We start from the raw sequence: 144179 nt of genomic DNA, 5'->3' as shown, positions 1-144179 counted from the left end.
GTGTGTATCTGACACTGTTCTGAATCTCCCAAAGCATTTGTAAAGGTGAGTTATGATTCATTCAGATAGAGAGTTCAGATTAAGAAGCACATTGCATTGATTTTCTTTGCTGTTGGTTTGTGTGATGCTTTTTGAAAATGCATGGTTTCTATATTTGTAAAATAGAGGATTTGTATTTTGTGAAATAGTGATGTTTCAGTAGTGAAGTTGAATGGTTGTACATAGGACGTACTCTGTATCTAAAATGTTATTTTAAAAATCAATTTTAGGGTAAATGAGTGGGTTTCAGTAGTGAAAATGAATGCTTGTACATAGGACCTGTGTTGTGTTCCTAAAATGGTAATTGAAAAACGATTTTAGTGCAAATCAATGGGTTTGAGTAGTGAAAATGAATGCTTCTATATAGGATCTGTGCAGTGTTTCTAAAATGTTAATTGAAAAACGATTTTAGTGCAAAATAATGGGTTTTAGTAGTGAAAATGAATGCTTATAAATAGGATCTGTCCTCTGTTCATAAAATATTAAATAAAAAACGATTTTAGGGCACATTAATGGCTTTCAGTAGTGAAAATGAATGCTTGTACATAGGAACTGTGTTCTGTTCCTAAAATGGTAATTGAAAAACGATTTTAGTGCAAATCAATGAGTTTGTGCATAATTATATAAAAATATTTGAATCTTTTACAAACATGTTACCTGTTTTACATCAGATTGGGAAGCAGACTGAGTTTCTTTGCTGTTGGTTTGTTTCATTTTTTGGGTAATGCTTGGTAGGAATGTTTGCAAGAGATAGGAAATGTATTTTGTAAAATAGTGAGTTTTCAGTACTGAAATGGAATGCTTGTACTCCAGCAATGCATCCTTTCACATGGGGAAAGCTCCATGTGAAAGCGTTTGCCTCAGTCTTATGTCTGCTGTGAGGCAGGCGCAAGATTTTGACGTAACAGTGTCTTAAAAGTGACGCAGTGAAATCTCATAGATTTCACTGCGTCACTATTATGAGGTTTTCTGCGGAGAAATGACCCCTCTGTGTACATTACACCTGACAGAGGTATAATGTGGCGCAGAGGTTTAAAAAGTGACGCATCTACCTACATGCGTCACTTATTAAATATGGCGCAACAAGGCACATGTTTTATGCCGCCGATACGTCACAAAAAATGATGCATCAGCAGTGCAAAACTGACGCAGGGCCTCATAAATGAGGTTCATCTTTTTTTGCACACTACTCCAGTTTAGTCTTGTCCACTGCACTCTTGGACACAAGCCTCACCTTTTGTGCTCCCCTGGACAGGCTTCATCTCATCTGCACTCCTGCTTAGGTGCCAGAATCCTTTGCCTCACTCTTATGCCTGCTCTGAGGCAGGTGCAAGATTTTGACGTAACAGTGTCCTAAAAGTGATGCAGTGAAATCTCATAGATTTCACTGTGTCACTATTACAAGGCGTTTTGCGGAGAAATGACCCCTCTGTGTACATTACACCTGACAGAGGTATAATGTGGCGCAGAGGTTTAAAAAATGACGCATCTACCTACATGTGTCACTTTTTAAATATGGCGCAACAAGGCACATGTTTTATGCGCCAATGCGTCACAAAAACTGACGCATGAGTAGCGCAAAACTGACGCAGGGCTTTATAAATTAGGCTCATTTTTTTTTTGCACACTACTCCAGTTTAGTCCTGTCCACTGCACTCTTGGACACAAGCCTCACCTTTTGTGCTCCCCTGGACAGGCTTCATCTCATCTGCACTCCTGCTTAGGTGTCAGAATCCTTTCACATGGGGGAAAGCCCCATGTGAATTCGTTTGCCTCAGTATTATGCCTGCTGTGAGGCAGGTGCAAGATTTTCATGTAACAGTGTCCTAAAAGTGACGCAGTGAAATCTCATAGATTTCACTGTATCTCTATTACGAGGCTTTTTGCGGAGAAATGACCCCTCTGTGTACATTACACCTGACAGAGGTATAATGTGGCGCAGAGGTTTAAAAAATTGACGCATCTACCTACATGCGTCACTTTTTAAATATGGCGCAACAAAGCACATGTTTTATGCGCCAATGTGTCACAAAAAGTGACGCATCCGTAGCGCAAAACTGATGCAGGGCTTTATAAATGAGGATCATCTTTTTTTTGCACACTACTCCAGTTTAGTCCTGTCCACTGCACTCTTGGACACAAGCCTCACGTTTTGTGCTTCCCTGGACAGGCTTCATCACATGAGCACTCCTGCTTAGGCCTTATAATCTTTTTTTAGAATAACATTTGAAAAACAGAGAAAAGGTCATATGTATAAGCTTTTCATTACACTACTAAAATATTTTTGGTGCAAATTAATGAGTTTTACATTTTTGAGAAAGAATAAATAGTAGGACCTGCACTGTGTTTCTCAAATGTTATTGAAAAATCCATTTTGGGACAAATCAATGAATTCTACATTTTTGAGAAAGAATAAATCGTGTGTGCATGATTACATAAAAACATTTGAACTTTTCACAACCATGTCACCTGTGTTACCTCAGATTAGGAAGCACACTGAGCTTCTTTGCTGTTGGTTTGTGTTATTTTTTTGGTAATGCTTGGTAGGATTGTTTGCAAGAGAGAGGAAATGTATTTTGTAAAATAGTGAGTTTTCAGTACTGAAATGCAATGCTTGTACTCCAGCAATGCATCCTTTCACATGGGGAAAGCTGCATGTGAAAGCGTTTGCCTCAGTCTAATATCTGCTGTAAGGCAGGCGCAAGATTTTGACGTAAAAGTGGCCTAAAAGTTACGCAGTGAAATCTCATACATTTCACTGTGTCACTATTACGAGGCTTTTTGCGGAGAAATGACCCTTCTATGTACATTACACCTGAAAGAGGTATAATGTGGCGCAGAGGTTTAAAAAGTGACGCATCTACCTACATGCGTCACTTTTTAAATATGGCGCAACAAGGCACATGTTTTATGCCGCCGATGCATCACAAAAAGTGACGCATCAGTAGCGCAAAACTGACGCAGGGCTTTAGAAATGAGGCTCATCTTTTTTTTGCACACTACTCCAGTTTAGTCCTGTCCACTGCACTCTTGGACACAAGCCTCACCTTTTGTGCTCCCCTGGACAGGTTTCATCACATCTGCACTCCTGCTTAGGCCTCATAATCTTTTTTTAGAATAACATTTGAAAAACAGAGAAAAGGTCATATGTATAAGCTTTTCATTGCACTAGTGAAACATTTTTGGGGCAAAATAATGTGTTTTACATTTTTGAGAAAGAATAAATAGTGTGTGCATGATTACATAAAAAAATTTGACCTTTTCACAATCATGTCACCTGTGTTACCTCAGATTAGGAAGTAGATTGTACAGATGAGGTGAGGCATGTCCAGAGGGACAGAAGAGGTGAGGCCTGTGTTCAAGACTGTAGTGGGAGAGAGGCTTTTCTTGGAGAGCATAAGTGGTGAGACCTGTGTCTAAGAGTGCAGTGGACTAGACTTCATGAAGCCTATCCCCCACTGCAGTCTTAGACACAGGCCTCACCTTCTTTGTACCCGTGGACATACCTCTCTTCCACTACACTCTTCAATACAGGTCTCACCTCTTCTGCATCCTTGGAGAATCCTCACTTGATCTGTAACCCTGAATAGACGGTTTGCTTTTTGTCATTGCTTTGTTGTTTGATAATAGTGGTCTATAATGTGCTATTTTTTCTTAACACAGATTGAAATCAAGATTTCAAGAGTAAGGAAAGATGCCCTCATGGCAAAGAAGAAAGAAGAATGAAATACGGTTCCAAACAAACACAGCAACGGAATTACAGCACTCTTCAACAACAAATACTTCAAAAAACAGGAACAAAGCTCCTGGTAAGACCACTAAGTCTTTCTTACAGAATATATGTAGATCAAGTAAAAATGTTGGACAGCATGTAGAAAAAGAGAATGAGAGAGTAAATTTGAAAAGGAAGGAGAGAACCTCAAAGAATCCTACAACTGGAGCCGGAGAGAATAATATGTATAGGAATAGAAGGCAGAATCAGTTTAGAGACATTCGTAAACGAATGTTTCGCAATAGGGTGGTTTTAAATGTGTTAAAAAACATTAGGATAGGTAAATAGAGAGCTGTTTTTTTTAAGAAAAAGAAAAGTGTAGAGAAGATTGTTGATCAGGCTTTTGAAGTTAAGAAAAAATTATTTATTTTAATAATCAATAGAATTAGGACACTTAACAAGACAATTGATGTTTTCAAATCAAACAGTAGATGGAAAAGAGTAATTAATCGGACTAATTTTTGTAAAGTTTTTTCAGGAGAATGGATGCACAGTTCAAGTTGTGAGCCATTTTTTAATGAGGAGAGTTACTTCCAGGAGAATGATTTAGTGCATGCAGTTGACACCAGTGGTCGAGCGTATGAAGTGAAAGACGGTTGTCCGATTGAAAAAGAGAAACTTGTGCCTAGAGAACCAGAAGAGGTGTTAACTGATGAAGTTTTAGGGAGACGTACTAAGGGTCCAGTGTACACTTGGAAGTATAGTCTATTTGTAGTGTGCAACAGGAATCAATTGATTTGCTTTGTAATTTCTTACGTACATATAGTAAGAAAAGTCTAAAGCAGAAAGTGAAGTTGTTGCAAGACTTAGATCCTTGCAGAGTGAGAGAAAACACAGGTTTGCAAGGGCACTCACTGGCTTGTCTTTCTAGAAAAGTCTGTCAGAGTGTTTTTCATCATTTTACGATGTTAGCAGTGCATCATACCAAAATGAGGAAATTAGTGAGAATGTTGTATTATGCAAAAAGTCCAGCACTTAATCTTAAACAATTAAACAGTGCTCTTGTGCATGGAACTGAATTAGATGTGAAGAAGATTTGTGAAGAAATTGAGATTTGTTATTTTGGTGAAAAAGAGGACAGTGTAGAAATTGACACAGCAATTCAAGGTAATGTGGAAGAGCATGTACAGATTTCAAGTACAGAAAAGTTTGAGCAGGAAATTACCAGATTTAAGGTGAAATCAAGTGAAAGGCCGAATTTTACTTGTGTGTGTTGTCGACGAAGTCATTATAAACATCAAACTAGATTAGTTGATTTATACGTAAAAAGTGAAAAGATGAATAATTATGAGTGGAAGGATTTTGCAACTTATTTGTGGGTGGAGAATTGTTTTGATTTGATTTGTGATCAGCGTATTTGTAAATATTGTTATGATAAATTAAAACAGAATGCCTGCCAGAGCTGTTCATAATATTCTGGAGTTGGTAGACATTCCCCGTGAATTGATGGATTTAAATACATATGAGTCTATTTTGATTCAATGTGTCCATCCATTTCAGGCAATTGTTCGCATGGAGCCTAAGATAGGGAAATTGCCTCCTACAGATTTGCAGAGAGGATTAAAGGGAAGAGTTGTTTATTTGCCTCTAGATTTCAAAAAAAATATTGATACAATTGGTATGGAAAAAGTAGAAGAGGAACCTTTAGTTATTCTAGTTAATGGGGTTCCGACAAAGAGTAAGAAAATCTTGCAAGATTTAGTGGATGTTAGGAAAGTCAAAAAGGCAACGTTGTATTTAGTCAAAAACAATGAATATTACAAAGATGTATGTGTTGCAGCAGAGGAAACAGCTGCAGATGAAGACAGTGATTGTTCAGGAGGCCAAATTGAAAAAGTTGATGTGTCTAGAAGTGAAAAAATATATGAACATTATACGGTTCATCATTTGCATTCCAAAGAAGTAATGGGGAATGCAATTGAATTGTTTCAAATGAAAGCAGCAAAAGGAAGTCCCATTAGTGTATGGGAAGAAAGTTTGGAAGCTCGTTGTTTTCCACAGCTATTTCCAACAGGTCGAGGTGGACGATATGACGATCGACCACTTCAAATGCCTGCATCTGAATATCGAACTGTAAGATTATATGCTGAAGATCCAAGGTTTCGTCAATGCATTCCCTATTTGTTTCATTTACTGTATGAAAGTGATTTGTCTGGGCTTTCTTATGCAGTAAACCATATACTGAAAAGTGGAGCACATCTGCAAAATGTTTCGGCGAGGGACTTTATGGAGAAAGTGAATCTGCAAGATAATATTTTGGAATCTCATTTAATCAATCTCATGGCATGTCAGCGTGGTACAAAAGAGTATTGGTACCATCGTCATGGGGAATTGAAATGTATGCTAAGAAACTTAGGAACTCCTACATGGTTCCTCACTCTTAGCTGTGCCGAGTATGCATGGGACGACTTACTTGAATTTCTACGCGAGGCAAATGCAAATATACAAAATATGGAATTCAAAACACCTGGAGAACTGTGTTCTTTGGATCCAGTGAATGTATGCAGATATTTCAATCATAGATTTGAAGCTATGATGTCTTTTATTACCAACAAAAAAAATCCTCCCCTTGGAGAGGTTTTGGATTTCTTTTGGAGAAAGGAGTATCAAGCGAGAGGTGCTCCTCACATACATATGTTGTTGTGGATTAAAGATGCACCCAAATTTGGAACAGATTCGGATGAGACAGTGATGAGCTTCATTGAAGAGTATTCAACATGTGCTGTTCCGAAAACTATCGAAGAAAACAGTTTAAGGCAACAAGTTTTACACTTTCAATCCCATCGTTGTGGAAAGTACTGTCGCCGAAAATTCAGAAACAAGGACAAGTTCTACACAAAATGTTTCAGCTTTCCACGACCAGTGATTTCTAAAGGAAGAGTAAATAATTTGATGTCTTCTCTGCGACATACTGTGACGAGAAAATCACCAAAAAATACATACAATTTAAAAAGAAACGAAGAGTCCAAGTACATCAACGACTACAACCCAGTGATTTTGTCCATGTGGAATGCTAACATGGATATTCAATTCGTTGCTGACAACTCTATAACTGTGGCTCGATATGTGACGTCTTACATCACAAAAAAAGAAAAGACAGAACTGAAGGAAATGTGGGAGGACATTTCACATGAAAAGAGTCTAAGCAAGAAAATATACAGTTACAGTCTGAAGATGTTGTCGCATCGAGAAATTGGAGCATATGAATGTTCTGATCGATTGTCATCAGCAAGTCTCTATGCCAAATCTAGAACCATCATTTGGGTGAGTCTAGGTCTTGCTGCAACACGAAATCGAGTTTTGAAATCTGTACAAGAAAGAGAGTATTTGGCGGAGAAAGAACCAGAAAGTACAGATATTTTGAAGACAAACATGTTGGATACATACTATCCAAATAGAGGTTCTCACCTTGAGAACGCTTGTCTCTATGAAGTTCTGCAAAGATATATTTATAAGAGGAACATCAGAGAAGATATCAATAATGGAATATATGCTGTCATTGGATGTGAAGGATGTCTAGTGAAACAGAGAAAAGGTCATTTGATTAATCATCGAAAATTGAGTTGTGAAAATCCAGACAAAAGGGAATTTTACTATTTAGCTCTTTTGCAACTCTTTAAGCCATGGCGTACAGAAGAGGAACTACTTGGAGATTTTCTCTGTTACAAAGATTCTTTTAATGCAACCAAGGATACCATAGAACGTCCTGTTTTTCCAAATTGCCTGCAAATGTTGAACGAAGAAATAGAGCAAGAAGCCACAATTGCTGCAGAGATTGCTAGAGACAGTTCTCAAGACAGTCAGAGTTCTGCTTCATTGAGTCAGGATCCACTTGGAGGACCAATTATTCAAAATGAAGCTGCCACTGCCATGGATGAGGTTGAAAGAGCTATGGAACAAGCTCAAGATGATGTAGTTAACTTAGAAGATTTGGTGAAACAACTAAACCTTGAGCAGAAACAGATATATGACGAAGTCACAGATCAGATTGAACATGGATTCACTCATGAGAAAAAAGAGTGCTCATGTACATCATTTAAACCAGTCCAACTGTACGTAAGTGGAGAAGCGGGAACTGGAAAAAGTTTTCTGATTAAAGCAATTGCAACTTATCTGCAGAAAAGGACTGAATCACCGCTATCTTGTGTTGTTACTGCTCCAACTGGGCGGGCAGCACATAATATTAAAGGGATTACTTTACATCGTTTACTGATGCTGCCAGTGGAGCATGATAACAAATTGCAATATCACAAGCTATCTGGAGATGCGTGTTCCGAAGTTTCGAGAGTCCTGAAGAAAATGAAACTTCTTATCATAGATGAAGTAAGCATGGTGTCAAATATAATGCTTGCTTTTGTGCATTTGAGAATGGGTGCCGCTCGTGAACTGTGAAAGACTGTGGACTTGCTTGTGGCCGTATCTGGGGCACTTTGTACAGCGGAGCCCTTTGTGAATCCTTTTCTGTGACCTGGGAGCACACCAGCTCGGTCACCATCGCTGGGGGAGAGCCACAAACATCACCTGCCTAGGGAGCGGGACTGCGAGGTCCAGAAGTGCTTGCGCCGTCCACCGCGCGCACCTGGCTCCTCTTCCCGCCCCCTCCTCCCTCTGACCTTCTTGCAGGCTCAAATACTCCTCGCGGCCCCCGCTGGCGCGGGTGCCGCTCGTGAACTGTGAAAGACTGTGGACTTGCTTGTGGCCGTATCTGGGGCACTTTGTACAGCGGAGCCCTTTGTGAATCCTTTTCTGTGACCTGGGAGCATACCAGCTCGGTCACCATCGCTGGGGGAGAGCCACAAACGTCACCTGCCTAGGGAGCGGGACTGCGAGGTCCAGAAGTGCTTGCGCCGTCCACCGCGCGCACCTGGCTCCTCTTCCCGCCCCCTTCTCTCCTCCTCTATTTTAACCCCGCCCTGAACGCGAACGCGGGACGCGCACGGACGAAGAAGCGGGCGAAGACCGGGCTAAGAGCGGGCCGTTTGAGGCCGTTCGAGGACCGGAGAGACTGGACTGGGTCCTCCCACTTACTCCAGGTACTAACTTATACCCCCTTTCTAATTCATCACTCCTCTACTACTTCTTGGGCCCTCAAGAGCTATCTAGCTCATTATGAGTAACATGGAGACTAGGAGTAAAGCTAGCCTGGCAGCCAATGCCCCTACTACAACTGCCCCAAACCAAGGCAAAATTGATGATTATTTTTTGAAGGCCGGTTCCCTCCTGATTGACGATATCACCCTCCTGGAAAGACGAATCTCGCAGGAGATTGAATGGGTGAGAAGATCCTCGTTGGGGATCATTGCAATGTCGAAAACCCCCGAGGATAGGCGGACTGTAGGTAGTTCCCAGCTTGGCGCATGTGGGGGGGCGCATCGAACCACCAGTATAGATCTCTCTGAAGGAACAGTGAGTGACTTAGATGACATGAGGCTTTTGTCCCTCCCCCTAACACAAATTACCCAACCTCCAAATACCACAGAACCAAGGGAAGCCATGGAAATAAGCACTTCAAGTCCCCCATTTTTGGGGGATGATCTAGCTATTACTACCACTAATACCCCTAAGCTACCAAAGTCACCTAGTACAGAACGAGGGAGAAGGGAGGGTGCTATACAAAAGAGGAAGATTGGGAAACAGAGAAATAAGGACAGAAAAGGAAAGAAAACGAAGCAATATGCGGGGATAACACAAAATACAACTAGAACGGATCATAACAACCAGGAAAGAACATCGCCTAGGATAACAACTGATCCCCCCCAGGTACAGTCTAGGGATACTCCCACTGAATTGCCATCCCCTTCTGTGGAACATAACTCCGAGTCCACGGAAGAGGACATAACACTAGCGGACATTGGCCACCTCCTGAAATCAATCATAAGTCCCTTAGAAGCTCGCCTGATAAAAATGGAGGCGAGACTAATTAAAATCGAGAACACTGCCCTAAAAGTTATGGAGGGCTGGAAACCGGGTGCTCCCTGTTCCACACCCCGCCCCATGGATCCGAAACATAAGAACAATTTGGACCCTCTCAAAAGCTCAAAAGCAGCTGAGACAGGAACAACAACTCTAGCGGGGGATAAAAACTCTAAATCAACCAGCATTCAACCACCTAAACTAAAATCTAACTCGGCAACTCCAGTGACTTCAGGAGGCGCTATCAATAAACAAACTAGTGCTATCCAAAACCAAGTACCAACAGCAACTAACATAATTCAGACAAATGTGCAACACAAAAGTCCCCCAAAACCTCAGTTGAACACCATCCATAATCCACCTGACCCAAAAACGCTTCTAACCAACCCTCCAAGAACAGTCACTGTTAATCTTCCTCCGGAGGTAGCACCATATACTGCTATTTTAATTGGGGTTCCCGAATTGAAATCAGACTCTTATGAGACAGGGGAGTCGTTGAAAAATAAAGTAATTAACTGGCTCTCAATACATAGGCCGCTTCCTAGAGGCAAGACCAGTGATATCAGCATGGCAAGAAGAGTCTCATGGGTGGGCAAGAGTCCCAAAACAATTAGCGGTGACTGTATTCTGGTGAGTTTTAAAGAACCAGGTACAGTCCCATTTATTTGCGGTTCTTTTTTGGAGGACGAAGGGAGCACTATTCAACCAGCCCCCCTGTCGTTCTTCTATCCATCTAGTGATCATCCATCTAAGGCACAGAGGAGAGGTTACTATCCGGACCTTAGGGGAAACTGGGAGGGAAACCAGGAAAGGAGGAGAATTCCCTTTGACCACGTACGCCCACCCCCCATCTACCTTCCCACATACTGTGATTCACAGGGATGGGAAACTGTACAGAGAAGAGGAACGGAAGGGGAAATTATGAGAGAGAGGAGTCATGGCCCCCAAGATTTTACCAGCCACCTTTTTTATCACTGTCCAACCGCTATGACTGCCTAGAAACGGTGGATTGACAGCCGGCTTCCGTAGCAGGGGCAAAAGAGAGTTCAGTAGGCCCTAATCAAGGCTACTTAGTATCCCCCACTACCAGCGAGGAGAAAATCTGTAGAGGGACTCAAGACTCCCATTATGAACCTAATAAAAGGGAAAACACTCAAGAAACCTCGGCAATTGAGGTAGTTCAAATGGGCTCAGCCCCACGTACAGCTAATACCATCTCAAGGGCTAGCCAAGCAGCGACACGGATTGCCCCACTAATCCTAAAATTCCTCTCCTGGAATGTTGCAGGCATAAGTACCAAAATAGAATCGGACTCATGGGCTGAGCTAGTAGATCTAAAAAGTGTATGTCTCTTTCAAGAGACTTGGTCAAGAGAAGAGATACCATACAGGGGATTTCAGATTTTCTCAATCCCCGCTCTATGGGCTGGGAAAGGACGACCATCCGGAGGACTGGCAACCTGGGTTGCGTCAGACCTAGGATGTACAGCCTCAAGATACCCAGCAGACTCAGAAGATATACTGGCAGTATTATTGGAATGGCCAGGGCCTTTCAAACTATTAGTCATAAACATATATTACAGACCAGTTCAAACAGCGGCCACTTCTAAAACTATAGAGTCATTGTCGACTATTTTGGAAACCATCCCTGGGGATATGTCTTATCTAATAGGGGGCGACTTCAATTCACATTTCGAGCCTTTACCTGGCCTACTTGATGGACCCTCCCTAGAGGAGGATTCAAGTTGGCAGGTTCCCCAGACAGAGGCACCCCCACCCAGAGCCTGGACACCGTTGGCCGTTCAAATAAATACATTGAACCTTACCTTTGGTCTGAGAGCGGGCAACGGTCATACCAGATCAGACATTCCCTCTAAATGCACATTCAACAAGGCAGGTAGGCAAAGTAGACTGGATTACCTTCTGGTTCAAATGCAGGAGTGGAAAAGGGTATTGGATTTCAAAATAGTAGACAGAGATGACAGCGACCATAACGCCCTGGAGTTAGAATATGTCATCCCGCCCTTGGGGGAGACGGCACTATGCGCGCAGGAATCGAGAGGGTGGCACCTCCTGGAGAACAACCGAAGGCGGATAAGATGGGAAAAACTTGCCTCCAGTACCGAAAAGTTAGCCGCCCTCTATACTGGGATTATTCCCATTCTAGATGAGGCTTTTGAGTTATGGCGCCTTAACTCTACAAAAGACATCAGCGAGGATATAGCTCAGTTACATCTAAATCTAACCAAGAAGCTTGAGGCTGATTTTCTAAGCATTGGACGACCAAGAGCGCAGGGCGTACCTAAAAATACCTGGTACAATAACACCTGTAGACTGGCAAAGCGGGACCTCTTAACCTTGATAAAAGAGGGGGGCTCAAGGGAGGAAATTCGACTCAAAAGGAGGGCCTACAAATCACTCATAACCAACGCTAAAATTGAGTGGGACGTTCAACATTGGGAGAATCTATCGGAGTCCCTAGCTGAAAGGGATTCCCGTAGATTCTGGAGAATTATAAACCACGGAAGTGGGGATCTCCCCTCGGCTGTGGAACCAAATATTGCTCCAAACGTCTGGCTGGACCATTTCCAGCAGCTATATTCCTCTGACAACGAGGAGATAGCAATAATAAAACCCTCTACTCATAACACGCATAGTGCTGTCCCTTTCACCATTAAAGACATAAGGGTGGCATTAGCAGGGCTGTCCTCTGGAAAGGCCCCAGGACTTGATGGGGTGCCGGGTGATCTTTTTAAACAAGAACCTGATATTTGGGCACCCTATCTGTTGATATTGTTTAATGCAGTCCTGGGGGGGATGAGAATACCGGACACTTGGCTGGGAGCGGAGGTGGTCCCTATATTCAAAAAGGGGTCGCCCCTGCTTCCAGCCAATTACCGTCCAATTAGTCTCATCGATGTGACCCAAAAGTTGTTTGGTAGACTAATCCTTGATAGGCTCCAAAATTGGATGGATGAGACAGATATTTTAAGCCCTCTTCAGGCAGGATTTAGGAGGGGAGTCTCAACAGTCGATCAGTTACTTAGACTTAACATACTGTACTGGAATACAACACACCTAGAAGGGGGGTCACTGTATGCGGTCTTCGTTGATCTCCGTGCTGCCTTCGACCTGGTCCCACGGGCCAGGTTGTGGGCAGTACTGGCGGATATGGGTATCCCCGGCGATATACTGCACATTTTAATAAGGCTACATACAGATAATTACGCCCGTGTAAGATACGGAAAGGGTGGTAGGCTGACAGATAGGTTCCCTGTCCAACGAGGGGTAAGGCAGGGATGCGTGTTGGCGCCGACTCTTTTCTGTCATTTTACAAATGGGGTAATAGAACATCTGAGTAGGATCCCCAACGTTGATGCTCCACAATTAAACAACAGCAGGGTGCCTGCGATTATGTTCGCTGGCGACACCCTGCTGTTGGCAAAAACACCAATGGGGCTGCAGAGAGTTTTGGACGGTTTCTTGGACTTCTGCAACAAAAGGGGTCTAGAAATAAACCCATCCAAGACCAAATTCATGATTCTCAGCAAAAAACCCAAAAATTGCCCAAATCCCCGTCTGGGATCTGTAGTTTTAGAAAGAGTTCAAGTAATTGAGTACCTGGGCATTACACTTAATCAGTCTCTGACCTGGCAGCAACATAAAACAAAGGCCACTATAAAATTAATTCAGAGGGCGGGAGCTATTTCCAGAATTGCCAAGAAATCCTATCTTCGACCTCTGACACCGGCAATACACATCTACAAAGCGCAAGCTAGAGGAGGTATTGCCTATGGGGCAGAGCTATGGGGACACACATCACTACAAAATATCCAGGTCGCTGAAAATAATTTTATAAGACAGCTAGCGGCTCTTCCATCGAGTAGCCCCCTCCTCCCCCTGAGAATGGACTTGGCACTCCGCCCAATTACTGAAGAATTGGGCCTAAAACCTTTGACCTACTGGAGACGTCTGTGGAGCAGTCAGGATCTGGACCACTACAGAAGCGAATTACAGGAGTTGCTCAGGCTAATACATGTGTCCAAAATTCCTTGGTTAAAGTATATCCGGGACATGTGTACTACACTTGGAATCCCTGAGTTGTGGTGTAATCCTGAAACAACTGCTACAAACCTCCCAAGGAAAGAACTCTCCAGACTGTTTTATAATTTCATGCTTGAGAAAGCTCTGGGTTCAATCAGAGAAGGGTCTTTAAGGGACATTTTTACGAAAGCAAAAGACTCCTACAGACCTGAGTATGTTCTGGACGCCATGACCCCTGTGCATACAAGAAAGATTTTCCTGCAATGGAGATATGGCTCGCTACCACTGAGGGCCTTCACCAAATCCTGGAATGGTAACCTTGAGTTGGCCACACGCCCAGCATGCAATTACAAGCTGGAAAGTGACCTACATGTGGTTTTCTTTTGTGGAGCGTACAGCAAAATCAGGAGCTACTGGCTGGCTCCATACTTAAAGAACTTGGGCTTCCGAACCTATGCCCCAGCATATAGAGTACTAAAAACAGACTTATCACCTACAACCGTCTTTGCCATGGCGAAATTTCTGACGGCAATGTGGAGAGCACGCGCAAGAATTATAAAAGACTCCAATATGGCATCTTCTATTAACTTTTAAGTTTAAATCATATATTTCTTTTAGACTCCAATCATGGCTTTTTAAAACCTGTAATACAGAAATCGTCTTAATGTTTTATAGTATGTGTTTATCTTTTATGGTCTGAAATGATCGAAATAAAGATTATTTGAATTTGAGTAAGCATGGTGTCAAATATAATGCTTGCTTTTGTGCATTTGAGAATGCAAGAAATTCTTAGAACAGACTATGATGTCTTATTTGGAGGAAAACATATTATTGTTTTTGGAGATCTACTGCAGCTGACTCCAGTGAAAGGACAACCTGTGTTCAAAATACTCACGCATGAAGATACCAGGAAGTGCCTAGGAAGCATTGGAAACGTTAATATATGGTTAAACTTCAAATGTGCAGAACTGCTTCAAAATATGCGGCAGGCAAAGGATGAAGATTATAAAAATATTCTACAAGATGTAAGAATCGGAAAAGTAAGTCAGCAAGGGAAAGAAGCTTTACATGGACGATTAATTTCAAATTTGTACCCAAATTAAAACATTCTTCCAGAGTATATTTTTAAGAAAATAAACGAGAAGAAATCTGGCATATGTTTGATGCCAACTCTGAAAGAATGTTCCATGTTCAACAACATAATGTTAAAGTTAGAAAATGAAGAGATAGTGAAACTGGAAGCTGTAGATAAAATTGAACATATGGGAGCAACAATTATTTTGTCTGAAAATTTGAAATCAAAATTGGATTCATTAGAGAAGACTATATCTAAAACTGCTGGTGTTGAAAAGACTCTGAATGTGTTTTTAAATTGTCGTATCATTTTTAGAAGGTATTTAAATGTTGAAAGAGGTCTGGTAAATGGAGCAATGGGTCATGTTGTTGGTTTTGTGAATTACAAAAATAGAGATGGAATTGAAATTTTAAAAATTAAGTTTGATGGCATTGAGGGAATAGAACAAATTTGTCGTTGTTCAGCTAGATTTTTGCTTGTGAAAGACTTATATGTTCGCCGAAAACAGTTTCCTATTTGTTTGGCATATGCGGTGACAATTCATAAATATCAAGGTTTAAGTGTAGATAGCGCTTTGGTGAACATTGGAAGTTCTGTGTTTAAAGAGGGTATGGCATATGTGGCATTATCATGAGTCAGAACTTTATCAGGATTGTACTTGATTGAGTGTGATGAAACAAAGATTTGTGCTGATCTAGATTGTGTTAAAGAATACAATAGGTTAAGAAGAGAGTATGCTCCACATTTGCCTCAATATCCTCTGTTTGAAAAACGTGTGGTAGGCCGAAAAAGAAGAAATGAGAATAATTGCAGTGAGGTAGTAGCAAAAAGACAAAAAGTAGATGAAACTGTAATTGTAAGGAGAAAGAAAAAAGATTCTGTTGAAGATGTTGTTGGATTTCAGTTTGAAAACAGTTCTGGTGTCAACTGCTATGCTAATGTAGTGGTTAATGTTGTTTTTTTTCTTCAAAATATACAAGAACAGATTGTTGAAAATCGGGATCAAAGATTCTGTTGTTTGTTGAATTCCGTGTTTGAGAAATGTAACAGTAATAGAGCAAAAATAGAAAGTGTTTCAGAAATTCGAAATCTTCTAGACATATGTTCTGGTCAAAATCAATTTTCACAGAATATTCAGCAGGATTGTCAGGAATTTTTATTGTATATGTTTGATGTATTGGAAGATGAAGGTGTAGATATAAAAAATCTTTTTAGCCTTTCTTATCAATGGCAGCATGACTGCGACAACTGTACTTTATCAAGTACTACTAGAATAGACACTGAAAGATTTATATATTTGACTTTACCAGACTGCAAATCAGTGCCTTTTAATAATCTAGTTAAAGCAGCGGATCACAATATGGTCTGTACCCAATGTAAGTCTGCAATGCTGTCCACATTATTTCTACAAAATTATGGTCAGTATGTAATTTTAATGTTCCAACGATGTAGACCTGATGGAACTAAATTGACAACTTCTATTAAAAATTTCATTGGTTCTCAGTTATCAATATCAGGAAGAACCTTTGCAACTGTAGCTATTATTTTTCATGACGGTCCTTCTACAACATCAGGGCATTACACATGCTATTTAAAAAGTTGTAAAGGTTGGACCCACTGTAACGACATTCATTTGACTTTCAAACAACGTTTGCCTTTTGGCTTAAAAAATTCATACCTAGTGTTTTTACAACCAAAATTTAAGTAAAGGTAATTGACCTTTGAAGACGGGAGCAGTTAATAAAGGTTATTTTGCTGTTTAAAAATATATTCTGAGTAAAAGTGATCCAGGTAATATAAAAAATTGACGAGTCATATAGGTACTGTAAGTGGATCTCATAGTAAGTGATATTAGTATTATAGAAAATGATGAACATGAGTGAGTCAGAGATGGTTTTACAAATACTTAAATATTGTGAAAATGTTGTATGAGCCTTTCATTCAGAACATCGGAAAAAAGGTAATTTTAGAGTTTCTTAGGGTTAATTTGAAAATATACTCATACATCTGACACTATTTGGCCAAAAGGAAAGGTACAGGAATGAGTAAAGAGTCATGACTGAAAAAAAGGAGTATATGAAAATAATGAAAATATTTCAGATGTTCTTGGAGCTTTTCTTCTAGAAAGTCGATGAAATGGATTTTTTAGTGAACAGCAGAGTACTTTGCAACGAAAAAAGGACCTCCATGATATACTATTTGGCCTCAAGGAAAAGTAAGTCAATCAAAGATTAGTGTACATTTGTCATTTGTCAGTATCTAAGTTTTTTTAAAAAACACAATCTTTTAGATTGTGTTTTTCTTTTCCCGCTGTCATATGATGAGTAATTTGAACTCACGTTTTAAGTGAAATTCAATATATTCTGAGAACAGCAAAAATAAACTATGTAACATGTTGTACAAGTTATTCTTTGCTTTGGATTGTGTAAATTAAATTGTATTCCCATTCTCTGACACTCACTTTCCTTTTGCCTCTCTCTTTCAGCTCTCTTTACTCACTCACACTGCCTTTCTCTCACTCTGTTTCACACCCATTTGTTTACTCCACTTCTTTCACAAACCCTCATTCTCATTTCAACTGTCTGCATCCCCTCTGTCCCTTGCACCACTTTTCAGCTTTCAGTCTCTCTGCTTTACTTCCCTTTTCCGTCTTTTCCTCCTTTGCTCTTTTACTAATTCCTCTTTACTCACTGAGCAGTATTGTCGCACTCTATCACTATAGCTCACCCACTCTCCCTCGCTTATCTTTGTTTGCTCTTTTCTTTTGACCTCTTTTCTCTATTTTTCGTTCACTACCTCTATGTCCTCAGTGCCTCACTCTCCTTGTGTTATGTTCACTTGTGTTTATCTACCTTCTAGCATTTCTTTTACAACAACTTCACTGCTCCTCTCTCATCGTTCTTCATCCCATTTCTTTTACTCTGGTTCCATTACTATCCCTCATTTCCTTTCTTTCAATGTCTTTCTCTTTACTTTCATCACCAAATTATTTTCTCTCAGTACCACTCTTTTAGTCCTCTTCTCCTCTCTTTCCTTTTTTTGCTCCTTACTCATTTCCTTTTGTCACTCATTGTACTCCACCTCACTCAGTTTTTCTCTTAGTGTGTCTGTCTACTAAATTCCTGACTCCATTTCCCTCAATCGTTGTATATTATCCTCTCTCCCTTCATCCCTTCACTTTGACTGTTCTTCACTTACTCTCAGTTATCTTCTATTTCTCAATCTTCTAAATGCATCCTTAATTAGACTCTTTTCCGTCTCTGTTATTATCTTTTTACTTACTACTGTTTCCTGACTTAGTTTTGCTAACTCACATTGTTTTAGTATCTTTCTTACCTTCAGTTCATTTCTCTGTTCTTCTCTTCCTCTGTGTCAGTGAATCTATATGCCTTACTCTTAGTAATTTGCTCTCAATCTATTTCTTTTTTTCTCTTTTTATCCTTCTACCGTACTTTATTTCTCTTTCTGTGTCCTTCACTCTTACTTTATTTCTAAATACACTGTTATGATTTTTAACCTCTTCATTTGTATATTTTAATTTAAAATACACATTTTGCTAATTATAACTTATTTTTTCTTCTCTCTTTCACAGATACAAAGTGTAGTAAAAAAAATTAATTAAAGTTACATTTATTATATGGTAAGTATGACTATAAAAATGTATTTTGTCATCACCCTTTGCTTTAAGCTCACTAATATTTTCTCAACCAACCTCACTCCTGTGTCTTTATTGTGCTTCCCTCACTTATTCTTATTCTCCATGTTTACTCCAATTTCCCTATTTCCCCTCTCATATTCAACTTCTTTCAATCCCTATTCTTTACTTCACTTACCCTATGTTCCCTTCCTTTGCTTCTTCACTCATTCTGTTTTTCATAATTATTTACCTTACTCCTACACACACACCTCATCCCCCTCTCAATACATACACACACCTCTAACATACACCCCACACACACACCACACACATACCTCATACACTCAAAAAATCCCCCCACACACTCTTCACATACACACACACATTCCATACACACACATACATCGCACACATATACACCCCACACCCATACACTCCTCACACATACTTCACACACCCTCACCTCCACCCACACCAAAACACCCCACACAGCCACACCCACAGACACACCTTACACACCCACACCCCGACCTACACCCACTCACTCCCTATAAGTCACACCTACTGCATTACTTATCTTTCTTTGCTGTTTCACTCAAACCCATTCAGGTACTGTTTTTTATACTCTCTTTGTCCTTTATCTTTGTCACTCCCCATGTCTTATCCTAATTCAATTTTTCACCCTCTTTCACCCCTATTTACTTACACTAACTGGTCTTTTCTTACCCTCACTCACCGTTCTTCATTTATTCCGGTTACGCCACTACCCTTCATTCTCAATTTTTTACTGTCCTTTCTTTTTCTTTCAACACCCACTCACATTCTCCCACTATCTCTACTTTAGTCTTCTTCCTCTCTCTTCCCTTCTTTCGCTCCTTTAGTCATTTTACTTTTCTCACTTTCACCCTATTACACCTTCTCTGTTTTTTACTATGTAATAAACAATCCCTCTGTGTTCATCCTGTAGCTCTCTTTCTCTTAACATTACTCTCTTTGTATTCTTCCCTCATGCTAACTTCTTCACAAAATTTTTTTTTCTATTTTTTGGGGGGCGCGCCCCGGTACGCGTACCCTAAAAAATTGACAGAGATTCATTAAAAATATAGGTTTATTTTTATAAATGAAAGGTAGTTCTAAAAATAACTGTTTTTTTCTTCTTTTTGTTGTTTTATATTTTTTTTAATGTTTTTTTGAACATTTTGTACTTTTGTTGGCTTTTCAAAACAGTTTTCTTTTTTTTGTATTTTTTATGGAGAGAAACAAAAAACAGGGAATTGTAAATGGCTCAACAGGAGCAAAAAACAAAAAACGGAAACAATTACTGTTCTTTGGGGCATTTGTGATTGTCACCAGCAAGGACGACGAGCTTCATGCTCTTTTCACCATAGGCGATGAGCTTGCCACATGCAATACATGTGATTCTAAAATTTGCAAATCGTGGTTGTATACAAGGCATCATCTCCGTTGTTTCTGGTCCCGATGGAGTGGGTTGTGTTCTTTTGGAGGTGGTCCTTGAAGACTCGGGGATGTTACTGGCCAGTTCCCTGAGCTCTGCACGAGAATAGTTGTTACGATGCTTCCGGATCATATGTCGAATCATGGTATTTTTACCAAAGGAATATTTTTTGTTTGGGTTGCCCCTTGAGAGTTGTTCGCCACAGATTAGGCAAGTTACCTTGGCCGCATTCACTTTTTTCTTGCCCTCTGGGATTGAAAAAAACTCCCATACAATGTGTGACTTGGGCTTGTATGGGGTATTTTGTTCAGGCAGCCATGTTCTCCCCTCCTCCTCTCCCTCTTCCTCCTCCTCCTCTTCTTGACCACCAATGTACTGTTGTGGTGGTCCTCTTGGTGGTGGTGGTGGTGGTGGTGGTGCAGACGCTCCAGCTGTTGCAGCTACGGTAGCCATTTGAAAGTACAAAATAGTTCTGTCTCTATTGCTGAAACAGGTCTTCCTCAGTCAAAGGACAAAGTCAGAATAAGGAAAGAAGGTGTGGTCTTTCATCATTTGCAAAAAACAAAGTGTCCGGAACCAATGAGAAGTGTTATTTTCAGGCCATATGACCCGGGCTTTTCTCATTTGGAAACCAAAACTGTTCTGCACCAATAGAAAGTGTTATTTTCAGGTCACATGACCCGACGCGCTTACGCTACGCGCCCTGGGGCGCGCCCGTAGTCGCGTTCCGGGGCGCACCCGGGGGCGCGTAGCGTAAGCGCGTCAGGACGTTGCGCGATCGTATGCGCACGCGTGCTTCCGGGTGCACTTACGCTGTGCGTCATATGACGCATCACGCGTCTACGCCAAACGTCACGATGTTGTTTTCGTTTGCGAAAATAGCGCTAACGGGACGCTCCCTGGTACGCGCCCCGGGAGCGCCCCAGGGCAAAAAAAAATAAACAATTACATAATTATACAATATAAAATTCATTATAAAAAATATTACTTTTCATACCTCTAGAGATTTGCTATTAAAATACCTATGAAATTCACTGAAAAAACCATAGGTTTCACACCAGTTATAGTTAGGAATTAGCATTTAAAAAACCTATTAAATTCACTGAAAAAACCATAGGTTTCACACCAGTTATAGTTAGCTGGAAATTTTACTCGCATAAAACCAATGAAATTCCCACGTTATAGTTAGTTGGACTCACTATAACTTGCGCGTGCAATGCACTGCTGATGAGGTCACATATTACATCACTCATGACATGGTCAGTGACATCACTCATGACATCACTGATGACACCATCCTTGTGACAGAGTGACAGACCTCCTTTCACTGTAATGTAACCCTTGAAACACATATTCAAAAATAGAAACTAAAATTTTCAAAAAAATGCAGATACCCATACCAGTTACAACAACCAATTCAGTAATTCCACCATCTATATACACATCCACTCATTCACCAACAGTTCTATGTAGTCACTCATACATATACTAACTCATCATATGTAGTGATACACCTATACATCCTGTTACACACCGACAGTCATCCAAAAGATACTCTCACACATACTCACACATGCAAAAAAACTATTGAACATCCATTTATTTGCATATAGAGCTATACACACACTACCACCTTACTTCTAAGGAACCTTACACATACTTACTCTCTTAAACAATAACTTATAGAAACACATACTTATTTAAACAGGAACTCTTACAATCCCTTACTCTCACATATAGTCACTTATATACATCAAAATTCACATATACTACATTAAAACATATGTAGTTACTGATAAAGACACTAGTGAGACAGTCATTCACTCACTAACATACACATATACACACTCATCCACCCATACAGTCCTGCACATGTGCTGTATTCAAAACACATACAAACAGAGAGTCAGTCATTCATGCATCTATGTGCTAAGTAATACCCCCACCAAACCATACAAACACTTATACTGATACTAAGAAAAACATCTAATAACCCATATACCTACACATGTAGCTACACACCAACCCATGCAGCCACTTATACACAAAGTGTTACATTAATACATATATTTAAACATTACTCACTATTATTTATTTTTCAGAAAGACACACATTCACTGGATGGTGTCATCAGTGATGTCATGAGTGATGTCACTGACCATGTCATGAGTGATGTAATATGTGACGTCATCAGCAGTGCATTGCACGCGCAAGTTATAGTGAGTCCAACTAACTATAACGTGGGAATTTCATTGGTTTTATGCGAGTACATACATATATATATTCACTGAAAAAACCATAGGTTATAGACCATATATAGTTAGGAATTAGCATTTAAAAAACTTTTTTTTTACTCACACAAAACCATTGAAATTCCATATATAGTTAGTTGTACTAACTATATATCGCGCACCCGCAATCCACTGCTGATCATGTCACATATTACATCATTTATGACATGGTCAGTGACATCACTGATGATATCACTGATGACATCTCAAATGACATCACTGATGACATCACTGATGACATCTCAAATGACATCACTGATGACATCACTGATGACATCTCAAATGACATCACTGATGACATCTCAAATGACATCACTGATGACATCACTGATGACATCTCATTTGACGTTACTGATCACATCACTGATGACATCTCAAATGACATCACTGATGACATCACTGATGACATCTCATTTGACATTACTGATCACATCACTGATGACATCTTTCATGTGATGATACGATGAACCTCTTCAGACTCTAATATAACCTTAGATACACTCAGTGTAAACAGACACTCACAGACTGTCACTCATCCATGGAGTTACTCACACACCTAGTCAGTCTTGCAAAGAATCAATCACACCTCCATTTCCTCAACTATATAGTTATACACACCTTACTTATTGAAACATATACTAAAACATATTTACTCACTTATACAATCCTGGATACAAGTTCACAATGATCCATACAGCCACTCACACATTCACTGGCTCTTATGCACAGTTATTTATATATGTCAACTCTCACATGTACTGTATTTTACATATGTACTTACTTTGACATGTAGCACTGAGATATCCATTCACTCACCAATACACTCATGCACACAGTCAATCGCCCATACAGCTGTTTCCACATGCACTTTTGAACCCATACATCTAGTGAATCAACTGCTCACACATCTATGCAGACCCATATAGTTAATCATATAGCTACTGATCAACACATGCAGAAGTTTACTGAACAACAGACATAATGATGCACAAATTAAGACAGTTTAGTCACTAACCCATGCACTCAGTGAGACACATTTAATCAGTCACTCATACAGTCAGTCATGCCCCTACTAAATCCTTCATCAAGACACTTATACATCCACTCATTCTTCAATATGTAAGACATATTTTAACTTTACAGAAAAATACAGTCACTGGATGTTGTCATCAATGATGTCATCAGTGATGTCATTTGAGATGTCATCAGTGATGTAATCAGTGATGTCATTTGAGATGTCATCAGTGATGTCATCAGTGATGTCACTGACCATGTCATGAATGATGTAATATGTGACATGATCAGCAGTGGATTGCGGGTGCGCGATATATAGTTAGTACAACTAACTATATATGGAATTTCAATGGTTTTGTGTGAGTAAAAAAAGGTTTTTTAAATGCTAATTCCTAACTATATATGGTCTATAACCTATGGTTTTTTCAGTGAATTTCAATGTTTTTTTAATAGCAAATAACAAAAGCTTTAAAATGTATTTTTCTTTAAATCCAAAAATATATTTTACATGTTTTTAATACTTTTTTTTTTTAATTATATTTTTTGTTTCGCTCCCGGTACGCGAACCGGTTAGCTTCCCGTTAGCGCAATTTGGTGCCGCGACCCGGTCCGCGAACCGGTAAACGTTACGTTTGCGCAACTGCTGCGTTAGAAAACAACATCGTGACGCGTCGCGTCAGCGTGACGTATCGCGTTGTCGCGTAATACATCATATGACGCGGCAAGGTAGCGTACCCGGAAGCGAACTGGTACGCGAACCGAGGCGCGAAGCGCAGCTTCCCGGAAGCGATCCGGGACGCGGCCCAAAGCGCGTAACGTAAACACAACAAGTCATGTGACTCGGTAATAACACTTTTCATTGGTTCATTTCACTTTTCGTTTCCTAATGATGTAAGACTAGGTCATGTGACCTAAAAGTAACACTTTTCATTGGTTTAGAACTATTGTTTTTCCCAAATGATGAAAACCCCTCCTTCTTTCCTCACTCTGACTTTCATCTTTCTGAGAGAAAGACCCTTTGTTATTAGTGAGCAATGGCTTCATTAGTAGCTTCAGCTGGTGCTTCCCCACCACCTCCACCACATCCAAAGAAGAGAGGACCACCTGCTGAAGTTATTATTCAGCAAGAGGAGGAGGAAGAAGAGGAAGAAGAGGAAGAGCAGCAAGAGAGGCAATTTTTGCGTGAGGAGCCCAGGAGGTCTCATGTGAAAGTAAATTATATTTGGCAATTTTTTAGTTATCCCCAGGGCCAAAAAAAAGTCAATGCACGGTACATAACTTGCCTTATATGTAAAGAAAGCCTGTCCAGAGGCACCGAGAAGAAGTACAGTTACGGCAATTACACGATGCATCGCCATATGAGTAGGTGGCATCCTAACAACTACAGTGCTGCGCAGTTACGTGACCAACAAGATAATCCTCCTTCCATTGCCAGAAGATCAGTTGTGCCGGAAGTGACGGGACCAGAGGCGAGGGAGTTGGTCCCAAATATTCAGATGAAATTCGGGGAAGTGAAACAAGTGTGCGTGCATTGCAATGGGTTCATTTGCTACAGAGAAAGTAGCATCACTCTGATCAACAGAGCTATCGACAATCATGATTGTCCGAAACGCCCCAGACAATAAATTCTTTTTTTTTTGTTGCTCCTGTTGAGCCCTTTACAATGAATCGTTTTCGTTTCCCCCCCCAAAAAAACAAAAAAATATATAAAACTGTTCAGAAAATACAAAAAAAGTAAAAAAATGTTCAGAAAAATAATAAAAAAAATATAAAACAACAAAAACAATAAAAAAAAAGTTCTTTTCAGAACTACCTCCCTGTTATAAAAAAATTGGTAGAATATTTGGAACTCTGCCAACCTCTATTTCTTTTAGTTCGCTTCCCCGTTCGCTCTCCGGTACGCGAACCGGGAGCGAACCAAAAAAAAAAAAAAAAAAAAGAAGAGTAATTATAAGGGAAGGAAACAGACAGTTATGTTAAAAGAAAGACAGCTATAGGGAGTAAAGTAGAGATACAGTTTAATAGATCTATTTACTGAAGAAAAGATTTAAGAGAGTATAATTGTGAAAAACAAAATAGATAAGTAAGTGAGAAAAAAAAAGAGAGTAGAAGAATAACAAACAAGAGTTTCTTAGAGAATGTGAATGAATAATCAAATTAAGATTAAACATCGGAATAACAGAGAGAAAAAACACAATGCAGAAAAGAAGAAGTAACAGAAAAGGAATGATTGAAACAGCAAAGAAATGTAAATAACATAGGGGCATATTATCAACATAGGCGATAAAAATTTTGCTGCTTTTATCAGCAGAAATCTGACACTAAAGATGCTTTTGCGGCAGTTTTCTGCCAATAATTATTGCTTTTATCGGTAGAAAACTGCCACTAAAGCCGCTTTTCCGGAAGAAAACTGCTGCTAAAGCCACTTTTGCGGCAGTTTTCTGCCAATAAAAACACTGATAAATTTATTGCCTGTGTTGATAATATGCCCCTTACTGTGCTTGAACTACAGAGAGAAAGCATAATGAACAAGTAGTGAAAGAGTGATCAGTCAGAAAAAGTGAGAGTAATAGACACAGAGTGAGTGAACAAGAGTGACGAAGTATGAGAAGAGAGGGACTGACAAAAATAGTGGAAGGAGTAGAGTAAGTAAGTAATAGAGAAAGGATTGAGGGAAGTAGCAAAGGCAGGAAAGTGAGGGTTAAAGAAATGAAGTAGTGAAACTAATACAAGTTAAATGTGATAGAAATGTAACGAAAAGAGTACAAAACATTTACCTTATAATTGTCGTTAACTTAGTCACTTGTAATTTTTATACTTTCAATCTGTGAGAGAGAGAACAAACATTTGAAAAATATTAAAACATGTATTTAAAAATTAGAAAAGACAAGGGAAAAGATTGAAGGACAAACAGTTTTTCAATAACTTTGACACTTACAGAAACCTCTGCTTCTCCATGCCCCTACACAGTCCTAAAAATATACATTTTAAACTAACAGTATCTTGATGCAGATGAAGTGAGGCCTATCTTGCAATATAGTGCATCTTTTGCACTGCTGCTGTCTCACAACAGTGATGCAATGGCAGCGCAAAAGAGGTGCAAAGCCATCATAAAATTGCCCTTAACATTTTAAATTATTGTTTCAGGATGCCAATAAGATATGTCCTATCCAGAGGTTTGTTTCAGGTGAGGCCTACTCAGGGTTCCAAATGAAACTTCGAGTTGTTGAAGAGTACAGAGGAGATAATACATGTGAAGGCCTACCAATGAAGTAAGTCATGTACACTTCACTCTTGAACAAAGGCCAGACCTCTTTTGTGTCTGTGGACAGACCTAAACTTAATCTGCACAATGTCATTTGTAAACTTAGGAAACACAGGTGATATAATTGAAAAATGTGGAGTTTCTTTTCCTCATTTCACAATCACATCACCTGTGTTGCCTTTGCTTAGGTATCTCATAGTGCAGATGTAGTCCAGCATATGAAACAGTACCCAGAAATGCACACTGCATGCAAGAACTTTTACACTTACAAAAGCTTCAGTTTCTGCATGCCCCCTACACAGTGCTAATTATATACATTTTAAACTGATGGTATCTTGCTGGAGATGAACTGAAACCTATCTTGCAACATGGTGCATCTTTTACACAAAAGTGACCCACAGCGGAGCAAAAGAGGCGCACGGCCATCATAAATCTGACCCTAACATTTTAAATCATTGTTTCAAGATGCCGATAAGGTGTAACCTATCCACAGATTTGTTTCAGGTAAGTCCTACTCAGAGTTGCAGATGAAATTTAGGTTTGTTGAAGAATACAGAGGAGATAATACATGTGCAGGCCTACCAACGAAGTGTGTCATGACCACTGCACTCTTGAACAAATGTCAGACCTCCTCTGTCTCCAGGAACAGGCCTAAACCTCATCTACACAATGTGATGTGTAATGTTAGGAAACACAGGTAATATAATTGAAAAACGTGCAATTTTTTTTGCTCATTCCACAATCATATCACCTGTGTTTCCTTTGCTTAGGTATCTCATTGTGGAAATGTAGTCTATCATATGAAAGACTACGTAGAATATGAGCACTGTATGCAACAACTTTGACACTTACAGAAGCCTCACCTTCTCCATGCCTCCTACACAGTTCTACATGTACATCATAAATGCAAACAGTACAGAATTAATTATACATGTTAAATGGTTTATTTTTGCTGTTCTCAGAATGTATCAAATTTCACTAAAAAAGGTGACTTGAAGGTATTCATCATATAACAGCGGGGGAAAAAAACACAATCAAAATGATTGTGTTTAAAAAACCCATACAACATAACAAATCAGAATTCAGAACTCCTTAAAGTTAACTTACTTTCCATGACGTCGAAGGATGTCCTATGAACAGCTTACACTCTGTTGTGCTGTTATTACTTTCAGCCCGCCACTTTCTGAAAGAAAACCTCCATCGTTTTGAAAAATATGTTACATACAATAAATGACTTCTCGCTCTCTACCACACGTTTCCACAAGGCCAAATCGTGTCAGAGCCATTTATAACTCTTGGAATTCTTGTAAGCCAATCCCGTCATGTTGTATTTCCGCAACTTTCAGAATTAAAATGTTGAAGATCATTTTCACAATCCTGGACTACTAATATCTTACCCTTCTTGCACACTCATGTTCTACATTTCCTATGACACTGATACTGCTTACTATGAAGCAGACTTACACTACCTCTATGACTACTACAATTATTTAATTCTCTACATCACTTTTAATCACAAAGCAATATAAAACAGTAGACAGCATTGCAGACTTACATTCCCTCTACTCCATGTTTTGATTGGCTGCTTCAATTAGCTTATAAAAAGAAATCGTTTTTCTGAACTCATTCAAAGTGCACTTATTTTTCCATGACGTCCAGTGTTATGGCAAGAAGTTATGTCTCTGTACTACACTTATCCCCAAGGCCAAATCGTGTAGGAGCCATTAGAACTTCTTGAAATTCCTCAGAGCACATCCCGAGATTCTTTTCCTAAAATTTTGGTTTTAAAAACACCAGGTAAGAATTTTTAAGGTCATACAGCAATTTTTTTTTGAAAATTAAAACAGAATCGTTGCAGAATGACCAGCCATTTCTAGACTTTAAATAAGCTGTGTAATGTCCTGATGTTATTGAAGGACCGTCATGATATATAATTGCTACAGTTACAAAAGTCCTTCCTGATATTGACAACTGTGAAGCCACAACATTTTTAATTAAAGTTGTCAATTTTGTTCCATCAGACCTACATCGTTGGAACATTAAAATGACATACTGGTCATATGTTCGTATAAATAAGGTTGACATCATTTCAGATTTACATTGGCTACATTCCATGTTGTGATCAGCTGCTTTTACTAGCTTATTAAAGGAAACTGATTTACTGTCTGGCAAAGTTAAATATATAAATCTTTCTGAGTCTACACTAGTAGTACTTGATACCCTACAGTTCTCGCAGTCATGTTGCCATTGATAAGAAAGCCCAAACAGGTGATCTACATCTACACCTTCAGCATGCAATACATCAAGCATATACATTAAAAACTCCTGACAATCTTGCTGAATATTTTGAGAGAATTGTGTTTGGCCTGAACATCTGTCTAACAGATTTCGAATTTCAGACACACTTTCTATTTTTGTTCTATCAGTGCTACATTTCTCTAACACAGAATTTAACAAACTGCATAATGTTTGATCAGAATTGACCACAATCTCTTCTTTTACATTTTCTAGAGAAAACAAAACATTAACCACTACATTAGCATAGCAGTTGACACCAGAAGTGTTTTCACATTGAAAACCAACAACATCTTCAACAGAATCCTTTTTGTTTCTGCTTATAATTTCAGGTTCATCGACTTTTCGTCTTTTTGCTACAACCTCCCCAGTATTGGTCACATTTCTTCGTTTCCGGCCTACCACACGTTTCTCAAACAAAGGATATTGAGGCAAATGTGGCGCATACTCTCTTCTCAACCTATTGTATTCCTTAACACAATCTAGATCCGCACAAATGTTTGTGACATCACACTCAATCAAGTACAATCCCGATAAAGTTCTAACTCTTGACAATGCCACATATGCCATACCCTCCTTGAACACAGAACTGCCAATATTCACCAATGCACTGTCTACACTTAAACCTTGCGATTTATGGATTGTCACCGCATATGCCAAGCAAACAGGAAACTGCTTACGGCGAACATATAAGTCTTTTACAAGCAAAAATCTACCAGAACAACGACCAATTAGCTGTACTTCCTCAATGCCATCAAATTTAATTTTAAAAAATTCAATTCCATCTCTATTTCTGTATTTCACAAAATCAACAACATTACCCATTGATCCATTTACCAGACCTCTTTCAACATGTAAATTCCTTCTTAAAATTATACGGCAGTTCAAGCACACATTCAGACTCTTTTCAAAACCTGCAGTTTTAGATATAGTCTTCTCTAATGAATCCAATTTTGATTTCAAATTCTCAGACAAAATAATTGTTGATCCCATATGCTCTACTCTGTCAATAGCTTCCAGTTTCACAATCTCTTGCTTTTCTAAATGCAACATTTTGTTGTTGAAGATGGCACATTCTGCAAGAGTTGGCATCAAACATATTCCAGATTTCTTCTCAGTAATTTTCTGAAAAATATTCTCAGGCACAACATCTTGTTCTGGATATAAATTTGACAGTAATCGTGCATGTAAAGCTTCTTTCCCATGCTCGGTCACTTTTCCAATTCTAACATCTTGTAGAATATTCTTGTAAACTTCATCCTTCGCCTGACGCATATTTTCATGCAGTTCAGCATAATTGAAGTTTAACCATATATTGAAGTTGCCAATGCTCCCTAGGCACTTCCTGGTATCTTCATGCGTGAGCATTTTGAACACAGGTTGCCCTTTCACTGGTGTCAGCTGCAGAAGATCTCCGAAAACAATGATGTGTTTGCCACCAAATAACACATCATACTCTGTTTTGAGAACTTCTTGCATTCTCAAATGCACAAAGGCAAGCATGACATTGGAAACCATGCTTACTTCGTCAATGATAAGAAGTTTCATTTTCCTCAAGATTCTTGAAACTTCACAACAAGCATCTCCAGATAGCTTGTGATATTGTAATTTGTTGTCATGCTCCACTGGCAGCATCAGTAAACGATGTAAAGTAATCCCTTTAATGTTATGTGCTGCCAGTCCAGTTGGAGCGGTGACAACACAAGACAGCGATGACTCAGTCCTTTCCTGCAAATAACATGAAATTGCTTTAATAAGGAAACTTTTTCCAGTTCCCGCTTCTCCACTCACGTAGAGTCGGACAGGCTTCAACGACGTACATGAGCACTCTTTCTTCTCATGACTTAATCCATGATCAATTTGCATGGTAACTTCGTCATATATTTTCCTCTGCTCAACGTTGAGTTGTCTTTCCAACTCTTCTAAGTTAACCGCATCCTCCTGAGCATGTGCCATGGCTCTTTCCACTTCATTCATAGCAGTGGCAGCTTCATTTTCGATAACAGGTCCTCCTAGTGGATCCTGACTCAATGAAGCAGAACTCTGACTGTCCTGAGAACTGTCTCTGGCAATCTCGGCTGCAATCGTTGCTTCCTGCTCGATTTCCACATTCAACATTTCTACATATTTGGGAAAAGCAGGACATTCTATGGTCTCCTTGGCGGCAGTGAAAGAGTCTTCGTAACAGAGGAAATCTCCAAGCAGTTCCTCTTCTGCACGCCAAGGCTTGAAAAGTTGTAAAATGGCTAAATAGAAAAACTCCTTTTTTTCAGAGATTCGCCACTCTATTTTCGATGGTTTACCAAGTGGCATTTTCTTTGCTTGACCAGACATCCCTCACTTCCAATTACAGCATACACTCCTTTCTCAGTATCTTCTTTGATATTCCTCTTGAATATGTAATTTTGAAGAACCTCATACAGACAAACATTCTCGAGGTGACTGCTTCGATTTGGATAATATGTATCCAACATGTTGGTCTTCAAAATGTCGGTACTGTTTGGCTCCTTTTCGGCCAAATACTCAATTTCCCGCACAGGTTTCAGAACTCGATTACGCGTTGCAGCAAGACCAAGACTCGCCCAAACGATACTCCTGGATTTGGCATAGAGACTTGCTGAAGACAACCGGTCAGAACATTCGTAAGCTCCGATTTCTCGATGCGACAACATCTTCAGACTGAAACTGTACAACTTCTTGCTGAGGCTCTTTTCATGGGAAATGTCCTCCCACATATCCTTCAATTCTGTCTTCTCTTTTTTGGTGATGTAAGATGTCACATACCGAGCCACAGCCATACAGTTATCAGCCACAAACTGTATATCCATGTTAGCATTCCACATGGACAAAATCACCGGGTTGTAGTCGTTGATGTACTTGGACTCTTCGTTCCTCTTCAAATTGTATGTGTTTTTAGGTGATTTCTTCATCACATTATGTCGCAGCGAAGACATCAAGCTGTTTACTCTTCCTTTAGAAATCACCGGTCGTGGAAAGCAGAAACGACATTTGGTGTAGAACTTGTCCTTGTTTCGGAAATTACGACGACAGTACTTTCCACAACGATGACTTTGGAAACGTAGAACTTTTTCTCTTACGCTTTTCTTCTCCTTTGCGTTTGGAACAGCACACGTAGAATACTGTTGTATGAAACTCATCACTGAGTCTTCTGGATCTGTTCCAAATTTAGGTGCATCCTTGATCCACAACAGCATATGTATGTGAGGAGCACCTCTTGCTTGGTACTCCTTTCTCCAGAAGAAATCCAATACCTCTCCAAGAGGTGGATTCTTCTTATTCATGATGAAAGACATCATAGCTTCAAATCTATGATTGAAGTACCGGCATACATTGACTGGATCCAAAGAGCACAGTTCTCCGGGTGTCTTGAATTCGATGTTTCCATTTGCCTCTCGTAGAAATTCAAGTAAGTCTTCCCAGCCATACTCGGCACAGCTCAGAGTGAGGAACCATGTGGGAGTTCCTAAGTTCCTCAGCATACATTTTAAATCACCATGACGACGGTACCAGTACTCATTAGTACCACGCTGACACGCCATGAGATTAATCAGGTGAGAATCTAAAATACTGTCTTGGACATTGACTTTATCCATAAAGTCACTTGCCGAGATGTTTTGCATGTGTATACCACTTTTCAAGATGTGGTTCACTGCATATGACAGTCCAGACAGATCGCTTTCAAACAGGAGATGAAACAAATAGGGAATACATTGTCGAAACCTAGCATCTCCTGCATACAATCGCAAAGTCCGGTATTCAGAAGCAGGAATTTGATGAGGTCGCTCATCATATCTTCCTCCCTGACCTGTTGGAAAAAGCTGTGGGAAACACCGAGCTTCCAAACTTTCCTCCCAAACACTAATGGGACTCCCTTTGGCTTGTTTCATTTGAAACAACTCAATAGCATTCCCCATGACTTCCTTGGAATGCAAAGGATGAATACTATAATGTTCATATATTTCTTCACTAGTAGAGGGTTCTACTTTCTCAATTTGACCAGCACACAAATCGCTATCTTCTTCCTCACTTACTTCCTCTTCTGCAACATAAACATTCTTATAGTACTTATTATTTTTTTTCAAATACAATGTTGCCTTTTTGACTTTCCTAACATCCACTAAATCTTGCCATATTTTCTTATTCTTTGTCGGAACCCCATTAACTAAGATAACCAGAGGTTCCTCTTCCACTTTTTCTACTCCAATTGTGTTAATGTTTTTCTTCAAATATAGAGGCAAATAAACAACTCTTCCCTTTAATCCTCTCTGTAAATCTGATGGAGGCAATTTCCCTGTCTTTGGCTCCATTCTTACAATAGCCTGAAAGGGATGGATACTTTGAATCAAAATAGATTCATAAGTATTTAAATCCTTCAATTCAGAAGGAATCTCAACCAATTCCAGAATATTATGAACTGCTCTAGCAGGCATCTGGTTTTGATTTAATTTGCTACAACAATAAGTACACACACGTTGATCCGATCCCAAATCAAAACAATTTTCTACCATCAAATATGTTGTGAAATCCTTCCATTCACTATTATTTTCCCTTTCACTTTTTGCATATAAATCCACTAACTTAGTCTGATTCTTATAATAAGTGCGTCGACAACACACACAAGTGAAATTAGGCCTCTCACTTGATTTCATCTGAAACGTCGCAATTTCCCTCTGAAAATTATCTGTACTGGAAACCTGTACACTATCTTCCACATTACCCTCTTCTTCTTGGTCAATTTCAACATTCTCCTCTTTACTTCCAAAGTAACCAAACTCAATTTCTGCACAAATATTCTTCACATCTACTTCTGAACCATGCAAAAGAGCAGCGCATAATTGTTTAAGCATAATTGCTGGACTCTTAGCATAATACAACATTCTAACTAATTTCCTCACTTTATTATGATGCACTGCTAGCATCCTGAAATGATGAAAAACACTCTGGCATACTCTCCTGGAAAGACAAGCCAGTGAATGACCATGCAAACCTGTCACTTCTCTCACTCTGCAAGGATCTAATTCTTGCAACAACTTCATTTTCTGCTTCAAACTTTTCTTATTAAATGTCCGTACAAAATCACAAAGCAAATTGATGGAATCCTGTCGCACACTGCAAATACTACTACACTTCCAGGTGTACACAGGACCCTTAGGACGTCTTCCTAAAACCTCATTACCTAACACCTCTTCTGTCTCTGTTGTCACAAGTTTTTCTTTTTCAACTGGACAACCATCTTTCACTTCATAAGCTCGACCACTGGTGTCAACTGCATGCACCAAATCATTATCCTGGAAATAACTCTCCTCATTAAAAAATGCCTCACAACTTGAACTATGCATCCATTCTCCGGAAAAAACTTCACAAAAATTACTACGATTAACTATTCTCTTCCATCTACTATTTCTTTTGAAATCACAAATTGCCTTGTTTAGCTTCCTAATTCTATTGATTATAAAAATAAATAACTTACGTTTAATTTCAAATGCCTGATCAATAACTTTCTCAACTTTTTTTTTTCTCTTATAAAAAACCTCTTTCTGTTGACCTTTCTTAATATTTTTTAACAAATTGCCAATTATCCTGTTGCGGAACATTCGTTTACGAATGTCCCTAAACTGTTGTTTCCTTCTACTATCATGCACAGAGTTATCTCTTGCTCTAGCAGTAACATTTTTGATTGGCCTTTCCTTTACGTTTAAAATGCTTCTCTTTTTCTGGACTGAAACATTTTCTGTAGTAATATTTTTTTTTACTACAAATATTTCTTATAAATGTTTTTGTGCTCTTACCCGGTGCATTCTTGGTGACTTGACAAGTTTTTTTCTTAGAGGACTGCTGCATTATATCATTTACCTGCTGTCTTTGACGTTTTGCAGCCTTCCTAAGTCTTTCTTTAGTTGGCATGCTGAAATCTTGAAATGATCTGCAGTTGAATCTGTGGTAAAATATAATAAAAAATGTTATTAACCACTATTACCAAACATTAAATCAATAACAGTCATCAAAAACTTAACACACTACTTGACATTTTTAGTGCTTGGCAAATTTAGAATACAGAAATAGCAGAAAAGAAATGGAATTCATATTCATTTTACCTGTGCTGTTTTATATGTGAATCTGATCTAATTTTATGAGCATATTTTAATATTTTATTGAAGACACTACACATAACCTGTTTTTGAAGGTGTCTTTATTTTTAAATGAAACGGTTTACATTTTTACTTTTCATTTATTATAAATTTTTAAAAATAAATGTTTATAGTTCCATAGGCTCAAGCACATCAGCTTCCCACCCTATGTCATACAATTCTGACAAATCTGCATCCTCATCATGTTCTTCTTCATCCTCAGGATTTAAATCATCCAAGGGATCTACTTCCACTGATGTTTCAATTACGAGTTCAATTATGAGGTCGAGATCAACTGTTTGCTGATTGTCGCTCATGTTGATGTTGTCGTTATCTTTAAAGAAAGAGAACAACAATGAGATGTTGCAGAGTAAGGCACAAATCTCAGAGACTATAATAGTAAAATTGTTTAACAAGAGTAACATTTTGCAGCTATTATTCAGCCATGACCAGCGATGCTGAGGAGGTAAGGCCTATGTCCAAGTTTTCAGTGAACAGGACTCATCTCTTCTTAACCTTGGATAAGCCTCCCCAACTCTGTGTCCCCTGCTCATACTTAAATGTAAAGGGGCAGATTCATGTTAACTGACGCATTCCCAGGGATGCACCAGTTAATGTGCACCGCTGCTCTGCCACCCATGGTGTGCCGCATTTACAATGTGGAGCACCATTGAGTGAAAACAGCACAGATGCGTCACGCTTCTGTGCCGCAAAAGCAGCACATTGCAGGAATCACGTCGTAAGCGCAACATGTCTACTGCAATGCACAGGAGCAAGCCACACATTGCATGGTGCATCACTCCTTATGCCTGTTTCAAACAGGCGTAATGATTTGATTCAGCAATGCTATAAAGCTGAGTCAGTGATATCTTCTAAATTTCACTGTGTTAGTTTTACAGGGCTTTCTTGCAAATTAATGCATACCTTGCAACAAAACACCTATATGAAAACTGACGCATGTTTCATGTGGCACAGGACTTTACAGCATGACACATCTGCCTAGATGCATCAATTTTTAAATATGTCGCCACATAGCAAATCTTTTGCACCGCCGCTGCGTCACAAAAGTGACGCACAGCGGCACAAAAGAGGCACACGGCTATCATAAATCTGTCCCTAACATGTTAAATGATTGATTCAGGATGACGATAAGGTGTGGCCTATCCAGAGGTTTGTTTAAGGTGAGGCCTACTCAGGGTTGCAGATTAAATGGAGATGGGGCACCCCTAAGCCTTGCTGGAGCTGCATGGCAGTTGCGATGCAGCTCCAGCAATGCGCCACCTTTACGGCACAGATGCGTCACGCATCTGTGCTGTTTTTGCCCCATGGTGCGTCATTTGAGATGTCATCAGTGATGTCATCAGTGATGTCACTGACCATGTCATGAATGATGTAATATGTGACATGATCAGCAGTGGATTGCGGGTGCGCGATATATAGTTAGTGCAACTAACTATATATGGAATTTCAATGGTTTTGTGTGAGTAAAATAAGGTTTTTTAAATGCTAATTCCTAACTATATATGGTCTATAACCTATGGTTTTTTCAGTGAATTTTCAAGGTTTTGTAAATGCTAATTCCTAACTATATATGGTCTATAACCTATGGTTTTTTCAGTGAATTTCAATGGTTTTTTAATAGCAAATATCATAAGCTGTCAAATGTCAAGTACGTGGTAAGTGAAAACATTTTCGTGTTTATGCACACTGATCTGCTTTGAATGGTGCCCCCCCCCCCTCATTTCTATTAGGAGTACTCTCTCTTTGCAGATAGTGAAAGGTAGTTAACGCAGGCCTTTGCCCCCGTTGTAATCCGTCGTGCCTGCTTCTCTCTCCATTTGATTGATTGTTATCCAAGTATTTACTGTTTTAGAATTAGTTCTCTTTGGCTCATTCTCTATTTACAAACAAACACAGAGTCGCAATACTCTGTTTAGTCTTTGCAGATAACGAAAAATCGTGTAAAAAAAAAGAAAAGGAATCGAGCAAAATCAGTAGGCCACTAATGGGATCTCTTTTTGACCTTGCTAAAATAGAAACATTAGGAACAACCCCTCATGACAAATACAAAACTAGTGAGATGAACTGAACTCCACACAATGATGGCTGCAAAACAGCTTGGCTCCGCCACCCACCCCGCCCAAAATAACGATAAAGAGCGGCTGCCATGATTGGTTGCGGAATGGCCACGACGGAGCTACGAAATGGTGCTGCTCTCATGCTAACCCCAGTCTGAAACATCCAGAAACACTGTAGACTACCAATTCGATCAGTTCCGGTAGCGCCCCAATGTAACCCGGTAGAGAAGAACTAGCCCTCCCCTCTTTGACTGATGGTTCTTGTTGCCTGTCCCTTCTGTTGTCATTTAACAGAACTATTTAGCCTGCTGAAAGGGGTTGTGTTCCGACCGCTGGTTGGTGGAGACATTTTGACTATATTCTGTACCTGCGTTGTCGCGTAATGCGTCATATGATGCGCCGCGTTAGCGCATCCGGAAGTCATCCGGGGCGCGCAGCGCGTAACGTAAGCATAACAAGTCATGTGACTTGTTAATAAAACTTTTCATTGGTTCATTTTACTTTTCTTATTGTAATGATGAAAGGCCTGGTCATATGACCTAAAAATTACGCTTTTCATTACTTCCGAACATTATTTTTTCTTAAATATATGTTATAATGTTCCAGGCTAATGTACTTTCCCGGAAATTTTACAACTGTCCTGCAAGTAAAATATATTCTTTTTTCGAGAAAAAGAGCGTTTCTTCGTCCCATGACGGAGCCGTTGAGCAAAAGAGGGTCGACCTGCTGTCTTAGTCGCCGATACGCCTGAATATGAGATTCTTATCGATCACTTTATGTTGCAGGAATAGAAAACACAACAGCCCTTGACCATTTATCTTTACTGCGTTCCTTCGTATTATACCTTTTACCCTTCATGTAATTGGTCAGCTTTATTTCACTTGCCTTTTAATGATTCTAAAACAGTCACTATTATTAAAAACTTTACCAATGTATATACTACTACCATGTTTTCTTTTAAAAACCTTTATTGTGAAAATGTCATTATACAAATACGAGCCTATAACCACGTGGGCCTGCCACGGAGCAAACTGTAATCGCATATGATGAATAGACATTTACACTGTAGAGGAACGTAACGGGCGGGCCATTAGGTTGCAAGAACTAAGGTGTCTAACAGTTACGGAATCGGTGGACGTACATTTTATAATTAAAATACGACAGGGCCAGTTCCAATAAAATTATCTAGATATACATTTGCGGGCAAGTACCATGGGTGACGTTAATTCGAACTTTCAACAGTACAGTAATCAAAAACACATCAGAACTTAATATCAATAGGGATGTCGAAATATTCAATCAATTCTCGTCCCCGCCCGCCATGTGCTTCAAAACTGTATACGTATCTCTTGATTTCAAGGTTCTGCAACCAGTACACAACAAGGAGTTACGAGTCCCATTTATTCCGGCGCCATTTTGGGCGAGGACGGGCAGGTCCAGGATATAGTCAAAATGTCTCTACCAACCATCGACTATGATGATGTTCATATGCTGTATTTATTAGAGTAACACTCATCTGTCCACATGAAATTAATTTGCCACAATCTAAACATGTCATTTTAATCTTTCCAAAGTTCTTCTAAATATTTGGGACCGTTTCCCTTGCCTCTGAAGCTCTTAGTGCCACTTCTTTGATGAATGTACTAGCAGGTCAGGGGTTCTCCTCCAAATCTCTCTTTTATGCAGCACTATAATTAATTGGTGCCACCTCTCCATATGACGATGCATGGTATAGTTACCACAACTATATTTTTTTTCGGTTCCTTTGGAGAGTTCATCGTGGCAGATGAAGCGTGTAACGTACCGGGCATTTACCTTTTTTTGCATGTACAGGAAAGGAAAAAAAAATCGAGCGTCCGAGTTCTAAGGTGTCCCAGGGCCATTTTAGTGGACCAGGACCAAATCCAAAGAACAGGCCGCCATTTTGAGAGTCCTCTTGCAGCCGCCTGTCGCTGTAGCATCAAGAGCAGCCGAAACTCAGCTGAATGGCAACTGAAACGGTAAAGGGGCGCCCCACTACAGCAGACGAGCCTCCACCTAGGAAGGCCCATTCACGCCGGCTCCCCCCCCCTTCGGGCACCCCACGCCGTTATTCGGAGCAGTATTGTAGGATGGCCACACCAGTGCGGCAACTTGCTAGACATCACCTCGGTGGTAACCGAATCTCAACGCCTTGTGGTGTCTTCTATTCAGAAAACATTGTTATGCTGCCTTCGACCTATTCGCCGCAAGTGCGCACACAACTCAACTGCATAGCTTGCTAGACACCACCTCGGTGCCATCCGGATCTTGGAATGTCAGCACCTTTTGGTGTCTTCTCTTCAGAAAATATTGTTGCGCTGCCTTTGGCCCCATTCGCACATCAGTCCGCTACTGACGCCATCTCACAGGCTAATGGGGCGCCCCACACCGACTTTCAGCATTGTAGAATGACCACACCAGTACAGCAACTTGCTAGACATCACCTCGGTGCCATCCGGATCTCGGCGCCCCACTGCAGATGGAGTGCCTCTCAACTATGAAACCACCACGGTGACATCCGGATCTTGGCGCGTTGTGCTGCCTTCGGCCTATTCGCACATCGGTCCGCTACTGACGCCATCTCACAGGCTAATGGGGCGACCCACGCCGAGTTTCAGCATTGTAGGATGACCACACCAGTACAGCAACTTGCTAGACATCACCTCGGTGCCATCCGAATCTTGGCATCTCAACGCCTAGTGGTATCTTCCATACAAAAAATATTGTTACGCTGCCTTTGGCCCCATTCGCACATCAGTCCGCAACTTAGACATCACCTCGGTGCCATCCGGATCTTGGCATCTCAGCGCCTTGTGGTGTCAGTCAGAAACTATTGTTACGCTGCCTTTGGCCCCATTCGCACATCAGTCCGCAACTTAGACACCACCTCGGTGCCATCCGGATCTTGGCGCGTTGTGCTGCCTTCGGCCTATTCGCACATCGGTCCGCTACTGACGCAAACTCACAGGCCAACGGGGCGCCCCACGCCGACTTTCAGCATTGTAGGATGGCCACACCAGTGCTGCAACTTGCTGGACACCACCTCGGTGCCATCCGGATCTTGGCGCGTTGTATTGCCTTCGGCCTATTCGCACATCGGTCCGCTACTGACGCCGCCTCACGTGCCAACGTATTTTCTCCGCATTTTATACCCTATGCCGCATAACAGGTCATGTGACTTGTTTATAAAACTTTTCATTGGTTCATTTTACTTTTGGTTTCCTAATGATGGAAGGCTTGATCATATGACCTAAAAACAACACTTTTCATTGGATGAAAACTTTTTCTTTTTCCCAAACGATGAAAGCCCCACCTTGTTTCTGGATGTTTCAGACTAAACTGGCGTCAGCATGAGAGCACCACCATCTCGTAGCTCCGTTGTGGTCATTCCGCGAGCAATCATGGCAGCCGCTCCCCACCAGAAGCCTGCAGGAGTCGGGGCCCCCAAAACTTTTGATGAATTCTCAAGGCGGAGGGGACGCTTTCGAGAATGGGGTCCAAGACCTAGCAGACAAGCGTCCGATTTCCAAGGTGTCCCAGGGCCATTTCAGTGGACCAGGCCCAAAAAGGAAAGAGCCTGCCGCCATTTTGAGAGTCCTGTGACTGCCGCCTATCGCTGCACCGCAAGAGTGGGCGCAACTCAGCTGAATTGCGGCTTTTGACACAGTGGACCAAAAACGGACGGAATGGCAACTGAAACGGTAAAGGGGCGCCCCACTACAACAGATGACACTCCACCTGGAGAGGCCCGTTCACGCCGCCTCCCCCGGGGCGCCCCACGCCGTTATTCGGAGCAGCATTGTAGGATACCAAAACCAGTGCGGCAACTTACTGGACATCACCTTGGTGCCATCGTTCTGCTGCCTTGGAACTATTCGCACAACAGTTTGCTACTGATGACCCACCCCCCGCGACGCCCCACGCCGTTATTTGCTGGGTGGCAACTTACTAGACATCACTTTCGTGTCATCTAGATTTCGGCGCATTCTGCTGCCTTGGAACTATTCGCACAACAGTTTGCTACTGATGACCCACCCCCCGCGACGCCCCACGCCGGAAATCTGGACGTTGTGCTGCGTTGGGACTATTCGCACAGCCGACCGCTACTTCGTTGTTTTTCCCTAAAAATGTTTATATGTTATTACTATTTTTGTTTTCTTGTATATATTTATAAATTATTAAAGTTTTATAATCTTACTACTTTGTCGGAGTGCTATATATTTTTAATGTGACACATAATTGTAAAAACTTTGATGTACAAAGAGTCATCCCTGGAATCTTCCGCTTCACGCTCGGTCCCCTCCCCAATCACAATACAGGATGGTTTTCAGATAATAGCAACGCTTCTGCTGTGACGGATCTCATCGAGTGTGGGCCTTGATCTACTATAACTCCTTTGAAGAGGGGTGATTCTTTACAGCTGTGGCCATAAACTACATCTGCAGGGCTAGCTGATAGCCTAGGACCGGCCTGGACAATCGGACACAGAGGAAAAGGAGTGTCAGAGGGTGCGGTAGTGAATAGGGCGAAAGGGAGGTGTCGGGCGGGCACAGGGTGTGATTCTCAGGGAAGAGCAGCGCAGATGGGGGAGGTTTATTACCCATGCATAAGACAGAGAGCGGGGGTGACCACTGCCTGGGTGAGATGCTTGCGAGGGTGGGGAGCCATGCTAAGGATCGACAGCGTGCACAGAGTGGGTCTGGTCAAGGCATCTAAAATGGCTGCCGTGCACGACAAAAGTGTGGCATTTGAAAAAAGACAAGATGGCGCAGACAATGTTTTTCAACACTTCCTGATTTACTTCGAATCGAACGTTAACAGACGTTGGGGCATATTACCAAAGTTAAGCGATATTTATCCCTAACGATGCATTGCAAAGATTTTTTTACCGTCAGAAATTATCGCAGATAAACCTTGCTATTATCAAGGTTTATCGCAAATACGATAAAAAACGACCGCAATGCATTAATATCGCTGAAAACTCAGCGATATTCATGCATTACCGAGCTAATGCTCTTAGCCATGTTATCCACCTCCCATTGGATAACATGGCTAAGAACTGCTCAGGGCAGCTGTTACTTTTTGGAGATATTCGCGCTTATCTCGAATATTTCCAAAAGTTGATAATAGGAGATAGCGATGTTAGCGACTGTTTCCAGTCGCTAACATCTTGGCATGCCCACTTTGCATGTCATTAGTGATAAATATCACTCACATGCAAAGTGGGGCCCAAGATGGTCGCTATCTCCTACTAGCCGTCGCTAACTGGTGTTAGCAACAGCTAGGTAATACAGATATAATTTTAACTCCGCGAAGCGGAGCGCTGTTACAGATATATATCTTGTTTTTGAACGTTAATTTCTCAAAATGCACTGAAGCACATTTATTGAGACCTAGCAAAGGCACATCGGGCTACCAGTCCCTAATATTTTACCAAGTTTCGTGCAAATCCATTCAGCCGTTCGATTATTATTATAATTTTTTTTTTTTGCCCCGCGGGGCCCTTTTAAAACCTCCACATCAAACCTAGGGGGTCAGCGAGGATCTACTATGCCCCCTTATGGTCATTTGCCCCTTCGCTTTGGCCTCCTCTTGTCTCTCGATCCTACCGAGAGACAAGATGGCGGCCGCTACGGACTGTTTGGAATGTTTACAGACACCGGAGAGCCAATCAGCTTCGCTTCGCAAAGCTCCGTAACGCGAAAAGTACGCGAAGCGGTGCGCTGTTACAGATATATATCTTTTTTTGAACGTTAATTTCTCAAAATCCACTGAAGCACATATATTGAGACCTAGCAAAGGCACATCGGGCTACCAGTCCCTACAATTTTGCCAAGTTTCGTGCAAATCCATTCAGCTGTTCGATTATTATTATTATTATTTTTTTTTGCCCCGCGGGGCCCTTTTAAAACCTCCACATCAAACCTAGGGGGTCAGCGAGGATCTACTATTCCCCCTTATGGTCATTTGGCCCTTCGCTTTGGCCTCCTCTTGTCTCTCGATCCTACCGAGAGACAAGATGGCGGCCGCTACGGACTGTTTGGAATGTTGACAGACGCCGGAGAACCAATCAGCTTCGCTTCACAAAGCTCCGTTGCGCGAAAAGTACGCGCCCTGGAGCGCTGCCCGGTCCGCTGTTACAGATATATATCTTTTTTCAAACGTTAATTTCTCAAAATCCACTGTAGCACATATATTGAGACCTACAAAAGGCACATCGGGCTACCAGTCCCTACAATTTTGCCAAGTTTCGTGCAAATCCATTCAGCCGTTCGGGCTAAAAGTGAGGCCAACCGCCCTATGGAAAACTCAATGTTAAAAACACGTTTTGGGACCCCCTTTTTTCTCGACCCCCCCTGGACGAACCCCCCCCCCAATTTTCAGGGGCTGCTCAGAAACAAAATGTGCCATTTTCCTGAAAATTTCAGCCAATTCCGTCCACAAACGCCAAAGTTATTAGACATAGAATTTTCAAAAAACCCATAGAGAAAAAATCCTAACTATATATACCTACTGGCGACCGCCAGTAGGTAATATATATATATATATATATATATATATATATATATATATATATATATATATATATATATATATATATATATTACCTACTGGCAGTCGCCAGTAGGTATATATAGTTAGGATTTTTTTGAATAGGGATTTCTGAAAATTCTATGTTGAATAACTTTGACGTTGATGGACGGAATTGGCTGAAATTTTCAGGAAAATGGCACATTTTGTTTCTGAGCGGGGGGGTTTCGTCAAGCGGGGGCCGAGAGAAAAGGGGGGTCCCAAAACGTGTTTTTAACATTGAGTTTTCCATAGGGCGGTTGGATTCACTTTTAGCTCGAACGGCTGAATGGATTTCCACAAAACTTGGCAAAATTGTAGGGACTGGTAGCCCGATGTGCCTTTGCTATGTCTCAAGATATATGCTCCAGTGGTTTTTATGAAAATTAACTTTGAAAAATATATATTGGGATACATTGGGCTATAAATATGTTAGAGCCCAAATGTAGCCCAATGTAGCCCAATGTAGCCCAATGTAGCCCAAAGATGGCCACCAGAGACAAAAAAAACAAATGTAGCCCAAATGAGCCCAAATGTAGCCCAAATATCAGCCAGATGTAGCCCAGCTATAGCCAAATGACAGAATGTCCCAGAGTGTTCTAAAGAACAACTAGAACGCTAACAGTCTTACTTATGACAAAAGTATGGCACACCTGAAGTCATCTTGATTGGAATAAAGTGGTAACACTTAATACATTTAATTTGAAAAGGAACAAAATGAGGGGTTTCATTTTGCCATAGAAATGTTATATATATATATATATATATATATATATATATATATATATATATATATATATATATATATATATATATATATATATATATTCACAGAAAAAACCATAGGTTATAGACCATATATAGTTAGGAATTAGCATTTACAAAACCTTGAAAATTCACTGAAAAAACCATAGGTTATAGACCATATATAGTTAGGAATTAGCATTTAGAAAACCTTATTTTACTCACACAAAACCATTGAAATTCCATATATAGTTAGTTGCACTAACTATATATCGCGCACCCGCAATCCACTGCTGATGATGTCACATATTACATCATTCATGACATGGTCAGTGACATCACTGATGACATCACTGATGACAACATCCAGTGATTATGTGTTTCTGTAAAGTTTAAATATGTTTTACATATTGAAGAATGAGTGGATGTATAAGTGTCTGAATGAAGGTTTTAGTAGGTGCGTGATTGACTGTATGAGTGAGTGATTAAATGCGTCTTACTGAATGCACGGGTTAGTGACTAAACTGTCTTAATTTGTGCATCATTATGTCTGTTGTGATGTAAACTGCTGCATGTGTTGATCATTAGCTATACGAGAGGTTATATGTGTTATTAATTGGTTGCCCAAGTATTTCTATGGGAGATTGAGTTTGTGTGGGGGTGGCTGGAAGGTGTGTGACTCTGTGCATAGATGTGTGAGCAGTTTATTCACTAGGTGTATGAGTTCAAGAGTGCATGTGGAAACAGCTACATGGGCAGTTGACTGTGTGCATGAGTGTATTGATGAGTGAATGGATATCTCAATGCTACATGTCATAGTAAGTACATATGTAAAACACAGTACATGTGAGAGTTGGCATATATAAATAACTGTGCATGAGAGCCACTGAGTGAGTGGTTGTATCGATCATTGTGAACTTGTATCAGGGATTGTATAAGAGAGTAAATATGTGTTAGTATATGTTTCAATAAGTAAGGTATGTATAACTGTATAGTTGAAGAAATGGAGGTGAGATTGTTTCTTTGCATGACTGACTGGGTGTGTGAGTAACTCCATGGATGAGTGGCAGTGTGTGAGTGTCTGTATACACTGAGTGTATCTAAGGTTATATTAGAGTCTGAAGAAGTTTATCGTATTAGCACAAGAATGATGCCAAATGAGACGTCATCAGTGATGTCATCAGTGATGTCATTTGAGATGTCATCAGTGATGTCATCAGGGATGTCACTGACCATGTCATGAATGATGTAATATGTGACATCATCAGCAGTGGATTGCGGGTGCGCGATATATAGTTAGTGCAACTAACTATATATGGAATTTCAATGGTTTTGTGTGAGTAAAATAAGGTTTTCTAAATGCTAATTCCTAACTATATATGGTCTATAACCTATGGTTTTTTCAGTGAATTTTCAAGGTTTTGTAAATGCTAATTCCTAACTATATATGGTCTATAACCTATGGTTTTTTCTGTGAATTTCATTGGTTTTTTAACAGCTAATATCTGTAGCTGTAAAATGTATTCTTCTTTAAATCCAAAAATATATTTTATATGTTTATGAATAATTTTTTTTTAAAATATTTTTTTTTCTTCGTTCCCGCTTCGCGAATCGGGAAGCTTCCCGTTAGCTGACCTTGATGCCGCGAAATAGACCGCGAGCCGGTAAACGTTTCTTTACCGCAAGTGCCGCGTTAGAAAACAACATCGTGACGCCTCCCGTCCGCATGACGTTTCACGTTGTCGCGTGATACGTCATATGACGTGCTACGTTAGCGAACTGGTACGCGAAGCGAGTCGCAAAGCGCAGGTTTCTGGAAGCAAACCGGGAGGCCCTGCAAAGCGCTTAACGTAAACACAGCAAGTCATGTGACTTGGTAATAACACTTTTCATTGGTTCATTTCACTTTTGGTTTCCTAATGATGTAAGACTAGGTCATATAATCTAAAATGAACACTTTTGATTGGTTGAGAACTCTTGTTTTTCCCAAATGATGAAAATCCCTCCTTCTTTCCTCACTCTGACTTTCATCATTGTGAGAGAAAGACCCTTTGTGATCACTGAGCAATGGCTTCTTTAGTAGCTTCAGCTGGTGCTTCCCCACCACCTCCACCACATCCAAGGAAGAGTGGACCACCTGCTCAAGTTCTAATTCAACAAGAAGAAGAAGAAGAGGAACAGGAGGACGAGCACGAAGAGAGGCAGTTTTTGCCTGAGCAGCCCAGGACGTCTCACCGGAAAGAAAACTTCATTTGGCAATTTTTTAAAATTCCCAAAGGTCAGAAAAAAGTAAATGCAAGATACGTAACTTGCCTTATATGTCAAGATAGACTGTCCAGAGGGACCGACAAAAAATACAGTTTCGGAAACTACACAATGCATCGCCATATGACTAGGTGGCATCCTAACAACTACAGTGCTGCACAGTTTCGGAACGACCTAGATAATCTCCCTATTATGGCCAGAAGATCTGTTGTACCGGAAGTAACGGGACCAGAGGGCAGGGAGATGGTGCCAAATATACAAATGAGATTTGGTGATGTAAAACACATCTGCGCATTTTGCGATGGATTCATTTCCTACAGAGAAAAAAGCATCACTCTGATCAACAGAGCTATTGACTATCATATGCAAGTTTGTCCGAAACGCCCAAAATAATAAATACTTCTTTTTTTTGTTTTGTTGCTCCTGTTGAGCCCTTTACAATGAATCGTTTTCATTGCCCCCTCCAAGAAAAACCCAAAAAAATATAAAACTGTTCCGAAAAATTCAAAAACAGTAAAAAAATGTTCAGAAAAATAAAAAAAAAAGTTATTTTCAGAACTACCTCCCCGTTATTAAAAAATTGGTACAATATTTGGAATTGTGCCAACCTCTATTTCTCTTAGTTCGCTTCCTAGTTCGCTCGCTGGTACGCGAACCGGAAGCGAACCAAAAACAGTAAGTATAAGGGAAGGAAACAGACACTTATGTTAAAAGAAACACAGCTATAAGGGAGTAAACTAGAGATACCATTACCCGTAATCCACTGCTGATGATGTCACATATTACATCATTCATGACATGCTCAGTGACATCATCAGCAGAGGATTGCGGGTTTTTTGGCAACATGCCTTATCCACGGTTTAATAACGCTGCCTTTTGCTTTATATAAGTTTTCAAATTGTATGAAATATATACCAATAGGTCGTTATGAACCTTTAGGTAGTGCTTTTCTTCATGAGGTCTGGTCGCTTCCATACACATACAGATGTTTCAAAGATGATCAAGAAGTTTATCTGAATGGAGAGGAATGCACTGAGACGCCAGATCATTCACTAATGTGTAGGCACATACAGTTACACGGTTCATGCAACAAACACCGACCAAATATGGCTTGCGTGTTGCAAGGCACGCCAGTTCCTGCTATCATCCCCACGTTCAAGTTGTTGGAAAATGGTAGTTATTTGATGCTCAATAATGAAGATTGTTCTGAGTTAATTAAAAGTATTCCTTTTATCGTAACAGTAAGTGAACGGGTTATTTGCTGCAGAAATGTTCTATTTCCTCCCACACATGAACATAGGGAGTTTTCAATCTGGCCACAAATACCAACCTTGGGACACGTTTCAACGGCATGGCAAGAATAAGAGCTCTTTTGTCTCAGAGAGAGGTGGCCTTGAGTTCGGCCCGTGAAACTTTCGTACTTCACATAGCGAACACCCATACAGAGGTGCACACCCTTTTCAATTAAGATTTGCCTTTCAATTTCAGCAACATGTTTCCGACTATCTTTAACGCATCCTCCACAAAGTCCCTGGCACACTTTTTTAAAGTTGTTACCAGTGGTCTCGTGACTTCATTTGAGAAAATCTTTGGAGTCATCCCTGCTTCCTTTCATTGTATTTTCTGCACTCTGGTTCGTAGATTGGCATTTTTACTTGCATTACCAGCGGACGCTCTTGTGCTTTTTTACATTTTTAAATATGGATGTCCCTCCTATGCAACCTCCGACCCTGCAGCTGCTGACACTGTTCCGCAATCGCATGCTAGAATATTATGGCACAATGCCGTTGGCGATATTAAGCACGGCATATGGATTATCTTTTCGGTTCTCCTACTTCACCTGTGTCCAGCCTGTATTTCACTGCCTGACCTGTGATTTCGATTGGGCCATTGATTTGTGTCTCTGCGGACCGGTTTCTCCTGACGTCGACTTTAATCAGCTGATGACTCCTATCATTACTCACGAGTTGGTTTGTCCTGGCGAAAGGATTATGGCTGTGGCATTGATGCATGGACTACTTGGTCCCTGGAATTTACTGGCGGCAGCACAGTCTTTCTTGGAACAGAGCTTTCTTGAAAACCCACCGAGCTGTCCTCTGATGGTGATAGAGGATCCGGTGCTGGGAGAGCACGTATGTTCTTTTCCGCTTTTAAATTGGATGGCTGAACTGTTTTCGGATGAAGACGGTGACTTCCTATTGGAGGCTGTTGCAGCTTATTTTGCATACACAGTTATGTCATAGACCTTTTTCATGTTTGATATGCTGAGTACTAGCATTTCATTGACAATTCATTGACTTATTTGTCAAGTTTTTATTATTTACCTTGCCTATTGGCTTAAGACTCGATAAAGTACTTGGCTGTTTTATTTTTCTTTAGCATTAAATTTTCCTAGTTTTTAATGCTTTACCTTGCGGACCGTCCACATATAAACTTGCAATCTGCTCTCATGAGATGGCACTTCTATTATCTTATTCAGTTCGTTTCCGGATCATGAGGAGGTGTCATCTAGGTCCTGGATATCTTTACACCGTGTTAAGTTAGCATGGGCTCATTACCGGTTTAAACGCCATTTTTCCTTTTTTGCAACTTCTGCACACGACACTTAGTTGTTGCTTTAGCTTTCCACCTAGTAGTTCATCGTGGTTTACATGAGAATAATATGTTATTGGTCTACTATCTGCTTTACTTGTTAAACTATATCTGTACAGCGAGTGCTAAAGTTTCAAGAACAACACGATACAGAATTGTTATGAGGTCTGATCTCCACGACTTCATACTCATAACATAAGTGCAACTTCTGCCAATTCTGGGCATGAGGCGGGTTTTATATTGCTTTGCCGAACACACATACACAACAGTTGATGCGGTTCACATGAAGAGAGAGCTGGTGTATGCTGATGTGATTCCTTCAAATCTAAGACACTAAAGTATGGGCACGCCCTAAACCAACACAAAGAGACCTTCTTAGCAAATAATATAATATGTGTATTAGGGAGGGTGAGATATAAGCAGCCGCGGGCCGTGGAGGGAGTTACGATGGGGCAGGGAGGCGGGGAGGGGGAGAAGCAGGGTGGAGCCCTCTCTACCTTGCCCCTCCCCCTCCCCGCCTCCCTGCCCCACCGTAACTCCCTCCACGGCCCGCGGCTGCTTATAAGTGTTGCTAACTCTTATTCATTTACAGCATGTTAACATACTGTCACCATTCGCTTTTTATGTACTAGTAACTATGCTGGTAATTTTGCTACTGATAATATGTGTACTTGTATTCTCCACCCTGCTTCTCCCCCTCCCCGCCTCCCTGCCTCACCGTAACTCCCTCCACGGCCCGCGGCTGCTTATAAGTGTTGCTAACTCTTATTCATTTACAGCATGTTAACATACTATCACCATTCACTTTTTATGTACTAGTAACTATGCTGGTAATTTTGCTACTGATAATATGTGTACTTTTATTATCTAAGGTACTACGCCTGAGAAGACGGCATTAGTAAATAAACATTTCAAATACACATCTGTTCTTCTTAACTCCATGTTCTGGTTTCTAAGAAATCTATAACGACCGACTGTTCATGAGTTCCACGTATCCTGAGGTACTATAAGTTCATATTCTGGATTGTCTAAACATTGAGAGTTTGTTATATCCAATGTGACAAAGTACCTAGCTTGCTAAGGAGTTTTTGATTACTAACGTGAGTTTTGGGACACCCTAATTCGCCGAGGTTCCAATCCTCTGTCCACAGTTCTGTGTGAGAACAGAAACCCTGCGACAGGGGCACCCCCGACCCTTGCTGGAGCTTCATCACACTTGCGATACAACTCCAGCAATGCATTCGCCGAGGTTCCAATCCTCTGTCCACAGTTCTGTGTGAGAACAGAAACCCTGCGACAGGGGCACCCCCGACCCTTGCTGGAGCTTCATCACACTTGCGATACAACTCCAGCAATGCGCCACCTTTACGGCACAGATACATCACGCATCTGTGCTGTTTTTGCCCCATGATGCGCCGCATTGTAAATGCAGCACACCATAGGTGACGGAACAGCGGCACAAAATGACTAACACATCCCTGGTGATGCGCCAGTCATCATAAATGTATCCCTATGCTTCTTATCTTGTTAGAGATGAACCGCCATATGTATCATCAAAGTTATTTGCATTTCCTAAATAGCGAACTTTAAGGAATAAATAGCGATTCTTTACCATTCCTAGTTTGCGATGAGCTATTTGCTAATTAGCCGAATGTAGCCCAATGAAGCCCAATGTAGGCCAATGTAGCCCAAAGATGGCCGCCAGACACACAAAAAAACAAATGTAGCCCAAATATCAGCCAGATGTAGCCCAACTATAGCCCAGTGACAGAATGACCAATCAGCTTCGCAAACCTCCGTTACGCGAAGCGGAGCGCTGTTACAGATATATATCTTTTTTTGAACGTTAATTTCTCAAAATCCACTGGAGCACATATATTGAGACCTAGCAAAGGCACATCGGGCTACCAGTCCCTAATATTTTGCCAAGTTTCGTGCAAATCCATTCAGCCGTTCAATTATTATTATTATTTTTTTTTTTTGCCCCACGGGGCCCTTTTAAAACCTCCACATCAAACCTAGGGGGTCAGCGAGGATCTACTATGCCCCCTTATAGTTATTTCCCCCTTTGTTTTGACCTCCTCTTGTCTCTCGATCCTACCGAGAGACAAGATGGCGGCCGCTACGGACTGTTTGGAATGTTGACAGACGCCGGAGAACCAATCAGCTTCGCTTCACAAAGCTCCGTTGCGCGAAAAGTCCGCGAACCAGTGCGCTGCCCGGTCCGCTGTTACAGATATATATCTTTTTTTAAACGTTAATTTCTCAAAATCCACAGGGGCACCCCCGACCCTTGCTGGAGCTTCATCACACTTGCGATACAACTCCAGCAATGCATTCGCCGAGGTTCCAATCCTCTGTCCACAGTTCTGTGTGAGAACAGAAACCCTGCGACAGGGGCACCCCCGACCCTTGCTGGAGCTTCATCACACTTGCGATACAACTCCAGCAATGCGCCACCTTTACGGCACAGATACATCACGCATCTGTGCTGTTTTTGCCCCATGATGCGCCGCATTGTAAATGCAGCACACCATAGGTGACGGAACAGCGGCACAAAATGACTAACACATCCCTGGTGATGCGCCAGTCATCATAAATGTATCCCTATGCTTCTTATCTTGTTAGAGATGAACCGCCATATGTATCATCAAAGTTATTTGCATTTCCTAAATAGCGAACTTTAAGGAATAAATAGCGATTCTTTACCATTCCTAGTTTGCGATGAGCTATTTGCTAATTAGCCGAATGTAGCCCAATGAAGCCCAATGTAGCCCAATGTAGCCCAAAGATGGCCGCCAGACACACAAAAAAACAAATGTAGCCCAAATATCAGCCAGATGTAGCCCAACTATAGCCCAGTGACAGAATGACCAATCAGCTTCGCAAACCTCCGTTACGCGAAGCGGAGCGCTGTTACAGATATATATCTTTTTTTGAACGTTAATTTCTCAAAATCCACTGGAGTACATATATTGAGACCTAGCAAAGGCACATCGGGCTACCAGTCCCTAATATTTTGCCAAGTTTCGTGCAAATCCATTCAGCCGTTCAATTATTATTATTATTATTTTTTTTTGCCCCGCGGGGCCCTTTTAAAACCTCCACATCAAACCTAGGGGGTCAGCGAGGATCTACTATGCCCCCTTATAGTTATTTCCCCCTTTGTTTTGACCTCCTCTTGTCTCTCGATCCTACCGAGAGACAAGATGGCGGCCGCTACGGACTGTTTGGAATGTTGACAGACGCCGGAGAACCAATCAGCTTCGCTTCACAAAGCTCTGTTGCGCGAAAAGTCCGCGAACCAGTGCGCTGCCCGGTCCGCTGTTACAGATATATATCTTTTTTTAAACGTTAATTTCTCAAAATCCACTGGAGCACATATATTGAGACCTACAAAAGGCACATCGGGCTACCAGTCCCTACAATTTTGCCAAGTTTCGTGCAAATCCATTCAGCCGTTCGGGCTAAAAGTGAGGCCAACCGCCCTATGGAAAACTCAATGTTAAAAACACGTTTTGGGACCCCCCTTTTTTCTCGGCCCCCACTGGACGAACCCCCCCCAAATTTTCAAGGGCTGCTCAGAAACAAAATGTGCCATTTTCCTGAAAATTTCAGCCAATTCCGTCCACAAACGCCAAAGTTATTAGACATAGAATTTTCAAAAAACCCATAGAGAAAAAATCCTAACTATATATACCTACTGGCGACCGCCAGTAGGTAATATATATATATATATATATATATATATATATATATATATATATATATACATATATATATATATATATATATATATATATATATATATATATATATTACCTACTGGCGGTCGCCAGTAGGTATATATAGTTAGGATTTTTTTGAATAGGGATTTCTGAAAATTCTATGTTGAATAACTTTGGCGTTGATGGACGGAATTGGCTGAAATTATCAGGAAAATGGCACATTTTGTTTCTGAGCGTGCCCTGAAAGTTTGGGGGGGTTTCGTCAAGCGGGGGCAGAGAAAAAAGGGGGGTCCCAAAACGTGTTTTTAACATTGAGTTTTCCATGGGGCGGTTGGACTCACTTTTAGCTCGAACGGCTGAATGGATTTCTATGAAACTTGGCAAAATTGTAGAGATTGTTTGCCCGATGTGCCTTTGCTAGGTCTCAAGATATGTGCTCCACTGGATTTTGAGAAATTATCGTTCAAAAAAATATATATATCTGTGATAGCGTCCCGGTTGTTGTGTTGTGTGGGTGATGTAAGTACCAACATGTAGGTACCAATGAAGAGTCTAAAATTCAATGTACACCGTCTCCTCTGTAGATATTTTGTATGTTCTAATATGGGTTATTTAAATGTAAATGTGTGGAAAAGCACTTCATGCTTTAAAGCAATTGTATTTTTGAACTGATTGTTCTTTCCTCTTAGTCCTCCTCTTTGTTTTTTTTTCCCCCACACTCTTCTTCAGCATGATAGTTGATAAATTCGTTCCCTCAAAAAATGTATATACATAAAAAAATTATATTAAATACATATAAAATATATTTTTCCTTTAAAAGAAGAATACATTTTACAGCTTTTGATATTTGCTATTAAAAAACCATTGAAATTCATTGAAAAAACCATAGGTTATAGACCATATATAGTTAGGAATTAGCATTTACAAAACCTTGAGATGTCATCAGTGATGTCACTGACCATGTCATGAATGATCTAATATGTGACATCATCAGCAGTGGATTGTGGGTGTGCAAAATATAGTTAGTACAACTAACTATATAGGAGCAATTTCATTGGTTTTGTATGAGTAAAATGTCCAGCTAACTATAACACCACTAAAACTTATAGTTTTTTGAGTGAATTTCAAAGGTTTTTTTAAAAACTAATTCCTAACTATATAACTCCTGAAACCTATGGTTTCTTCAGTGAATTTCAAAGGTTTTCTTAAATGCTAATTCCTATCTATATAAGGCCTGAAACCTATGTTTTTTTCAGTGAATTTCAAAGGTTTTTTAAATGCTGATTCCTAACTATAAAAGGCCTGAAACCTATGGTTTTTTCAGTGTTTTTAAAAAAAAATTTGATTGGTTAACTGGCTTATTAAGTGTATCTTAGTGAAAACATGTATTAGGGAGTAATGTTTAAATATTTAAATATATGCATGAGTGATGTAATATGTGACGCCATCAGCAGTGCATTGCAGACGTGCAAGTTATAGTGAGTCCAACTAACTATAACGTGGGAATTTCAATGATTTTATGCGAGTAAAATTTCCAGCTAACTATAACTGGTGTGAAACCTATGTTTTTTTCAGTGAATTTCAAAGGTTTTTTAAATGCTAATTCCTAACTATAACTGGTGTGTAACCTATGGTTTTTTCAGTGAATATATATATATATATATAAAATTTCTATGGCAAAATGTAACCCCTCATTTTGTTCCTTTTCAAATTAAATGTATTAAGTGTTACCACTTTATTCCAATCAAGATGACTTCAGGTGTGCCATACTTTTGTCATAAGTAAGACTGTTAGGGTTCTAGTTGTTCTTTAGAACACTCTGGGACATTCTGTCATTGGGCTATAGTTGGGCTACATCTGGCTGATATTTGGGCTACATTTGGGCTCTTTTGTCTCTGGTGGCCATCTTTGGGCTACATTGGGCTACATTGGGCTACATTGGGCTACATTTGGGCTCTACCATATATATAGCCCAATGTAGCCCAATATATATTTTTTCAAAGTTAATTTTCGTAAAAACCACTGGAGCACATATCTTGAGACATAGCAAAGGCACATCGGACTACCAGTCCCTACAATTTTGCCAAGTTTGTTGGAAAACCATTTAGCCGTTCGGGCTAAAAGTGAGTCCAACCACCCTATGGAAATTAACATGGGGAAAACACGTTTTGGGTCCCCCCTTTTATCTCGGCCCCCGCTTGACGAATCCCCCCCAATCTTTCAGGGAAGGAGCAGGCCGCCGCGAGGCAAAGTTAAGGAAAATTTCAGGAAGATTTCCCTATGGAAAACAATCCTAACTATATATACCTACTGGCTATTGCCAGTAGGTAATATATATTACCTACTGGCGGTCGCCAGTAGGTATATATAGTTAGGATTTTTTCTCTATGGGATTTTTGAAAATTCTATGTCTAATAACTTTGGCGTTTGTGGACGGAATTGGCTGAAATTTTCAGGAAAATGGAACATTTTGTTTCTGAGCAGCCCCTGAAAATTTGGGGGGTTCGTCAAGGGGGGGCCGAGAAAAAAGGGGGGTCCCAAAACGTGTGTTTAACATTGAGTTTTCCATAGGGCGGTTGGCCTCACTTTTAGCCCGAACGGCTGAATGGATTTCCACAAAACTTGGCAAAATTGTAGGGACTGTTAGCCCGATGTGCCTTTGCTAGGTCTCAATATATGTGCTTCAGTGGATTTTAAGAAATTAACGTTCAAAAAAAGATATATATCTGTAACAGCGGACCGGGCAGCGCTCCGGTTCGCGGACTTTTCGCGGTACGGAGCTTTGTGAAGCGAAGCTGATTAGTTCTCCGGCGTCTGTGAACATTCCAAACAGTCCGTAGCGGCCGCCATCTTGTCTCTCGGTAGGATCGAGAGACAAGAGGAGGCCAAAGCGAAGGGGCAAATGACCATAAGGGGGCATAGTAGATCCTCGCTGACCCCCTAGGTTTGATGTGGAGGTTTTAAAAGGGCCCCGCGGGGCAAAAAAAAAAAATAATAATAATAATCGAACGGCTGAATGGATTTGCACGAAACTTGGCAAAATATTAGGGACTGGTAGCCCGATGTGCCTTTGCTAGGTCTCAATATATGTGCTCCAGTGGATTTTGAGAAATTAACGTTCAAAAAAAGATATATATCTGTAACAGCGCTCCGCTTCGCGTACTTTTCGCGTTACGGAGCTTTGCGAAGCTGATTGGTTCTCCGGCGTCTGTAAACATTCCAAACAGTCCGTAGCGGCCGCCATCTTGTCTCTCGGTAGGATCGAGAGAAAAGAGGAGGCCAAAGCGAAGGGGCAAATGACCATAAGGGGGCATAGTAGATCCTCCCTGACCCCCTAGGTTTGATGTGGAGGTTTTAAAAGGGCCCCGCGGGGCAAAAAAAATAATAATAATAATAATCGAACGGCTGAATGGATTTGCACGAAACTTGGCAAAATTGTAGGGACTGGTAGCTCGATGTGCCTTTGCTAGGTCTCAATATATGTGCTTCAGTGGATTTTGAGAAATTAACGTTCAAAAAAAGATATATATCTGTAACAGCGCTCCGCTTCGCGGAGATAAAATTATCTCTGTATTACCTAGCTGTTGCTAACACCAGTTAGCGACCGCTAGTAGGAGATAGCGACCATCTTGGGCCCCACTTTGCATGTCAGTGATATTTATCACTAATGACATGCAAAGTGGGCATGCCAAGATGTTAGCGACTGGAAACAGTCGCTAACATCGCTATCTCCTATTACGAACTTTTGGAGATATTCGCGCTAAGCGCGAATATCTCCAAAAGCTACCACCTGCCCTGAGCAGTTCTTAGCCATGTTATCCAATGGGAGGTGGATAACATGGCTAAGAGCATTAGCTCGGTAATGCATGAATATCGCTGAGTTTTCAGCGATATTAATGCATTGCGGTCGTTTTTTATGGCATTTGCGATAAACCTTGATAATAGCAAGGTTTATCTGCGATAATTTCTGACGATGCTTAGCGGTAAAAAATTTGTTGCTAAGCATCGTTAGGGATAAATATCGCTTAACTTTGGTAATATGCCCCAACGTCTGTTAACGTTCGATTCGAAGGAAATCAGGAAGTGTTGATAAACATTGTCAGCGCCATCTTGCCTTTTTTCAAATGCCACACTTTTGTCGTGCACGGCAGCCATTTTAGATGACTTGACCAGACCCACTCTCTGCACGCTGTCGATCCTTAGCATGGCTCCCCACCCTCGCAAGCATCTCCCCCAGGCACTGGTCACCCCCGCTCTCTGTCTTATGCATGGGTAATAAACCTCCCCCCATCTGCGCTGTTCTTCCCTGAGAATCACACCCTGTGCCCGCCCGACACCTCCCTTTCGCCCTATTCACTACCGCACCCTCTGACACTCCTTTTCCTCTGTGTCCGATTGTCCAGGCCGGTCCTAGGCTATCAGCTAGCCCTGCAGATGTAGTTTATGGCCCCAGCTGTAAAGAATCACCCCTCTTCAAAGGAGTTATAGTAGATCAAGGCCCACACTCGATGAGATCCGTCACAGCACACGCGTTCCTACTATCTGAAAACCATCCTGTATTGTGATTGGGGAGGGGACCGAGCCTGAAGCGGAAGATTCCAGGGATGACTCTTTGTACATCAAAGTTTTTACAATTATGTGTCACATTAAAAATATATAGCACTCCAACAAAGTAGTAAGATTATAAAACTTTAATAACTTATAAATATATACAACAAAACAAAAACAGTAAAAACATATAAACATTTTTAGGGAAAAACAACGAAGTAGCGGTCGGCTGTGCGAATAGTCCCAACGCAGCACAACGTCCAGATTTCTGGACGGCACCCAGGTGATGTTGCCTGGGTGCCACACTGATTTCGGCATCCGGCGTGGGGCGTCGCGGGGGGTGGGTCATCAGTAGCAAACTGTTGTGCGAATAGTTCCAAGGCAGCAGAACGATGGCACCAAGGTGACGTCCAGTAAGTTGCCGCACTGGTTTTGGTATCCTACAATGCTGCTCCGAATAACGGCGTGGGGCGCCCTGGGGGGGGGGGGGGAGGCGGCGTGAACGGGCCTCTCCAGGTGGAGTCTCGTCTGTTGTAGTGGGGCGCCCCTTTACCGTTTCAGTTGCCATTCCGTCCGCTTTTGGTCCACTGTGTCAAAAGCCGCAATTCAGCTGAGTTGCGCCCACTCTTGCGGTGCAGCGATAGGCGGCTGCCACAGGACTCTCAAAATGGCGGCAGGCTCTTTCCTTTTTGGGCCTGGTCCACTGAAATGGCCCTGGGACACCTTGGAAATCAGACGACTGTCTGCTAGGTCTTGGACCCCATTCTCGAAAGCGTCCCCTCCGCCTTGAGGATACAACAAAAGTTTTGGGGGCCCCCGACTCCTGCAGGCTTCTGGTGGGGAGCGGCTGCCATGATTGCTCGCGGAATGACCACGACGGAGCCACGAGATGGTGGTGCTTTCATGCTGAGGCCAGCTTCAGTCTGAAACATCCAGAAACAAGGTGGGGCTTTCATCGTTTGGGAAAAAAAAAAGTTTTCATCCAATGAAAAGTGTTATTTTTAGGTCATATGATCAAGCCTTCCATCATTAGGAAACCAAAAGTAAAATGAACCAATGAAAAGTTTTATAAACAAGTCACATGACCTGTTATGCGGCATAGGGTATAAAATGCAGAGAAAATACGTTGGCACGTGAGGCGGCGTCAGTAGCGGACCGATGTGCGAATAGGCCGAAGGCAACACAACGCGCCAAGATCCGGATGGCACCGAGGTGGTGTCCAGCAAGTTGCAGCACTGGTGTGGCCATCCTACAATGCTGAAAGTCGGCATGGGGCGCCCCGTTGGCCTGTGAGTTCGCGTCAGTAGCGGACCGATGTGCGAATAGGCCGAAGGCAGCACAACGCGCCAAGATCCGGATGGCACCGAGGTGGTGTCTAGTAAGTTGCCGCACTGGTGTGACCATCCTACAATGTTGAAAGTCGGCATGGGACGCCCCGTTTTGGCACGTGAGGCGGCGTCAGTAGCGGACCGATGTGCGAAAAGGCCGAAGGCAACACAACGCGCCAAGACTCGGATGGCACCGAGGTGGTGTCCAGCAAGTTGCAGCACTGGTGTGGCCATCCTACAATGCTGAAAGTCGGCGTGGGGCGCCCCGTTGGCCTGTGAGTTCGCGTCAGTAGCGGACCAATGTGCGAATAGGCCGAAGGCAGCACAACGCGCCAAGATCCGGATGGCACCGACGTGGTGTCTAGTAAGTTGCCGCACTGGTGTGGCCACCCTACAATGTTGAAAGTCGGCGTGGGGCGCCCCGTTGGCCAGTGAGATGGCGTCAGTAGCGGACCGATGTGCGAATGGGGCCAAAGGCAGCGCAACAATATTTTCGGAATAGAAGACACCACAAGGCGCTGAGATGCCAACATCCGGATGGCACCGAGGTGGTGTCTAGCAAGTTGTGGCACTGGTGTGGCCATCCTACAATGGTAAAAGTCGGCGTGGGGCGCCCTGTTGGCCTGTGAGATGGTGTCAGTAGCGGACCGATGTGCGAATGGGGCCAAAGGCAGCGCAACAATATTTTCTGACTAGAAGACACCACAAGGCGCTGAGATGCCAAGATCCGGATGGCACCGAGGTGATGTCTAGCAAGTTGCTGTACTGGTGTGGCCATCCTACAATGCTGAAACTCGGCGTGGGGCGCCCCATTAGCCTGTGAGATGGCGTCAGTAGCGGACCGATGTGCGAATGGGGCCAAAGGCAGCGCAACAATATTTTCTGAATAGAAGACACCACAAGGCGCTGAGATGCCAAGATCCGGATGGCACTGAGGTGGTGTCTAGTAAGGTGCACTGGTGTGGCCATCCTACAATGCTGAAAGTCGGCGTGGGGCGCCCCGTTGGCCTGTGAGATGGCGGCAGTAGCGGACCGATGTGCGAATGGGGCCAAAGGCAGCGCAACAATATTTTTGGAATAGAAGACACCAGAAGGCGCTGAGATTCGGTTAGCACCGAGGTGGTGTCTAGCAAGCTATGCAGCTGAGTTGTGTGTGCACTTGCGGCGAATAGGTCGAAGGCAGCACAACAATGTTTTCTGAATAGAAGACATCACAAGGCGCTGAGATTCGGTTACCACCGAGGTGGTGTCTAGCAAGTTGCTGCACTGGTGTGGCCATCCTACAATACTGCTCCGAATAACGGCGTGGGGTGCCCGAAGGGGGGGGGGAGGCGGGGTGAACGGGCCTTCCTAGGTGGAGGCTCGTCTGCTGTAGTGGGGCGCCCCTTTACCGTTTCAGTTGCCATTCAGCTGAGTTTTGGCCGCTCTTGATGCTACAGCGACAGGCGGCTGCAACAGGACTCTCAAAATGGCGGCCTGTTCTTTGGATTTGGGCCTGGTCCACTAAAATGGCCCTGGGACACCTTAGAACTCGGACGCTCGATTTTTTTTTCCTTTCCTCTACATGCAAAAAAAGGTAAATGCCCGGTACGTTATACGCTTCATCTGCCACGATGTACTCTCCAGAGGAACCGAAAAAAAATATAGTTATGGTAACTATACCATGCATCGTCATATGGAGAGGTGGCACCAATTAATTATAGTGCTGCATAAAAGAGAGATTTGGAGGAGAACCCCCGACCTGCCAGTACATTCATCAAAGAAGTGGCACTGACAGCATCAGAGGCAAGGGAAACGGTCCCAAATATTTAGAAGAACTTTGCAAAGATTAAAATGACATGTTTGGATTGTGGCAAATTAATTTCATGTGGACAGATGAGTGTTACTCTATAAATACAGCATATGAACATCATCATAGTCGATGGTTGGTAGAGACATTTTGACTATATCCTGGACCTGCCCGTCCTCGCCCAAAATGGCGCCGGAATAAATGGGACTCGTAACTCCTTGTTGTGTACTGGTTGCAGAACCTTGAAATCACGAGATACGTATGCAATTTTGAAGCACATGGCGGGCGGGGACGAGAATTGATTGAGTATTACGACATCCCTATTGATATTAAGTTCTGATGTGTTATTGATTACTGTACTATTGAAAGTTCGAATTAACGTCACGCATGGTACTTGCCCGCAAATGTATATCTAGATAATTTTATTGTAACTGGCCCTGTCGTATTTTAATTATAAAATGTACGTCCACCGATTCCGCAACTGTTAGACACCTTAGTTCTTGCAACCTAATGGCCCGCCCGTTACGTTCCTCTACAGTGTAAATGTCTACTCATCATATACGATTACAGTTTGCTCCGTGGCCGGCCCACGTGGTTATAGGCTCGTATTTGTATAATGAAATTTTCACAATAAAGGTTTTTAAAAGAAAACATGGTAGTAGTATATACATTGGTAAAGTTTTTAATAATAGTCACTGTTTTAGAATCATTAAAAGGCAAGTGAAATAAAGCAGACCAATCACATGAAGGGTAAAAGGTATAATACGCAGGAACGCAGTAAAGATAAATGGTCAAGGGCTGTTGTGTTTTCTACTCCTGCAACATAAAGTGATCGATAAGAATCTCATATTCAGGCGTATCGGCGACTAAGACAGCAGGTCGACCCTCTTTTGCTCAACGGCTCCGTCATGGGACGAAGAAACGCCCTTTTTCTCGAAAAAAGAATATATTTTACTTGCAGGACAGTTGTAAATTTTCCGGGAAAGTACATTAGCCTGGAACATTATAACATATATTTAAGAAAAAATAATGTTCGGAAGTAATAAAAAGCGTAATTTTTAGGTCATATGACCAAGCCTTTCATCATTAGAATAAGAAAAGTAAAATGAACCAATGAAAAGTTTTATTAACAAGTCACATGACCTGTTATGCTTACGTTACGCGCTGCGCGTCGCGCCCCGGATGACTTCCGGATGCGCTAACGCGGCGCGTCATATGACGCATTACGCGACAACGCAGGTCCAGAATATAGTCAAAATGTCTCCACCAACCAGCGGTCGGAACACAACCCCTTTCAGCAGGCTAAATAGTTCTGTTAAATGACAACAGAAGGGACAGGCAACAAGAACCATCAGTCAAAGAGGGGAGGGCTAGTTCTTCTCTACCGGGTTACATTGGGGCGCTACCGGAACTGATCGAATTGGTAGTCTACAGTGTTTCTGGATGTTTCAGACTGAAGCTGGCGTTAGCATGAGAGCACCACTATTTCGTAGCTCCGTCGTGGCCATTCCGCGAGCAATCATGGCAGCCGCTCTTTATCGTTATTTTGGGCGGGGTGGGTGGCGGAGCCGAGCTGTATTGCAGCCATCATGGTGTGGAGTTCAGTTCATCTCACTAGTTTCGTATTTGTCATGAGGGGTTGTTCTTAATGTTTCTATTTTAGCGAGGTCAAAAAGAGATCCCATTAGTGGCCTACTGATTTCGCTCGATTCCTTTTGTTTTTTCTAACGATTTTTCGTTATCTGCAAAGACTAAACAGAGTATTGCGACTCTGTGTTTGTTTGTAAATAGAGAATGAACCAAAGAGAACCAATTCTAAAACAGTAAATGCTTGGATAACAATCAATCAAATGGAGAGAGAAGCAGGCACGACGTATTACAACGGGGGCAAAGGCCTGCGTTAACTACCTTTCACTATCTGCAAAGAGAGAGTACTCCTAATAGAAATGAGGGGGGGGGGGCAGCATTCAAAGCAGATCAGTGTGCATAAACACGAAAATGTTTTTACTTACCACGTACTTGACATTCGACAGCTTATGATATTTGCTATTAAAAAACCATTGAAATTCACTGAAAAAACCATAGGTTATAGACCATATATAGTTAGGAATTAGCATTTACAAAACCTTGAAAATTCACTGAAAAAACCATAGGTTATAGACCATATATAGTTAGGAATTAGCATTTACAAAACCTTGAAAATTCACTGAAAAAACCATAGGTTATAGACCATATATCGTTAGGAATTAGCATTTAAAAAACCTTATTTTACCCACACAAAACCATTGAAATTCCATATATAGTTAGTTGCACTAACTATATATCGCGCACCCGCAATCCACTGCTGATGATGTCACATATTACATCATTCATGACATGGTCAGTGACATCACTGATGACATCACTGATGACATCTCAAATGACTTCACTGATGACATCACTGATCACATCTCATTTGACATCATTGGTCACATCACTGATGATATCATTCATGTGACAATACAATGCATCTCCTCACACTTTCATATAACCTCTGTTACACCCAGTGTTTAATACAGAGTATAATTTTTGAAACCATTGACACACCAATACTAGTTACTACATACGCACTCACTGATTCCTACGTCTACACACACCTTCACTCATTCACCCATACAATCATTCATACATACAATCACTCATCTTTACAACACTATCATATGCACTCATACACCTATACAGACACTCACAGTCTGCCACTCATCCATGGAGTTACTCACTCACCTAGTCAGTCATGTAAAGAATCAATGACACTTCCATTTTCTTGTCTATACAGTTAAACATAGAGCACCTTACATTTTCAAACATATACTAACACATACTTACCTTCTTATACAATCATTGATACAAGTACACATTGATCTGCACAGAGTCACACACCTCCCAGCCAGCCACACACACACTCAGTCTCCCATACAAATACTTGGGCAATCAATCAATAACCCATATAGTTACTCATACAGCTACTGATCAACACATGCAGCAGTTTACAGAACAACAGACATAATGATGCACAAATTAAGACAGTTTAGTCAGTAACCCATGCACTCAGTGAGACACATTTAATCACTCACTCATACAGTTAGTCATGCACCTACTAAATCCTTCGTCCAGACACTTATACATCCACTCATTCTTCAATATGTAAGACATATTTAAACTTTACAGAAACAAAAAATCACTGGATGTTGTTATCAGTCATGTCATCAGTGATGTCATTTGAGATGTCATCAGTGATGTCATCAGTGATGTCACTGACCATGTCATGAATGATGTAATATGTGACATCATCAGCAGTGGATTGCGGGTGCGCGATATATAGTTAGTGCAACTAACTATATATGGAATTTCAATGGTTTTGTGTGGGTAAAATAAGGTTTTTTAAATGCTAATTCCTAACGATATATGGTCTATAACCTATGGTTTTTTCAGTGAATTTTCAAGGTTTTGTAAATGCTAATTCCTAACTATATATGGTCTATAACCTATGGTTTTTTCAGTGAATATATATATATATACATACATATACATATATATATATATATATATATATATTTACTGAAAAAACCATAGGTTATAGACCATATATAGTTAGGAATTAGCATTTAAAAAACCTTTTTTTACGCACACAAAACCATTGAAATTCCATATATAGTTAGTAGTACTAACTATATATCGCGCACCCGCAATCCACTGCTGATCATGTCACATATTACATCATTCATGACATGGTCAGTGACATCACTGATGACATCACTGATGACATCTCAAATGACATCACTGATGACATAACTGATGACATCTCAAATGACATCACTGATGACAACATCCAGTGACTGTGTATTTCTGTAAAGTTAAAATATGTCTTACATATTGAAGAATGAGTGGATGTAGAAGTGTCTGGATGAAGGATTTAGTAGGTGCATGACTGACTGTATGAGTGAGTGGTTAAATGTGTCTCACTGAGTGCATGGGTTAGTGACTGAACTGTGTTAATTTGTGCATCATTATGTTTGTTGTTCTGTAAACTGCTGCATGTGTTCATCAGTAGCTATATGAGTAAGTATATGGGTTATTGATTGGTTGCTCAAGTATTTGTATGGGAGACTGAGTGTGTGTGTGGGTGGCTGGGAGGTGTATGACTCTGTGCATTGGTGAGTGAATGGATATCTCAGTGCTACATGTCAAAGTAAGTACATATGTAAAACACAGTACATGTGAGAGTTGGCATATATAAATAACTGTGCATAAGAGCCAGTGAATGTGTGAGTGGCTGTATGGATGATTGTGAACTTGTATCAGGGATTGTACAAGAGAGTAAATATGTGTTAGTATATGTTTGAATAAGTAAGGTGTGTATAACTGTATAGTTGAGGAAATGGAGGTGTGATTGATTCTTTGCATGACTGACTAGGTGTGTAAATAACTCCATGGATGAGTGACAGTCTGTGAGTTTCTGTTTACACTGAGTGTATCTAAGGTTATATTAGAGTCTGAAGAGGTTCATCGTATTATCACATGAATGATGTCATCAGTGATGTGATCAGTAATGTCAAATGAGATGTCATCAGTGATGTCATCAGTGATGTCATTTGAGATGTCATCAGTGATGTCATCAGTGATGTCATTTGAGATGTCATCAGTGATGTCATCAGTGATGTCATTTGAGATGTCATCAGTGATGTCATCAGTGATGTCACTGACCATGTCATGAATGATGTAATATGTGACATGATCAGCAGTGGATTGCGGGTGCGCGATATATAGTTAGTACTACTAACTATATATGGAATTTCAATGGTTTTGTGTGAGTAAAAAAAGGTTTTTTAAATGCTAATTCCTAACTATATATGGTCTATAACCTATGGTTTTTTCAGTGAATTTTCAAGGTTTTGTAAATGCTAATTCCTAACTATATATGGTCTATAACCTATGGTTTTTTCAGTGAATTTTCAAGGTTTTGTAAATGCTAATTCCTAACTATATATGGTCTATAACCTATGGTTTTTTCAGTGAATTTTCAAGGTTTTGTAAATGCTAATTCCTAACTATATATGGTCTATAACCTATGGTTTTTTCAGTGAATTTCAATGTTTTTTTAATAGCAAATATCATAAGCTGTCGAATGTCAAGTACGTGGTAAGAAAAAACATTTTCGTGTTTATGCACACTGATCTGCTTTGAATGCTGCCCCCCCCCCTTATTTCTATTAGGAGTACTCTCTCTTTGCAGATAGTGAAGGGTAGTTAACGCAGGCCTTTGCCCCCGTTGTAATCCGTCATGCCTGCTTCTCTCTCCATTTGATTGATTGTTATCCAAGCATTTACTGTTTTAGAATTGGTTCTCTTTGGTTCATTCTCTATTTACAAACAAGCACAGAGTCGCAATACTCTGTTTAGTCTTTGCAGATAGCGAAAAATCGTGTAAAAAAACAAAAGGAATCGAGCAAAATCAGTAGGCCACTAATGGGATCTCTTTTTGACCTCGCTAAAATAGAAACATTAGGAACAACCCCTCATGACAAATACGAAACTAGTGAGATGAACTGAGCTCCACACCATGATGGCTGCAAGACAGCTCGGCTCCGCCACCCACCCCGCCCAAAATAACGATAAACTCTATGCAAATATATACAACACACCAGCAAAGTAACAGGGTAAAACATTTTATTAAACAACTATTTACATAACTATTTTAAACTTTTTGTTGCCCGATCCGGCTAGCTCAATCGATCGAGCATGAAACTCATGCACTCTGATGATTCAAAGTTTTGAAGAGTGCTTGTAACACTGTCTGAAGCCTATTTGCACTTGCTTCATCTTCACTATTCTAAAAGTAAGTGGGGGCTGTTTGAGTACGTTACTGCATTTGTAAACAATGTGATGCGGTGCCACCCTGAACCGCTTAACGGAGGCCCCCGAGGGACGGTGTGATGGCGCGGACTCGGAGGGGGCGCTTGGCTCCGGCCCCCTCCCCAAGTCGTGTTCTCCTGGTGTAGCCTGAGATCGCCCCCGACATAGGTGGCCGGCTCCCGGGATCAAGCGGAACTTTTTGCCTTTTGGTAACTCTTCCATTCTTGACCTTGTCCCACAATCCGTTTCACCTAAAGACACGCTGTAGTGGGGCGCCCCTTTACCATTTCAGTTGCCATTCCGCCCGCTTTTGCTACACTGTGCCTCTTCCGCTATTCAGCTGTTTACCGCCCGCTCTTTCGACTACAACGTCTCGCTCACCATGTAGTTGAGTTGCTCCCGCTCTTGCGGTGCAGCGATAGGCGGCTGCCACAGGACTCTCAAAATGGCGGCCGGCTCTTCAGATTTGGGCGTGGTCCACTAAAATGGCCCTGCGACACCTTGGAACTCGGACGCTTGTCTGCTAGCGCTTGGGCTCCATTCTCGAAAGCGTCCCCTCAGCCTTGAAGATTCTACAAAAGTCTTGGGGGCCCCCGACTCCCGCAGGCTTCTGGTGGGGAGCGGCTAGCATGATTGCTCGTGGAATGGCCACGACGGAGCTACGAAATGGTGGTGCTCTCATGCTAACGCCAGCTTCAGTCTGAAACATCCAGAAACTCCGTAGACTACCAATTCGATCAGTTCCGGTAGCGCCCCAACGTGACCCGGTAGAGAAGAACTTGCCCTCCCCTCTTTGACTGATGGTTCTTGTTGCCTGTCCCTTCTGTTGTCATTTAACAGAACTATTTAGCCTGCTGAAAGGGGTTGTGTTCCGACCGCTGGTTGGTGGAGACATTTTGACTATATTCTGGACCTGCGTTGTCACGTAATGCGTCATATGACGCGCCGCGTTAGCGCATCCGGAAGTGATCCGGCGTGCAGCGCGTAACGTAAGCATAACAGATCATGTAACTTGTTAATAAAACTTTTAATTGGTTCATTTTACTTTTCTTATTCTAATGATGAAAGGCTTGGTCATATGACCTAAAAATTACGCTTTTTATTACTTTCGAACATTATTTTTTCTTAAACATATGTTATAATGTTCCAGGCTAATGTACTTTCCCGGAAAAGTTACAACTGTCCTGCAACTGTCCTGCAAGTAAAATATATTCCTTTTTCGAGAAAAAGGGCGTTTCTTCGTCCCATGACGGAGCCGTTGAGCAAAAGAGGGTCGGCCTGCTGTCTTAGTCGCCGAAACGCCAGAATATCAGATTCTTATCGATCACTTTATGTTGCAGGAGTAGAAAACACAACAACCCTTGACCATTTATCTTTACTGCGTTCCTGCGTATTATACCTTTTACCCTTCATGTAATTCGAATGCTTTATTTCACTTGCCTTTTACTGATTCTAAAATAGTGACTATTATTAAAAACTTTACCAATGTAAATACTACTACCATGTTTTCTTTTAAAAACCTTTATTGTGAAAATGTCAGTATACAAATACGGGCCTATAACCACGTGGGCCGGCCACGGAGCAAACTGTAATCGTATATGATGAGTAGACATTTACACTGTAGAGGAACGTAACGGGCGGGCCATTAGGTTGCAAGAACTAAGGTGTCTAACAGTTGCGGAATCGGTGGACGTACATTTTATAATTAAAATACGACAGGGGCAGTTACAATAAAATTATCTAGATATACATTTGCGGGCAAGTACCATGGGTGACGTGAATTCGAACTTTCAATAGTACAGTAATCAATAACACATCAGAACTTAATATCAATAGGGATGTCGAAATATTCAATCAATTCTCGTCCCCGCCCGCCATGTGCTTCAAAACTGCATACGTATCTCGTGATTTCAAGGTTCTGCAACCAGTACACAACAACGAGTTACGAGTCCCATTTATTCCGGCGCCATTTTGGGCGAGGACGGGCAGGATATAGTCAAAATGTCTCTACCAACCATCGACTATGATGATGTTCATATGCTGTATTTATTAGAGTAACACTCATCTGTCCACATGAAATTAATTTGCCACAATCTAAACATGTCATTTTAATCTTTCCAAAGTTCTTCTAAATATTTGGGACCGTTTCCCTTGCCTCTGATGCTCTCAGTGCCAGTTCTTTGATGAATGTACTGGCAGGTCGGGGGTTCTCCTCCAAATCTCTCTTTTATGCAGCACTATAATTAATCGGTGCCACCTCTCCATATGACGATGCATGGTATAGTTACCATAACTATATTTTTTTTCGGTTCCTCTGGAGAGTACATCGTGGCAGATGAAGCGTGTAACGTCCCGGGAATTTACTTTTTTTTGCATGTAGAGGAAAGGAAAAAAAATTCGAGCGTCCGAGTTCTAAGGTGTCCCAGGGCCATTTTAGTGGACCAGGCCCAAATCCAAAGGACAGGCCGCCATTTTGAGAGTCCTGTTGCAGCCGCCTGTCGCTGTAGCATCAAGAGCGGCCAAAACTCAGCTGAATGGCAACTGAAACGGTAAAGGGGCGCCCCACTACAGCAGACGAGCCTCCACCTGGCACGGCCCGTTCACGCCGCCTCCCCCCCCCCTTCGGGCACCCCACGCCGTTATTCAGAGCAGGATTGTAGGATGGCCACACCAATGCGGCAACTTACTAGACACCACCTCGGTGCCAACCGAATCTCAGCGCCTTGTGGTGTCTTCTATTCAGAAAACATTGTTGTGCAGCCTTCGACCTATTCGCTGCAAGTGCGCACGCAACTCAGCTGCATAGCTTGCTAGACACCACCTCGGTGCCATCCGGATCTTGGCGCGTTGCGCTGCCTTTGGCCCCATTCGCACATCGGTCCGCTACTGACGCCACCTCACAGGCCAACGGGGCGCCCCACGCCGACTTTCAGCATTGTAGGATGGCCACACCAGTGCGGCAACTTGCTAGACACCACCTCGGTGCCATCTGGATCTTGGCGCGTTGTGCTGCCTTCGGCCTATTCGCACATCAGTCCGCTACTGACGCGAACTCACAGGCCAACGAGGCGCCCCACGCCGACTTTCAGCATTATAGGATGGCCACACCAGTGCGGCAACTTGCTAGACACCACCTCGGTGCCATCCGAATCTTGGCGCGTAGTGAAGCTGCAGCAGCTGCAAATAAGCTTCAGACAGTGTTACAACCGCTGCTCAGAACTCTCAACTATGACACCACCTCGGTGCCATCCGGATCTTGGTGCGTTGCGCTGCCTTTGGCCCCATTCGCACATCGGTCCGCTACTGATGCCACCTCACAGGCCAACGGGGCGCCCCACGCCCACTTTCAGCATTGTACGATGGCCACACCAGTGCGGCAACTTGCTAAACACAACCTCGGTGCCATCCGGATCTTGGCGCGTTGTGCTGCCTTCGGCCTATTCGCACATCGGTCTGCTACTGACGCTGCCTCACGTGCCAACGGATTTTCTACGCTTTTTATACCCTATGCCGCATAACAGGTCATGTGACTTGTTTATAAAACTTTTCATTGGTTCATTTTACTTTTGGTTTCCTAATGATGGAAGGCTTGATCATATTACCTAAAAATAACACTTTTCATTGGATGAAAACTTTTTTTTTTCCCAAACGATGAAAGCCCCACCTTGTTTCTGGATGTTTCAGACTGAAGCTGGCGTCAGCATGAAAGCACCACCATCTCGTGGCTCCGTCGTGGTCATTCAGCGAGCAATCATGGCAGCCGCTCCCCACCGGAAGCCTGCAGGAGTCGGGGGCCCCCAAGACTTTTGTACAATCCTCAAGGCTGAGGGAACGCTTTCGAGAATGGGGTCCAAGACCTAGCAGACTAGCGTCCGATTTCCAAGGTGTCCCAGGGCCATTTCAGTGGACCAGGCCCAAAAAGGAAAGAGCCTGCCGCCATTTTGAGAGTCCTGTGGCAGCCGCCTATCGCTGCACCGCAAGAGTGGGCGCAACTCAGCTGAATGGCGGATTTTGACACAGTGGACCAAAAGCGGACGGAATGGCAACTGAAACGGTAAATGGGCGCCCCACTACAGCAGACGAGCCTCCACCTGGGGAGGCCCGTTCACGCCGCCTCACCCCCCCCCCCCGGGGCGCCCCACGCCGTTATTCGGAGGGCGGCAACTTACTGGACATCACCTTGGTGCCATCGTTCTGCTGCCTTGGAACTATTCGCACAACAGACCGCTACTGATGACCCACCCCCCGCGACGCCCCACACCGGATACCGAAATCAGTGCGGCACCCAGACATCATCTGGACGTTGTGCTGCGTTGGGACTATTCGCACAACCGACCGCTACTTCCTTCTTTTTCCCTAAAAATGTTTAAATGTTTTTACTGTTTTTGTTTTGTTGTATATATTTATAAGTTATTAAAGTTTTATAATCCTACTACTTTGTTGGAGTGCTATATATTTTTAACGTGACACATAATTGTAAAAACTTTGATGTACAAAGAGGCATCCCTGGAATCTTCCGCTTCAGGCTCGGTCCCCTCCCCAATCACAATACAGAATGGTTTTCAGATAGTAGGAACGCGTGTGGTGTGACAGATCTCATCGGGTGTGGGCCTTGATCTACTATAACTCCTTTGAAGAGGGGTGATTCTTTACAGCTGGGGCCATAAACTACATCTGCAGGGCTAGCTGATAGCCTGGGACCGGCCTGGACAATCGGACACAGAGGAAGAGGAGTGTCAGAGGGTGCGGTAGTGAATAGGGCGAAAGGGAGGTGTCGGACAGGCACAGATTGTGATTCTCAGGGAAGAGCAGCGCAGATGGGGGGAGGTTTATTGCCCATGCGTAAGACAGAGAGCGGGGGTGCCCAGTGCCTGGGGGAGATGCTTGCGAGGGTGGGGAGCCATGCTAAGGATCGACAGCGTGCAGAGAGTGGGTCTGGTCAAGGCATCTAAAATGGCTGCCGTGCACGACAAAAGTGTGGCATTTGAAAAAAGGCAAGATGGCGCAGACAATGTTTATCAACACTTACTGATTTCCTTCGAATCGAACGTTAACTGACGTTATCTCTACCACACTACCGGTCCCCCTGGGCTTAAACGACGAGATGGTAGGGACTGCATCCCGTGGAGATAGGCCGAGACGTCACTCAGCAGAAAAAAAAGGAAAAAAAAGTCTATAAACATACAATAAGTTAAAAGTCAATCATTCTTGTTTCCTTGTAGTACGCTCCCCAGGCCCGCGGGGCCCTTTTAAAACCTCCACATCAAACCTAGGGGGTCAGGGAGGATCTACTATGCCCCCTTATGGTCATTTGCCCCTTCGCTTTGGCCTCCTCTTGTCTCTCGATCCTACCGAGAGACAAGATGGCGGCCGCTACGGACTGTTTGGAATGTTTACAGACGCCGGAGAACCAATCAGCTTCGCTTCACAAAGCTCCGTAACGCGAAAAGTACGCGAAGCGGAGCGCTGCCCGGTCCGCTGTCACAGATATATATCTTTTTTTGAACGTTAATTTCTCAAAATCCACTGGAGCACATATATTGAGACATAGCAAAGGCACATCGGGCTACCAGTACCTACAATTTTGCCAAGTTTCGTGCAAATCCATTCAGCCGTTCGATTATTATTTATTTATTTTTTTGCCCCGCGGGGCCCTTTTAAAACCTCCACATTAAACCTAGGGGGTCAGGGAGGATCTACTATGCCCCCTTATGGTCATTTGCCCCTTCGCTTTGGCCTCCTCTTGTCTCTCGATCCTACCGAGAGACAAGATGGCGGCCGCTACGGACTGTTTGGAATGTTTACAGACGCCGGAGAACCATCCGGTCCGCTGTTACAGATATATATCTTTCTTTGAACGTTAATTTCTCAAAATCGACTGGAGCACATATATTGAGACCTAGCAAAGGCACATCGGGCTACCAGTCCCTACAATTTTGCCAAGTTTCGTGCAAATCCATTCAGCCGTTCGGGCTAAAAGTGAGGCCAACCGCCCTATGGAAATTAACATTGGAAAAACGTGTTTTGGGACCCCCCTTTTTTCTCGGCCCCCCCTTGACGAACCCCCCCCCAAATTTCCAGGGGCTGCTCAGAAACAAAATGTTCCATTTTCCTGAAAATTTCTGCCAATTCCGTCCACAAACGCCAAAGTTATTAGACATAGAATTTTCAAAAATCCTTACAATCACTTCGCTACAACCTCATAAATTAAAAATAAAAATGAATAATGTCTCAAACAATTTTTGATTTCTAAATATAAATTTATTCTTCTGAATTTTCATAATTTGAAAGAACTAGTAACATGTCCTCATCAGGAATTTCCTCTTCAATCATCTCATCAGGAATCTCCTCATGAAAAGTCTGCAATGATGATTCTTGTAACTCTATAGTCTCCAAACATTCGATAAATTCGCCGTCAAGAGATTGATCAAAAAAATCATTCAAGTCATCTCCTCCTTGTGAGAATATTTCATTATTGGTGCTGTCAATTTCAATAAATGTAGTGGATAATTCAAAAGAAATTGCCACGGTCTCTTCATTGTGATCCATTTTATTTTGAAATTTCTTGCTGTAAATTGCAGAAAAAAATAATCACTTTCATTTATCGTTTTTAGTAATACATAATATAAAACTAACTTTATCAAGTATTTAGTATAACAGAAGGACTGTAAATAAATAACAGAAAACATTTTTCAAATTATCTTAAAGTGTACAACATAGTTCCCCTTACAAATTAACAACTCACCTTTTTGAAAGTAGGAGAAGCGTTAGTACTGTGTAAATCAAACACCAGAAATTGAGCACCAAAAATTCCTCACAAATGTACCTCAGACAGTAGTATCACAAAATGGCTGTGGTTTCCTCTCATTTTAGATATATACATAGCCAATTAACTTTTATCACACACAAATACAAAACCAAAGTAACATTTTAATTGGTTCTAAATTTCAACACTTTCAAATGTATTTTCCCCATATATACATAACCAATTAACTTTCATCACACAGAAATACAAAACCAAAGTAACATTTTAATTGGTTCTAAATTTCAATACTTTCAAATGTGTTTTCCCCATGCAATTTTCCATAGGACATTTAGATACGTCTACAGCCTGAATGGCTGAACGGAATTACACCAAACTTGGCAAAATGGTACATCAAACCTAGGGGGTCAGGTAAGATCTACTATGCCCCCTTATGGTAATTTGCCCCTTCGCTTTGGCCTCCTCTTGTCTCTCGATCCTACCGAGAGACAAGATGGCGGCCGCTACGGACTGTTTGGAATGTTTACAGACGCCGGAGAACCAATCGGCTTCGCTTCACAAAGCTCCGTAACGCGAAAAGTACGCGTAGCGGAGCGCTGCCCGGTCCGCTGTCACAGATATATATCTTTTTTTGAACGTTAATTTCTCAAAATCCACTGGAGCACATATATTGAGACATAGCAAAGGCACATCGGGCTACCAGTACCTACAATTTTGCCAAGTTTCGTGCAAATCCATTCAGCCGTTCGATTATTATTATTTAATTATTTTTTTTGCCACGCGGGGCCCTTTTAAATCCTCCACATCAAACCTAGGGGGTCAGGGAGGATCTACTATGCCCCCTTATGGTCATTTGCCCCTTCGCTTTGGCCTCCTCTTGTCTCTCGATCCTACCGAGAGACAAGATGGCGGCCGCTACGGACTGTTTGGAATGTTTACAGACACCGGAGAACCAATCAGCTTCGCTTCACAAAGCTCCGTAACGCGAAAAGTACGCGAACCGGAGCGCTGCCCGGTCCGCTGTTACAGATATATATCTTTTTTTGAACGTTAATTTCTCAAAATCCACTGGAGCACATATATTGAGACCTAGCAAAGGCACATCGGGCTACCAGTCCCTACAATTTTGCCAAGTTTCGTGCAAATCCATTCAGCCGTTCGGGCTAAAAGTGAGGCCAACCGCCCTATGGAAATTAACATTGGAAAAACGCGTTTTGGGACCCCCCTTTTTTCTCGGCCCCCCCTTGACGAACCCCCCCCAAATTTCCAGGGGCTGCTCAGAAACAAAATGTTCCATTTTCCTGAAAATGTCTGCCAATTCCATCCACAAACGCCAAAGTTATTAGACATAGAATTTTCAAAAATCCCATAGAGAAAAAATCCTAACTATATATACCTACTGGCGAGCGCCAGTAGGTAATATATATATATATATATATATATATATATATATATATATATATATATATATATATATATATATATATATATATATATACATACATATATATTACCTACTGGCGCTCGCCAGTAGGTATATATAGTTAGGATTTTTTCTCTATGGGATTTTTGAAAATTCTATGTCGAATAACTTTGGCGTTTGAGGACGGAATTGGCTGAAATGTTCAGGAAAATGGCACATTTTGTTTCTGAGCAGCCCCCGAAAATTTGGGGGGGTTTCGTCTAGGGGGAGCCGAGAAAAAAGGGGGGTCCCAAAACGCGTTTTTCCCATTCATTTTTCCATAGGGCGGTTGGACTCACTTTTAGCTCGAACGGCTGAATGGATTTCCACGAAACTTGGCAAAATTGTAGATATGGTTTGTCCGATGTGCCTTTGCTAGGTCTCAATATATGTGCTCCAGTGGATTTTGAGAAATTAACGTTCAAAAAATTATATATATCTGTAAGCGCGCCCCGGTTAGCGCCCCAGTCCGCGTACCTGACGCGTAACGGAACTTCGCGAAGCGAAGCTGATTGGCTCTCCGGTGTCTGTCAACATTCTAAACAGTCCGGAGCGGCCGCCATCTTGTCTCTCGGTAGGATTGAGAGACAAGAGGAGGCCAAAACAAAGGGGAAATGACCATAAGGGGGCATAGTAGATCCTCCCTGACCCCCTAGGTTTGATGTGGAGGCTTTAAAAGGGCCCCGCAGGGCAAAAAAATAATTTTTTTTTTCCCGTTTTTTTTGCGTGTGGCGCGCCCGGTACGTGCACCGGGAAGCGGTCCGGGGAGCGTACTATGAGGAAAAAAGAATGATAGACTTTTCAAATATTGTATGTTTATTGATTGTTCATTTTGTTGTTTTTATTTTTTTATTTTTTATTTTTGTGATTGTTTTTCAAAATTTAATAGAACGTCTTACATTTGACTGTCCGAAATGTCGTCATTTTCAGTGAACATAACTTGCGAAATTTGAGTGTCTGAAATGTCCTCATTTTGAAGGAGGAAATCTACAGATTGTACACATTGTAGTAGTTCATGGACCTGTGATTCATCCATGAATTCAATGTCATTTGGTTCAATGTTTTCTTGATTGGTCTCTTCAAGGACAATTTCAAATGACACTTTTTGTTCTCCTTCCATTTTGCCTGAAATCTGCATAAAAAATATATATATATCAGTAGAGATAGGGCACTGTTGGGATAAATTTAACAGTGAATTTATCTTTGGGCAGTGTATGGTATCAGACTGGTAGTAGAAATATAAAAATGTGTATGTGATGAAACCTTAGTAAATTCATAATTATACAAGACAAGCCTAAATCCATCCATAACTATAACAGAGAAGTATATCTAAATCTATAACTATTACAGAGGGGTAGTATATAACTATCAGAAAAAGTTTTCCATATTAACTTAAAGTGCACAATATACTTCAGTTTTCAAAATAACATCTTACCTTTTAAAAACAAGTTTATGTTGTCAGTGAAAATGCTCTTGCAATGTACTTCAGGAAGTAGTAGTGAAAATGGCTGCGTTTCTCTCTCTTTCTTTATATATATTCAGGTACATAACCAATCAAATGTCAGGTAAAAAAAGTAGAAAATGAAAGTAACATTTTAATTGGTTGTCAATTCCAACACTTCAGATGTGTTTTGTCAAGTAATTTACCTCAGGGTATTTAGAGAGGTCTACAGGCTAAATGGCTAAATGGAATTCCAATCAAATTTGTGAAAATGGTAGGGATTGGTATGTAGTATGAGCTAATCTATATTTGGTGAAAGTGCCTCCAATGGTTTTTTGTGAATTACTTTCCCACCTTCTTTAAGGGAGCGCTTCCCGGTGCGCGCCCCGGTACGCGAACCGGCAGCGTTACGGGAGTCCTCCATTTTGTGTTTCGGTAGAATTGAGATACAAGATGGAGGGCAAATAATGTTCAGAATGGGTAGAAGGGGGCACGGTAGACGTGTCCTGACCCCCTAGGTTTTCTGAGGGTGGCTGAGGAGGCCCATATGTGTGAAAAAAAAAATAATTGCGTACCGGGTAGCGCTCCGGAAAGCGTAAATCGTGAAAATTAGTAAAAAAAAAGTTACATTTAAAATTTGTTTAGAGTGATCATAGTTAGGGTAGCTCTGAGAAGAGCTTTTGGGTATGTGGTAGATTTAGGTACTTATAAGTAGGTACCAATACATAGTCTCAAATTCAGGATGAAAACTCTGTTCCCCTCATCTGAGAAGTGAACTCCATCTCCTCTGTAGATATCTTGCATGTAGTAACGCAAGTTATTGTTGTAGATTGAGCCCATTCCATGGTCTCTCATGTAAGCTGAAACAGACTTATTTACATGCTTCCTTGATTTCTCAATTTGTGGACAAAATTGGTTGGACCACTTCCATTTCTGTCTTTGGCATATATTTGAATATACCAAGGCAGTTTGAGGAAAAAGTGCCATCAATTGCTCAAAGGTGTCCTTTAAAAGCATTTCCAGACCTACCCCAGTCAAAGTACCCAAGTCATTTCCTCCACACTGCACAATTACCAAGTCAGGGTTTGGCAAATGCAAAAAGGTTTTCACCAATGGTATCAATTGGTGACATCTTAATCCTCTGTGACCAATCCAGTTGATTTCCACATTTTGTAAATTGAGGTTGTGTAAATTTCTGTTATCAGCATACCTTTGAGCCCAGTGGATGTAACTATGTCCAACAATCCAGACAGAAAACATGGTGAGAGGAGGTTCTGCTGCAGTCAGATGAAGTGTGGGAATGAAACAGCAGTTGAAATAGTAGGAGTATGTAATGAAAAAAAGTGTGGAGTTTCTGTGCTAATGATTCAGTAGCAGTGATTGGTGGATTTTGATTGCTGAAAACAGAAAGTTAGGGTGCATGGATGAGTTATTTGAAAGATGTAATTTGAATGGTCAAGAAAAAATCATTTTATGAAAGATTGCACTGGATACGCAGGTGTACTGAGAGTTCAGAGTTCAATTGAAACATTGTTGTGTGAACTTGTAAACATGACAGGTCTTTCAGGAGGTGGTTGCTATGGAAAAAAGGCAGAAAGGGCAGAGGGGGGAAGGGTGTTGATTTGAAAAAAGTGAGGGAAGAGTTTTGATTGGGTGACATGAGAGATATGTGTTATGAATTGCAGCATTTCTGTGCCATTGATGGTTGCAGCCTCTGAAGTGCATACCCTTTGCTCTGCTAAAGAAAAATTGGTGTGTGTCTGAGACTGTTTTGAAACTCAAAAAATATTTGCTAAGGTGAGAAAAGATTCATTTAATTTAGATAGAGAATATTATGCATTAGGGATAAATTTATGAAGAAAGTTGTTTATTTAAAATGTTGCTTTGTGTCAAGTGTTTTACAAATAGATTTAGTTTCTTTGAGTTACATAGCCATGTTAAAAGTGACGCAAAAGTGGTGGAAGGGCTTTAAAAATACGCTTTCATGTGTGTTAGGGCATTTTAAGTCACTTCCCCATGAATGTGGGTAAATAAGTGATTTACTTGAAGTGTTTAAAAACGTTTTTTGAAATCAATTATGTTTCTTGATATGTACTGCTAGAGTTTCATAGGCTGCTTGAGGCATATTTACAAGGCCTTTGAGTCACTTTGATGTTATTTTCCCCATTTTAATTTAAGACATTTCCCCGTGGTGCAAAGTCCTTGTAAATACGCCCCCATGTGTGCTTGGAAAATTTAGACTTTGTTACTTTGAGTTACATAGCCATGTTAAAACTGACGCAAAAATGGTGCAAGGGCCTTAAAAATACGCTTTCATGTGTGTTAGGGCATTTTAAGTCAATTCCCCATGAATGTGGGTAAATAAGTGATTTACTTGAAGTGTTTAAAAACGTTTTTTGAAATCAATTAGGTTTCTTGATATGTACTGCTAGAGTTTCATAGGCTGTTTGAGGCATATTTACAAGGCCTTTGAGTCACTTTGATGTTATTTTCCCCATTTTAATTTAAGACATTTCCCCGTGCTGCAAAGTCTTTGTAAATACGCCGCCATGTGTGCTTGGCAAATTTAGACTTTGTTTCTTTGAGTTACATAGCCATGTTAAAAGTGACGCAAAAGTGGTGGAAGGGCCTTAAAAATACGCTTTCATGTGTGTTAGGGCATTTTAAGTCACTTCCTCATGAATGTGGGAAAATAATTTGTTTTTTTGATGTGTTTAAAAAGTTTTTTGAAATCAATTAGGTTTCTTGATATGTACTGCTAGAGTTTCATAGGCTGCTTGACGCATATTTACAAGGCCTTTGAGTCACTTTGATGTTATTTTCCACATTTTAATTTAAGACATTTCCCCGTGGTGCAAAGTCCTTGTAAATACGCCCCCATGTGTGCTTGGCAAATTTAGACTTTGTTTCTTTGAGTTACATAGCCATGTTAAAACTGACGCAAAAATGGTGCAAGGGCCTTAAAAATACGCTTTCATGTGTGTTAGGGCATTTTAAGTCAATTCCCCATGAATGTGGGTATATAAGTGATTTACTTGAAGTGTTTAAAAACGTTTTTTGAAATCAATTAGGTTTCTTGATATGTACTGCTAGAGTTTCATAGGCTGCTTGAGGCATATTTACAAGGCCTTTGAGTCACTTTGATGTTATTTTCCCCATTTTAATTTAAGACATTTACCCGTGCTGCAAAGTCTTTGTAAATACGCCGCCATGTGTGCTTGGCAAATTTAAGTACTGACAGGGTGTGCTTCTACATAGGAGCTGTGTTGTGTTTTCAAATTATGACCAGAAAATCGTTTTTTAAAAAAAAGAAATGCTTTATTGTGAGTAATGTACATTGCTCTGTTGCATACAGTCCTCATCTTCTGCGTACTCTTGGATATGCTAGACTACATCTGCACAATGAGATACCTAAGCTGAGGAAACACAGGTGATGTGATTGTGAATTGAGCATAAATATTTGCACGTTTTTCAATTACATCACCTGTGTTTTCTAACATTACGAATCACATTGTGCAGATGAGGTTTAGGTCTGTGCAGGGAGACAGAGGAGGTCTGGCCTTTGTTCAAGAGTGCAGTGGACATGACTCACTTCATTGGTAGGCCTGCACATGTATTATCTCCTCTGTACTCTTCAACAAGCCTAAATTTCATCTGCAACCCTGAGTAGGCCTCACCTCAAACAAACCTCTGGATAGGGCACACCTTATCGTCATCCTGAATCAATCATTTAAAATGTTAGGGGCAAATTTATGATGGACGTGCGCCTCTTTTGCACCGCTGTTGCGTCACTTTTGTGACGCAGCGGCGGTGCAAAAGATGCGCTATGTTGAGACATATTTACAACTTGACGCATCTAGGCAGATGTGTCACGGTGTAAAGTCCTGTGCCACATGAAACCTACGTCAGGTTTCATGCGGGCGTTTTGTTGCAGGGTGGGCATTCATTTGCATGAAAGCCCTGTAAAACTAACACGGTGAAATTTAGAACATTTCACTGAGTCAGCTTTATGGCATTGCTGAATCAAATCCTTACGCCTGTTTGAAACAGCCATAAGGAGTGACGGACCATGCAATGTGTGGCTTGCCCCTGTGCATTGTAGTAGACATGTCGCGCTTATGACGTGATTCCTGCAATGTGCCGCTTTTGCGGCACAGATGCGTGACGCATCTGTGCTATTTTTGTTCAATGGTGCTCCACATTGTAAATACGGCACATCATGGGTGGCAGAGCAGCAGCGCACATTAACTGTTGCATCCCTGCGGATGCGCCAGTTAACATAAATCTGCCCCTTTACATTTAAGTATGAGCAGGGGACACAGAGTTGGTGAGGCTTATCCAAGGTTAAGAAGAGATGAGTCCTGTTCACTGAAAACTTGGACATAGGCCTCACCTCCTCAGCATCGCTGGACATGGCTAAATAATATCTGCAAAATGTTACTCTTGTTAAACAATTTTACTATTATAGTCTCTGAGATTTGTCTCTTACACTGCAACATCTCATTGTTGTTCTCTTTTTTTAAAGATAACGACAACATCAAGCATGAGTGATAATGAGCAAACTGTTGATCTCGATATTATCATTGAAATTGTCATTGAAACATCAGTGGAAGTAGATCCCTTGGATGATTTAAATCCTGAGGATGATGAAGAACATGATGAGGATGCCGATTTGTCAGAATTGTATGACATAGGGTGGGAAGCTGACCTGCTCGAGCCTATGGAACTATAAACAGTTATTTTTTAAAGTTACTGGAAATGAAAAGTAACCATGTTAACCGTTTCATTTAAAATTAAACACAACTTCAAAAACAGCTTGTGTGAAGTGTCTTTAATAAAATAGTGAAATATGCTGATAAAATTAGTTCAGATTCACATATAAAAGAGCAAAGGTCAAATGTAGAAGCATTCTATTTCTTTCCTACTATTTGTGAGTACTAAATTTGCCAATGCACTAAAAATTATTGTATGTAGAATTGACAAGTAGTGTGTTAATTTTTTGACAACTGTTATTGATTTACTGTTTGGTAATAGTGGTTAATAAAACATTTTATTATATTTTACCACAGATTCAACTGCAGATCATTTCAAAACTACAGTATGCCATCGAAGCAAAGAAGCCGAAAGGCTACAAAACGTCAAAGACAGCAGCTTACTTCACGCTTGCAGCAGTCCTCTACAATAAAAAGTCGTCAAGTCACCAAGAAACCTCCGGGTAAGACAACAAAATCATTCATAAGAAACATTTGCAGAAAAAAAAATATCAGTACAGAACATGTTTTAGTCCAGAAAAAGAGAGCCAATTTAAACGGAAAGGAAAGGCCAATCAAAAATGTTACTGCTACAGCAGGAGATAACTCTGTGCATGGTAGTAGAAGGAAAAATCAGTTTAGGGACATTCGTAGACGAAAGTTTCGCAACAGGATAATTGGCAATTTGTTAAAAAATGTTAAGAAACGTCAACAGAAAGTGGCTTTTTATAAGAGAAAGAGAAACATTGAGAAAATTATTGATCAGGCATTCGAAATTAAGCGAAAGTTATTTATTTTGATAATCAATAGAATTAGGAAACTAAACAAGGTAATTTATGATTTCAAAACAAATAGTAGATGGAAGAGAACAGTTAATCGTAGTAATTTTTGTGAAGTTTTTTCAGGAGAATGGATGCATAGTTCAAGTTGTGAGGCATTTTTTAATGAGGAGAGTTATTTCCAGGATAATGATTTGGTGCATGCAGTTGACACCAGTGGTCGAGCATATGAAGTGAAAGATGGTTGTCCGGTTGAAAAAGAAAAACTTGTGTCAACAGAGGCAGAAGAGGTGTTAGGTAATGAGGTTTTAGGAAGACGTCCTAAGGGACCAGTGTACACCTGGAAGTGTAGTAGTATTTGCAGTGTGCGACAGGATTCCATCAATTTGCTTTGTGATTTTGTACAGACATTTAATAAGAAAACTTTAAAACAGAAAATGAAGTTGTTGCAAGAATTAGATCCTTGCAGAGTGAGAGAAGTGACAGGTTTGCATGGTCATTCACTGGCTTGTCTTTCCAGGAGAGTATGCCAGAGTGTTTTTCATCATTTCAGGATGCTAGCAGTGCATCATAATAAAGTGAGGAAATTAGTTAGAATGTTGTATTATGCTAAGAGTCCAGCAATTATGCTTAAACAATTATGCACTGCTCTTTTGCATGGTTCTGAAGTAGATGTGAAGAATATTTGTGAAGAAATTGAGTTTTGTTACTTTGCAAGTAAAGAGAAGAATGTTGAAATTGACCCAGAAGAAGAAGGTAATGTGGAAGAGAGTGTACAGGTTTCCAGTACAGATCATTTTCAGAAGGAAATTTCCACCTTTCAGGTGAAATCAAGTGAGAGGCCTAATTTCACTTGTGTGTGTTGTCGACGCACTTATTATAAGAATCAGACTAAGTTAGTGGATTTATATGCAAAAAGTGAAAGGGAAAATAATAGTGAATGGAAGGATTTCGCAACATACTTGATGGTAGAAAATTGTTTTGATTTGGGATCGGATCAACGTGTGTGTACTTATTGTTGTAAAAATTTAAATCAAAACCAGATGCCTGCTAGAGCGGTTCATAATAATCTGGAATTGGTTGAGATTCCTTCTGAATTGAAGGATTTAAATACTTATGAATCTATTTTGATTCAAAGTGTCCATCCCTTTCAGGCTATTGTACGAATGGAGCCAAAGACAGGGAAATTGCCTCCATCAGATTTACAGAGAGGATTAAAGGGAAGAGTTGTTTATTTGCCTCTAGATTTCAAGAAAAACATTAATACAATTGGAGTAGAGAAAGTGGAAGAGGAACCTCTGGTTATCCTAGTTAATGGGGTTCCGAGAAAGAGTAAGAAAATCTGGCAAGATTTAGTGGATGTTAGGAAAGTCAAAAAGGCAACATTGTATTTGAAGAAAAACAATAAGTACTACAAGAATGTATATGTTGCAGAAGAGGAAGTAAGTGAAGAAGAGAATAGCGATGTGTGTGCTGGACAAATTGATAAAGTAGAAGCCTCTAAAAATGAAGAAATATATTAACATTATAGTGTTCATCCTTTGCATTCCAAGGAAGTCATGGGGAATGCTATTGAGTTGTTTCAAATGAAACAAGCCAAAGCGAGTCCCATTAGTGTTTGGGAGGAAAGTTTGGAAGCTCGGTGATTCCCACAGCTATTTCCAAGAGGTCAAGGAGGAAGATATGATGAGCGACCTCATCAAATTCCTGCTTCTGAATACCGGACTTTACGATTGTATGCAGAAGATCCTAGGTTTCGTCAATGCATTCCCTATTTGTTTCATCTACTGTTTGAAAGTGATCTGTCTGGACTGTCATATGCAGTGAACCACATTTTGAAAAGTGGTGTAAAGATGCAAAATATCTCGGCAAGGGACTTTATGGATAAAGTCGATGTGCAAGACAGTATTTTGGATTCTCACCTGATTAATCTCATGGCGTGTCAGCGTGGTACTAATGAGTACTGGTACCGTCGTCATGGTGATTTAAAATGTATGCTGAGGAACTTAGGAACTCCCACATGGTTCCTCACTCTCAGCTGTGCTGAGTATGGCTGGGAAGACTTACTTGAATTTCTACGAGAGGCAAATGGAAACATTGAAAATATCGAATTCAAGACACCTGGAGAACTGTGCTCTTTGGATCCAGTGAATGTATGCAGATACTTCAATCATAGATTTGAAGCTACGATGTCTTTCATCATGAACAAGAAGAATGCACCTCTTGGAGAGGTGTTGGATTTCTTCTGGAGAAAGGAGTATTAAGCAAGAGGTGCTCCTCATATACATATGCTGCTATGGATCAAAGATGCACCCAAATTTGGAACAGATCCGGATGACTTAGTGATGAGTTTCATAGAACAGTATTCTACATGTGCTGTTCCAAACACAAAGGAAGACAAAAGCCTAAGAGAACAAGTTTTACGCTTCCAAAGCCATCGTTGTGGAAAGTACTGTCGTCGTAAATTCAGAAACAAGGACAAGTTCTACACAAAATGTCGTTTCGCCTTTCCACGACCGGTGATTTGTAAAGGAAGAGTGAACAGTTTGATCTCTTCGCTGCGACATAATGTGACGAGGAAATCACCCAAAAATACATACAATTTGAAAAGGAACGAAGAGTCCAAGTACATCGACTACAACCCAGTGATTTTGTCCATGTGGAATGCTAACATGGATATACAGTTTGTGGCTGATAACTGTCTGGCTGTGGCTCGGTATGTGACATCTTACATCACCAAAAAAGAAAAGACAGAATTGAAGGATATGTGGGAGGACATTTCCCATGAAAAGAGCCTCAGTAAGAAGTTGTACAGTTTCAGTCTGAAGATGTTGTCGCATCGAGAAATCGGAGCTTACGAATGTTCTGACCGGTTATCTTCAGCAAGTCTCTATGCCAAATCTAGGAGTATCATTTGGGCGAGTCTTGGTCTTGCTGCAACACGTAATCGAGTTCTGAAACCTGTACGGGAAATTGAGTATTTGGCGGAAAAGGAGCCAAACAGTACAGATATTTTGAAGACCAACATGTTGGATACATATTATCCAAATAGAAGCAGTCACCTCGAGAATGTTTGTCTGTATGAGGTTCTACAAAATTACATATTCAAGAGGAACATCAAAGAAGATATTGATAAAGGAGTGTATGCTGTAATTGGAAGTGAGGGATGTCTGGTCAAGCAAAGAAAATGCCACTTGGTAAACCATCGAAATTTGAGTGGCGAATCTCCTGAAAGAAAAGAGTTTTTCTATTTAGCACTTTTGCAACTTTTCAAGCCTTGGCGTGCAAAAGAGGAACTGCTTGGAGATTTCCTCTGTTATGAAGACTCTTTCAATGCCGCCAAGGAGACCATAGAATGTCCTGTTTTTCCCAAATATCTAGAAATGTTGAATGCGGAAATCGAGCAGGAAGCAACGATTGCAGCCGAGATTGCTAGAGACAGTTCTCAGGACAGTCAGAGTTCTGTTTCATTGAGTCAGGATCCACTAGGAGGACCAGTTATCAAAAATGAAGCTGCCACTGCAATGATTGAAGTGGAAAGAGCCATGGCACATGCTCAGGAGGATGCGGTTAACTTAGAAGACTTGGAAAGACAACTCAACGTTGAGCAGAGGAAAATATATGACGAAGTTACACACCAAATTGATCATGGATTAAGTCATGAGAAGAAAGAGTGCTCATGTACGTCGTTGAAGCCTGTCCGACTGTACGTGAGTGGAGAAGCGGGAACTGGAAAAAGTTTTCTCATAAAAGCAATTTCATATTATTTGCAGAAAAGGACTGAGTCATCGCTGTCTTGTGTTGTCACCGCTCCAACTGGACTGGCAGCACATAACATTAAAGGTATTACTTTGCATCGTCTACTGATGCTGCCAGTGGAGCATGATAACAAATTACAATACCACAAGTTATCTGGAGATGCTTGTTGTGAAGTTTCAAGAGTCTTGAGGAAAATGAAACTTCTTATCATTAACGAAGTAAGCATGGTTTCCAATGTCATGCTTGCCTTTGTGCATTTGAGAATGCAAGAAGTTCTCAAAACAGAGTATGATGTGTTATTTGGTGGCAAACACATCATTGTTTTCGGTGATCTTCTGCAGCTGACACCAGTGAAAGGACAACCTGTGTTCAAAATGCTCACGCATGAAGATACCAGGAAGTGCCTAGGGAGCATTGGCAACGTCAATATATGGTTAAACTTCAATTATGCTGAACTGCGTGAAAATATGCGTCAAGCGAAGGATGAAGATTATAAGAATATTCTACAAGATGTTAGAATCGGAAAAGTGACCGAGCATGGGAAAGAAGCTTTACATGCACGATTACTGTCAAATTTGTATCCAGAAGAAGACGTTGTGCCTGAGAATATTCTTCGGAAAATTACTGAGAAGAAATCTGGAATATGTTTGATGCCAACTCTTGCAGAATGTGCCATCTTCAACAATAAAATGTTGAATTTAGAAAACCAAGAGATTGTGAAACTGGAAGCTATTGACAGAATAGAGCATATGGGAGCAACAATTATTTTGTCTGAGAATTTGAAATCAAAATTGGATTCATTAGAGAAGACTATATCTAAAACTGCTGGTTTTGAAAAGACTCTGAATGTGTGCTTAAATTGCCGTATAATTTTAAGAAGGAATTTACATGTTGAAAGAGGTCTGGTAAATGGATCAATGGGTAATGTTGTTGATTTTGAGAAATACAGAAATAGAGATGGAATTGAATTTTTAAAAATTAAATTTGATGGCATTGAGGAAGTACAGCTAATTGGTCGTTGCTCTGCTAGGTTTTTGCTTGTAAAAGACTTATATGTTCGCCGTAAGCAGTTTCCTGTTTGCTTAGCATATTCGGTGACAATCCATAAATCGCAAGGTTTAAGTGTAGACAGTGCATTGGTGAATATTGGCAGTTCTGTGTTCAAGGAAGGTATGGCATATGTGGCATTGTCACGAGTCAGAACTTTATCGGGATTGTACTTGATTGAGTGTGATGTCACAAACATTTGTGCGGATCTAGATTGTATTAAGGAATACAATAGGTTAAGAAGAGAGTATGCGCCACATTTGCCTCAATATCCTTTGTTTGAGAAACGTGTGGTAGGCCGGAAACGAGGAAATATGACCAATAGTAGGGAGGTTGTAGCAAAAAGACGAAAAGTCGATGAACCCAAAATTATAAGCAGAAAAAAAATGGATTCTGTTGAAGATGTTGTTGGTTTTCAATTTGAAAATAGTTCTGGTGTCAACTGCTATGCTAATGTAGTGGTTAATGTTGTCTTTTCTCTAGAAACTTTAAAAGAAGAGATTGTGGTCAATTCGGATCAAAGATTTTGCAGTTTGTTGAATTCTGTGTTAGAGAAATGTAGCACTGATAGAATAAAAATAGAAAATGTGTCTGAAATTCGAAATCTGTTAGACAAATGTTCAGGTCAAACGCAATTCTCTCAAAATATTCAGCAAGATTGTCAGGAGTTTTTAATGTATATGCTTGATGTATTTCAAGATGAAGGTGTAGATGTAGATCATCTGTTTGGCCCTTCTTATCAATGGCAGCATGACTGCGAGAACTGTAGGTTATCAAGTACTACTAGTATAGACTCAGAAAAATTTATATATTTAACTTTGCCAGACAGTAAATCAATGTCCTTTAAAAAGCTAGTAAAAGCAGCTGATCACAACATGGAGTGTAGCCAATGCAAGTCTGCAATGTTGTCAACATTATTTATACGAACATATGGCCAGTATGTCATTTTAATGTTCCAACGATGTAGGCCTGATGGAACAAAATTGACAACTTTAATTAAAAATGTTGTGGCTTCGCAGTTGTCAATATCAGGAAGGACTTTTGTAACTGCAGCAATTATATATCATGATGGTCCTTCAGGACATTACACAGCTTATTTGAAGTCTAGAAACGGCTGGTCATTCTGCAATGATTCTGTTTTAACTTAAAAAAAAAAATTGCCTTTTGACCTTAAAAATTCTTACCTGGTGTTTTTACAACCAAAATTTTAGGGAAAGAATCTCGGGATTTGCTCTGAGGAATTTCAAGAGGTTCTAATGGCTCCTACACTATTTGGCCTTGAGGATAAGTGTAGTACAGAGTAAAAAGTTATTTTTGAGTTTGAAGTAGTTCCTGAAAAAAAAGAAGGTTTTCTTACAGAAAGTGGTGGGCACGGATTAGTTAAAGGACAACAGAGTATTCCCCAAAGCAAACGGTGTTCTTACCATAACACTTGACGTCATGGAAAAATAACTGCACTTTGAATGAGTTCAGAAAAACTGTTTCTTTTAATAAGCTAATTCAAGCAGCCAATCAAAATATGGAGTAGAGGTAATGTAAGTCTGCAATGGTGTACACATTTTTTGAACAAACTTTTGGTTATAATGTCATTTTAAAATTCCAACTATATAAACCTGATGAAAATAAGTTTTCAACTTTAATTACAAATGTTGTGGCTACACAGTTGTTGATTTTAGGAAGAACATTTCTAACTGCAGCTATTATATGACATGATGGTCCTTTGACATCATCCGCTTATTACACAGCTTATTGAAAATGTAAAAAAAGCTGATGTTTCGGAAATGATTCACATTGTCTATGAAACAATGTTGCCTTTTGACTTAAAAATATTCTTACTTTCTGTTTTCAGAAGAAAGAATTTAGGGTAGGTAACTGGCCTATAATGATTCTAGGAGTTGATATAATTTTATGTACTGTTTTAAATTGCTTTGTGATTAAAAGTGATGTAGAGAATTAAATAATTGTAGTAGTCATAGAGGTAGTGTAAGTCTGCTTCATAGTAAGCAGTATCAGTGTCATAGGAAATGTGGAACATGAGTGAGCAAGAAGGGTGAGATATTACTAGTACAGGATTGTGAAAGTGATCTTGAACGTTTTCTTTCTGAAAGTTGCGGAAAAAGAAAATGACGGGATTTGCTTAGAAGAATTCCAAGAGTTATAAATGGCTCTTACACGATTTGGCCGTGAGGAGAAGTGCGGTAGAGAGCGAGAAGTCATTTATTGTATGTAACATATTTGTCAAAACGATGGAGCTTTTCTTTCAGAAAGTGGCGGGCTGAAAATAATAACAGCACAACAGAGTATAAGCTGTTCATAGGACATCCTTCGACGTCATGGAAAGTAAGTTACTTTTGAGGAGTTCTGATTTCTGATTGGTTATGTTATATGGGTTTTTTAAACACAATCATTTTGATTGTGTTTTTTTTCCCCGCTGTTATATGATGAATACCTTCAAGTCACTGTTTTTAGTGAAATTTGATATATTCTGAGAACAGCAAAAATAAACCATTTAACATGTATAATTAATTCTGTACTTTTTGTATTTATGATATACATTTAGAACTGTGTAGGAGGCATGGAGAAACTGAGGCTTCTGTAAGTGTCAAGGGATGTGAGTAATGTACATTGCTCTGTTGCATACAGTACTCACCTTCTACGTACTCTTGGATATGCTAGACTACATCTGTACAATGAGATACCTAAGCTGAGGAAATACAGGTGATGTGATTGTTAAATGAGCAAAAATATTTGCACGTTTTTCAATTATATCACCTGTGTTTCCTAACATTACGAATCACATTGTGCAGATGAGGTTTAGGCCTGTCCAGGGAGACAGAGGAGGTCTGGCCTTTGTTCAAGAGTGCAGTGGACATGACTCACTTCGTTGGTAGGCCTGCACATGTATTATCTCCTCTGTACTCTTCAACAAGCCTAAATTTAATCTGTAACTCTGAGTAGGCCTCACCTCAAACAAATCTCTGGATAGGCCACACCTTATCGGCATCCTGAAACAATCATTTAAAATGTTAGGGGCAGTTTTATGATGGCCGTGCGCCTCTTTTGCGCCGCCGTTGCATCACTTTTGTGACACAGCAGCAGTGCAAAAGATGCACCATGTTGCAAGATAGGCCTCACTTCATCTGCAACAAGATACCATCAGTTTAAAATGTATATATTTAGGACTGTGTAGGGGGCATGGAGAAGCAGAGGCTTCTGTAAGTGTCAAAGTTGTTGCATACAGTGCTCACCTTCTGCGTAGTCTTTCATATGCTAGACTACATCTGCACAATGAGATACCTAAGCAAAGGAAACACAGGTGATGTGATTGTGGAATGAGCAAAAAAATTGAACGTTTTTCAATTACATTACCTGTGTTTCCTAACATCATGAATCACATTGTGTTGATGCCTCACTCAGTCTGTATCTGACACTCTTTCCTTCACTTCCTCTGCCTCCTCTCTCCCTCACTCTCTTTTCCTTATTCACCCTTTCCTTATATAGTTTACCTAACTCACTTTCTTTTAGTAGCTTACACAACTTCAATTTAGTTTTCTCTTCTATCCTTCTTTTCTGTCACTGAAAGTATCTTCTTTTTTTTCTCTTAGTAATTTACTCTATTTCAATTTCTTTTTGTCTCTGACTGTCTATCACCGTTAGTTTCTCTTTTTTTTCGGCATGTTTATCTCTAACTTTATTTCTTTGTAAAATTGGATGATTGTCAATCTTTTCCCTTGTCTTTTCTAATTTTTAAATACATGTTTTAATATTTTTCAAATTTTTGTTCTTTCTTTCACAGATTGAAAGTATAAAAATAACAAGTGACTAAGTTAACGACAAATGTTTTGTACTCTTTTAGTTACATTTCTATCACATTTAACTTCTATTAGTTCCACTGCTTCATTTCTTTAACCCTCAGTTTCCTGCCTTTGCTACTTCCCTCATTCCTTTCTCTATTACTTACTTACTCTACTCCTTCCACTCCTTTTCTCAGTCCCTCTGTTCTCATAGTTCCTCACTCCTGTTCACTCACTCCGTCTCTATTACTCTCACTGTCTCTGACTGATCACTCTTTCACTACTTGTTCATTATGCTTTCTCCCTGTAGTTCAAGCACACTAAGGGGCATATTATCAACACAGGCGATAAAATTATCGCTGCTTTTATCGGCAGAAAACTGCCGCAAAAACGGCTTTACCGGCAGTTTTCTGCCGCAAAAGTGGCTTTAGCGGCAGTTTTCTGCCGATAAAAGCAGCGATAATTTTATCGCCTGTGTTGATAATATGCCCCTATGTTATTTACATTCCTTTGCTGTTTCAATCATTCCTTTTCTGTCACTTCTTCTTTTCTGCTTTCTGTTTTTTCTCTCTGTTATTCCACATGTTTTAACCTTAGTCACTATCATACATCTTGTTTTATTCCTATTTACTTTTGCTCACTGTTTTCTTAACACTTTCCCTCAAGATTGTTCTTTTAGTCCGGTTCTATCCCTACCTCTTATTCCACATCCTTTACTATTTTTCTTCTTATTTTGAACATTCACTCACATTCTCTAAGAAACTCTTGTTTATTATTCTTCTACTCTCTTGTTTTTTCTTTCACTTCCTTATCTATTTTGTTTTTCACAATTATACCCTCTTCCATCTTTTCTTCGGTAAATAGATCTATTAAACAGTATATCTGTGTTACTCCCTCTAGCTGTCTTTCTTTTAACATTACTCTCTGTTTCCTTCCCTTATACTTACTCTTCTTTTTTTTTTTTCTTTTTTTTTCTGGTTCGCTTCCGGTTCGCGTACCGGCGCGCGAACCGGGAAGCGAATCAAAAGAAATAGAGGTTGCCAGAGTGCTAAACATTCTAGCAATTTTTTATAAAGGGGAGGTAGTTCTGAAAATAACTTTTTTTATTATTATTTTTGTTGTTTTATATTTTTTTTATTATTTTTCTGAACATTTTTTTACTTTTTTTGTATTTTTTGAACGATTTTACATTTTTTTTGTTTTTTTTTAGGGGGAACAACGAAAAACAGGCATTAGAAAGGGCTCAACAGGAGCAAATTTTTTTTTTATTTTTTGGGGCGTACAGAAATACACAGTCACTGGATGTTGTCATCAGTGATGTCATCAGTGATGTCATCAGTGACGTCATTTGAGATGTCATCAGTGATGTCATCAGTGATGTCACTGACCATGTCATGAATGATGTAATATGTGACAAGATCAGCAGTGGATTGCGGGTGCGCGATATATAGTTAGTACAACTAACTATATATGCGAATTTCAATGGTTTTGTGTGAGTAAAATAAGGTTTTGTAAATGCTAATTCCTAACTATATATGGTCTATAACCTATGGTTTTTTCAGTGAATTTTCAAGGTTTTGTAAATGCTAATTCCTAACTATATATGGTCTATAACCTATGGTTGTTTCAGTGAATATATATATATACATATATCTATATATATATATCTATCTATATATATATATATACATATATATATATTCACTGAAAAAACCATAGGTTATAGACCATATATAGTTAGGAATTAGCATTTACAAAACCTTGAAAATTCACTGAAAAAACCATAGGTTATAGACCATATATAGTTAGGAATTAGCATTTAAAAAACCTTATTTTACTCACACAAAACCATTGAAATTCCATATATAGTTAGTTGCACTAACTATATATCGCGCACCCGCAATTCACTGCTGATGATGTCACATATTGATGACATCACTGATGACATCTCAAATGACATCACTGATGACATCACTGATGACAACATCCAGTGACTGTATGTTTCTGTAAAGTTAAAATATGTCTTACATATTGAGGAATGAGTAGATGTATAAGTGTCTGGACGAAGGATTTAGTAGGTGCATGACTGAATGTATGAGTGAGTGATTAAATGTGTCTCACTGAGTGCATGGGTTAGTGACTAAACTGTCTTAATTTGTGCATCATTATGTCTTTTGTTCTGTAAACTGCTGCATGTGTTGATCAGTAGCTATATGAGTAACTATATGGGTTATTGATTGATTGCCCAAGTATTTTTATGGGAGACTGAGTGTGTGTGTGGCTGGCTGGGAGGTGTGTGACTCTGTGCAGATCAATGTGTACTTGTAACAATGATTGTATAAGAGAGTAAGTATGTGTTAGTATATGTTTGAAAATGTAAGGTGCTCTATGTTTAACTGTATAGATTAGAAAATGGAAGTGTGATTGATTCTTTACAGGACTGACTAGGTGTGTGAGTAACTCCATGGATGAGTGGCAGAGTGTGAGTGTCTGTATAGGTGTATGAGTGCATATGATAGTGTTGTAAAGATGAGTGATTGTATGTATGAATGATTGTATGGGTGAATGAGTGAGTGTTTGTGTAAACATAGGAATCAGTGAGTGCGTATGTAGTAACTAGTATTGGTGTGCCAATGGTTTAAAAAAGTATACTCTGTATTAAACACTGGGTGTAACAGAGGTTATATGAAAGTGTGAGGAGATGCATTGTATTGTCACATGAATGATATCATCAGTGATGTGACCAATGATGTCAAATGAGATGTCATCAGTGATGTCATCAGTGATGTCATTTGAGATGTCATCAGTGATGTCATCAGTGATGTCATTTGAGATGTCATCAGTGATGTCATCAGTGATGTCACTGACCATGTCATGAATGATGTAATATGTGACATCATCAGCAGTGAATTGCGGGTGCGCGATATATAGTTAGTGCAACTAACTATATATGGAATTTCAATGGTTTTGTGTGAGTAAAATAAGGTTTTTTAAATGCTAATTCCTAACTATATATGGTCTATAACCTATGGTTTTTTCAGTGAATTTTCAAGGTTTTGTAAATGCTAATTCCTAACTATATATGGTCTATAACCTATGGTTTTTTCAGTGAATTTCATTGGTTTTTTAAAAGCTAATATCTATAGCTGTAAAATGTATTCTTCTTTAAATCCAAAAATATATTTTATATGTTTATTAATAATTTTTTTTTTAAATATTTTTTTTGTTTCGCTCCCGGTTCGCGAACCGGGAAGCTTTCCGTTAGCTCAATTTGATGCCGCGACCCGGTCCGCGAACCGGTAAACGTTCTGTTAGCGCAACTGCCGCGTTAGAAATCAACATCGTGATGCGTCGCGGAAGCGCGACGTATCACGTTGTCGCGTAATGCGTCTTATGACGCGCCGCGTTAGCGCACCCGGAAGTGCTCCGGTACGCGAACTGAGACGCGAAGCGCAGCTCCCCGGAAGCGATCCGCGGCGCGTCGCAAAAGCGCGACGTATCGCGTTGCCGCGTAATGCATCTTATGACGCACCGCGTTAGCGCACCCGGAAGTGCTCCGGAGCGCGAACCGAGGCGCGAAGCGCAGCGACCCGGAAGCGATCCGGGGCGCTTTCCGCAGCGCGTAACATAAGCGTGAGAGGTCATGTGACTTGTTAATAAAACTTTTCATTGGTTCATTTAACTTTTGGTTTCATAATCATGTAAGGCTAGGTCAGGTGACCTAAAAATAACACTTTTCATTGGTTTAGAACTATTGTTTTTCCCAAATGATGAAAACCCCTCCTTCTTTCCTCACTCTGACTTTCATCATTGTGAGAGGAAGACCTTTATTCATAGTAGAGCAATGGCTTCAGTAGTTGCTTCAGCTGGTGCACCCCACCACCACCTCCACCTCCTCATGGGAAGAGAGGACCACCTCTCCAGGTCATCACCAACACAGAGGAGGAAGAGGAAGAAATAGAGGAAGAGGAGAGAGAAGGACCACAGTTCTTGGAAGAGGTGCCCCGGGTTTCCCATAGGAAAGCCAGTTTCATTTGGCAGTTTTTTTCAATCCCTCCAGGGCAGAAAAAAGTAAATGCGAGGTATGTCACCTGCCTCATTTGCAAAGAGAAATTATCAAGAGGGACTGATAAAAAGTATAGCTACGGGAACTATACCATGCATCGGCACATGAACAGGTGGCATCCATTGAATTACAGCCGGGCGGAGATACGTGACATGGAAGAAAACCCAACAGCAACTCCTGTGGCCAGGTCAACATCGTTAATATCGTTGACAGCAGCAGAGGCACGGGAAACCGTGCTAAACATCCAGGAGAATTTTGGGCATATGAAATATACTTGTCTGCACTGCGGTGCATTGATATCATGTGGTAACATGAGCATTAATTCAATCAACCTAGCTTATAACAATCACAATTGTCCTAACCGCCCCAGACAGTAATTTTTTTTTTGCTCCTGTTGAGCCCTTTTCAATGCCTGTTTTTTGTTGTTTCCCCCCCCCAAAAAACAAAAAAAATATAAAATTGTTAAAAAAATACAAAAAAAACAAAAAAAAAAAAATAATAAAAAAAAAAATATAAAACAACAAAAACATAAAAAAAAAAGTTCTTTTCAGAACTACCTCCCCTTTCAAATTGCTAGAATGTTTAGCACTCTGGCAAGCTCTATTTCTTTTAGTTCGCTTCCCAGTTCGCGAACCGGTTCGCGAACCGGGAGCTAACCAAAAAAATAAAAAAAAATAAAAAAAAGAAGAGTAAGTATAAGGAAAGTAAACAGAGAGTGATGTTAAAAGAAAGACAGCTATAGGGAGTAAACCAGAGATACTGTTTAATAGATCTATTTACCGAAGAAAAGACGGAAGAGGGTATAATTGTGAAAAACAAAATAGATAAGGAAGTGAAAGAAAAAAAAGAGAGTAGAACAATAACAAAGAAGACTTTCTTGGAGAATGTGAGTGAATGTTCAAAATAAGATTAAAACATGGGGAATAACAGAGAGAAAAAATAGAAAACAGAAAAGAAGAAGTAACAGAAAAAGATTAATTGAAACAGCAAAGAAATGTAAATAACATAGAGCCATATCATCAACATAGGCAATAAAAGTTTTGCAGCTTTTATCGGCAGAAATATGTCACCAAAGCCGCTTTTGCAGCAGAAAACTGCCGCTAAAACCACTTTTGCACCAGTTTTCTGCCAATAAAAACAGCAATAATTTTATTGGCTGTGTTCATAATATGCCCCTTAGTGTGCTTCAACTACACAGAGAAAGCATTATGAACAAGTAGTGAAAGAGTGATCAGTCAAAGACACGAAGAGTAATAGAGACGGAGTGAGTGAACAAGAGTGAGGAACTATGAGAAGAGATGGACTGAGAAAAAGAGTGGAAGGAGTTGAGTAAGTAGGTAATAGAGAAAGGAATGAGGAAAGTAGCAAAGGCAGGAAACTGAGGGTTAAAGAAATGAAGCTGTGGAACTAATAGTAGGTGAATGTGATAGAAATGTAACGAAAAGAATACAAAACATTTACCTTATAATTGTCGTTAAATTACTCACTTTTTGTTTTTATACTTTCAATCTGTGAAAGAGAGAACAAACATTTGAAAAATATTAAAACATGTATTTAAAAATTACAAAAGACAAGGGAAAAGATTGAAGGACAAACAGTTTTTCAACAACTTTGACACTGACAGAAGCTTCTGCTTCTCGAGGACCCCTACACAGTCCTAAAGATATACATTTTAAACTAACAGTATCTTGATGCAGATGAAGTGAGGCCTATCTTAAAACATGGTGCATCTTTTGCACTGCTGTTGTCTCAGAAAAGTGTCGCAAGACACTAACATTTTAAATGATTGCTTCAGGATGCCAATAAGATGTGTCCTATCCAGAGGTTTGTTTGAGGTGAGACCTACTCAGGGTTCCAAATGAAATTTCGAGTTGTTTGAAGAGAACAGAGGACATAATACATGTGAAGGCCTACCAATGAAGTAAGTCATGTCCACTTCACTCTTGAACAAAGGCCAGACCTCTTCTGTGTCCGTGGACAGACCTAAACTTCATCTGCACAATGTCATTCATAAACTTAGGAAACACAGGTGATGTAATTGAAAAATGTGGAGTTTCTTTTCCTCATTTCACAATCACATCACCTGTGTTGCCTTTGCTTAGGTATCTCATAGTGCAGATGTAGTCCAGCATATTAAACAGTACCTAGAAGTGCAGCACTGCATGCAACAACTTTGACACTTATAAAAGCTTTTGCTTCTGCATGCCCCCTACACAATGCTAATTATATACATTTTAAACTGATGGTATCTTGCTGGAGATGAACTGAAACCTATCTTGCAACATGGTGCATCTTTTACACAAAAGTGACCCACAATGGAGCAAAAGAGGCGCACGGCCACCATAAATCTGACCCTAACATTTTAAATGATTGTTTCAAGATGCCAATAAGGTGTAACCTATCCACAGATTTGTTTCAGGTAAGTCCTACTCAGGGTTGCAGATGGAATTTAGGTTTGTTGAAGAATACAGAGAAGATAATACATGTGGAGGCCTACCAACGAAGTGAGTAATGTCCACTGCACTCTTGAACAAATGTCAGACCTCCTCTGTCTCCAGGAACAGGCCTAAACCTCATCTACACAATGTGGTGTGTAATGTTAGGAAACACAGGTAATATAATTGAAAAACATGCACATTTTTTTGCTCATTCCACAATCATATGACCTGTGTTTCCTTTGCTTAGGTATCTCATTGTGGAAATGTAGTCTATCATATGAAAGACTACGTAGAATATGAGCACTGTATGCAAGAACTTTGACACTTACAGAAGCCTCTCCTTCTCCATGCCTCCTACACAGTTCTAAATGTACATCATAAATGGAAACAGTACAGAATTAATTATACATGTTAAATGGTTTATTTTTGCTGTTCTCAGAATGTATCAAATTTCACTAAAAACAGTGACTTGAAGGTATTCATCATATAACAGCGGGGAAAAAAAACACAATCAAAATGATTGTGTTTAAAAAACCCATACAACATAACAAATCAGAATTCAGAACTCCTTAAAGTTAACTTACTTTCCATGACCGCGAAGGATGTCCTATGAACAGCTTACACTCTGTTGTGCTGTTATTACTTTCAGCCCGCCACTTTCTGAAAGAAAACCTCCATCGTTTTGAAAAACATGTTACATACAATAAATGACTTCTTGCTCTCTACCACAAGTTTCCACAAGGTCAAATCTTGTCAGAGCCATTTATAACTCTTGGATTTCTTGTAAGCCAATCCCGTCATTTGGCATTTCCGCAACTTTCAGAATTAAAATGTTGAAGATCATTTTCACAATCCTGGACTAGTAATATCTTCCCCTTCTTCCTCAGTCATGTTCTACATTTCCTATGACACTGATACTGCTTACTATGAAGCAGACTTACACTACCTCTATGACTACTACAATTATTTAATTCTCTACATCACTTTTAATCACAAAGCAATGTAAAACAGTAGACAGCATTGCAGACTTACATTCCCTCTACTCTATGTTTTGATTGGCTGCTTCAATTAGCTTATAAAAAGAAATAGTTTTTCTGAACTCATTCAAAGTGCACTTATTTCTCCATGACGTCCAGTCTTATGGTTAGAAGTTATGTCTCTGAACTACACTTATCCTCAAGGCCAAATCGTGTAGGAGCCATTAGAACTTCTTGAAATTCCTCAGAGCACATACCGAGATTCTTTCCCTAAAATGTTGGTTTTAAAAACACCAGGTAAGAGTTTTTAAGGTCATACGGCAATTTTTTTGTGAAAATTAAAACAGAATCATTGCAGAATGACCAGCCATTTCTAGACTTTAAATAAGCTGTGTAATGTCCTGATGTTATTGAAGGACCGTCATGATATATAATTGCTGCAGTTACAAAAGTCCTTCCTGATATTGACAACTGCGAAGCCACAAAATTTTTAATTAAAGTTGTCAATTTTGTTCCATCAGGCCTACATCGTTGGAACATTAAAATGACATACTGGCCATATGTTCGTATAAATAATGTGGACATCATTTCAGATTTACATTTGCTACACTCCATGTTGTGATCAGCTGCTTTTACTAGCTTATTAAAGGAGACTGATTTACTGTCTGGCAAAGTTAAATATATAAATCTTTCTGAGTCTACACTAGTAGTACTTGATACCCTACAGTTCTCGCAGTCATGCTGCCATTGATAAGAAAGCCCAAACAGCTGATCTACATCTACACCTTCAGCATGCAATACATCAAGCATATACATTAAAAACTCCTGACAATCTTGCTGAATATTTTGAGAGAATTGTGTTTGGCCTGAACATCTGTCTAACAGATTTCGAATTTCAGACACACTTTCTATGTTTGTTCTATCAGTGCTACATTTTTCTAAGACAGAATTTAACAAACTTCAAAATCTTTGATCAGAATTGACCACAATCTCTTCTTTTACATTTTCTAGAGAAAACAAAACATTAACCACTACATTAGCATAGCAGTTGACACCAGAACTGTTTTCAAATTGAAAACCAACAACATCTTCAACAGAATCCTTTTTGTTTCTGCTTATAATTTCAGGTTCATCGACTTTTCGTCTTTTTGCTACAACCTCCCCAGTATTGGTCACATTTCTTCGTTTCCGGCCTACCACACGTTTCTCAAACAAAGGATATTGAGGCAAATGTGGCGCATACTCTCTTCTTAACCTATTGTATTCCTTAACACAATCTAGATCCGCACAAATGCTTGTGACATCACACTCAATCAAGTACAATCCCGATAAAGTTCTAACTCGTGACAATGCCACATATGCCATACCCTCCTTGAACACAGAACTGCCAATATTCACCAATGCACTGTCTACACTTAAACCTTGCGATTTATGGATTGTCACCGCATATGCCAAGCAAACAGGAAACTGCTTACGGCGAACATATAAGTCTTTTACAAGCAAAAATCTAGCAGAACAACGACCAATTAGCTGTACTTCCTCAATGCCATCAAATTTAATTTTTAAAAATTCAATTCCATCTCTATTTCTGTATTTTACAAAATCAACAACATTACCCATTGATCCATTTACCAGACCTCTTTCAACATGTAAATTCCTTCTTAAAATTATACGGCAGTTCAAGCACACATTCAGAGTCTTTTCAAAACCTGCAGTTTTAGATATACTCTTCTCTAATGAATACAATTTTGTTTTCAGATTCTCAGACAAAATAATTGTTGATCCCATATGCTCTACTCTGTCAATAGCTTCCAGTTTCACAATCTCTTGCTTTTCTAAATGCAACATTTTGTTGTTGAATTTGGCACATTCTGCAAGAGTTGGCATCAAACATATTCCAGATTTCTTCTCAGTAATTTTCTGGAAAATATTCTCAGGCACAACATCTTGTTCTGCATATAAATTTGACAGTAATCGTGCATGTAAAGCTTCTTTCCCATGCTCGGTCACTTTTCCAATTGTAACATCTTGTAGAATAGTCTTGTAAACTTCATCCTTCACCTGACGCATATTTTCATGCAGTTCAGCATAATTGAAGTTTAACCATATATTGACGTTGCCAATGCTGCCTAGGCACTTCCTGGTATCTTCATGCGTGAGCATTTTGAACACAGGTTGCCCTTTCACTGGTGTCAGCTGCAGAAGATCTCCGAAAACAATGATGTGTTTGCCACCAAATAACACATCATACTCTGTTTTGAGAACTTCTTGCATTCTCAAATGCACAAAGGCAAGCATGACATTGGAAACCATGCTTACTTCGTCAATGATAAGAAGTTTCATTTTCCTCAAGATTCTTGAAACTTCAAAACAAGCATCTCCAGATAGCTTGTGATATTGTAATTTGTTGTCATGCTCCACTGGCAGCATCAGTAAATGATGTAAAGTAATCCCTTTAATGTTATGTGCTGCCAGTCCAGTTGGAGCGGTGACAACACAAGACAGCGATGACTCTGTCCTTTCCTGCAAATAACATGAAATTGCTTTAATAAGGAAACTTTTTCCAGTTCCCGCTTCTCCACTCACGTACAGTCGGACAGGCTTCAACGACGTACATGAGCACTCTTTCTTGTCATGACTTAAACCATGATCAATTTGCATGGTAACTTCGTCATATATTTTCCTCTGCTCAACGTTGAGTTGTCTTTCCAACTCTTCTAAGTTAACCGCATCCTCCTGAGCATGTGCCATGGCTCTTTCCACTTCATTCATAGCAGTGGCAGCTTCATTTTCGATAACAGGTCCTCCTAGTGGATCCTGACTCAATGAAGCAGAACTCTGACTGTCCTGAGAACTGTCTCTGGCAATCTCGTCTGCAATCGTTGCTTCCTGCTCAATTTCCGCATTCAACATTTCTACATATTTGGGAAAAGCAGGACATTCTATGGTCTCCTTGGCGGCATTGAAAGAGTCTTCGTAACAGAGGAAATCTCCAAGCAGTTCCTCTTCTGCACGCCAAGGCTTGAAAAGTTGCAAAAGTGCTAAATAGAAAAACTCCTTTTTTTCAGGAGATTCGCCACTCAATTTTCGATGGTTTACCAAGTGGCATTTTCTTTGCTTGCAATCGAAAGGCAACAACCTAGGCAACTGAAATTTCAAACATATTAATGGTAAATTAAATGAACAATTGACTGAGACTGACTGTAAGACTTAAGGGTTTTTATTTAACAATTATACAATCAATAAATCATTATTAAAACACAATCATAAAAGTTAAAATTTCATACAAGATTTCTAAAAACAAATGAGAACATAAGTAATTATATCAATAACGAATCAGTGGCGAGAAATGAGTCTTTTCTTGACCAGACATCCCTCACTTCCTATTACAGCATACACTCCTTTCTCAGTATCTTCTTTGATGTTCCTCTTGAATATGTAATTTTGAAGAACCTCATACAGACAAACATTGTCGAGGTGAATGCTTCGATTTGGATAATATGTATCCAACATGTTGGTCTTCAAAATGTCGGTACTGTTTGGCTCCTTTTCCGCCAAATACTCAATTTCCCGGACAGGTTTGAGAACTCGATTACGCGTTGCAGCAAGACCAAGACTCGCCCAAACGATACTCCTGGACTTGGCATAGAGACTTGCTGAAGACAACCGGTCAGAACATTCGTACGCTCCGATTTCTCGATGCGACAACATCTTCAGACTGAAACTGTACAACTTCTTGCTGAGATTGTGGCATTGTGGAGATGGGGCACCCCTGAGCCTTGCTGGAGCTGCATCACACTTGCGATACAACTCCAGCAATGCGCCACCTTTACGGCTCAGATGCGTCACGCATCTGTGCCATTTTTGCCCCATGCTGCGCCGCATTGTAAATGCAGCACACCATGGGTGGCGGAACAGCAGCGCATGATGACTGGCACATCCCTGGTGATGCACCAGTCATCATAAATCTATCCCTAAGCTTCTTATCTTGTTAGAGATGAACCGCCATATGTATCATCAAACTATTTTGCATTTCCTAAATAGCGAATTTTAAGGGATAAATAGCGATTCTTTACCATTCCTAATTTGCGATGAGCAAATTGCTAATTGCAAATTACCCATTCATTTCCATGGGCCAGGAGGCCCATATGAATGAAGGTGCAATTTGCGATTAGCAATTAGCTCATCGCAAATTAGGAATTTTTCCAAAGGTGCATGGGTGTCTCAAGAACACCCTGCTGCACCCCCTGAAAAAGAAATTTGGGGGCACATGGCGCACATACATGCCCTAAGGGCATGTATGGGCGTCATATGGCACCTTTTGTTTTTTGGAAAAAAAGCTTTTTGAAAAGAATTCGCAAATTACCACCAACTAGAAGTTGGTGGTAATTTGCAAATCCTTAATGGCCTTTTTTGCATATTTTTTGTTTGATACATTGCATTTAAGGATTCGCAAAATTTGCAAATCCTTCAGTGCAATCGCAAAATAAGGAATAGCAAATTTTGCTATTCCTTATTTTGCATCAAACTTGTTTGATACATACCATTTGTCTAATTAGCATTCGCAAAGGCTGAAATTCACAGAATTTTGGCCTTTGCGAATGCTAATTAGCTTGATACATATGGCCCCAAGTGAGGCCTGTCTTGCAACATGGTGCATCTTTTGCATCACTGCTGCATCGGTTTCATGTGGCACGTTTTTTTTACACCATGACACATCTGCCTAAATGCATCAATTTGTAATTTTGTCGCATCATAGCAAATCTTTTGCACCGCCGCTGCATCAGAAAAGTGACGCACAGTGGCGCAAAAGAGGCATACACCTATCATAAATCTGTCCCTAGCATTTTAAATGATTAATTCAGGATGACGATAAGGTGTGGCCTATCCAGAGGTTTGTTTAAGGTGAGGCCTACTCAGGATTGCAGATCAAAGTTACACTTGATGAACAATACAGAGGAGATAATACATGTAAAGGCCTACCAATGAAGTAAGTTATGTCCACTTCATTGTGCCAGTCATCATAAATCTATCCCTATGCTTCTTATCTTGTTAGAGATGAACTGCCATATGTATCATCAAACTATTTTGCATTTCCTAAATAGCAAATTTTAAGGAATAAATAGCGATTCTTTACCATTCCTAATTTGCAATGAGCAAATTGCTAATTGCAAATTACTCATTCATTTCCATGGGCCAGGAGGCCCATAGGAATGAAGGTGCAATTTGCGATTAGCAATTAGCTCATCGCAAATTAGGAATTTTTCCAAGGGTGCATGGGTGTCTCAAGAACACCCTGCTGCACCCCCTGAAAAAGAAATTTGGGGGCATATGGCGCACATACATGCCCTAAGGGCATGTATGGGCGTCATATGTCACCTTTTGTTTTTTGGAAAAGAAGCTTTTTGAAAAGAATTCGCAAATTACCACCAACTAGAATTTGGTGGTAATTTGCAAATCCTTAATGGCATTTTTTGCATATTTTTTGTTTGATACATTGCATTTAAGAAATCACAAAATTTGCAAATCCTTCAGTGCAATCGCAAAATAAAGAATAGCAAATTTTACTATTCCTTATTTTGCATCAAACTTGTTTGATACATACCATTTGTCTAATTAGCATTCGCAAAGGCCGAAATTCACAGAACTTCGGCCTTTGCAAATGCTAATTAGCTTCATACATATGGCCCCAAGTGAGGCCTGTCTTGCAACATGGTGCATCTTTTGCATCACTGCTGCATCAGTTTCATGTGGCACGGTGTTTTTTACACCATGACACATCTGCCTAAATGCATCAATTTGTAATTTTGTCGCCTCATAGCAAATCTTTTGCACCGCCGCTGCATCAGAAAAGTGACGCACAGTGACGCAAAAGAGGCATACACCTATCATAAATCTGTCCCTAGCATTTTAAATGATTAATTCAGGATGACGATAAGGTGTGGCCTATCCAGAGGTTTGTTTAAGGTGAGGCCTACTCAGGATTGCAGATCAAAGTTACACTTGATGAACAATACAGAGGAGATAATACATGTAAAGGCCTACCAATGAAGTAAGTTATGTCCACTTCATTGTGCCAGTCATCATAAATGTATCCCTATGCTTCTTATCTTGTTAGAGATGAACTGCCATATGTATCATCAAACTATTTTGCATTTCCTAAATAGCGAATTTTAAGGAATAAATAGCGATTCTTTACCATTCCTAATTTGCAATGAGCAAATTGCTAATTGCAAATTACTCATTCATTTCCATGGGCCAGGAGGCCCATAGGAATGAAGGTGCAATTTGCGATTAGCAATTAGCTCATCGCAAATTAGGAATTTTTCCAAGGGTGCATGGGTGTCTCAAGAACACCCTGCTGCACCCCCTGAAAAAGAAATTTGGGGGCATATGGCACACATACATGCCCTAAGGGCATGTATGGGCGTCATATGTCACCTTTTGTTTTTTGGAAAAAAAGCTTTTTGAAAAGAATTCGCAAATTACCACCAACTAGAAGTTGGTGGTAATTTGCAAATCCTTAATGGCATTTTTTGCATATTTTTTGTTTGATACATTGCATTTAAGAAATCACAAAATTTGCAAATCCTTCAGTGCAATCGCAAAATAAAGAATAGCAAATTTTGCTATTCCTTATTTTGCATCAAACTTGTTTGATACATACCATTTGTCTAATTAGCATTCGCAAAGGCCGAAATTCACAGAACTTCGGCCTTTGCAAATGCTAATTAGCTTCATACATATGGCCCCAAGTGAGGCCTGTCTTGCAACATGGTGCATCTTTTGCATCACTGCTGCATCAGTTTCATGTGGCACGGTGTTTTTTACACCATGACACATCTGCCTAAATGCATCAATTTGTAATTTTGTCGCCTCATAGCAAATCTTTTGCACCGCCGCTGCATCACAAAAGTGACGCACAGTGGCGCAAAAGAGGCATACACCTATCATAAATCTGTCCCTAGCATTTTAAATGATTAATTCAGGATGACGATAAGGTGTGCCCTATCCAGAGGTTTGTTTAAGGTGAGGCCTACTCAGGATTGCAGATGAAAGTTACACTTGATGAAGAATACAGAGGAGATAATACATGTAAAGCTCTACCAATGAAGTAAGTGATGTCCACTTCATTGCGCCAGTCATCATAAATGTATCCCTAAGCTTCTTATCTTGTTAGAGATGAACCGCCATATGTATCATCAAACTATTTTGCATTTCCAAAATAGCGAATTTTAAGGAATAAATAGCGATTCTTTACCATTCCTAATTTGCGATGAGCAAATTGCTAATTGCAAATTACCCATTCATTTCCATGGGCCAGGAGGCCCATAGGAATGAAGGTGCAATTTGCGATTAGCAATTAGCTCATCGCAAATTAGGAATTTTTCCAAAGGTGCAGGGGTGTCTCAAGAACACCCTGCTGCACCCCTGAAAAAGAAATTTGGGGGCATATGGCGCACATAAATTTTAACAACATTTCTTTACCTCAAAAACGATTTTCAAGTCATAATTTGAAAACACTGCCCACGGGGAAATGACTTAAAATGTCCTTAAGACACATGAAAGTGTTTTTTTAAAGCCTTTGCAAGTTTTTGGGTCACTTTTAACATGGCTATGTAACTCAAACAGTCAAAATCTAAATTTACCATGCACAGGTGGGACCATATTTACAAGGAATGTGCCCCACGGGGAAATGTCTTTTAATGTAATATGGGAAAAATGACATCAGAGACACTGAAATGCCTTATAAAGAAGCATACACCATTATATCCTTGTCATAAATTTACAAACCATTCCTTTTCCCCAAAAACGATTTTCAAATCATAATTTGAAAACACTGCACATGGGGAAATGACTTAAAATGTCCTTAAGACACATGAAAGCGTTTTTTGATTGCCTTTCCAGCATGGTTGGGTCACTTTTAACATGGCTATGTAACACAAACATTCAAAATCTAAATTTGCCATGCACAGGTGGGAGCATATTTACAAGGAATGTGCCCCACGGGGAAAGGTCTTTTAATGTAATATGGGAAAAATGACATCAGAGACACTGAAATGCCTTATAAAGAAGCATACACCATTATGTCCTTGTCATAAATTTAAAAACCATTCCTTTTCCCCAAAAACGCTTTTCAAATCATAATTTCAAAACACTGCACATGGAGAAATGACTTAAAATGTCCTTAAGACACATGAAAGCGTTTTTTGATTGCCTTTCCAGCATGGTTGTGTCACTTTTAACATGGCTATGTAACGCAAACATTCAGAATCTAAATTTGCCATGCACAGGTGGGAGCATATTTACAAGCAATTTGCTCCACAGAGAAAGGTCTTACATTAAAATGGGAAAAATAACATCAGAGACACTCAATTGCCTTATAAAGAAGCATACACCATTATGTCCTTGTCATAAATATTATAACCATTCATTTTCCTCAAAAACGATTTTCAAGTCATAATTTGAAAAGACTCCACAGCTCCTATGCACAAAAACACCCTGTCAGTACTAATACTTCACATTTTCTCCAATTACATTTTCTCAAAGAAACAAAATCTATTTGTAAAACACTTGAGACAAAGCAACATTTGAAAAACACAACTTTCTTCATAATTTTCTCCTTAAAGCACACTATTCTCTATCTAAATTAAAGAAATCTTTTCTCACCTTAGCAAATACTTTGAGTTTCAAAACAGTCTCAGAAACACACCAATTTGTCTTCAGCAGAGCAAAAGGTATGCACTCCAGAGTCTGCAGCTATCAAAAGCACAGAAATGCTGTAATTCTTCACACATATCTCTCATGTCACCCAATCAAAACTCTTCCCTCACTTTTTTTCAAATCAAAACCCTTCCCCCCTCTGCCCTTTCTGCCTTTTTTGCATAGCAACCACCTCCTTGAAGGCCTCTGGTGTTTGCAAGTTAACACAACAATGTTGCAATTGAACTCTGAACTCTCAGTGCACCTCATATCCAGTGCATTCTTTCATTTAATGATTTTTTCTTGACCACTCAAAATACATCTTTCAAAGAACTCATCCATGCACCCTAACTTTCTGTTTTCAGCAATCAAAATCCACCAATCACTGTTACTGCTTCATTAACACAGAAACTCCACAGTTTTTTTTCATTTTAAACTCTTATTTTTTCAACTGCCATTTCATTGCCACACTTCATCTGACTGCAGGAGAACCTTCTCTCACCATGTTTTCTGTCTGGATTGTTGGACATAGTTACATCTATTGGGCTCAGAGGTATGCTGAGAACAGGAATTTACCTAACCTCAATTTACAAGATGTGGAAATTAAGTGGTTTGGCCACAGAGGATTAAAATGTCACCAATTGATACCATTGGTGAAAACCTTTATGCATTTGCCAAAACCTGACCTGTTAATTGTGCACTGTGGAGGTAATGATTTGGGCACTTTGACTGGGGTAGGTCTGGAAATGCTTTTAAAGGACACCTTTGAGCAATTAATGGCACTTTTTCCTCAGACTGCCTTGGTATATTCAAATATATGCCAAAGACAGAAATGGAGGTGGTCAAACCAATTTTGTCCACAAATTGAGAAGTCGAGGAAGCATGTAAACAAATCTGTTTCAGCTTACATGAGAGACCATGGAATGGGCTCCCTGTACAACAATAACTTGCGTTACTACATGCAAGATATCTACAGAGGAGATGGAGTTCACTTCTCAGATGAGGGCAACAGAATTTTCACTCTGAATTTAAGACTGTGCATTGGTACCTACTTATAAGTACCTAAATGTACCATAAACCCAAAAGCTCTTCTCAGAGCTACCCTACATCTGATCACTCACAATTATTATTTTACTCTAACATTTTTCACTAATTTTCAACAAAGTACGCTCCCTGGGGCGCTACCCGGTACGCGAACCGGGAGCTAACCTCGCTAAATTTTTTAAAATGTTTTTTTTTTCGCACATATGGGCCTCCTCAGCCACCCTCAGAAAACCTAGGGGGTCAAGATAAGTCTACCGTGCCCCCTTCTACCCATTCTGAACATTATTTGCCCTCCATCTTGTATCTTAATTCGACCGAAACACAAAATGGTGGACTCCCGTAACGCTTAAGGTTCGCGAACCGGGGCGCTCGCCAGTTCGCGTACCGGGTCGCTCCCTGGGAAGCGCACCATCAAAAAAGGTGGGAAAGTAGTTTACAGAAAAGCGACTGGAGACAATTTCACCAAGTATAGATTAGCTCATACTACATACCAATGCCTACCATTTTCACAAATTTGATTGAAATTCCATTTAACCATTTAGCCTGTAGACCTCTCTAAACACCCTGAGGTAAATTACTTCACAAAACACATCTGAAGTGTTGGAATTGACAACCAATTAAAATGTTACTTTCATTTTCTACTTTTTTTACCTGACATTTGATTGGCTATGTACCTGAATATATATAAAGGAAGAGAGAGAAACACAGCCATTTTGACTACTACTTCCTGAACTACATTGCAAGATCATTTTCACTCACAACTTAAACTTGTTTTTAGAAGGTGAGATATTATTTTATAAATTTGAAAACATTTTCAGATAGTTATATACTATCCCTCTGTAAGAGTTAGACATTGAGAAAGGCTTCTTTATTATAATTATGGATTGATTTAGGTTTCTGTGGTATAATTAAGAATTTACTTAGGCTTCTTCACAGGCACTTTTTAATAGTACTACTTCACGCCTGAAACCATACAGTGCCCATAGATTACTTCTCTGTTATAAACTCACAAGTACCTGTCTGAACTTAAACCCAACAGTGCCCTATCTCTACTGATATATTTATTTTTTATGCAAATTACAGCAATAAAATGGAAGGTGAGCAGAATGTTTCCTTCGAAATTGTTCTGGAGAACAACACAGAAAAAGATATTGAGGACAATGATGACCCAGATTTCATGGATGAATCACGGGACCATGAATTAGTTCAATGTGTAGAATCTGTGGATCATTTACTTCATTATGATGACGGTCAAATGTGGGAACTTATGTTCACTCAACAAGAGGACATATCGGACAGTCAAATGCTAGACGTTCTATTAAATTTTGAAAAACAATCCGAAAAATAAAATTGTATGTAATATTAAAAAATTGTTTGAGTCTTTAATCATTTTTATATGTAATTCATAAACTAGTTAAATGTTAGAAATGTTATTAAATTTTCAAACACAATCACAATAATAAATAATTGCTTAAAAAAGAAAAAAAAGAAAAAATAATCAACAAAACCAACAATCAATTAACATACTGTATTTGAAAAGTCTATCATTCTTTTTTCCTTATAGTACGCTGCCCAGAACGCTTCCCGGTTCGCGAACCGGGCGCTACCCACGCAAAAAAACTAAAAAAAAATGTTTGTTTTTTTGCCCCGCGGGGCCCTTTTAAAGCCTCCACATTAAACCTAGGGGGTCAGGGAGGATCTACTATGCGCCCTTATGGTCATTTCCCCCTTTGTTTTGCCCTCCTCTTGTCTCTCAATCCTACCGAGAGACAAGATGGCGGCCGCTCCGGACTGTTTAGAATGTTGACAGACACCGGAGAGCCAATCAGCTTCGCTACGCGAAGTTCCGTTACGCGTAAAGTCCGCGAACCGGAGCGCTGCCCGGTCCGCTGTTACAGATATATATCTTTTTTTGAACGTTAATTTCTCAAAATCCACTGAAGCACATATATTGAGACCTAGCAAAGGCACATCGGGCTACCAGTCCCTACAATTTTGCCAAGTTTCGTGGAAATCCATTCAGCCGTTCGGGCTAAAAGTGAGGCCAACCGCCCTATGGAAAACTCAATGTTAAAAACAAGTTTTGGGACCCCCCTTTTTTCTCGGCCCCCCCTTGACGAACCCCCCCCAAATTTCCAGGGGCTGCTCAGAAACAACAAAATGTTCCATTTTCCAGAAAATTTCAGCCAATTCCGTCCACAAACGCCAAAGTTATTAGACATAGAATTTTCAAAAATCCCATAGGGAAAAAATCCTAACTATATATACCTACTGGCGACCGCCAGTAGGTAATAGATATATGTATATATATGAAAACACAGCTCCTCCTCTGCACGCTCTGCGCTCGCAGCCCACGCTTCCACGCCATCAAGTAGAGGACCGGACCAGCAAGTCAGCAAGATGTAATTTTTTATTGCCACATCACCCACAAAACCAGCGACGCGTTTCGGGCCAAGGTGCCCTTGTTCACGCTGCAACATAGTTACGTTTGTAATGCTCTTTTATACACTTATTTTTAGAAAACGTCACCACCCTCTGGTGGTGACCTCCAGTGTTGCATGTGTTTATACAAACAGTGAAAAAGTACTATCGCTGCTGGTTATTTTATGTATATACATCTTTCTGTGTATAGCATTGCGTCTTACACAAACATAACTGGTTAAATCCAAGTAATTCTAAGAAAATTCTGACTATGTGAACCATTCTAAAACATGTACAAAAACAATTGTATTATTAAACATCACATATCCGGATTTCCTAAGAAAATATGTAGAAAGACTGTATGAATACAATACTTATGATTCCCTTATGCATGTGCAAATCTGAGCATTAGCAGCGAAAGATAAAGTGCAAACAAGTGAGAAAAAGTGCAAAGTGTATAAGTCAAAAAGTGCAAAGTGCAAGAGTAAACCGCATTACCATCGGAACAAGGATACCATAAAATTCCATACATAAAAAATATTTAGAATTTTCAATTTTCATAAATGTAAGTGTTGCTGAAATAAAGGTTCCTTAAGATCATAGATGGTAAAAAAAAGAAGTATCAAAAATGTATAAAAAGTTTAAAAATGGGCATATGTAAAAATAGTATCATACCCCATAATTAGGTACATGTCATGGCACAATCTAACTTGATCTAAAATACAGTAGAAAAAGTTAAAAGGCAATTCATAGTACACTGGTATAAACAATTCATATATAGATGTCAAAGTAAATAAGCTAAAAATTTCAATATACAGATACAAGCAATGGTATAGATCATCTTAATCCCCCAGCGCTCACTGCTCACCCAACCTTATTCTGCCACTCTTCTAAGTCTATTCTCTCCTAATAGGGAACCTAACTAGGAGAAAATTGTTATCAAGAGGAGAAGAGGAGATTAAATGAGTATAGATAGATTACTCATGACAATAACTCAGAAATGTCTGGGAATAAGCATTTAAATGTTATAAGTAATGGTGCATTTCTTCAATGTTATTGAGTCCATTTGGCCAACGGCTATCGAGATCCAAAATGAATCTGCTTTCCAATTTTCTGAGCTGGAGTTCCCGATCACCCCCTCTTTTGTGTGGCGGAACTGCTCCAATCACAAAGTAACTCAAGCATGAAAGGTCATTGTTGTGTGCCCTTTTAAAATGCCGGGCGACCGGATATGCCGGGTCACTATGTAAAATTGCCCGTAAATGCTGTAATACTCTGACATGCACCTGGAGCTTAGTACTACCAACATATCTAAGCCCGCAGGTGCATGTCAGCACGTAAACAGCATGGTCAGTTCTACAGGAAAAATTACCCAAAATAGGTTTGGCAATGGAGCTGAATGGGGTGGAATAATGCGAGATGGTAGTGCCAAATTTGCAAGCACGGCAGCTTGAGCATTTAAAGAAACCCTGCGCTGGTCGTAGCCAAGATTTTTTTGTTTTGAGCTCAGGGGCAGCTCTATCCAAACAGTTACCCTTCGTTTTCGCACTTCTGAAAGTTACAGTAGGAGAGGCCGGCAATCTAGTGTTAAGTACATGGTCACTGAGGACAATAGGCCAGTTTTTATTGATGATGGATTTAATTTTCCTTTCCTCTCTACTGAATGTAGTAATCAGGCGTGGGCATTCTACTGGAGGGTCTGTTATGGTAGGGGTTTCTTCAACAATAGTTATGGTAGGAAAAAGACTTTCTCTAGACCGAGATAAGGATTTATCAAGAGCTGCTTTTAGAATACCATCAGAATACCCCCTTGCTTTTAGTCGTGTCATAAGTTCTTTTAGACAGATTTCATAATCAGAAGGGGAACTGCAAATTCTCTTTAATCTCAAAATCTCACCATAGGGGATTCCTGCAATGGTGTGTCTAGGGTGCATGCTAGTTGCGTGCAGTGTAGCATTGCCTGCAGTAGATTTTCTGTGTAGGGTGGTTTTAAGGGTACCATTAGCGACATATACTTCAACATCTAAAAATTGGATTCTGTTTTTGTCGATATGCGCCGTGAAGTTGAGATTGAGACTGTTACAATTTATCTCATGTATAAATTCCAGGGCTTCCTCTTTAGTACCTCTCCAAGCAATAAAAATATTGTCAATGTACCTCAAGAAACAAATCACATGGTTGTCCATCCACCCTTTATGGTGTACACTGAGGACCTGCTCCTCCCACCAGCCAACGTGCAAGCACGCATAGCTGGGAGAGAAGCAGGCCCCCATCGCCACCCCTCTAAGTTGTCTGAATATTTCTTTGCCAAAAGAGAAAAAATTATTGTGGAGGCACCATTCCATGAGACACAGAATGACCTTATTGTGTTCATAATACTTAATTGTTCGCTTGGAAAGATAATGTTTCACTGCTGAAAGTCCTTGTCCGTGATCGATGCTTGTATAAAGCGCCTCCACATCTAATGAAATAAGCCACATATCCTTATCCCACTCAATCGCTGCAATTTACTAATAAAATCACTGGCATCACGTATAAAGCTAGGAAGTTGTTTTACAAAGTCTTGGAGGAAAAAGTCAATGTACTCCCCCACTTTTTCGCCCACACTGCCGATAGCAGACACTATAGGCCTTCCAGGCGTAGGTTGTACTGCTTTGTGTACCTTTGGGATAAGGTAAAGGGATGGCAAGACAGGAAAATCAATGCACATAAATTTGTTCTCCTCGGTTGAAATTAAGCCATCTCTTTTCCACTGGCTTAACATCTTGTGTAATTTATGTTTGGCATTGTCATAATCTTTGTGTGAGGCTCTTGCATAGCACAGGGGGTCTACAAGTTGACGTTTGGCCTCGCTGATGTAATCCTGTTTGGGCCAAATTACTAAATTGCCCCCTTTGTCTGATTTTTTGATCACGATTTCATGGTTGTCTACTAATTTTTTCATCAACTTGTCATAGGCGCATTTGATGTGTACCTCTTTTTTTCTTTTTTTATGATTGTTATTGACCATGGTGTGAAGTTTTTTAATGTTATTAGTGACGCAGTCATGAAAGATGTCTATTGTATCCTTCGGCATCAGAGGAATGTATTTAGATTTACTTTGAAAGGGCTCAAACCTGCACCTATTTGAAAGATGGATATTTTCCTCAGGTGGCTTTGAGTGGCCTCATCAGGATCAATTTCTACATTGTCGGGAGAATCAAGAAGGTCATTTGCATCCAGGAAAGTATATGTATCAGCTGCACATAGTTGGTTAATGCCGCCAGATACATTTTCTTCGCTCAAAAAGTCAGTTTTATTAAGTTTTTTGGCTGATTGTAAAGCAAAATGTTTTTTCAATTTAAGTTTCCTTATGAAACAAAATAAATCAACCCTGGTCATGGCATAGTTAAAACTCTGCACAGGCGAATAGTTAAATCCCAACGATAATAGTTGTTCTTCCGCCTTATTTAAGGTAACATTGGAAAGATTGATAATCGTGTTGTCCATTAACGTCGTTTCCCCCATGTTTTTTTCTTCTTTTTTTGTTGCTGTTGAGCTCCGGTGTTGTTTCCATTTGCGCCGTCGTGCTTTCCGACGTTGGTTCCTCCTCTGTCTGTTTGCGAATTGGGTTGCCATGACCTTAAGGTTTGAAGCCTCTCCTCCACTACAAAATCCATTTCTTGCTGGAGGTTGAATGTTTCCAGTCCTATTAAGTTTAAATCCGAGTTGGGAGAACAAGATGACAAAGAATCTATACTCGGTGCACTTATTATGGATGAAATATCGCTGCCACTTTCATTATTAGCGGCGCCTGATGCCATGATGTTAGTGCTTAAGGCAGGCATAGTGTTGACATTGCTGGAATTGCTCCCTGTAGCCTTTTTCTTTTTAGTATATGCCTGTCTTTTTGCTGTGTTGTATTTGCGTGAGAATGTAAAAATCCTGCCAAAGCGATAGTCGTCCGCGTCTCGAGTAAATTTGGTTGCCTTTCGTATCTTTATTTTTTCTTCATGTTTGCGTATCTGTTCATTCATGATGTCTGTGAATTTCTTTATTTCTTGTATTTCTGGGCGAGCATTGATTTCAGTTTCTAATGTTTTAATTTGCCCCAACAATTTTATACGATCACTGGCAGCATATTTGATCAGTATGCAAACTAGGTTCATCGAGGCAGCCAGATTGCTTTCTCCCCATTCCTGCAACATGGCCGGATCAGGATTGTCAAAACTTGGCGCCAAGAGAATGCGCAACCCTCGGGGAACACGGCCAACCTCTTCATATTTGCTTAGGGATTTATGCTCCCACCATTTAGTGCATTCTGCCTTCCGTAATTTCTCCAACTCCTTAAATAGCAGTTTTAAGTTCCTCACTTGTGCCGTATCAGCGCCGCTTTGTGATGGTGCCTTGTCATGACCTAAGGGGTTATCAGTCCCATTAAACATATTCGAAGCGGCTTCTTCCCGCACTCTGTCAACCTCCTCTTCGTTCATGTTGTTCGTTATGTTGTGGGTTTTAGATTGTGGCAGGCAAGTGTAATTTAAGTGCCTGTAAAGATTAATGCTGCTTAACTTCACCACCGGGTTATAATGCTGTAGCACTCACCGCTTATCGATGACGGGAATCCGCTCCGTTTTCCGCGTCCTCCGACGCGATCCAAAGGGGCAGCTTCAATCGCCAGCAGTATTACGGTACAATCACAGCTAACCCAGGGGCAGTCGCCGTAGTTCCCAACAGAGATCCAAAAGATGGCGATTTGAAGGCGGCTGCCGTCTTGCAGTGAAGGGGTCCGTTACGGAAGCAAATCGACTTCCGTTCATATATGAAAACACAGCTCCTCCTCTGCACGCTCTGCGCTCGCAGCCCACGCTTCCACGCCAGCAAGTAGAGGACCGGACCAGCAAGTCAGCAAGATGTAATTTTTTAGTGCCACATCACCCACAAAACCAGCGACGCGTTTCGGGCCAAGGTGCCCTTGTTCACGCTGCAACATAGTTACGTTTGTATATATATGTATATATATATATATATATATATTCACTGAAAGAACCATAGGTTATAGACCATATATAGTTAGGAATTAGCATTTAAAAAACCTTATTTTACTCACACAAAACCATTGAAATTCCATATATAGTTAGTTGTACTAACTATATATTGCGCACCTGCAATCCACTGCTGATCATGTCACATATTACATCATTCATGACATGGTCAGTGACATCACTGATGACATCACTGATGACATCTCAAATGACATCACTGATGACATCACTGATGACAACATCCAGTGACTGTATTTTTCTGTAAAGTTAAAATATGTCTTGAGTGGATGTATAAGTGTCTGGATGAAGGATTTAGTAGGTGCATGACTGACTGTATGAGTGAGTGATTAAATGTGTCTCATTGAGTGCATGGGTTAGTGACTAACCTGTCTTAATTTGTGCATCATTATGTCTGTTGTTCTGAAAACTGCTGCATGTGTTGTTCAGTAGCTATATGAGTAACTATATGGGTTATTGATTGGTTGCCCAAGTATTTGTATGGGAGACTGAGTGTGTGTGTGGGTGGCTGGGAGGTGTATGACTCTGTGCATAGATGTGTGAGCAGTTGATTCACTAGATGTATGGGTTCAAAAGTGCATGTGGAAACAGATGTATGGGCGGTTGACTGTGTGCATCAGTGTATTGGTGAGTGAATGGATATCTCAGTGCTACATGTCAAAGTAAGTACATATGTAAAACACAGTACATGTGAGACTTGACATATATAAATAACTGTGCATAAGAGCCAGTGAATGTGTGAGTGGCTGTATGCATCATTGTGAACTTGTATCCAGGATTGTATAAGAGAGTAAATATGTTTTAGTATATGTTTGAATAAGTAAGGTGTGTATAACTGTATAGTTGGGAAAATGGAGGTGTGATTGATTGTTTGCATGACTGACTAGGTGTGTGTGTAACTTCATGGATGAATGACAATCTGTGAGTCTGTGTTTACACTGAGTGTATCTAAGGTTATATTAGAGTCTGAAGAGGTTCATCGTATTATCACATGAATGATGTCATCAGTGATGTGATCAGTAATGTCAAATGAGATGTCATCAGTGATGTCATCAGTGATGTCATTTGAGATGTCATCAGTGATGTCATCAGTGATGTCATTTGAGATGTCATCAGTGATGTCATTTGAGATGTCATCAGTGATGTCATCAGTGATGTCACTGACCATGTCATGAATGATGTAATATGTGACATGATCAGCAGTGGATTGCGGGTGCGTGATATATAGTTAGTACAACTAACTATATATGGAATTTCAATGGTTTTGTGTGAGTAAAATAAGGTTTTTTAAATGCTAATTCCTAACTATATATGGTCTATAACCTATGGTTTTTTCAGTGAATTTTCAAGGTTTTGTAAATGCTAATTCCTAACTATATATGGTCTATAACCTATGGTTTTTTCAGTGAATTTCAATGGTTTTTTAATAGCAAATATCATAAGCTGTCGAATGTCAAGTACGTGGTAAGTAAAAACATTTTCGTGTTTATGCACACTGATCTGCTTTGAATGCTGCCCCCCCCCTCATTTCTATTAGGAGTACTCTCTCTTTGCAGATAGTGAAGGGTAGTTAACACAGGCCTTTGCCCCCGTTGTAATCCGTCGTGCCTGCTTCTCTCTCCATTTCATTGATTGTTCTCTTTGGAGCATTCTCTATTTACAAACAAGCACAGAGTCGCAATACTCTGTTTAGTCTTTGCAGATAGCGAAAAATCGTGTAAAAAAACAAAAGGAATCGAGCAAAATCAGTAGGCCACTAATGGGATCTCTTTTTGGTCTGGCTAAAATAGAAACATTAGGAACAACCTGTTGAAAATAGCAATGTGTATGTACATAAGCGGCGTTCATTTGTGTTCACAGTACCCCTTGTTGATTGTTTGAATCGAGCATTGAATTGTTCGAAGTTGGTTCTCTTAAGGATCTTCTCTGCCTGAAAACGAGGAAGAATAGGAATATTCTCTCTCCCTTTGCAGATAGTGAAAGGTAGGTAACGCAAACCTTTAACACGTCGTCCCTATTTCGTTCCTCATTGATTGATTGTTTGCCCGAACATTGACTGTTTGGGAATTGGTTCTTTTTGGAGGTATTCCCTGTTTGCAAATAAACGTAGGAAAATCTTTGCAAGTAGTGAAAGGGTAGGTAATGCGGACCTTTGTCCCCCGTTGTAATCTGTCATGCCTATCTACTCCCCACTGATTGATGCACCTGTTTCACCCGGACCATTTACTAGAGATAGGTCATCTGGCCCGACCAGAGAGCACCCCTAGTGAAAAGGACATATGCAATAACAACGAAGTGATCACTGTATCCTGTTAACAGAAACTTTAGCATGAAACAACCTGGAAAGAAAGGAATAGGAAAACGAAAATCAGTAGGCCACTGATGAACTTTTTATTAAATAACAAACAAAGAAACGATAACAATACGTAATGATAAAACCTATTATTGTCCTAGAAACAAGAAACGTTAGAAGTAAGCCCGTAATAAGAAACCTGAAAACAGTAAGAGAAACCAAGTGTGACATTGCAACGGCCACAAGGCAACGAGGGTTCATCGCCCCTCACTGCCCCAAAACGTGTCTGTCCCACCGCCTGCCACGCCCAAATAACGGCAAACTGGGAAAGATACAAGTCAGCAGACATCCGCCCCATTCTGGAAACTTTATCGGGATTGTACTTGATTGAGTGTGATGTCACAAACATTTGTGCGGATCTAGATTGTGTTAAGGAATACAATAGGTTAAGAAGAGAGTATGCGCCACATTTGCCTCAATATCCTTTGTTTGAGAAACAGGTTTCCGGCTACGCCCAGCCGGAAGCAACACATATAAGGCGGGTCCTGCTGCCAACCGTCGGCCAGGAGATCATCACGTAGGGTGTAGCCGGAGGAGAGGCCGAGGCCAGCGGGACCCGGCCAGGGGGATTGCTACGACCACCCTGGAGAGTTGCAGGGGGGGGGAATGTCCGTGTCCTCGACCCTCCCCTCTCTCTCCCAGTCCGGCCACCATCAACCAGAGGCCGAGGCCGACGGGATCCGGCCGCGGTGGCGGTAACCCTGGAGAATTGCAGGTTAGACCCTCTCTCTCCCAGTCTGTGCCAGCATCCATGGAGGGCCTGGGAGTGGAGAGGCCACTGCACGAAAGGCCCAGGAGAGGCACCACACTCCAAGGCCTGCCCCACCGGAAGAGCCAAGGAACCCGTTCATGGGGCCAGAGCAAAGGGCGTCCGGCCGCCATCCACCGGAGGTCCGGCCCAAAGACGGACGGGACATTTCTTCTTTCTTTTATAATGGCTGCGACAACACTGGGGGGGGGATGTCTTGCACATGCCTCCGACCCCCCCCCCTCGTCCTCATCGCCTGGTCCGGCCATAACAAATGTCAAGCGAGACGCCGTGGGGTGCACTGGGTGGGAGAGACGGTGCGAACAGGCCTCTCCCGCCTCCCCAGGTGGAGGCTTCCCAGCTGCACCCTCAGCCCTCCAGGCGCCCGGAAAAGGGTTCTTCCACTGTGGCGATGCTGCAACGTCTCGCCCGGCAGGGTGGAGCCCGTCCGCTCATTTGACCCCGCGATCGCCAGTAGCTACCGAACTCTCAAAATGGCGGTCGACCTGGCAAGAGCGGGCCCAGCATGAAGAAATGGCCCGGTCACTGGTTGGCTCCACCACCGTAGTCCTCCACGACCTTGAAGATTCTAGAGGAGCCGCGGGAGTCCCCGACCCCCTCAGACACTCCCGATGGGGAATGACTGCCATGATCGCCCGTGGAGTGACGAAACTGTAGCCGCGGGATGTCGGCGCTCCCATGCTGGCGCCAGCTTCAGTTTGAATGACTAGAAACCTGCAGACCTCAGTTCCGGTGAAAGCACAGTGTGACCCGGTAGGAAAAATTGTTGCACCCCCTCCCCTTTTTGACTGATGGTTCAAACCACCGATCCTTTCCTTTGCCCTTTTAACGGAACTTTGGACTGCCTCCCCCCCGCGGCGCCCCACGCCGTTATTTGCTGGGCGGCAACTTACTAGACATCACCTTCGTGCCATCCAGATTTCAGCGCGTTCTGCTGCCTTGGAACTATTCGCACAACAGACCGCTACTGACAACCCACCCCCCGGGACGCCCCACGCCGGATACCCAAATCAGTGCGGCACCCAGGCAACATCTTCTGAATTTTCATAATTTGAAAGAACTAGTAACATGTCCTCATCAGGAATTTCCTCTTCAATCATCTCATCAGGAATCTCCTCATGAAAAGTCTGCAATGATGATTCTTGTAACTCTATGGTCTCCAAACATTCGATAAATTCGCCATCAAGAGATTGATCAAAAAAATCATTCAAGTCATCTCCTCCTTGTGAGAATATTTCATTATTGGTGCTGTCAATTTCATTAAATGTAGTGGATAATTCAAAAGAAATTGCCACGGTCTCTTCATTGTTTAATTGTTTTTACTGTTTTTGTTTTGTTGTATATATTTATAAGTTATTAAAGTTTTATATTCCTACTACTTTGTTGGAGTGCTATATATTTTTAATTTGACACATAATTGTAAAAACTTTGATGTACAAAGAGTCATCCCTGGAATCTTCCGCTTCAGGCTCGGTCCCCTCCCCAATCACAATACAGGATGGTTTTCAGATAGTAGGAACGCGTGTGGTTTGACGGATCTCATCGGGTGTGGGCCTTGATCTACTATAACTCCTTTGAAGAGGGGTGATTCTTTACAGCTGGGGCCATAAACTACATCTGCAGGGCTAGCTGATAGCCTGGACAATCGGACACAGAGGAAGAGGAGTGTCAGAGGGTGCGGTAGTGAATAGGGCGAAAGGGAGGTGTCGGGCGGGCACAGAGTGTGATTCTCAGGGAAGAGCAGCAGAGCAGCGCAGATGGGGGGAGGTTTATTGCCGATGCATAAGACAGAGAGCGGGGGTGACCAGTGCCTGGGGAAGATGCTTGCGAGGGTGGGGAGCCATGCTACGGATCAACAGCGTGCAGAGAGTGGGTCTGGTCAAGGCATCTAAAATGGCTGCCATGCACGACAAAAGTGTGGCATTTCAAAAAAGGCAAGATGGCGCAGACAATGTTTTTCAACACTTCCTCATTTCCTTCGAATCGAACGTTAACAGACGTTGGTGCATATTACCAAAGTTAAGCGATATTTATCGCTAACGATGCTTAGCAACGAATTTTTTACCGCTAAGCATCGTCAGAAATTATCGCAGATAAACCTTGCTATTATCAAGGTTTATCGCAAATGCCATAAAAAACGACCGCAATGCATTAATATCGCTGAAAACTCAGCGATATTCATGCATTACCGAGCTAATGCTCTTAGCCATGTTATCCACCTCCCATTGGATAACATGGCTAAGAACTGCTCAGGGCAGGTGGTAGCTTTTGGAGATATTCGCGCTTAGCGCGAATATCTACAAAAGTTGGTAATAGGAGATAGATATCTTGCATGTTGTAATGCAAGTTATTGTGGTATATGGAACTCATACCATAATCTCTCAGGAAAACAGAAACTGATCCTTTTGGGACCGCCTGAGAAGGCCTAGGGGGTGAGGGGTACTCTACTTTGCCCCCTTTTCACGTTCCGAACTATTTTATTTTACTCTCTTCTGTAATTACACAAAATGGCAGCGATAAGATGCATCAGACACAGACAGTGAGAGAAAGGAGGCCGGAGATGAAGAAGAGATGTCAAATACACATTGGAGATAATATAGTGGGAGAAGGAAAGTAAATATGAGTAAACTTACCATGTAACATAAAAATGTTGCACTCTATACTATAAGTCTCATTTTATACTACAATCACTTCGCTACAACCTCATAAATTAAAAATAAAAATGAATAATGTCTCAAACAATTTTTGATTTCTAAATATAAATTTATTCTTCTGAATTTTCAAAATTTGAAAGAACTAGTAACATGTCCTCATCAGGAATTTCCTCTTCAATCATCTCATCAGGAATCTCCTCATGAAAAGTCTGCAATGATGATTCTTGTAACTCTATGGTCTCCAAACATTCGATAAATTCGCCATCAAGAGATTGATCAAAAAAATCATTCAAGTCATCTCCTCCTTGTGAGAATATTTCATTATTGGTGCTGTCAATTTCAATAAATGTAGTGGATAATTCAAAAGAAATTGCCACGGTCTCTTCATTGTGAGCCATTTTATTTTGAAATTGCTTGCTATAAATTGCAGAAAAAAATAATCACTTTCATTTATCGTTTTTAGTAATACATAATATAAAACTAACTTTATCAAGTATTTAGTATAACAGAAGGACTGCAAATAAATAACAGAAAACATTTTTCAAATTATCTTAAAGTGTACAACATAGTTCCCCTTACAAATTAACAACTCACCTTTTTAAAAGTAGGAGAAGTGTTAGTACTGTGTAAATCAAACACCAGAAATTGAGCACCAAAAATTCCTCACAAATATACCTCAGACAGTAGTATCACAAAATGGCTGTGGTTTCCTCTCATTTTAGATATATACATAACCAATTAACTTTCATCACACACAAATACAAAACCAAAGTAACATTTTAATTGGTTCTAAATTTCAACACTTTCAAATGTGTTTTCCCCATGCAATTTTCCATAGGACATTTAGATACGTCTACAGCCTGAATGGCTGAACGGAATTACACCAAACTTGGCAAAATGGTACATCAAACCTAAGAGGTCAGGGATGATCTACTATGCCCCCTTATGGTCATTTGCCCCTTCGCTTTGGCCTCCTCTTGTCTCTCGATCCTACCGAGAGACAAGATGGCGGCCGCTACGGACTGTTTGGAATGTTTACAGACGCCGGAGAACCAATCAGCTTCGCAAAGCTCCGTAACGCGAAAAGTACGCGAAGCGGAGCGCTGTTACAGATATATATCTTTTTTTGAACGTTAATTTCTCAAAATCCACTGGAGCACATATATTGAGACCTAGCAAAGGCACATCGGGCTACCAGTCCCTAATATTTTGCCAAGTTTCGTGCAAATCCATTCAGCCGTTCGATTATTATTATTTTTTTATTTTTTTTGCCCCGCGGGGCCCTTTTAAAACCTCCACATCAAACCTAGGGGATCAGGGAGGATCTACTATGCCCCCTTATGGTCATTTGCCCCTTCGCTTTGGCCTCCTCTTGTCTCTCGATCCTACCGAGAGACAAGATGGCGGCCGCTACGGACTGTTTGGAATGTTTACAGACGCCGGAGAACCAATCAGCTTCGCTTCACAAAGCTCCGTAACGCGAAAAGTACGCAAACCGGAGCGCTGCCCGGTCCGCTGTTACAGATATATATCTTTTTTTGAACGTTAATTTCTCAAAATCCACCGCAGCACATATATTGAGACCTAGCAAAGGCACATCGGGCTACCAGTCCCTACAATTTTTGCCAAGTTTCATGCAAATCCATTCAGCCGTTCGGGCTAAAAGTGAGGCCAACCGCCCTATGGAAAACTCAATGTTAAAAACACGTTTTGGGACCCCCCTTTTTTCTCAGCCCCCCCTTGACAAACCCCCCCAAATTTTCAGTGGCTGCTCGGAAACAAAATGTTCCATTTTCCTGAAAATTTCAGCCAATTCCGTCCACAAACGCCAAAGTTATTAGACATAGAATTTTCAAAAATCCCATAGAGAAAAAATCCTAACTATATATACCTACTGGCGACCGCCAGTAGGTAATATGTATATATATATATAATGTATGTAGTTATTGAGCGCCTTCCTCCGACTCCGAGGACCACTCCCTACCTATGTTAATTTATTTTTGAGTGTGTCAGCCAGCCTGCCATGTGGGGTGGCCTATCTGTTGGTTACACAATCAATCAAAACAAAGTACCTCATGTTGTCTCATATATAAGCAATTCTCATTGAATCAGGTATATAATCTGCCTTTTTGTAGTAGTCAGGGCAGGGTGAAAGTGAAATTGAGCAATTGGCCTTGATGTAACAGAGAGAGAATGGCCAGTGCCACCCGCAATAGAAAAATACGAGCTTTCCCACCTGCAGACGGTAGTAAATAAAACTAACATGAGTATGCATCATGACTCAAGTATGTTTGTCTTGGGCGCAAGCTGACTGAGCTGGCATGCCCGCTACAACAAGGTTATGTAATTTTGCTAAACTAGAGAGAAAAAGAAGACTGGTATACTGTGTACTGGAGTCCATAGTGCTAGTATAATGCCTGAAACTCTCACAAATGCCAAAGGCCGGGGAAGTGGGAGGACAGATACATACCACAAATGTTATGTACTGTGCTTGCTAGTGCTACTGCTACTATGCCACTATGTGTCGAATTAGTTTTGTGCAACTGTTTTCCTAAGAGTATTGGTAATAGTCTTTTTTTCTTTCTTGAGATATCTCCTTCAAAACCAACCAGGAAGGAGTTGGCAGCCATGGCCCGGCGCCGGAAACTGGAGGCCATCTGCATAGAGTACCGGGGGCTGGTGGCTCTGGTGGAGGAGGAGGAGGAGGCGGCAGCAGCTGCATCCTTCCCCAATGCCCGGGCCCCAGCCAGGCCCTTCAAGTAGTACGGCGCCGCAGTCAGGCAGTCTCCCGCTGCCGCATACCAACAATATCCATCACTACTGCTGCCCCCCGTGTATGCAATTGCAGGGCATATGCACGCTGCATGCTCCTCCGGAATGAGCGACTGGAGGAGGTGGTAGAGGAGCTCAAATAGAGGGTCAAGGTCCTGGAGATAGACATTCGAAGAGCCCGCCGCTAAAGAAAGACCCTGTTTAATTGCCATTTTTTTATAGGTTCTTTTGGTGGGTGGGAATTGGGCTTTGGGGTTTACTTTTTATGGACAATTGGACATTGGATTTTTAGGACTTTTTCGCTTTGGACATTGGTTGGGGTTAGGGAAAGAGGTGGGTCAGGTGTTGTAGGATTTTTTACATAGTTTATTTTTTGTTAGAGGATTAAATTATATATATATATATATACTTTACATACAATGAGATTAATGTTTTGTGGGTGAGGTTACTGTTTTACGTCACACTGTTTCCTTGCTGCTACAGGGCCACAGCCAGTGTTTGATTTAAATAATTGCTGACTTTGTAAGACACAAAAAGAAAGATGCAGTACCCCTCACTGAGTGACTTGTCCTACTAGTATTGTCAGTCTCTCCTCCTAGTCCATTATTATACCTCTCCCAACTACTTTTCATACCTGTGATTGATGTTTAAGTTAGGCACAGTGATGGCTGCATGATGAATCCGATGCAGGTTGGGTTTCCGAAGAGAATGGAGATGCCATGGTTGTGTGTGGTAGTAGACACTGACAGTAGCATTTACAAAAAAAGAAAATGAAACAGTCAGTCACCTGAGAGTGACCCTGGGAGGAGTAGTAGAGTGAAGTAAATAAAACATAATGGTGGCGGGGACAGCCTAGTACAAGAAGTTACAAACTGTAGTTGTCGAATGAGTCACTTAACCCAATCCTACTTCGTAACCTTTACTGCTGTGTGGTAGGAAGTTGATGAAGAATCCAATCAATGCCAGCAATTATGATGTGTTAGGTCCCTTTGGAAAATAATTGGCTGGCACATAGACTGAGCATGGGTGGGCAAGCAGAAGAAGATCCTCGCCCTGCCTTCAAATTGAATTAGTGTTGCTTTCACCAAATCTGCCCCATCAATCGTGTGATCAATTGTTGGTGTACATTTAATGTAGTCACATCACATCTCAATATAAATCACACAGCCCGGGGGGAGAGGATTAGGGTTTGATGAATGGATGTGAAGGGGGTTTGGGGAAAGGTTTGACAAAGAAAAACAGTACTCATGGACACAACAAAAGCAAAACACAATCTTGCCTGACAACCATGATCTTATTCAATAAATCTATAAAGTGAGAAAAAGGAAATGCATGCATGATGATGATGAAGATAACTTGATGGTTAATGATAATGAGTAGTACTTACTAAGAGCAAAGAAAATAAAAAAATAGTTGTAGGGATCAATTAGCAAACAAACAACAACACAACACAAAGTCGTAATGATTGAAGAGAAAAAAGGAATCAAAATAATTAAAAGACGAACAATGTATGATACTAAAGATACTGTAATACCCTGGTCAGATTGTGGAGTTGCATCTCGTCATTCCTCTTGGTCCTCCCTTCCATTGACGCTCTGTAGAACAATCTTGAGTGCCACTGCCTGACTGATGCGGATTGGTAAGGTAAGTGTGAGTTGTTTCTCCCAGTATAGCACAGGGTAAAGGCCGGCCTGTAAGTGTAGATGGTTTAGCAAAAGGGGTATTGAAAAATCAATGAATAAAAAAAGCATCAATTACAGTGGAGTGCAAGAAGAGAAGAGAGAACACTTTCAGACTGAGGTGGCTTGGATACACCCTGTCTACTCTTCTGTATACAGCATTAAGCTACAACAACAACACGACAGAACACACTGCACCGGGCTGTGACCAAACCTCCATTTAGCTTAGATTTCGACAGAGCCAGACAAAGGCATATACAGCAACCTAGCATTTTCAAAATAAAGGGACTAAATCAATGCGCCGCTGTCAGTCATACCACTACACACGACTCCACCACTACGTGGACATGTAGGTCTGCTGTGGTTCTGGTTGAATTGTTGTGTTTACCTTTTATGCTAGTTCATTAAATGCAGTTATTCCATCAATCATTTCTGATCCAACTAACTGACTGCGTGCAAAGATAGTATGGTCATCATTATGGTGTGGTACGTGCTGTTCAACTCCAACTCAGCCTGTAGTTACTCCAATTAAGTCCATACATATTCCATATTAAAAAATTGCAACGGATATTGGCCTGCTGCACCTGCAGTAGTAGGAGTACAATGTAGTTATTATTAAATAAACAAGGAAACATTGACTGTCACGTGAGTCACTTTTACTTTGTAGATTAACTAGTAGAGTTCGACTTCATGCACATTCGCTCAAGAGTCAGCAAGCATCCAATGCAAAGCATGCCATCATTCATTAATCATCATTACCTTTCTTGCTCTTCTCTTTGGCTGTCAGATCAGATGTCTAGTTCTGACAGGTGTGTGTTGTTTTTTCTAACGAGGCAGTGGCCCCTTTACTCCACATTAATTTTGAGTGTTGTTAGTCACGGTTTCGTTTTTCTTCTTATTCAGTTGTAGCACTTTGGTTCACATGGCTAGTACTGGGATGGGCCGTGGCCTGGGTAGCGGTCATTGGTGAATTGAGTTTGCAGAAATGTCAGCAAGTTTCTTCAAAGACTCTTGTCTTTCTCTGCCAAGTACCTTCTGTCCTTACAGTGAAGATCTTTGGATGCCTGCCAGTGCAGAGGATGTAGCATTCTGACAGTGATGAGTTCACTTTTGGATGCCTGTCCAAGTTCTGACAGTGAAGACAAGAGTTGTGGATGCCTTCAGACAGAGGCGGTAGCCTTCGGACAGTGATCAGTTTCTTCTCAGAAACAAAACGGAGAATAGCTGTAGTCATGTTTCACTTTTTATTGAGGTACTGTTAGAGGAAACATTTCTTTTACTATTTTCCATTTCCACCCAGTGTCTGGCTTGATGGAAATGTATTTAGGGCGAGCCCGGCAGATGGAGCAGGACTCTGAGGAGTGGAGGGGACAGTTAAATGCACAGACGTGCAACTCCAATAGGGAAATAAAAAGAGAAGACAGCGGTGATGGATTTGTTGTGATTTGATTAGAACCAGAAAGATAGATACACACACAAATAAAGGAAGGAAGATAGTAACAATTTGAAAGCCTAGTTGTCAGGGAAGAGGAGCTTGTCCTCAAACGCGGATGGTTTGGACAGAAGTAGGTCATGTAATCTACTACTTATGTCATCAAAGTCGCTCTCCTCTTCCTGTTGTGATTCTCGTATTTTGTAGTCTGGTGGTATAAAGTGCTGATTCATTTTGAACATGGTTAACCTCTCCATGCTTTTGGGCGAGAGACTTGTCCTTTTCAAAGTTACAATGCCACCAGCAGCAGTGAAAACATGCTCGGTAGAGACACTTGCGACAGGGGAAGCCAGTTACTTTATTGCCAGCTTGCTGAGCACTGTCCAGTGGCTTCTTTTCCCATACCAATACATCAATGGGTCTCTGTTGGGTCATCCAGATAGGCCTAGACCGGCCGCTCAATGCACAGGGGTGCTCCGATGTACTCGGCCTCTTTTGCCTTTGCATCAGCATTGGACTTACCATACCCCTTCCGTAGAAACCAATCAGTTGCCGATTGTACTGTGGATGATCCTGTTCTTGCTGTTGTTGATGTTATTGGTAGTATTGGTGTCGGTGACTGTTGGGAGGAAAACGTACTGACCTCAGGCTCAGAAGTAGAACTTGACTCTGGAATCTTCTCTGTAGTACTTGTTCTGGCCTGGGGCCTCTTATTACCAGCCGTTCATTTTCAAAGTCTGCTTGCTCCGCTATCATAGTTTTGTACTAGTCAACATCTGCTTCTGAAAAAGGAATTACTGCCTTACTGTTCAGAAATACTTCGTACCATGGATCCAAAATTGTAGCAGTAATGTAATGTGGATGTGACACAATGTTATTTTGAATCATTGTATTGTTAGATAAGCGAACGGCTAAGGATTCCACCAAATAATATGCGTCTTGTTTGTCATCCACACCTGCGTATGTTTCAGACACCTCCTTCAGCTGTTGCTCCAGCATATGCAACAATGGGATAGCTTGGCCCATAGTACAGCCCTCCCTGCTGACTTCACGTGTGAAGACCTCAAAAGGAAGTAGCATCTCTGTCAGGCATTTAACGAGGTGCCATTGGCCCATCTCAATGGTCATATCTTTCACAGTAGGATCCCCTCATCGTTTCATGACATAAGCATTGAGTGGTATGTACTGCTCAAACAGACGATCAAGCATGTAATAAGTTGAGTTCCAAAATGTTGGCACCCCCTGGATGTGTGCTTTGACTGGCATTTTATGCTCACGTTGAATGACCCTCAGCACCTTTCAGGCTTTAAAAGAATGGCTGAAATGTGTGCATGATCTTCTGCAGGTAGCCAGTAAGCTGCTGACCTTGTATTCATTTTTCAGAAAGTCTTGAACAACAATGTTAATTCAGTGTGCCAAACACGGGACCCTGAAATAGTCACCATCTTTTATGACCTTAACTACTTTACTGTCGTTGTCTGTAGCAACAAAACCAATGTTAGGACCTCTTGGGTGCAGCCACTCACAGACCTTGCTGTTAAACTCCTCCAAAATGTTTGCAGCAGTATACAATTTCTCCATGGCAAACATGGCTATACTTGCATGTTTGCGAGTGACATAAAAAATCTCAGCAGCGTCAACATCAGCAGATATCTGATCTCTAACCCCCACAAAAGACATTCCAACCAAGATAATTTTTTAGAGAACTGTACTGGAACATGGTTTTATTGAAAAGATTTGGTTGCTGTCCAAGTCCGTCTCTAACCACGGAGTTTCTGGAATTAAAACATTCTCCTGCTCTTGAGGGTTACTGGGACTGGATTACCGTCCCTGTGGATCGGAAGAAATATCATCAGTTTAGGGTTGGTACATTACCTATTAATACCTTCACGGCGAAATGGAGCGGTGGATGTAACACTAGTTGTCCTTTCGGTCCCACTCAACAAGAAAGTATTGGACATATCCTCTTTATTTGCCCCGAATATAAAGTCCCCAGGCAAACATGGTTAAAACCTATCTGTCTGCAGCTAGGTCTTAAAACAGGTTGTGAGTCCTTAAGGATTCTTCGAACTAATAACTCCCAGCCTGTGGTCGTAGCTGTTGCGAAGTTTCTGCACTGGATGTGGATAATTCGAGCTCGTAAATCATGTCCACATTGATAAATTGTGTGCTATTTTAAAGTAACTAAATGTGATCATGCCATCTAAATGTATATATAAGTTGTATGTGTAAACTCCAGAATTATTATTTGTCTGTTTTTTGTTTTTTTTAAACTTAAAATTTTGGTAATGAACTGTACATATTTTATATTGATGCAAAAACATATGAAACTCCTCAATTAATTTACTTAACTTATTGTTTTAATTAGTAATTGGAGGGTTGATAATTTGTCATAACCCTGTAAAGTTTTGTGGTACTATGATAATCTGCCGATTGATAAGCTAATGTATAAGTTCAATTGTGTTAATGTTTAATCCCCTTTATAATGTTGTCTTTTATGATCTCTAAAATCGAAATAAATACTTATGAAATTAAATGACATCCAGTATGCAGTGATGCACATGTAATCAGTGGCTTGGCAACTGGTCCACATGGCTGGTGGATACTATGAACAATACTCTGCTTCAAGGTTTTTCCAAGCAATTCCAGCACGTCTTGATGTAGTGCTGGAACAGCAACGTGGCCAAAATAGTAGCAGCTGTGAACCTGCCATTTTGGGAAGATGGCTGTCACAAATTCAAGAAAACCCACCCCTTCAACAAAAGAAAAAGGGAGAAGGTCCAGTGCTAACATTTTAGCCAGCTTCGAATTGTACAAGCATTCTATTGGGTGGTCGTGTTCGTACTGCCCCTCCAGCCTAAACATGTCGATAATGGTAGGCTGCATGGTTTTCCTTAGGCTCAATGATGCACTTGTTTTCATTGAGGTACTCCTTGCTGTCCCAGGCAGACTCTTACCCTAGTGCCACTGAGATGTTGCTGAATAAGATGTGGGCGATGATAACACTGCACTGCTGGGGACAGGGATACTTTGTGTACCACTACCAGAGAGACTGTCTCCCTGTCCTTCCTCTTCCACCGTGATTGGATCTACTACTTGTTTATCCCCACCAACATGATTGGTTACAGTTCTTATGTCGTGAAGGTGGTCCTTCCAGTCAATCATGGGGTGTTTTTTCAGATGGGTTATTTGGCCTCTGGTACCATAGTTTGTACAAAGCTTACCCCGACTAACAGAGGTATTACAAATGGAGCATATAGCAATGTTCTCCTCCTTTTCGCTAACCGTAAAGAAGTCCCAAACTGGGGAGCTTAACGTTTGCCTCCTGCTGGAGGTGACACTTCCAATACCGGATGAACTGGAGGGTGTGTGTTGAATTTGACTCTGTGCTGTACGACTACCTACTTCTACTGAGGTGGTGGTTGTACTGGAAGTAGTTCATTGCCGGGCCTTTGCTAATATAAATATGGAAGCTGTAGGTCGTGTTGGTGTTACCTGTGTTGGAGGTATGCGTGCTACATGCCTCGCAGCGATTTTGGATAGGGTAAGAATGTTGGTCTCCATCTCCTCGGGGCCATGAGTGATGTTCGTGATGACTAGCTCATCATCATCCTGCTGTTCTACTTTTCCTTGTTGGAGATTTGGAAGACAATGGATCTTCTGAATGAGTGGCTTCCTCTTCTTCTTCTTCTTCCTCTGCATGAGGCTCAATTTCCTGAACTGTCCCTACTTCAGGAGGAACAACAACTACTATTGCAGGCGGTGGTTGCGGCTGTGTTTCCTCCTGCGTTGATTGGGTACTACTTTGAGCTAGCGATACGTTTATATCAGGCTCAGCATCACTGCTTTCCACCATTATGCTGGCTACCGCTTCCACACTCATGTGCTTGGGCCTGTGTTGGTGGTTTGGGCCCACTGATGCGGAGGTGTTGCCCCCAACTTTCCCCCCAGACACCGCTGCTGCAGGCGTAATTTTTAGTTTCCCAAAAAAGGTGATGGGGGAACACCAGACTTAAGTGTCACTTCCTTCTTCTGTTCCTTCTTTTCAGCAAATTTTTTGGTTTTGAAGGACCTGGTACCTGCTTTCTTTGGGCCATCTTCTTCAGATGTCAGCAGCACTCAGTTGCACAAGTTGCCGAGATGTCTGGTCAGGTCACATCACACTTACAACAGCAGGACGTCTGCCTGGCAGGACAATGGGCGATGATGACAGACACCTCCTCCTCAGTCTTTTGTGCACCTAAAAGCAAAAAAGCCAGAAGAACATCAGTCAAAAGTGGAATTTGTTGTTCTTTAATTTTAATTACTAGTAGTGTACTGTGTACACTCAGGAAGAGTAAGAATAGCAAAAACAAAAGCAAAAATACAAATGTAGTAGAACCTGTTTGGCCTTAATTTGTGCATCATGTGGGATGGATGCAGCATCAGGGACCTGCAGATGGCAATGGGAATGGAAGCAGTAAGCCAAGAGGAACAATGGAAAGACACACAAGCCTATGTGGCAAAAACAGCATACTTCTAACTACCACCACAAAATCGTCCCCAGCCACATGGTCACTCATCACAGGCACAAGGCCCGGAAAACAATGAACTCAAGCAGGCCTATATCACTATATGGCCAGACAAAGGATGCCTATTACACAACACAGCTTTAATGCAAAAAAGAAAATCCGCATGGCTAAAAAGGTTGGAAAATTACACAGCAACACATAGACATGCAACCAAGGCATTTATTCAACCGACACCCAAAAAGTTAACTACACCCCAAAAAACACATTTTCCAATTCAATCCAATGCCATCCATGCCCTAAATGATGTTTAAATTCAACAGACACCATACAAACAGTTGCTTCATGAACCCCCTGATGAGTACCTCTGGGAGTCTGGGCCTACTGGCATACTAGTTTTGAGGCCTATGGCAAAAACCCAGTGGCTGGTCCCACACAATGGCTGCCACCACATGGCCAGGCCACCCACAACAACAAGAAAAGAAAGAGAAGACAGACAATGCAGGCATAAGGCAAAAGCACAATGCCTGACTTAACAAAATTGCCACCACCCACATGGCCAGGCCACCCACAATAACAAGAAAGGGAAAACAAAGAACAGGAACAGGAAGTTGGAGACTCTGGGGAACTTCCTTCCTCTTTAAAACAAATTGAAAAAAAAGAAAAAGGACTCCTTCCTCCAAAAACTACAGCCAAATGACAACTGTAGGAGTTTTTTGAGCCAAATGACCAAATTATCATTTTCGAGAAGGTTATATTCTGCTCAAGAGATATTCTTCGCCAGATTGCAAATTCTGCATGTTCGACATCATGATCTTCACAAAAGGTCGTTACCACACGCGTGCCAACGCATATTGAGCGTGCAAAGAAGGTAAAAAGTGTAACTTTGCGTTGTCGCGTACTGCAGAGTTGCCAGAAGTCCTGGAGCTGAAAGCCCAGGGTTACCAACTGCCTGAAAAGGCCTATTTATTTAATACACACCAAAAAAAAGTAATACCACCCCAAAAACCACATTTTGGAATTCGATGCAATGCCATCCATGTCCTAAATGATGTTTAAATTCAACAGACAACATAGAACAGTTGCCTCATGCACCCCTGATGAGTACCTCTGGGAGTCTGGGCCTACTGGCAGACTAGGCCACAAGTTTGGAGGCCTATGGCAAAAGCACAGTAGCTAGCCCCACAAAATGGCCTCCACCATATGGCCAGGCCACCCACAATAACAAGAAACTAAAAGCAGACAATGAAAGCCTATAGCAAAAGCACACTGCCTGCCTTCACAAAATGACTGGCACCCACAACAACAAGACATGCAGGCCTATATGGAAAGAGCAGCACACTACTAAATTACCACCACAAAAAGACCCCGAGCCACATGGTCAGTCACAGTCACAAAAGGCCATGGAAAACAATGAACTCAAGCAGGCCTATATATATGGCCAGACAAAGGAGGACTGCTATGCTAAACAACACAGCTTTAATACAAAATTGTAAAACACGAAAATCTACAGGGCAAAGAAAGGTTGGAAAGTTATACAACAACAAGCACACACACACATCCAACAAAGGTATTTATTTATTAACACACACCCAAAAAGTGAAATACACCCCAATCCACATTTAGCAAATCAATCCAATGCCATCCATGCCCTAAATGATGTTTAAAATGAAACAGACATCACAGAAACATGCACCCATGAGTACCTCTGGGCCTACTGGCTGAAATTACAATCAAAGAAAAACAACTTACTAGGCCCCTACTAAAAAAACAGGCCACCCACAACAATAACTGATAAATGATGAAAATCCCCCACCAATGTAGGTACAAACAATGCCCCAATCAAACAAACAAGTACACCAATTCCAATTTCCAACTTACTTGTGAATCTCAAATCCAAAAGTCCTCAAATCCAATCCAATAATATGATGCAGCAGACAGACACAAAAAGTGATCCTTCCAGCTCTAAAGCCAAATGAAAGTGAACAGCACATGGACAAAGCACTGGGAGGAGCCTGCAGGACAGGAATAGGAAGTTGGAGACTCGGGGGCACTTCTTTCCTCTTGGAAAAAAAAATAAAAAAAGGACTCCTTGCACAAAAAACAACAGCCAAATCACAATCTGAGTAGTTTTTTTTTAGCAAAATTATCATTTTCGAGAACGTTTTATGATGCTCCAGAGATATTGTTTGCCAGGTTGCAGTTTCTGCGTGTTCGGGATCGCGATCTTACCAGCACTGCCGCCAGAAGTCAGATCGTGTGTCCCAATGATGTGTCTGCGTTCACACATTCTCGCGGGATCGTGCAAGCGGATTAGAAATCTCATGGCGCACGTGAATGGATAGGAAAGCTCGTCGGCAAACGCAGAATCATGCTAAGGTGTTACAGCACGTGCGAGAACACATATTGAGCGCGCAAAGAAGAAAAACAGCTATGCTACGTTGCAGATTGCTTAGTATACAGTAACTTTGCGTTCTACGCGAATATCGAAGCTGCAGAAACTCTGCAAACTCCGCGAGTGTAGCATAGTTCACCACCCTGGTTTAGTGGTTACACTCATGTCCTTTGTCCAGTTTCACCCCAGAGCAGGAGCAAATGGCTCCTGCAACCGGTTTGAACAGGAGTATGCACAGGGACACCAAATGTGCCCTCAGCGCAGACTTTCAGGCATTCTCAGCGTGCACCCACTCAGCCCCAATACACTAAATCATGTGACAGGAAACCTATTGTCAAGCCTTCACCTACTCGAGCTCAGCTCAGCAGCAGGAGGACAGACCTGTGTCTGTGATTAGCTGCATACATTTTGTGATGCCCAGGTCGAGAAAGCTGGCATCGGGTAGGGCGGTCACCCACACTAGTGGTTCTACAAGGGAGGAACCATACCTCCCACACTCTAGTTACTGGTGTGGAGGTATGATTCCAAGGTGTTTAGCACCAAACACAACATGTTTCCAAGCAGCCGTTTTAAAGTTAGCATTTACCTTGAGGTTTATAATGCCCTTAAGTATATATGGTTTAGCTGCATCACAGACAACCCCGGAGAATAGATTCCGAAGGCTACAGAGGGGCTCTGCTCATGCAGGGGCACCCTCTCACACAAAACCCAGCACCCTGCCTTCAGGATTGATAAGGCCTGCCATAGGGGTGCCTGATAGGTTTATATGTGCAGTGATTTAGAATAGATATAGTTCACCTATATGAAAGTAAGGGGTTCATTCACCAACTTACACAGGCTGCAGTAGCAGATCTTTGGTGTCAGTTTGAATGGTCTCTCAGGGGTTGCATAATACATGATGCAGCCCCTGGGAGGCCTCTGGGGTACCTATGCAATGGGTACATGGTGTACCATATACTAGGGACTGATACCACAGTGTCCAATATGGAATGTACCTACAGTATATGCAATCAATTTAGAGAAGAAACAGCTTAACTGGGGTCCTGGATAGCAGGATCCCAGTCAGTCTAAATCGAAAACAGTGATACATCAGCAAAAAGAGGAGGTAACTGTAAGAAGCATATCCTACTCTCCTACATAGAGTTTAGCTCTATTTGGAACCACACCATCTAATCATAAAAGAGCTGTGTTTGTGTTTTTATTGCTGTAATGTATATTTGTTGTGTAACAGTGTGCCTGGGTGTGTCAGCATAAGAATCAGTGTGTGCCTGGGTGTGCCAATGTATGCATGAGTGTGTTCCTGGATGTGTTAGTGTATGCATCAGTGTGTGCCTTGGTTTATCAGTATATACATGAGTATGTGTCTGGGTATGTCAGTGTATGCATCAGTGTGTGCCTGAGTATGTCAATGTTTCCATAGGTGTGTGATTGGATGTGTCAGTGTAGGTATGGCTGTGTGCCTGGGTGTGTCAGTGCATGCATGAGTGTGTGCCTGGGTGTGTCCATGTATGCAGGACCGTGTGCCTGGGTATGTCAATGTAGGCATTAGTGTGTGCCTGGTATTGTCAGTGTTGCATCAATGTGTGCCTGGGTATGTCTGTATATGCATGAGTGTGAGCCTGGGTTTGTCAGTATATGCATCAATATGTGCCCTGGTGTGTTAGTGTATGTATAAATATGTTCCTAGGTATGTCTGTATATGCATCAGTGTGTACCTGGGTGTGCAGTGTATGCTTTAGTGTGTGCCTAAGTGTTGAGATTATGCATCAATGTCTGCCTGAGTGTATGCATGAGTATGTGCCTAGGTGTGTCAGTGTTAGGCTCAGTGTATTATTGGGTCTGTTAGTGTATGCATCAGTGTAATCCTGGCTGTATCAGTGTATGCATCAGTGTGTGCCTTCCTTTCTTTGTTAATACATGAGCGTGTGCATGGGTGTGTTAGTGTATGCATCAGTGTCTACCTGGATGTGTTAATGTAGACATCAGTGAATACCTGGCTGTGTTAGTATTATTTGAGTGTAGGCATGGGTCTGTTAGTGAATGCATAGGTATGTATCTATGTGTGTTGATGTATGCATAGGTGTGTGCCTGGGTGCAGCAAAGTAAGCATCAGTGTGTGCCTGGGTGTCTCATTGTATGCATAGGTGTATACCTGGATGTGTCAGGGTGTATAGAATACCTGGTTGTATTACTGGATATATTAGTGTTTGAGTGGTTGTGTCAGTGTTTCGATTGGTGTATGCCTGGGTATTGTTACTCTTTAGAAGTTTTTAATCTTCCTTTGGTGATCAATGTACTTTTGCTTACTTTCATCAAGTGCCCTCCATTTATATTTCCTTTTACTTTTTGTAAACATCCTACTCACTTTTATCAACCTTATATGCACTCATGCCTTTTCTAACAATCTTTTTTTTAAACTGCACCTTCATTAACAAACCTGTTAAATGTGTTTTTTGTACTCTATATTTGTTTCTCACTATCAGTTAAAATCTATTCTTGTTGAAAATGTGCAAAAACCAAGCACAAGAATGGCATACTACTCTCATACAAGGGAACCATTAATTGCAACCTTTTAAATTTTGCTTCGAAGGATACTCAGACAGAAAAATAATCACAACATCCCTTTCATATTTATTTCATTTTTTATTGATTGTGTTTTTTATAGCACAAACTTTGAAGTGCTTCACAGAGTATGCACAAGCAGGTGGTGAGTATCTGTATGGGCATCAGAGTGGGTACGAGAGTGTCTGTGTGTGTGAGTTGATGTGAGAGTGTCTGTGTGAGTGGGTGTGAGAGTGTCTGTATGGGCATCAGAATGGGTGTGGTAGTTGGTGTGAGTGTGTCCGTAGGGGTGTCAGAGGGTATGTGGGAGTGTCTATCTGGGAGTTATAAAGGGTAAAAGAGCCTGTATCTGACTGTGTTACTGGGTGTGAGAATGTCTGTTTGGGTAACACAATGGGTGTGAGTATATACATATATGCATTTTTGATTCACGGCAAGATTCAAGGGTCCATTGTGGGATTACATGTTGGGCTGCAATGAGCCCCACATCAAATCCACTGATCTCGTGTATGGCGAAAAAAAAAACAATTTCTCTGGCATTTTGTTGCCCATTGTACATGCTTTTCCCACATCTATAATGCAAACATGGGATCAGGAAAGCTCTAAACTTACCCCTTCATTTATTTTAGATGCTACTTTTCAGCCCCAGTGACCATTTCCCAATTATATAATGGCAACCGCAACTTTTCTGTTAAGTTGCAGTCAGGCAATCAGGACCTTGTTTAGGCTCGTGGATTTGCAGAGCCACCATTGTCCACATCACTAGATATACAAATGTGGTTTTCTTCCAATAGCTCAAAAACATTTTTAACCGATTTACACCAAATTGGACTAAAAGCTATCTTTCTGCCAAATTTGGTGCAAAGGTGACCAGCGATTTGGACTGTAGTCATGTTCAAAATTCCTTTGAGAAATTGCATGGGGAAAATACATTTTCTCTGACCCTACTTGATGAATCACCTAAATACTTTTAACACAGCAGCTGTAGTGAGTGGCGTACTAATTTTGAAATGTTGTGAAGATTTGTCAAACTGTGGCAGAGTTAAATAAATATAACATTGGCATCTTTAGACAAATCTTCAGAAAACTTTCAAAACACTTTCTCTTTTTGGTTCAGTTCAGCTGCTGTGTTGAAAGTTTTGGAGTGATCCATTAAGTGGGGGCAGAGAAAAAAGCGGGTCCCAAAACACGTTTTCCCCATGTTACATTGATGAGATTTTTCATTTTTTGAACCGCTGATCGGAATTAAACCAAATTTGGAAGAAAGCTAGATGTTAGTCCAGAAAGCGTGCGTTTTGATGTAAATCAATTAAGTTACTTCATAGATATTACCGTTTTAAAAATATTGAGATCTTGTGATATCAATTCTTGCAGTGGGCTCACAGATCCTACAAAAATTTGATTGGCTGCCAACACTTCAACCAAGAAGTGTTGGCAATCATCTTGGGACTCGGCTTCAAGCCGACTCCCACAAAAAAGTAATAAACAAATGAAAAGGGGGAAGGTTGGGAATACTCTGATCCCACCAGATATAGTGGGGGGGGAAACCCACAGGGCCCTCGATGGGAGTAAAAAGTATTTTTTTAATTAAATTTTTGCAGTGAATTTGCATGTGGACACCCTGATAAAAAGATGGGCAGTCTTACGTGCATCTTTTTATGAAGCCTCCAGGATGTCCAAATCTAGGCCTATAATCAAGAAGGGATGCTCATGGCCCCCCCCATCTAGACTTTTGGGAAGCCTCAGGGACTGCCACCTGCTTGGACAATGAACAATAATAATAAGGGGGGGCTCACTTGGCTCCACCGCATCTCCAGGGACCGCCTCCTCCCCACGGCACTTAACAATACCAATGGCGGGTCCCCTGAAGCCCCAGGGACCGCCACCTCCCCGGGGCACTTAACAATATGAATGAGGGGGTGGCCCCATGCTCTCAGAAAACTGGGACTGCCCAGGTCCTGCTGGGGTCCACGTGACCCTGTTCCTTAATTTAATAAAAAAATTAAATAGAGGAAAAGCCATGCCCCAGGGGATGGGGTTCCCGGGGCCATAATCTGCCAGGGGAGGGATGCCATGCGGCCCCCCCTTTCTCCATTTCTCAAAATACCTGGCCTCTGGGAATGGGGTCCCTCAGGCAAAAATGGCCCAGGGAAGGCAGGGCTCATGGCCGCCCTTCCTTTTTAATTACAACAATTACAGAAAAAGCTACCAACACAAAACTGGAGGCCCCACACCCATTCTGCACCACTCTGCAATCACACCTCTTGGTGCACTGCTGTTAGGGGGATGACGCCCCCTTGGATTCCGAGGATCCTTGGGGGCCAACAAGACCTCCTGTTACCTCCAGTAGGTCCCACACAATGGGATAGCTGAGAGGTGGTCAAATGTTACATCCCTTTCTTACCACTCTGCAAACACTCCTCCTGGTGCACTACTGGTTTGGGAATGAATTCCACTTTACTCCCTAGGGCCTCAGGACCAGAGTGGACCTTATTAATTCATAAATCAACCCATACATCCACTCACTCACCTATACAGCCACTCATACACCACCTCACACACTAATACAGCCACTGACATATCCACTCATACACCCATACAGCCACTCACACACTAAATCAGTCACCCATAGATCTAGTCACATACCTACTCAATCATTCATACAGTCAATCACACAACTACTTACCCTTAAAGTTATACACACACCTCCTCACCTACTCATGCAAATACTAACGTGTATTCATTCATCTATACAGTCACTGACACAAACACACTCCCTCATACAGCCACTCTCACATTTACTCACTCACATATCCCATCACTCACCTATACTGCTTTTCACATACCCAGTTACTCTCCCATATACCACTGACACATGCACTCACTCACCGACACAGCCATACACATACTCACTCTCCCATACAGCCCCTCACACACATACTCACTAACCCATACAGACACTGACTCGCCCATTCCCTCTTCCATACAGGCAGTCACACACACCCTCACCCACCCATATTGTTATATAACCAATCACTCACCCATATAGAAGCTCACTTACCCACTTACATACCCATACAGCCACATACACACCAACTGACAGACTGATACAGACATCTACACAACCAGTCGCTCACCCATATATTTACTGAGACACCTAATCACTCATTTATACAGGAGGTGGTTGTCCCCAGGGCTGCAGGGGGTTGTGTAGGGCCCCTGCATTTATTTTATAATGTTTGCCCTGGGGTGATGGTGGTCTTAGAGGGGCAGATAGGCCTAGCTGTCGCACCCACATACATATAGAGTCCCAAGAGGTACGGTCCCTGGGGCTTAAAAAATTCCATGAAGAGGGGCCCTGTGCACCCTCTCCTTTTTTAATTGTGCACATTCAAACACCTCCAGGAATTGTCCCACCAAGGGGCTCAATTACACAGAAGCTAATTTCAAGGATGTTGTTGTGAATTTGCGGTAAATAAAATGGGCAACCCAAACTGCCCTTGAGGGCTCGGGCAAAACAAGAGGAATTGGTAAATATGCCTTCAAGGGATTTATTTGGTTATGTAATTAGATTGTTTTATAGTAACATTTGAGAGCAAGATTAACTGTATGCTTGCTAATTGATTTCTTTCAAAAAACGTATTTCTTTATGCAATTTCTTCAAATGGGTAGAATACCGTCTAAGGCGGAACAATCTATATCATAGAAAGAAATGGTGTATAAAACAAGCAGAAACTGGTGTATATATGAAACTATTCACTTTTTATATTAGAATTTTTGTAAAGGGTACTCATATACAATACATGCAATGAAACAAGAAGGTAGTTATTCGACACTTGTAAACCTTCACTGTGACAATTGCCAACACTTTTTCTCAAAATAAGCCACAAATAAATATCAAGGAAAAAAGTGTGTAGGTCGATGTTTCGGACTCTAGTTTTGCATTAATGAGACCATCTTCAGGACTGTATAGTATTACAGTTGTGGACCCTATAATCAGTCAAAGCAGCTTGGCTTTATATCTTCAAAGTTTTGAGCTGGAAATGAGCTAATCTGTCTCATGTAAAACTTAGGAACGCCAAAGGAAGCATATTTGAGCTTTGCAGCGTGTCGTTAAAACTTTCTCAAACCGAGAGAGAGTCTAACGCGGTGAGCGTCGAGATGATCTAAGTTGTTTTGTCGGTCTTATTCAGTCCGATCAATGCATATCGACAATCTTCTACGTTATGAAATTGAGGACAGGACTCCGATGTATTATCGTTATTAAAGGCTCTACAGAAGGATTCAATCAATTCTTTTGTTCTCTGATTTGCGAGTCGTGATCGGGGGCGCATAAGGATTCCGTTGTGAATTTGCAGCAAAAAGTTTTAAAAGGATTGGAGTCGAGGTACTCCTACGGTGCCCCATTTTTTCACTTTTTAATGGTTTTTTGGGGGGACTCGGTTCAAGCCCAATCTCAAGATGGCTGCCAGCAATTCCGGCTTCAAGTGTTGGCACCCAATCAAAGTTCTGCATTTTCCTGCATGAGCTACAACTTAAACGCAAAGTCCCGGTGGCCACAGATATAACTAACTTCATTTTCCTAAATTGCTCAACAACTACTCCAAATAACAAAAAGGAGAATCTGGCCAACCAAATCTACCTTTCTACCAAATTTGGTATAATTCCGTGCAGCCCCATGGGAATTACATGGGAAATGCATCTTTTAATGACCCTCCTTTTTCTCGACCGTCGCTTGACAGATCACCTCAAAACTTTCCATGCACAACAAGAATCACTGGCACACTTTCTTGGGTAAATTTCATGAAGATTCATCCAAAGGCACCAAAGATATAGGCAAGTCACAAAGCTCTTTTTCTATGGAAACATGGTCATAGCTATAACTACCGCCTGTAGGTAGTTATAGTTAGAACCTAGTTTCCTTAGCAAAAACATTTATAGTTTTGCTAATAACTTTGACACTGTTTGATGAATCTTCACGAAATTTTCAAAACCAGTTTGATTCTCATTTCAGCTGATGTCTAGAAAGTTTTGGGGTGATATGTCCAGTGGGGCATGAATAATTGAGGTCCCAAACTGCATTTTCTCAATGTTAATTTCCATAGGGACTGTAGATACAACTACAGCCCAAACTGCTGGGCAGAATTACCCCATATTTGGTAAATGCTGGTCCAGAGCAGTGCCTTTTGGCAGTTTGGAATACATCCTTTTAGTAGTTTAAGAGATATTAACCAATATCCAAATTTGTATATCTGGGGTAGTAGATCCTTGGCAGATCCAACAGTCCCAATGCTGTAATCTAATTGGCAGCCAACACTTCCACCAGAAAGTGTGGGCACCCATCTTGTGACTCAGCTTCAGTTGCATCTCCAAAAAACCTGTAGATATGGTGATGGGGTCCCAGAGGGACCCTGCTGGGTTTTAAAAACATGTTTGTTTCAATTTTGCTCCCAAATTTCAGGTGCATCCGTTGGTTTGTGGCAAAATTGAAAAAAAGAAACAAGTGCAGTCTCCCGTCCTTGTTTTGAAATGAACTCCCAAGTGGGGGGTGGCCCAATTCTTAAACAAAGAGGGGGCACACAAGGCCCCCCTCCTCAGACTCTTTAAGCCCTGGGGACCATCATCTCCCAGGGGCTTTATTTTTAGAGAAGGAGGCGTGCCACGTGGACCCCCCCTCCTGGGCTTGGAAGAAGCAGAAGACCACCACCTCATCAGAGCCAAATCATTAAAATAACTGCCCATATATGGGTACAGAAACAACCACCTCCTCGGGTCCGGCCTGTGAAGAAAAAAGGAGGGGGGCCATGAGGCCTCCCTCCTGGAGTCAATAATAGCCATGGGGACCACCACTCTTCAGGGTTGGCTCCTGCTATATCCAGGTGTGCCCACCCCCAGGACATAGCTTTTTTCTCTGATCTGGTGGGAGCTTTGACACCTCCCACCAAGTCAGAGCAAACACAAACTCCACTCTCAGCAAGCAAGAGCTGCGAAACCAGCCATGCTTGCTGATCGAGGAGTTTTCGTCTGTTTTCCTGCACGCTGTCAACAGACAAAAGGATTGATCTCACATAGAGAGAGCCGCATGTTTAGCAGATACCTCTCTGTGAGAGCAATGCCAGCTTCCGCAGAAGGCGGGGAGCCAGCTGAGACCCAGAGGCCTGAAGGCTCCCACTGCGGTCTCAGTGAAGAGGAAGATGAGAAAGAGGAAAATCAAGGTCAGAAACGAGGTGAGAGGCAGAATAAAAGTCAGAAATGAGCAGAAAAAGCAGAATATAGGTCAGCAATGAAAAGAAAGAGGCAAGATAATGGTCAGAAATGAGCAGAAAGAGGCAGAATAAATGTCAGAAAGGAGCAGCAAGAGGCAGAATTAAGGTAAGCAATGAGAAGAAAGCAACAAAATAAAGGTCAACAACGAGCAGTAAGAGGCACGATAAAGGAGAGAAATGAGCAGAAAGAGGCAAAAAAGAGGTCAGAAAGGAGCAGAAAAGGGGGCATGGCCAAGAGGTCCGAAATGACGGGAGCGCTGGAGAACAGCTCCCATAGCCCAATACACACTCATCAAAATCCTGCCAGCATATCTTCACCAACTGAGCTCTGTACCTCAGGACAGTCCCCACATGACATGCGGAGGCTATCGGTATCCTTTTTATTAAGGTACATCCCAGAGAGATATTAGTGCCTCCATCGAGCTGTGCATCCTACGGCCCATGAGCAAGCATTGGAGTGCTGTGATGAGCGCTCGCCCTGGTTGCCTTGAAGGTCACACATTCAGGGAGCTCAATATATCGATGTTGCAATAAAAGGCCAGGGATATACCTGGAGTAAGGAGGGAGTTCGGGCCCAGCATACTGCCATTGGGGGGTGTTGTGGTGGAGCAGGGGATTGGATGTGAATCATATGATGCATATATGTGGGGTCAGCAATCCGGCCATGGGAAAAGATAATAGCATGTGCCTTCTACATTCAAGCGTAATGCAACAAGGGGCAGACACCCACTTGGTGCCAGGCAAACTGTGCATCCCCCATCCGGCCGTGCGGTCACAGCGCACCACTGGCCTTGGACTGCTTTATCATTATCCCCGTGGCGGGCCCCCTCAACCCGAGTGGCCCTTACTCCTACACGCGATGTGCTCGGTGCCAAGAAGCAATATTGAAGGGACGAGACACACACAGCTTCAGGGAAGAGAGCCCAGTTCAATGCACGCCCAGCCTGAGACAATAGGGCGGGGTGGAGGCTCAGAGCCTGGGCTTGATGACTTACTCTAGCAGGAGTAGAGATTTAAACATCAGGGGAAATGACTGTAACCCATACGGGACATGCCCCACCCATGGAGCAATTCTGGGAAATACACACCTGGCACAGCAGAAGCGAGCACCCCACCACACAGATAGTCACCTGAAGACTACAGAATCTGAAAGGTGAGATGCGGTTGGCCAGTTCCTAAACAATAACCTGCTGGGGCAATCAGGCCTCACAAACATATAAATGTAGTGAGGGGATGCCACGAGGTCTGACCTGGTTGGGCCATGGGCAAAAAGGCAGCACCTGTTAGTGGGAGGGTGCATCTCCTTCCGCAGAAGCGGTTAGACTAGATTCCGGTGCAGCCTGTGGTGGGGAGGTTCCCCTTACGTGCCTATTACAGTAATGCTGAATCTCTAACCTTCCCACACAACGACAATAGACACTAAGGATATGCTTTCAAATCCACATTCTCACTGGGGGTGGCACACAGAGATCCTTCTACCTCGGGCAACCCCTTGGATACATATGACAGCCTATTAGGATTCACAGCAGTCATGTCTAAAAATAAACCTACTGGTCCTGCTACTAAGCAATGCACAATGAGTAAGTTCAACGGTAAGGGCACAGAGATGACCATGACTACATCTAGCTGGAACTGCTTCCTGGAACATGTTGTACAGCTCATCGCAAACATTCAACCAAGAGATATGCTAGATGCCACAATCAGCGGGGTGGGTTTTAAAGTCATGCTACTGCTCCAAGATCTATGCAACGCAGTGTAACATCTTACCCAGGCTGAATCAAGAGTTTCTCGAGTAGAAG

This window comes from Lissotriton helveticus, chromosome 1_2, assembly GCF_964261635.1.
Source record: "Lissotriton helveticus chromosome 1_2, aLisHel1.1, whole genome shotgun sequence".
Lineage (NCBI taxonomy): Eukaryota > Metazoa > Chordata > Amphibia > Caudata > Salamandridae > Lissotriton > Lissotriton helveticus.
Note: the sequence above shows the minus strand (reverse complement) of the source record.